The sequence below is a fragment of the Phascolarctos cinereus genome, unplaced genomic scaffold, assembly GCF_003287225.1.
Source record: "Phascolarctos cinereus isolate Bilbo 61053 unplaced genomic scaffold, phaCin_HiC Scaffold_9;HRSCAF=440, whole genome shotgun sequence".
Classification (NCBI taxonomy): Eukaryota; Metazoa; Chordata; class Mammalia; order Diprotodontia; family Phascolarctidae; genus Phascolarctos; species Phascolarctos cinereus.
In genome coordinates, this window is record NW_027556402.1 from 160152661 (window position 1) to 160296839 (window position 144179).

Sequence of the window (144179 nt, forward strand, 5' to 3'; positions counted from 1 at the left end):
TGGACTAGATGACTTCTGATCCTTGAAGTTTTAGAGCTATGGTCCTATGACTCATAGTATTCAAAACAGTATTTCTGGCATTTTAAATCTTGGTAGTATATTTGGTGTAAGATTATGCTACATAAAAATGGTTAATTTTCATGTTTCACTGTGTGATTATGTGCACATACAAATGTACACATGAGTGTGTGGATTCTCTATCATTAAATAAAGAATCAGCTGTTATCGGTTATTCATTCAGAGATATATTCCAAAGTTCTTTCCCATGTGATCTCACATGGGAACTAGAAATAAGGGTTGTTTTTCCCTCGTGTTAACAACTATCTAGTTTCATTACTTTGTTCTACATGTATTTTTAGAAAGCAGGGTCTAGAATTTCTAATTGGAGAACTGATTATTTCTCTCTTATATTGATAACCAATTATTAATTGAGATTAAGATTTTCCCTTTCAATTTCCTCATTCAGATATCATTCCCTGTAAGTTATTTGGCCAGTCTCTGAAGGACATTGCTGATAGATGAAATTGCCCAAATCCTCAGGGTACATGCCTTTTGATCTTGGGTGGGACTCCACTCAACTAGGAAACCTTACAAACAGAATTCAGATTAAGTGAGAGCTTGCTTTTAGGAAATAAGCCCCTGTCTGTCCTTGGAACCTTCCATTCAAATCTAGGGTGACCCAGCTTATAAAGGTGAAAAATCAACCAACAAGATCTGGATAGAGATGAATTCTTTTGCCCAGATTTGCTGAACACAGCTAACTCTCATGATTATATTAAGTTCTTTGCAGGAGGAGCTGAAGATTTTTTGCCTACCTCCTCATTAATCTGTCTAACCCCTCATTGATTGCTAATGAAGCAAAGTTGAATTCCACCCTTCTCCTTTTTCCAAAGGCTTTTTTTTTTGGTGAAGCAATCAGGGTTAAGTGACCTGCCCAGGGTCACATAGCTGGTAAGTGTCAAGTGTCTGAGTTCAGATTTGAACTCAGGTCCTCCTGACTCCAAGGCTGGAGATCTATCCATTGTGCCACCTAGCTGCCCCTTTTTGCTTTTTTTTTCCCCCAAAGCACTCAGAGGCCCCCATGGGTCATCTTTGGTTTATCAGAGAAAGCCAAATGACCAACCTTTTATTAAGTATTCACTAGCCATGATTAATAAAATGATTGTTAATTACCCAGAAATTATATCCATCTGATTTTTCATATGTCAGTGATACAGATTTCTATTTCCTCAGGTTCTGATGCCACACACAATTTCCAATATTTATCCTTCTTGAATGTTTTCAACAAGATGTTAGAATTCTAAAACCTGCTATTACAAGCTTACTATTGTCTACTCCCACTCTCATAAAAAGTTACACTGCCCTAGAGACAGGTACTCTTAACAGGTCTTCAGATGGTATCTGGAGCTATCTTAATGGCCTATCTATCCCACATTTTTCATAGACTGGAATAATATTTTCACTCATAAGTCATGCATTATGTGGGGACTCCCACCCTATGAACTGTTTCTTGGGGCACTACAGTGATATGCTACTTATCACTCCAATGGCCTAAAAGATCTGTTTCTGTCTCCAACTGAATCCAGGAAATCCAGTTACCAAAACATGTTTTCAGAGCTGTGGGAAAAGCCAAAAGGACAATTTACAGGTTATTAGAAGTGCCAGGATATTTGCCAGCATCCAAGTAGGATACTATTGCCATAAGGGTGGGAATTATCTTTTGTCTCTTTTTGTTTCCCCAGTGCCTTGCACATAGTAAATGTTTAATTGATTGATTGACTTCTATTTTACCTTACACATCTGCTTTATCTTGTTATCTGTGGACTGTTCTCTTGCCTCTAGTGGGTCTACTTTTTTCTGTTTAAAACAATACCAAATCATGTTTAAATTTCTTTCAAAAATCATCAACCAGCTCCAGATATGGACCTTTTTACCTTGACAGTACTTGGTTTGGAAGGAAAATTATTGCCAATTATTAGCAAAATCTTTAGGAAAGATGTGGTAACACACAGCTAAAGAAAAACATCATTACTTAAGGATGGGGGAAGCAAAAATAATGTTTTCTCTTCTAAATGTAAGATTTCTTTTAAAAAGGATTTATTCTATTCTTTGGTAATTATATTGTGCATGGGTTTTTGCTGTCAAATATCAGATGATGAGCTTTTAGGTGATCTTTTATAGAATCACTCAACTTTGCTCATAAAATGTTGGATTGCTTTTAATGTTTTCATAACCATTTTATTGACAGCAAATACACTGATGGTACTAACTGCACATTTAAATAAGAAAAGGTGCCACTTTATGCCAAAGCTCAAAGAAAGGACTCTTCTGCTGGAAAGGCTGCTGGTGAAGAGATGGAAGTAGTCAATGGCGCCTTTTCACACAGGAATACTATCCAATCCCACCCATGAGAGCTCTTATTAATTTTCATGGTTATGAGAACTAAGCAGTCAGTACACATTTGTAATTGCGGCACCTGCAGGTTAAGAGGACCCCCTTTTCTCTATCACATTTCAAGATGATTCAGTAATTCCATTGTTTGTTTCACACAGTAGGCCCACTGGAAGGGGAGAGGGAAGAGGAAAGTGTTATAGAGAAAGGAAAATGAGAAGGGGAAAGAGACAGAGACAGGCAGAGAAAGGTGGGGAGGAAGGGAGAGGGATAAAGACAGACAGTAGAGACGCAGAGAAAAGCAGAGACACAGAAAGATGGAGGGGGAGGGAAAGAGAGAAACAGAGAGAGACAGAGAGAGAGAGAGAGAGGAGAGAGACAGAGAGAGAGAGAGAGAGAGACAGAGAGAGACAGAGAAAGGGAGAGAAAGAAAAGGGAAAGAGAGACAGAGATAGAGACAGACAGAAAGAGAGGAAGAGACAGAGAAAGCAACATTGCTTTCATTTTAGGACCTGACTCAACATTCTAGGAGGCTCAACTGAGAAACAATAGAATTCTTCCTGACCCAAATATCTTTGTTCATTTGAATGAAATATGTCAGTAAAATGACTATTTTAGTATCTCTTCTTATAATATCACTCCATTTATTAACCTTTTGCCTGTTTCAAAAAACCATAATGATTATTATTGTTATAGAAATAATCAATTTCAATATGCTTTTGTTATATGGGAAAAATTGCATGTGTTTCTAAATTAAAGCATAGAGTTATCCAAAAAGATCATATATATCATTTATAAATTACTATTACCTTAAAAATATAATGACTAGAGCGTGTTTATTTTTCAATCTGATTCAGGCATCAAAACCAACTCATTTGTGATTTTTAGTCCTGTTGTTGGGAATAAAATGGCATTGCCTATACTTGATGAGAATGATGTTTAGCTTTGCCATAATTCTGGAGTGAAAATTTTACAAAATATAAAGTAGAAGTCCTTGCAAACTACAATTTTGGCAGCCCTTTTAAACGCTTAGTAGACATTTCAATGTCCTTCCTATGGTGCTCAGAAAGCTTAATTATGTTTTTATAGCAAAAAACTAGAAGATAAATAAACATACTTTATTTTTCAACCTACCAATAATTTAATCCAAATATTAGGCATTTATGACATATTTTCTTCCTTTGGCTTCTGTTTTATTCTCTCTTCTTTGTTGAACTTTGCTCCTAAATATCTATATTTAGAATTGGTGGGGGGTGGGGTGGGGGAGAAAGGAAATCTGGTTGCCTGAAGAGGCTTTCAACCCTATGTAATCAGCTCTCAATACATTTCCACAGCAGGACTTAGAGATTCTTTGCTATCAAAGTCATGGTCCTGAATCACACCATTCTTTTTTTATAAATAGAAATTAATATAAAGTGTACATCAGTATGCCATTAATTCCATGTATTAGAGACCTTACCCCATAATCCATGGAGTTTATTAAAATATGGGACTCGAGTCAGCTTTAAGAAAGATTTGAAACTAAAAGACATCAGAATTCAGATTATATATAATATCTAATTGTGAACTCGTGATGAAACCCACTTTTTTTTCTCCTCTTGGTAAAGAGGAGGTGGATTACAGATATAGAGTATTAAATTCACTGTCAGATGTTGTAGTTTTAGGTGATTTAAACATTTTTTCTTTATTATAAGAGATGGTTCTGTTACAGATGTTGGTATAATTGGTAAATCTTGGCCACTCCAGCTGCTAACATCTTTTTCCTATAAGAATCATCTTTTGGGGGATATGTTTTGCATAAAAATAAACATACATATGTGCATATTTGCACGCGCACGTGCGCGCGCGTGTGTGTGTGTGTGTGTGTGTGTGTGTGTGTGTGTGTGTGTGTGTGTGTGTGTGTAGTGTAGCCTAATGGACAGAGAGCAAACCTGAAATGATCTGTATTCAGGTCCTGCCTCTGACACATACCAGCTGTTAAAAATGACCCTGGACAAATACTTAACCTCTGTGTTCTAGGTAGATCTCAAAGACTATAAATTGTAAAGAAGTAGCAATCTGCATTGGAAGAGGGGATTTCCTCATTTGGCAGTTCCCTACATCAAAGAAATCAAAGGTCCAGTCCCTATCCCAAATGTTCTACATTTTATATCCTTCAATATTATATTAACTCCTTGAAGGGAAGAATTTTAAAAAACTTTTTTTCTTGTATCACTAATGCCTAGAATAAAGCTTCATGCATAGTGAGTGCTTAAAAAAAGTTTGTCTGTTAAAGTGAGAGTATAATGTATTTAAGAAATCCATAAAAAAAGTTTAAACAAGTTAAGACTATGAAGGAGGCTTATTCATAAAAATGGAGGCTTCATTCTGGAGCCATCCCATAATAGGAGAGCGGCAGGGTGGTCAGTCCTGTGTGGTCCTCCATCCATATCCATATTTTAATGATGACAAAATCAAGCTTAAAAGCATATTAAGTGTAGGGTTGAAGGAAATGATATCACAAAAGGTCAACAAAGGAGGGCAAAAGTGGTAAGAAATGGCTCTTCTCTATTCTAACATCCCAGGTCACACCTTTTGTCAAAATGAGGGATTTTTAGTCTTTGCGTATAGTTGAGTCTCTATTCTTCCTTACCATCAGTTGAAGGGAAACCATTCTTGGATCCCTAATATTTTCCCAGTGGCAGTATTATGGGAGGCTCTCTATGCATGATCTTGGAAATGACATTGATCAGGAACATGAAATGATATGATTCTGAAAGTAGACTATGTTTCTCCTACAAACACCGTTAGGACATGGCATTCTTTTCTCCATTCAGAGAGTGATATGAGGATCATTAATCCCAACTTCAGTTCATGTATTTTAACCCAATTAAATCCCATTCTAAGCCTAGGAACAATTTGCTTTTTATGATGATAGATTTTTCATTTAAAATTAAATTCATAAGATTTTTGCTATAAGACTTTCTCAAATTTCATCACAGAATATGGTTATCTCTATAGATGTGGAGGGTAGCATGCATAGTGGATACCAGTCTTAAACTGAATAAAACCAGGGTTCAAATCTCACCTCTGACACATATTGGTTGTGTGACCCTGGGAAAGTCACATAAATTCTCAGTGCTACAGGCAACTCTCTAAGACTGTGAGTTGTAGAAAAAGGGCTTCGCTTCGCTACTAGAGGGAGTTTTCTAAACAAATGAAATAAATACAGTCTTTCTCATTATACCATTCCTTCTCTATGTAGATATATTGGTTTTTTAGGTATAGTATTGGTATTTTTTTTAAAGTTGTGTATCCTAGCTCATCTCTGCTATGTGATCTTGGACAAAGTGCTACTTTGTAAAAGAGGGGTATATATTTTAGAATGAGAAAAATCACACTTTAAAAAATCCCAGAAAGGTGAAATAAATCACTTGCCCAAAGTTACATAGAGAATTAATGGAAAAACCAGGATTTGAACCCTAATCTTCTGACTTTAAATCTAATACTCTTCCTATTGCATCGCAGGCCTTTTCTTTGAACTTCAGTTTTCTCATATGTAAAATGAGTGTGTTGAAATAGATCAGTCAATCAATAATTATTTATCAGGAACCTACTGTATGCCTGGCACTCTGCTAGATACTGAGGGATATTGAGCAAAACTAAAAACAATCCCTCTGTTCATGAGCTTACATATTATTGGGGGAATAATAAGTACACATAAATATAGATGCAAAATATATATATGAAATCTGTGCTAGATTATTTTTTGGTGGGCTAGGGAGGGACTAGCAGGTGGGGACCTCAGGAAAGGCCCTTTAAAGTTCTTTCTGTAGCTTTCAGTCTGTGCTATAACTTTTCCTGATAATGATCAAAAATCATTTTCCAAGTTTAGTCTTCTTAGTGAATATTTCTTCCAACTCCCTTCACTTGTCGTTTGCTGCAAAATAACTGAGAGATCTTTTTGCACATGTTTATATTGTACCAGAGGTAAAACGTCTAAGGTGTAATGAAAGAATGAGAGGGAATAAACCTCAGAAGAAGTGCACACATGATCTGCAAGGTGCATTCCTCATTCCCTGATTGTTGGTAAGGGGGGAAAAAATTCCTCTAATCAATTGCTCATGAGAGAAGCTAATTATTAATGCCAAATCTGCCAGGTGCTGATCGACTGATGGAGTAAGCCTGGATTCCTGTGTTCAGTATAATTGTTTCTCAGGGTTTCCTCAAAACAATCCATGACATTTTATGGACATGGTAGTATTTTCTTCCTGACCTCTCCACTCAAAGAAAATAATAAGTAGCTTCCCAATGTTTTGAATTCATTGGTTATTTCCTAGGCGAGGGTAAGTAGTTTTCCTGTTAGGTACATTCCTCATGATAGCTAGATACAAGACAAAGGGAAGGGAACGGAAGGAAATGGTGCCCTGGCTGATGCCAACAAAGGTCTGAAGTTCTTTTTTATAGAGTTCTTCTGGAAGTTCACCTTACTTGTTTCCTCCCTGAGTGGAATTGTGCCTCTGTTGTTCCCACCCTCCATCACTATCTGTGCTCACCACAGATCTCTGCAGGCTGCCATTTTGTGACTTTTGCTTCTTAACAGCTACCTTTCATGTCCATTTTGACCTGATTTCTCCTGAACAATGATGTTGAGGCTGTGAGGGGAGCATGTCATATGATCTCTCTGACCCCCATTTCCCAGGGATTACCTTGCCTGTTTTAGAGTACTCAAAATTAAACTTCAATTTCATTTCTAAAATAAGAATTAAAAAAAAAAAGAATGAGATCAGAATGTTAGTATTCTTTTATTATTACTGTGGTAGTTTTTCCTCCATGAAGCAATCTTTCAAATATAATAGTGGGAACCCTGTCATAGGCTTCTAATGAAAAAAAGACTTTGAGGCATTTAACTGCATATATGTATACATGGATTCATATGTATACAGGTATGTATGTGTATGTGCATGTATACACATACATACATGCACATATATACACACATATCACTTAACAAACCTTAAAGTGCTATAGAAATGTTAGCTTTGGTCACAATTATTTGAAGTATTATTCTGCCCCAAATATTTGCATATTAATAGCGAGAAATTGAAGAGCAAAATATCTTTCAGATTTAAAGACAAGAAACATCAGTGGTGAAGTTTTAGGCAGGCATTGGAGAAAGTTGTTATGGAGTTGAGATTTCAAATTGGCTAGAAGACAGATATAATAGAGATAGACATAGGGAAGAACCTACAGGAGTATAAAGAAGGAAAAGTGACCTGAGGAAGGGTGAGTGAGAATGTGAACTGCCACACCTCCTTTTCTGGTAGAATGATTCCAGGATTGCAGGTACTACTGGTAATCTGGGACTAGAGCAAATTAGTCTACTAACAAGAGAGGGAACATTATTATTCTACAGAGGAGAAAGGGGTTTTGGTAAAGGAGAGTAATAAACACATGAGTCTGTTGCTAAGAAATAAATGGAACCTAGACTTTGCAGGCAGAATCATATATTGTACTATGGTGATCTGTAGTGAATCTATATTATGGCTAAATACACACATATGTTTTTGCACTGTGATAGGGGTCTGTGAACAAGGGATTTGAGGAATAGGCTTCAGAGATCCTACTTATAAAGGAAGAAACTTGGTAGTATCACTCATGAATGATAGGGATACAGGAGAGTAAGGAAATGTAAAGTTTATTTTTTCCCCAAACTTGTGTATTTAACTGTCTTGTTTATCTTCTGTTTGTTAAATAATGACATTCTCTTCTGTTTATATCCCTCCAGAATATTATATCTTGGAAAGGAGGTAGCAGTTGTTTGTATAACTTTATTGAGGGCCCAGAGCAAGGCCTTCCTGACTGGCCTGTCCTTTGAAACAGGGTGGCAGTTCCCATTGACCAGCAGACCTGTTTGTTGCTGTTGTTTTGGTTCAGTCATTTAGTTGTATCTGACTCTTTATGAACCCATGTCCATGGGGCTTTCTTTGCAAAGATACTGAAGTGGATTTCCATTTTCTTCTCCATTAGGTTAAGGCAAATAGAGGTTACATTACATGTCCGGGGTCATACAGCTAGTCTGAGATTGAATTTGAACTCAGGTCATCCTGACTCCAGACCCACCACTCTATCCATTGAGCCACCTGAAATCTGTTACTAAGCTTGAGATACACAAAGTACAAGGTTGCCTCCAATCTTTATGAGGAAATGAGTAGTCGTCTCTAATGACTTTTCAGAAAAGTGGCTTATTAGTAGTGGGAAGGATGCAGGGAAGATGCACACAGATTTGTTTTTCCCCTTTTCTGGTCTGTATAGAAACATTCTCTCTCTCTCTCTCTCTCTCTGTCTCTCTGTCTCTCTCTGTCTCTCTCTCTCTCTCTCTCTCTCTCTCTCTCCTTTTCCGTCTTTCTCTCTCTCTCTCTTCCCCTTTCCTTCCCTCCCTCCCTCATTTTGTGCTTCACTTACAGGTAAAAACTTCATATGAAGGCAGTAAGAATAGAGGGTTACCTATTTGCCCTCAAATTCTATAGTCTATGCAGCATCAATTGTTCATTGTATTATTATTATTGTTATGAGACTAGGTCTCCCTATCCCACCCAAACTAGAAATGCAATGGCCTCTCACAGGCCAGTCTGACTGCTGATCCACAGGGAAACTTACTCCATTTCCACCTTGGGATGATTCTTGAGATCAGGTGTTCTGTCAGTCTCTGAATAAAGCAGAAGAGTCTCTAGTAAAACGTCATATTGAAAACATAGCTCAATGTAGCTCTCATCACATGCTACTGATCTATCACCATGTGAGGACGGTACTGTCTGCCACAAAACACCAGACACCCAAGGAAAGGACACCTATATACGAGTATGCACATATTCTCTTCTAACTGCTTTTCTGTTAGCACACTTGGTGAGAGAAACAAACATGCCCATTTAGAAAATCCAGAAAATTCAGTGGCACCATTCCATTGTTCATACCATTCTGGCTCTGCAGAGACTCCTAACTGCCTAAATGCACAAAAACCAAGGAGACTAATTAATTCAGCACTGCCAACTCTTCCTTAAATATCCTGAATGATGTTTTCCTTTCATGCTACCAAAATTGCAGTGAATTGCAGTCCAGATGTGGAACCTCTACTGCTATATAGCTCTTAAGTATTAAACCAGCCCTTGACTATTAGCATTCCAAAACTGTTGGCCTTGGCATTGATCTCTTCTCTAAAAGTGCTCACACTTATAAAGCCAGCCCTATCATAGGTACTTTAGGAATTGAAGGATTGACTTTATTTCAAGATACAAAACTTAGTGAGAAGGAGGGTGGAAGGTCGTGAGCAGTATCTCATAAAACACTGTGAAGTAGTAGAAAGAAAAACAATCTTGGAGAAAACTTGGAAAAAATATCTAATTGACCAAAGTTATCATAAGATCATTCAGGGATAAAATTCTGAAGATAAGAAAGAGACAGAAAAAGGAATAGAAACAGTTCTATCAAAATTCCTATAAAAAATTCTTAGTTACATTAATGACAATGGAACCACTACATTAACACCACAATCCATAATAGACAGTATAAGACAAAGAAAGGAGAATAATTTAGTTACACATAAAGGGTCTTCATAAAGACATTAGTAAATGTCACACACATTTTTACAGTCACACAATTGAGTGGAAGGTATAGAAAATATAGCAACCCACTATCCTTATTGTTAGGTGAGCATATATGTTTATTTATATAGATTATATTTTCAACTCCAAATAATTTCCCTCCCTCTCAACCTCACATTAGAGAAGGCCAACACACACACACACACACACACACACACACACACACAAACATATGTGTGTGTGTGAAACTAAGCAACATGTACTTCCATATCAATTCTTTCTATGGAGGTGAATAGTTTAGTTGAGTGATCAAATTACTTAGAATAGCTTAGTCATTCAGAGTTATTCTTCAAACAATATTGCTATTACTATATTCAACATTCTCTAGGTTCTGTTCATTTCATGGAGGTCTTTCTATGTTTTTCTAAAACCAACTTGCTCATCATCTCTTACAGCATAGTAGTATTCCATCACAATCCATTTCCCAACTGATGGGCATCCCCTCAATTTCTAGTTCTTTGCCACTGCAAGGAGAGCTGCTATAAATATTTTAGAACATATATACATTCTTTTCCTTTTTCCCTGATCACCTTGAGAAATGGAACTAATAGTGGTATTACTGGGCCAAAGGATATAAACAGTTCTATAACTCTGGGTATGTGATGAGTGAAAACCCTGAGAGACAGAGTTTCTGGTTAATTAATAATCAATTTATTGATTAGGCTAGCCAGCAATCAATAAATTGATGGTCAGTGTTTCGGTAATCAAAGACCAAAAGGAAAAAAATACCTTAAATACCTTCTGAAAGGGATTTCTCCTGACAAGTGAAAAATCAACCCTGATTGATGGACATTTAATGAGTAGGTGGGCTAAAAGTCCTCGGCTCTCCCTGCTGAGGAGTCTGAGATTTCTTATAGATTGCAAGGTTCTCCAAATGCTTCTAGATGTTTTTTGTTTGTTTGTTTTTGTAGGAGAGGGGTAAGGTGATAGAGTTATACTTCTTGTACCGAGTCCCCTGAACATTACATAATCACTTCTGGGAGAACATAATCACTCAAAAGAGTTTGACCTGACATCCACATCAGGTAATTCAAGTTTCAAGAGCAGAATCTGGACTTAGAAAGGTGTAGACCTTATAGGTCATTTAGTCCAATCCCCTCATTTTATAAATGAGGAAATTGTGGCCCACAGGGATTAAATGACTTGTCTAAAGTTATACAGCTAATAAATGGCTGAATTGAGATTTTTAGTGCAGGTCCTTTGACTCTAAACCCAGTGCTCTTTCTACTGTTACCAAACCTAATTAAGGCATAAAAAGGATGCAATTTGCTCTTATGAATCAGCATTAATAAGTATTTCCTATGTGTTAAACACTGGGAACACAAAGACAAAAGTAATGTAATCTCTGCTTTTAAGGATCTTACATTCTAATGAGGTTGCTAACACAATCATATATAATTGTATGCTAAAATACATAAAACAACCTAATGGTGGTTTAGAGAGGGAATATACTTCCAAATAGGGGTAAGGGAATCAGAAAAGATTTTGGTAGAAGGCAGTCTCTGAGCTGACCCTTTTAAAAAGTCAGAGATGCCAGAAGATAGAAGAGGGAGTTGCAATCCAGGCATGGTGGTGGGAGGAGGAGCATTCAGTGCAAAGGCACAAAGACAGAACATAGGATGGAATATTTAAAGAACAAGTCATTACAGTCAATGTGATTTTTTTTTTTGCTCAACTGTATTACAAGAGTAGGTCTTATGTGTAGAGTTTCATTGGGAAATGGCAGCAGTGCAAATAAAAGCACCAAGAAAAGTTGTTTTATTTTGAAAGTGTAGTTCTTGGGCACTAGACTTCTTATAACCAAAGAAGTATGCTTAAGGCAGTTGTGTGGCTTGGCAAGTACATGCCTATTTATGGTAGGAAAGCATTTAGGGAGATTTAGCATCCTCTAGGGGATTGGTAAAAGGAGATTTCATGGCATGTTAATGTAATATTTGTGAATTACCATGTTGGAAACTAAGATATATTTGAGAACATATCCTAGGCTAATGTCGTATTATACTGTGTTATGTTGTCAACATTGCTTAATATTTACCCATATATTTATATGTTAAGCTAAAAGAGCCTGCGTGATATAACGCAAAGGGCTGGCCTCGATCAGGAAGACCTGAGTTCAAATTCTGCCTCTAACATACTCTGTGTGATCCAGGACAAGCCATGTGACCTCTCATTGCTACCAAGGAAGTCTCTAAGACCATAAGACTATATATTGTAGAAAACATGCCAACCTACCCTGGTAGAGAGTTCCTCACTGGGAATGCCCTATGCCAATGAAACTACTATTCTGATTTTTTAAAAACAAGCCAGTGTTTATGTTTTATTAAATCATATGCTTACTAGAAAAGAATTGTGAGAAGCTTGAAGTCAAAAGCATAAATATCTGTTCTTGTAGTGAGTACTAGTATCAGTCTAGAGGATGGGAAATAAATTACTTTATAGAGCATGGATTTCAAGTCACAAGAATCTGAGTTCTAATCCTGCCTCCAGATTCTTATTATCTATGTGACCCTGGGCAAGTGACTCAACCTCTCTGTACCTCGGTTTCCTCCTGCAGAAAAAAATGGAACTGGCTGGACTCAGTGGTTTCCATGGTCCATTGTGGCTCTAGATCCATGGTACTATGAAATCAAGGAATGAGAGTTGTATTTGCCTACGTATTTTGCAAATTTACTCTGATAAAATCCAAGACAAACCTCCCTAAAGAAATTGCAGAATATTCCACCAGCATAGGAAAAAGGACAAAAGGTTTAAAAAAAAACCCTTCTCTGGGCTTGTGGTTGTTAGGGTATGGGAGATATCCACAAGGAAAGATTTTGAAAGCACTGCATGTGTCCTAGAGGAAAAGAGAGTAGATGTAGAAAAGATTTTTATCAGATCTCTATGAGAGAGCTGCTTTGTACAGTGCTGGGCAATCAGCTACCCTTGGCTTTGCTAGTGTGATGTAGGCAAGAACATTTCCTGACTTCTGTGAGTAGAAATCTCACTCTTTATGTTATCCTGTGATTCTAGCCCTTCCCTGGGGCACATGAAATTGTTTTCTTTAATATACATTTTGATAAAGACATTTGAAGAGAATTGGTTTTCTTTGTAATCCTGTGAATTTTTTTAATGCCTTTAAAAACATTATTTTGTTAAGGGTCCGTAGACTTCACCAGACTGCCAAAGGGGCCCATGCCGCAAAAAAAAAAAAAGGCTAAGAACTGCCGCACTCTCAGAAATAAAAGAGAGTGACCATACCTGGATCATGATTTCAAAGACTAACAGTTAATCACACTAAAAATGTGCAACGGAAAGAAGGAAATAAATACTTTCATGTTGTCCATGTTTATATTTTATGGCTGCTCCCTTAAAAAAAAATCTTTGCCTCTTCCCAGTAACTCCCTTTGTTCTATTAAAGTTTTTCCCTCATAACATACAAAAAACCATTAAGAATTCTTCATAGATAGCAGTCGATCTTTCTTTTAGCACTTCAGCCCATGATACCTTTTTGTCTTTTTCCTTGCTTTTTATAATATGATGTGTCACTTAGGTAAAATGCACGATTTAAATTTGTTTTCTATGTTAATTGTATGCTTGCCAAAGATCTGTTTCCATCTGCTTTCCCTTTCTATGTTTAGCCCTCTTGAAATTTTGCACTCAGGGAGATACCCACAGGACTGGAAACATGTCAACAAATCCAGAGAGAAGTTTCATTTGCTTATGACTCTTAAGTTGATGTCCAGTATCCAATAAAATAGCTAAGGGCAGGAGGTACAGGTAAATAAGGAATCATTACTGAAGAACCACTTTCACTTATAGTGGTCAAAAGCCAGGGAGCAGAATAGCTGAGAGGAGTACTTCACAAGTTATCATCCTTGAATTGTTTGGGTAAAAAGAATTATGATTAGAAAAAAGAGAAAAGGAGACAAAGAATTGTAAGTTGTACAATTTAATTAATGCATTCAAAAGCAGCAGGTGTGCTATAAAAAGAAAACTGTGGACTAACATAAGAAAACACTGGTTATGGTAACTGCAGAAATACAAAGGGAGACATTTAGCAAAAGTAGGGGATTGCCAATCCAAGCACAATGAAGCCCTTTGACTGTCTTCCATAATTAGTATTTCCTATTTTACAAAGCAATTATTTGCATCCTTTTTTTTTCTCTAATGGATTTTATTAATCACATCCATCAGCAATGAAAACAGCATTTATTATCCACCGAAGCAACCATTTTATAGATTGCATTTGTCAGGAATGAAGAATACCAATTGAAAGAAGTTTTTACAAGCCAATTCTTAGTAAGTGAATGACTTGGTTTCAGTGGCATGGCAGAAGCTAATAAAGCAAGTATAGGTTCCTATAATTTTAAAGCTGAAAAGGACTATTATCTGGCCAAAACCCCTCATTATATAGATAAGGTAACTTGAAGTTCAATGAGATAATATTATATAATTAGGTTCACATAGGGCTGAAAAAGAAGGGATTAAGTACCTTCTCATATCTCCTCTTTGAGGCCTCCTTGATCATTATTTCTCAACCTTTAATTTTGATTCTTTTGTTATTGTCCTTTCCATTTACATTGCTATAGTCATTCTATATATTATTTTCCTGGCTCTTCCTGCTTCACTTTTCATCAGGTCCTCTGTGTTAACCACATTGCATATAGACACCACAAATGATGATCACCCAATTTGTTTCTAGTTCTTTTCTATGAAGTATATATTTTTGTATGGCACAGGTCCCACTATACCACTTCTCTAGTTATTCCGGTGCCTCCTGCTGCATTTAGGATAAAATATAAACTCTAGTCTTTGGCTTTTAGAGTCTTTCAATGATCTCATCCCAACCTACCCTTTCAGCCTCTTTTTATATGACTCCCCTTCCTTCCTTCTAAGTCAGCCAGATTAGCCTTGTTGTTATTTCTTACATGTGGCACTCTCTTATGACTCTGCCTTTGCACTGGTCATTCCTTGTCTGGAATGGTCTGTCTTCTCATCTCTACCTCCTAGGATCCCTTGCTTTTTTTACAAGTCAGCTCAACCTTCCACATGAAGCCTTCTTGGTCCCTGTGCATGCTACTGCCTTCCCTCTCTAAATTACCTTAAGCTTATTTTAGATTTATTCTGTATCTACTTTTATATGTGCATGTTGTATCTTATGATAGAATGTAAGCTCTATGAGAGCAGGAGCTATTTCATTTTTTTTTTGGTTTGGCTTTGTCACAACTAGCATATAATAGGTAATTAATAAAGGTCTGTTGATTTTTTGATATGAGAGATTTAGAAAGACAGATACCCTACCCTCTAGATAACTATAGAGGAAAATAATTTTGGGAAACAAATGCCAGTACTTACTCAAATAAATTCTTTACTAATTAATATAAAATTGAGAGACCTGCAGTATCTTAATGCTAAGAATCATGTCATGCAAGATCACGGAATCATAGCTTCAGAGCTAAAGGGGATTTTAGAGCTCATCGTCAACTCTCTCATTTTATAGATGAGAGAATCAAGTTTCTGAGAGTTTAAGTGACTTGCCCAAGTTCATATGGTAAGTTGGTGGCAAAGTTGGAACTTGAATCCAGGTATTCTGACTCCCCAGGCTAGTCACTTTTCTATTACACCATCCTGTCTCCTATACCATAAGGACATGCAGAAACTTAACCTCAAGAAATATAGGAAGTGACAGCAATGAGTAGATTTTCTTCCTGTGCAGGTACAGGGTAGCTCACTTATGACAATCCAATCCATGTATTATCAAGTGCCTTCTATTGGCATAGCATTCTTTTACTCTGTACGTTGTACAAGAAGCCATAGCAAAGTATCAAAGTGCACAAAGCCCTGGAGAGGGCAACCCCTGCCAATAAGGTGAAAATAAATTACAAACCCAAACTATTGAAAAAAAACTGCAGCATATAATCTTGGGTTACTTCACCTTCTTACCAACAATTAGAGAACAATGTCATCTACAGTAGCACCTTTGGCTACATGGAACAGTGACAGAGCAAAATTATTAAGGTGAAACCAACCACCAATTTAGAGACCTTGCAAGGCTGTTTTAAAATAGAAATAGTAACATTACCTTAGCTACAGTGAAGAATTCAGCACTGCTATATGCTCTTTTATCTCTTTGGCTGCTGCAATTATCATTTTTAAACTGGACAATGAATAATTATAGCTCTATTATAAACTTTTAAGATTGTTGGATGATGCCTTTATAAGCATTTCCACTCTTCACAAACCTTCTTTAAGCTGTTCTGATTGATCCTTTGTACAATTGTTCTATTTATAAATGGTATTTATCACATGGAGAGTACATTTATTTCTTTGTTTTCTGCCTTGGAAACACTTGTCCTGTTTCCCTATTACTTAAGCTTATAAATAATAGCAAAATTATTCTTCTTCAAGGTCATACCTTTGGGCTTTGAAAGATATAAATCTGAAATCCCACATTCAGACTCTCATGTAACTTCCTGCATAATCCTCTGCCCACATCTGGATGTCTTCGTTGCTAATATATGTTCAAAGAAGAATATCTTCAAAAAATATTTTATTAAAGAGACATGGCATTAAAAATGTGGATTGAAGGTACTTTGAGGCCTGTTATCAGAATTCTCCAAAAGAATATAGGTGCGTGACTACAGGGCTTAAGAGATGGACATTGAGGTAGAAGGTACTTGCAAAACGTTCGTTAGTCACTGGATTGGAGACAAAGAAGTCAATGGTCTCTTTCAGCAAGATTGAGGAATAACCATGGGAGCATGGAGCTATGTTTAGTTGTAGTGGGAGTTAATACTGAGGAAATGGAATATAGGGCAACAGGCAAGCACTATTTGGGCACTAAATTAGAAACATCTTTAGTCATTTCACAGTTGATAAATGGTTAAAAAAAATGTAAATAGACAGTTTTCAGAAGAGAAATCTAAGCTATCAGTAACCATTATAAAAAAAAAGTTCCAAATTACGAATTAGATAAATATAAATTAAACCAATTCTGAGGCTTTACTTCATGCTTATGAGATTTAGAAAGTGGGGATGGGGAAGCAGATTACAAATACTAAAAAGTATATTGGAAAAGAAGTATATTGATGAACTATTGGTAGAACTATGAACTGTTCTAGCCATTCTGGAAAACAATTTGGAATTACACCTTGAAAGTTATTAAACTGGGCATGGCCTTTGACCTAGAGATGCCAGTACTAGGTCTAGACTTCCAAGGTGATCAAAGAAAGAGGAAAAGGACACATGTGTACCTTTAAAATTTTTTTTCTATATTAAACATTTATTAATTTATTTATTTTTAGTTTTCAACATTCACTTCCACAAGATTTTGAGTTCCAAATTTTCTCCCCATCTTGCCCCTCCCCCAACCCCAAGATGACATGCATTCTGAATACCCCTTCCCTTAATCTGCCCTCCCTTCTATCACTACCCACCCTTCTCTTATCCTCTTTCCCTTCTATTTTCCTATAGGGCAGGATAGATTTCTATACCCCATTGCCTGTATATCTTATTTCCCAGTTGCATTTGAAAACAATTTTTAACATTTTAAAACTTTGGGTTCCAAATTTGCTCCCTTCCTGGCAAGCAACTCAATACAGGTTATACATGTGTAGTCATGCAAAACACTTCCATAATAGTCATGTAGGGAAAACCTACCTACACTTCCCTTCGTCTTATCCCCCCCACATTTTTTTTGTAACAGCTCTTTTTGTGGTGACAATAATCTTTAAACTAAATGGGTCAATTGCGGGATGGCTGAACAAATTATTATATATGAGTATTATGGAAAAGTATTATGTTGTATGATATAATGAAGGGGAAGGTTTAAGAAGAGGTTGGGAAAACTTTTATGGACTGATACAGAGTGAAGTGAGAAGAACCAGTACAAGCTATACAATAACAATAACATTGTAAAAACAAGCAACTTAGAAAAACATAAGAACTCTGATCAAAACTGCAATTCCAGAAGACTCATGATCATACATGCTACCCACCTTGTGGTAAAAAGGTGGGGGTCTCAGGGTGCAGATTAAGATGCTTATTGTTTTGTTTTTCTTTCTTTTTCAATGTGGGGGTAGCATGGGAAGGAGAGAAGGTAGATTTTCATAGATTGAAAACATTTAAATTAAAATTTTAAAACGAGACATACATATTCGAACTAAGGAACACATTTGAACAAGTATGTTCATAGAAATAAGTTCATAAGATTTTGGGCTGAAAGGAACCTTATAAATTACTTAATGCAACCCTTTCATTTTATAGATAAGAGAACTAAGGGTCAGAAGGTTTACTCAAGGTCACTAATCATCACGTTGACTATTTCTCCTATCAGCAAGACGCCAAAGGAGAGTATAAGAAAGAATTCTAGCTTTGTTGATGTATAAGGACATTTAATTATATTTCTATGGTTTTGAGAAGAGATAGGGAATAGGTATTTATATAGCCAGGCACTGTGCTAAGGCACTTTTTATATATGACCTCATTTCATCCTCACAAAACCCCATTTGACAGGTGAGAAAATTGAGGCAAAGAGAGGTTAAGTAACTTGCCCCAACTCCCAAAGCTAGTAAATGCTTAGAAGCCATATTTGAACTCAGGTCTTTTTGATTCCTAGCCCATTGCTTTATCCACTGAACCATGAGTTTAGAGTAGATACATGGCTACAAATTGCAACAGCATTCAAACCTTAGGAAATTGTTCTCATTAGTTTCTGTGGCCACAAATAAATTTGTAAAAATCATTTAGGGGGTGACTAGTTTCTGGTGGTGAGTCTCTTGACTAAACATTGAACTAAATCTTGATTAAGTGTTTCATGTGCCACAGTAGGCACGGGAAATAAAAATGAAAATGTCTCTGACTTTTTCATGGTACTTGTCCCTGCTGTGACCTACCTCACAATTCAAGATACAATTCAATGTATGCATTTGTACATAAAAGGAAGGTTTAGTGATAGTCGAGGCCCCTACAAATTCATTTTCTGAATGAACATCAAAAATAAATAAATTGCACAACTGTAACATGCGTATGGTGATCTTCCAATTAGAAAGAAATCTCATGGTCATTTACTAGCTGGCCTTTTCACTCCAAACCAAAGTATCATGGACCTTCTTCTTATTCAGTAGGCATAGGCCTGTTCCATATGTAGATGATTCTGCCTTAAAAAATATTACTTTCCCAGAAAATGTCATTTTACTATATTTAAGTGGAGCATTATACTTTCTTAATGTTGTATATACATCTAAATATGCATGTGATATCTCCACAATAACAATAATCTAGGTTCTAAAAGCCAAACAGATCAATTCTCTTTGGTTCTGTTAACCACAGTTTCTTTTATTACCTGTTGTTTACACCATCTACTTATTGTGATTATGAACTTGATGATCTGTTTCTGTATCCCTATAGTATTTGCAGATGAAGTCACAATTTCTACCTATAAGTCTAGCTCATCCCCCTTCTTGGACCAGCTTTGTCTTTTGGAAAGAAGCAGTATGAAAGTCTCTAAGTAATTAATTTACTACATCAGAATTAAATCATCCTTGTAGCAATGCCTAGTTTAGCTATGCGGTTCTTACCTCATTTCCTGAACAAATCTTATTTCTTACCTTGGTGCCCATAACTTAGTATCTGTCTTATTTCTCTGTGCCAGTCCCAGCCTTGTTTCCCTGCCTGTTAAAATCAAGGCACTGGGATGCTGAGGGAATAATGAGGATATTTTCTTTCTAGTTTTCATCAGCTTCAAGAAACTATTTCAAGCACTTAATTAATATGAAACACAGGTGGATAAGTATGGAATAAGCTGATAAGAAGCCAAAGGATAGATTCACTGTAGCTAATAAATTATTAAGGCCATATGTGCTCAGTCAATAAACTGATTTATTAATCACCAGGCACTGTGCTAAGAGCTGTGGTTCTAAAGAAAGACAAAAGATAGTTTCTGTTCTCAAGGGGCTCATAGTCTAATGGGGGATATAATATAAAACCAATTAGGCACAAAGAAGATGTATATAGAATAAATTGGAAATAATCAACAGAGGAAAGGCACTAGAATTAAGAGGGGTTGGGAATAGCTTCTTGTAGAAAGTGGGATTTTAGCTGGCATTGAAGAAAGCCAGGGAAATCAGAGGTGGAGATGAGAAGACAGCATTCCAAGAATAGGGAACAGCCTAGAGTTATAGAGCAGAGAATGCCAGGACCAATGTAATTTCAACAATCATTAGAGGACAGCTATGTCAGAGGGCAGCATTGATATGGAAAATTGAAGGAAATCTTGACGTTATTAAACTATAGTGATCATTACAGAAAAAATGGCATATGGTATCAGAGAAGGAAAGATAGAATCTGGATGAGATATGAAAGACCACTCATGAATGTGAAAGTCCATTAAATATTCATACTCTTTTTTCCCAGTAATCCCACATCTGGATATATATTATCATAAGAGATTGAAGGCAAACATAAATATACCAAAATATTCATAGTTAGGGGAAATAGTAAAGAAATAGAAATGAAGAGTCTGTCTGCTGCTTGAGGAATGGTTGAACAAAGTGTTATTTGAATGTAAAGGAAAATTATTATGCTCTAAGAAACAATTTACAAAGCATTGTGTATAAACTAACATAGAATGAAGCAAGCAAAATCAGAACAATCTTCAAGATGGCTACAATGAAGGTAATTAAAAGAATGACAAAAGGGAAGGTGAGTCCTATATAATTATAATTACTAATTTTATCCCTAAAGAAGAATTGAGGAATATATTCCTCCCTTCACTGGGAAACTGTAGGGCTATGGATACCCTTTCAGTTGTGGTCATTATGTTCATTGTTTTTGCTTACTTGTTTTTCTTGTCAGAGAGGAAGCCTCACATGATGGTGGTAGGGAGAATAAATCTGGAAATGACAGATGATGTATGTAAGGTGGATTTGTTTTTTTTAGAAATACTTGTTCCCAGGATCTGTGGCAATAAACAATCTACTAGTTCCCAGTACCATGGCTGTAAACAACTTCTATTGTGAGTGTACATTATTATATAACCTTAAGATAGTATAAACATTTGTGCTTAAGATGTAAATACTTACTGCACTTGTGCTATGCTAAGTCATCATGATATTGCTAAAGTTAATGTAGACTTGTGAGGCTATTGCTGGCAAATTGCCTTCTTTGTGTGATCCTCTATAAATCAAGTGAGCACTGGTCAGTGAGTGTGGATTTGAGTGGATTTGTGGAACACCATCTAAATGCTGTGCATACCTTGACTTGCCACCATCAAGTCTTGGGGGGGGGATTTGTGAATGTGTGCTATTCTCAGCTGGCTCCCCTCGAGATTTAGGTGAATGTTGCAGAAATTGGAGCTCCTACTCAGTATATTCTCATCTGCTCCTGTGAGAAGAGTAATTAGGGGATGCTGTAGGAATTGGTGCTCCCATTATCAGCAACCCCATTGAGAAGAATAAATTAAATAATCCCTCATTATGTCTCTGTTGCTGTCCTTCTGGTTGTCCTGGTCAAGAGTGAACCTGTTAGAAGCCAGAGCCCAAAAGCTCTTGTGTTACAGATGTTAAAACTAAAATCATCAGTAAAATTTTTTTAAAAAATCAAAGACTGATATTAGGCCAGAAATGAATACAATTCTAGGAGTAGCAATCCAAATGAGAGAGAGACGAAGTCAGGTGCATGTTGGCAACTCTGCAACCTATAATCTTAGATTTGACTGGAGCACTGAGAAAGTAGTTCACTTGTTTAGGATGGTGCAGATAGTATTTGTTAGAGCTTGAATTTTAATACACATTTCCTTAACTCAAATGCTGTTCTCTGTCCACTATATATGTTGCTGCATTTCCATACAAAACATGTGTGATTTCATCCATGTGGGTATCCCTTCTTGTGATGAAGAATTTAATATATACACACATTAATAGATGTTACATAATAAAGTTACAAGGGTCAAAAATGAAAAAAAAATCAACACAACGTTTATCCTTCTGGTTATTAACCTTTTTAAAATTTAGCTGAACTGTCACAATCAACAATCATGGCCATACTTAAACCATTTTCAGCTTGGTAGGAACTGTATTCCACATTGGCCTTGCTTTGGAACATTTAGGACAACTCCCTGCCATCATTTAGGGATGAATGGGAATGTAGAAGGGCATTTAATCTGTCCTTTATTTATAGATGAAGAGCATTAAACCCAGATAAGTGACTTGCCCAAGGACACACAGGCTGTCAGTGGCAGAACCAGGATTTGTATTTACAGTGTTCTAAAAAATCTTAGTGCAGTTCTGAGCTTCAATAGCTATTAGAATTAATAGCTATTAGGTTTAATATAGCTCTTTATTATTTAATGCTTGTATTAACTTAAATATTTAATTAATTTTATATTAATTTATACATCATATTTAATTAAATTGTATTGAGTTAAACATTTATTAAATAAACAATTATATTGAATTTAATAATTCTATTAAAATAATTGATATTTTAGTAGTTATTAACTTTAATAACTATTAAAGCTTATAACTGCACTAAGACTTGTGGGACACTATATGTAAATCTTGCTTCTGCAGTAGGGCAAGTCACTAATAGGCAAGTCACTGTATCTGTATTTTAAAAGCTTAAATAACTTTAAGACTGCAGTGAGATTTTTGGGATACCTTGTATAATAGCGTTATAGCCAGAATATAATCTAGTAAAATAGTCATTTTATAAACAAGGTATATGAGTCCCAGACAAGCTAGTTGACTTTCTTAGAGTTACAAAAGTAGTAAGTTATAGAGCTAGAATTTGCATGCAGGTCCTTTGAATTCATATGCAGTGATTTTTCCACTGTACTATTGCAATGCCTCTAATCCCAAACCCATTGCTTTTTCTAACAGACCATATCCCCCTGCCCCGAAGTATTTTTTGGGAGGCACCAGGGGATGATAATTGATATGATATGGGCACATCATTTTTAAAGAGTTATGCCAATAGAATCCTGAATACAACTTACACACATATACTTCTTTGATAGAGGATAGGAGTTAGCCAAGTAAGGAAACAATTAGAGGATAATCGCTGTTAGATCAAATTTTAACATTTTAAAATCATAACCACAGCTGTGGAACTCCTACTGCAAAAGAGCTCAAATGAAAATAGCTCAGCCATCGTCACTGCTGCTGCCTAGTGGTAGGCTGAGTTCAGGAAGCTTTGCCAACTGCCTACAATTTGCAAGACTTTTCTTTCAAGCAAGAAGTTTTTCACTTGCCTCTTAATCCTAATTGGGCCAGTTAAGGCACAGAAGGCTGTTGCTGATTATGTAGGCTACCTGATGGTTTGGAAGTAAGCAATGAACTGTATGGCTGAGAGCTGGTGTTCATGCCCACTATTTCCCCAGGGTTTGGATGTGCCTGAGGGGAGCAATGGAAAGACTGCAATTCATAGATAAAGTCTCTGCTTCCTTGCATCTCTCCTAGGTAATTCCATCAACAGCATAGATAATAGGAACAACTTTAGCACTTGACCTTATCAAGCTTTCAATTCTCTTGGAACAGAGAGAACATGCAGAAAGTTGCTCTTTTACAATAAAGGATTTGGATTGTACTGACATTGTTATCCAAGGCTATGTGAGCCACATCTTATTTTTTATATTAATTCCTTAGTAGATGAAGTGCTCTCCCCAGAAGTTGCCACACTAAGATACAGCACCTGTTGTTTACGGGGGAGCTGTTTTCAGGTAGTTTCAAATCCTGGGCTTTATCTGCCGATTATTGGCAGATCCTCATCCATCTGTCGTAATGTGTAAGGAGATATTTAAGAGAATATCTGACAACCAATGTGGAAAGTTGTTTAGTTCCCAGCCTATGTACTCCAAATGGTAGTGCATTGATCAGGTAGGCAGTTTAATGAATCTGCCATCTTGTATCAGCAGCAGTATCTAAATTAAGGCATATTCAGTATAAAAGCCTTATTATAATTCAGGACACTTCCCAGCTACAGTTGTAAGTTTCCATTAAATCAGTATGGGCCGATGAAGAACAGCTTGTTGTGGGAAAGCATTATGGAAAGGCATGGGCTACAAGAGGAGAAAAATGCCAGGCTCCATTGTGCTAACAAAGTTTGAAGAGAAATTCCACTTTCCCAACTGTATCTGCTGAGAATCCTTCCCTTCAGAGAGTAAGAATTTGGCATTCCCAAATACTGTAATCAGCCATTGCTAAACCCCAAAGGAGAGATTTTCGTGGAAAACCCCCACAAAAAAGCACACTATCTACACATAAATTTAGTTCAATTGAATAAACATTTATTAAGTACATTTTTCTGAGGGCACAGTATTCAGCGTAGTCAATGAATTAACCGGGGGGGGGGGATGGTGGCTACAATTGCCACATGTACTTTCAAGGGAGCTAGATTAGAGGGTAATCACTTGGACACGTTACTTCCATCCATCCCTCATTACTTGTTTAGGGAAGTATTCTTATGAGATTGCCAATAAAATCAAACTAGAAAGTGGAAGATGCCTCCTACTTCTCCACCCTCAAATTGAATTTCCTCAGGAGGGAAACTAGAGCAACGTTCCTCTCAGTAAATATGTACACTGAACCTAAGCAGTTGAAAGACTATACTAACCATAAAAACATATAGCATTTTAAATGTTTCAGAGCTTTTCACATATATTAGTTCATTTGCACATTATAACCATTTTTATTCATGGGCAACCACCCCTAAGCTCAAAGCTCATTTGCATACCATTTCTAGATAAAACTGATTTCTACACTTGTAATCACATATCCCACCCCAGGATCCTGTCCATTTTATCACAGAGTTTAATTCTTAGAAAAGGTGAGAGTTGGAACAAGAAAATAGGATCTTCGGATCAAAGATTTAGAGCTGGAAGTCATCTTAGCAGTCATCTAGTTCAGAGATGTCAAACACTCCTGAGTGCAGCCCAAACTAGATTACAATGTAATTGGAGAATATTTAACAAAGTAAAAAATACAATAAAACATGAATAATACTACATTTTAAATCTAAGTCAATATGTGAACTGCAGGATGTATAGATCAGTGGCTCATGTTTCTATTCACCACTGATCTAGATGATTTTCCCCATTTAATAGATGAAGAAACTGAGGTCAAGGGAGAATTAGTATCTTGGCCAATGTCATATAAGAGCTGCTGCAACAGAAATTTAGCAGAATTTCTGGAGGGGTAGCATGGTGAATGGCTGATCCTCACTAGATCTTCGATATAGTAATAGACTTCCATAATTAGAAAAGCCACCAGGGGCAGGTAGATGGCACAGTGGATAGAGTGCCGGCCCTGAAGTCAGGAGGACCTGAGCTCAAATCCCGCCTCAGACCAGACACTTGACACTTACTAGCTGTGTGACTCTGGGCAAGTCACTTAACCCCAATTGCCTAAAACCAAAAAAAAAAAGCCACCTAAAGTGATCTGCCACTTGAGAATCTGGGATGTTGATAAGACCAAGAGAGGATGATTCCCATCAGGTGCCTGAGTAGGAGGTTAAAATATGACCTATAAGCCATATAATTTTTTCTTTGATGCACTCCCACCCTCCAAATGTGCATTCCATTTAGATCTGCTTTCCACCTAAATCTTCCTACCCTCCCTCCCCCAATAAATATAATTCCCTTGTAGTTAAGCTCAAAATTTTGGTAATGTCAGAATATCACTATATTAGGGATAATGAGAATGCTGGAGAGTCTGGAAGTAACAGGAGGTATACACTGTACCTTCTACCTGAGGGTTTTCCTATGGCCCTGGAGAAGGGAAAAGATGAGATTCTTAATGAGTAATGATACCACCATTTGATCTATTTCATTTTAGTCATTTTTCAGTCATGTTCAACTGTTTGTGACCCCCTTTGGGATTTTCTTGGCAAAGATATTGTAGTGGTTTGCCATTTCCTTCTCCAACTCATTTTATAGATGAGGAAATTGAGGCAAATGGAGTTAAGTGATTTGCCCAGGGTCATACAGGTATTAAGTGTCTGAGGTCAGATTTGAACTCAGGAAGATGAGTCTTCTTGACTTCAGACCTGGCACTTTATCCACTATACCACCTAGCTATAGTGGTAGCTTTAAGATATGGTACTTAAGGAAAAGGTATGGCATTACCTTAGTGGAAGTGAAAATTTCTGCAGTCTGTTTCATTTGGGGCCAATTAGGAATAGAAATGTGAGAGAAAATGACTCAGTCAAGCTTTTGAAAAATAGATAAGGGTAAATATGAAGTTAGCTGCATAGGTGACTACAAGTCTTCCCTTCCATGACTATTCCATGACATCTGCTTATGCACTTACCTGCTGGGAAGGTATCTGGAATGGGCTAGAAAGGTAATTATATGGTGACTGCATCCACATCATTTCCTCTGTATCTCCTACTGTTCCTAGAATTTTGTGCTTGGCATTAAGCATTTCATAGTGGGAGGAGAAAGAAAAAGGGAAGGATGTTCAACTCTTGAGAAGGGTCAGTGTAATGTGGAAATCCAGCCACAGTCCAAGTTTCGTTATTGACAAACCATATTTATACTCCATAATATTTGGGATATTGTCATTCCTTATACTCAACAGAAAGTAATTCATATAAAATATGAATAACTGTCAACTGCCCCCTTTATCCTTCTAGGAATATTGCACTTTAAAAGATACAACTGGCAGTATTTTAGGCAGCATTTCTAAATTAAGGATTTCATGTATGAAACTAGATAATTTGGATAGGACAGGGGTAGAACACAATCTGTTATTTTTACAATTTTTGAGAAACTGAGGGTTAATTTTTTCCCATGACTCTACTGTATCAGCTAGAGTATGAAATCAAGGAAACCCAAGGTGGGGAGGCTGACCAGTATTTTTCAAGGTATAAGCCATCTAGTCCAAAGAAGCTTTTTTTTTTTTTACAAATATGAGGAGACATCTGCAGCTAACAAGACATTTAGATTCATGCCTCAGAATAACTAAACAAATCATGACTTATGAATATAATGGAATATTTTTATGCTGTGAAAAACAGTAAAGGGGGCATTTCCAGAAAACTGTTGTGTGGACTGGTACCATGCAAAGTGAGAAGAACCAAGAGACCAATTATGCTTTAACAACAACATTGTAAAAATAAACAACTTAAAAAGACTTAAGAATTGATCAGTGCAATAACCAAACATGATTCCAGAGTACCAGTGATAACAATGCTACCCAACTCCTGTTAGAGATGTGATGGACTAAATATGCAGAATAAGCTTCAGATTTTTGAATCTTGTTAATGTGGACTTTGGCTTTTCTTGATTATGCACATTTGTTTCAAGGGTTTTGGCTTCTTTTTCCAGTGGGGGGGGGATGTGTATGTGAACGAGAGGAAAGTATGCTTTTAAATTTAAAAAGGTACATCAAATTTAATATAAAAATTTTAGCAGCTATCCTAGTTTAGAAAAGGAGCAGAAAACAGGTTTATGGGCATCAATTCATTCTACCCAAGAGAACCATGAAAATTCAAAGAGGGCAGAGAGTGTAATTAGAGTGTATATTAGCACTAATCAGCCCTTCCAAGCGAAAGTCAAAATAGAAGAACTATGTGAACAGAGTGCTGAACATAGGTGCACAGAGATATTTGGTAAAGACTTCTAACTGTGGAATAAGCAGCATGAGGTACAGTAGCCAATTAATAACAATTGCAGAGAGATTGGTCACCCCATAGGAGGGCTACTAATGAAATATTACCCTTGCGAGTGAGCTAATTATACCCAGGGACAGGAAAAGGGAGTAAATCCTATCCTGTTCCCTTTCCTCCAACCAACTTCAGGAAGAGGAGTCTTATAAGACAGGATACCAAGAACAAAGAATCTTCAGCACCATGGCCAGGATTATGACAGAATTGAGTAACTGGCTGGTTTAGTCTGGAGGCAAGCCACTCAAATCTGAAGTATTTTGCCACCATTGTAGGGAGTTGCCTTCCTAGCAACATCTAAGGAATATTAAGCACTGTGACCAGCACTATTAGATTTAATGAGGTTTCCCTACTGCTGTACCTTTCAAGTATCTGAATAATCAACAGAACCAGAATAAGATTTGGGTAAGTATCTAGGATGAGCAAGTAGGTGATGCAATACAGTGCCAGACTGGAGTCAGGAAGATTCATCTCCCTGAGTTCAAATCTGGCCTCCAACACTTAGTAGCTGCATCACCCTGAGCAAGTCATTTAACCCTATTTGCCTCAGGTTCCTCATCTGTAAAATAAACTGGAAAAGGAAATGGTAAACCATTCCAGTATCTTTGCTAAGAGAACCCTGAATGGGATTAGGAAAAGCTGGACATAGCTGAAATGACTGAACAACAATAACAAAGTGTCTGGGATACAAGGAAGGTGCTGTTATATTGCTTGTTTGTTGTTTCTCAAGGAGAAATTTCTTGGTGGTGCACTGATCCACAGAGAAGCAGCTCAGACAAGATGGGTCTTTGTGTTCTTCCTAGGGTTTCTGGGAATTTTTGGTATTGCTTGTGATTCTCTCTGCCTAGCAAGGGTTCAGTGTTTTAATAAGAACTGAGTCTACGATGAAAAACCTTTTCAGAAATAGCTTTGGCTGAATTTAATTAATTATACTTCTGATGCTTTGTTTTGTTTGCTATGAGGACATTTTTAAGACACAAAGGTTAACAGTTACCTTGTAAGGAAATGGGAGATTTGATTAATTTTGTTCTATCACTTGGACATTTCCTAAGGTGACTCATACCAACTTACTGCCCTATCCAGTCTCCCTCCACATTTCTTAACTAATCCATATTCCAATCCCATCCAGATTTCATGTTGAGATTAAGCCTCATTTTCATTGTGTAACTTTCTCTAACTATTCTAGTCTTTAATGATCTTCCTTATGTGAGACAAAGGTGAAGACAAAGCTATAATTTGGCCACCATCACTTTGAGAACACCAGATATTCAGATGAAGAAGGTTTTGCTGAAAGCACTATATAAATGTTAGTTGTTGTTGTTGTTACCATCATCATCATATACTTTCTCATACTCTGTGGTTGTTGCATAGGACTGACATTGAAATGTTTATCAAGCTAAGTTCAGAAATGCTCATCACCATGAAGTCCACCAAAATTCCAGATCTTCTGCTAATATTCAGAGGGACTGCAATCTGCTAAAGTGGAGGGAGAATACACATTAAGGAAGCTTTAAATCCAGTAAAGTATAAAGACTGCATATAGGCAACAGGAAAAAATGGGAGGAAATGGGACATCTAGCAAGGTACTTGCCAGCTAGGTGCTGGCAAATTCTATTATTGTTACATAGCTGAATTTCCCAAGAACATTTTTGTTCCCCTTTAGTGTATATGTTCCTGGGGAATTTTGTATTTTCTGTCATGGTGAAAATTTCTCAAGGTCTTTCTCATAGGGAAAAAGAAGAATGGTAATAATAAATCTATAATTATTAAAAGAGGAGCAGTATGGAGTAATGAATAGGGAACTAAGCCATAAGACATGGGTTTAACCTCTGCCACATACTGGCAAAGTAAAATTGGGCATATCACCTCACCTTTAAGACAACTTTCTAAGGCAGTAAGCTGCAGAGAAGGTGCTGTCCTGCATTGGTAGAAGAGGGTTCCTCATTAGTGAGATCCCTGCGCTAATGAAATCACAAGCCTAATCTATATCCCTATGAGTATATATAATGTGTGTATGTATATATATATATATATCTATATATATCTATATATATATCTATATCTGTGTGTGTGTGTGTGTGTATGTGTGTGTGCGTGTGCATATATATATACACACACATGCACACACACATACACATGCATACAGGTATGTGTACTATATATGCATATATACACAGACATGTACATATCATATATATGCGTATAGGGAAAGAGAGAATGTGTATATAGTACTTTATTATGACATCTTATGCACACTGTTTGTAAGTTGTGTGTTCCTTTTCTTCACAATAAAATTACAGATTGCATGAAGGCAGAAATGTTTATTCATCTTCTGAGTCCCTCATAGAACAGTTGATTGATAACATGAAAAGAACAAAGTAGTTCAGTGATAAATTTCTATACAATCAAGGCTTGTTGCCATAATCTATTCAGTATGATTCAATCAACTGCATGTAAGCTGTACAAAAGAATATGTCCAAGGTATTTGAAATAAGGAGTTTCTGAAAAATAGCATTTTATTGTCATTTCAATGGCATCAGTATACAAACTGACTATGAAACATGACATATTTCTAATGAAAATGTATTCCCCTAAAATGATATTCATGGTTCTATAAATATCTCAGGCTAATCACCATTATGTAGAGAATCATTATACAAGTTGATGAATATTAATTACTCATTATTGTGCATCTTTACTTTAGTGTTCCCATGGAAAATTAACACAAAAATGTAACACTGAAATCCTTAGTAGGAATGTGACTTTTCTTTAATAACTGAAATTCATTCAACACTAGTTCCATTGTGATCCCTATCTCAAAAGCTGGTTTCTTCCTTATATTATTCTTATAAACATTTTGACAAAGAAATTGAAAAGACTAAAAATTAGTGCTAATTAAATTTATAAAATAGATAATCATTTCTAGACATTTTTACCAGGGGCTATTTTGGCATCTGACAAAATGTTGTTATCCTCTCTATGTTTGGATTTATTTTCCCTTCAGAACTTACTTAGCTGGACAATGTGAAGATGCTTCATAAAAATAAAAATATTAATATCAAAGGATTCATCTTTTGTGTCTTCCCTCTATTCTTTTGAAGTAGTTATTATTATGAAATTAAGTATTAAATACACAAACATTTCAATGTGCAAAGAATAAAAAAAATGTGAAACAATAAAATCTTAATATAGTTTGTTTTTAAAAGTGTACATTAAATTTTGTTAGGTAGTAACAAAAGTTCCAAGTCTGTTTATATCTTTTCTTGGACTTCTCTTTGTTTTCTTCTTTGTATATTTAAATGTTTGCTTGATGATCTTTCCTTTTTCTTTTCCTTTTTCTTTGGTATCTCTGTTGCAGCCCATTAAAAACTCCCCTCATCCACAGAAGGTCTCTCTTGAAACAAATAAAAAAAATTAAAACAGATCAACACATTCATCACTGAAATAGTCTCCAGGCCATTTTAAAGCATTTTGGATCTTGTTTGTAACTGCCCAGAAAAAAAAATGGAATAGAGAAAAATCCCATCTTTCTACAAAGAACATCTAAACAAAAACATTAATGGTCAGAAATAAAGTGGATGTTTGATGTTTGTAAGCCTTTGGAAGGCATTTTGAATCTGATTACTATATACCTTTAAAGAATTGTGTTTTGTTTACTAATAAAGGGGGAAAAACGTTGCTCTCTTTATTGTTAAACATTATTCAAAAATCAGTTTATCCTTCCTTACAAAATTCTGAAAATAAATGGTCAATTGTGGGAAGTTTGGGCTTGGCTCCACATTGGTTAGACCATACCTGGAATGTTGCATTTACTTCTGAGCAAGACATTTTGAGGAACATGAACAATTTGAAATATAGTCATGGAAAAGCAACCAGGGTAGCACTGAATCTGGAAACAAGTCATATGAAAATGGTTAAAACTCTTGGAGATGTTTGGCTCCAAAATGGGAAAAAAACCCTAAGGAGTACTTTTTAATGGTCTCTAAAAATTTGAAGGGCTGTTTTCATGGAGAAGAGATATTGTACTTATCTGGTAAAGCTCCTGATTGCAGAACTAGAACTAATGTGTGTAAGTTAGATGGAGAAATATTTGAGCTTAATATCAAAAGTATTTTCTACAAATTCAAGTTGAGAAATGGGGTTGGCTGCCTTGTGGGGCTGTGTATTTCACATATCTAGAAGTGTTGAAGTATACCAGATGTTTTATTGAATAAAAGGTTTGACTAGATAAAAATTAAGATGATGATCACTTCCAACTTTAAGATTCAGTTAGTCTATATGGAGAGATTCTTAAGTTTTTCCATTCGCAATTCCTTCAGTGCTTCTTAAACTGTGGGTCACAACACCATATGAGTATGTATGGAATAATGACAACATAATAATACCTTTTATTCCTTTCAACTAGTTTTTTTTAAATCTAGGAACATTATAAAACATTGACATCAAGATCTTCTACCAATTTCTACTCTTTTCTTGAAATGTCCTCATGATCTATTATTCCCCAACTTGTACATGCTCAACTAGGTAAGGATCTATTTAATGTCATTTGTACAAGAATCCTTTCATTCCTACTTTTGAACAGTTTTGTGCACTCCCTTCCCTGGGAATGTATTACAACATTCTCTCTCTTCAAAATTTTTTTTATTTGATTTTTAATTTATGGAATAAAATAAGCATTTCTATGACATAGTATGATTTTTAAAAGATTACACACAAAACTGCAATCCTATTATGTACAACTTGCTATTCCTTTTAAATATATAATAAAATTATCTTGTAAATTTCTTCTTTTTTTTGGCTTTTTTCTTCCTTTCCCACCCCAACCCTAGGGATAGCTACCATCAGATAGCATGTTCCTTTATATGTCCTTTGTAGCTAATGTGGGTTATGTTCTCTTCATTATTTTCCTCTTCAAAGTGTAGCTTATTACCCATTTTCTTTAGAAAGTGTTCTCAGATAAGACTCAGCTATTTGTGATCATTCAAACCACCCCACCAAGCTGAAATATTTCTCCATCAGCTTAAATAGTTAGATTTCAATGATGTTTTGTGTATTTTTCTCTGAGTATTTCCTGTTTTCCCTACTAGGTAGTAATTTTCTCGAGGGTCAAGAACATTCTTATATTTCCTTAGGATCTGATGTAATATTACTTCCTTATTCTATCATTCATTCATACATCAGTCAATCAACAATCATTGTTTAAGTGGCTGTTAGGTGGCAGGTACTCTGCTTTGGGGCTCTGGGAATACAAAGACAGAAGTGAAACATTCCTTGCCCTCACTTACTGACCACAACTAAAATTAAAGATAGTAAAGGGACTAAATTTCTTTAAGATATGTCAAAAATTTTGAGGTAGAAGGAATCTTGCAATTCAATAATCTATTATTTTCATTTTGCAGACTGGGAAATCGAGGCTCAATGAGTATAAAGGACTGGTCCAAGTTTTCAGAGGTAATAAACAGGCTCAAGACTTAAACTGAGGCTCTTTTGAAATTAAACCCAGAGTTCTTTCTGCTACACTGTGTACTAAATCATTACTAACAAGGATAGAAACATCAGAAATTCAAAAGTCTTAGTATCTATGTGTAAAGTCATCAGAATAAGCAATTTTGGAAAAGCTTGGGCAACATGTACAATAATCTGATTTAGAAATATCCTTATTTACTGCTTTAAAAGCTAATATTTCCAAAATGATAACTATGTCCTAGCTTAATACTGTACTTTTCTGTATGGATTTTCCTTTTGATGCAAATGTTGAAGCCTAATTCAATAGTTATGAGTACTTTATGAATTATTCTTATTTAACATCAACTAGAACCTCTTCTATTTGCATGACAGAGGGTGGTAAAATAATGGAAATTTACCCTAAAGTTGATAGGTAGAACAAAATAAAAGAATAATATGATAAGAAATGTTTCTATTAGTATAGTCTACAATTTTATTAGATAATATGAAGCCCTGGATATTGTTTGAATGAAAGTAATTTCTAGTACAGGGTTGTCCATTGATAATATCCTATTTCCAATGGCAAAGATGCCCACCTTCTATTCTGGTGATGCAGATCTTTGATTTTTCTTTTGCTTCCTCTTTTTGTTTTGCCATTTCTCTTTACTGTCATACTTGTAACTTGCTTCAGACTACTTATACCTACTATGATTCTTTCAAATGCCCTCTGCATTATTCTTAATTTTTATTCTTCTGAGATTATAATAATTCATAGCCATATAAAATCTCCAGGAGAGTATTGCTCTTAAAATGATCAACTAGCGTGACAGGGAATTGTTTGCGATCACCACCTGTACGAGGTGGAATAAAAAAAGGGGATCTAAAATGTAGAAAAATCTCAATTATGATAATGACATCACATATATATTGTATGAAAACAGTCTTCCATAAACTAGAATTACTAATTGTGCATACCGTCAAAAATTAAAACATTAATGTTGTTTTCCAAGAATTAATGATAGCCTCAGGAAATCAAAAGCAATTTTGCCACGTAAAAATGAGACTCATTGGAGAAACCAACTAGGGTATAAGAGTATGAGCCTATACTAGGAACCTTGAATGATTAATTACTTTGAGGTCCTGATGATGAATAAGAGCCACTAATCATAATTTTCAAGAATTTGTTAAAGTAGGACAAACATCTAATCCAATTACGTGGGGTCTGGTCTGGAGGACTAAAGCAGCACAAGTTTGGTTCATCAAAAATCTATTAGAAAATTGTCAGGCTAATTACATTTGGAGACAGAAATAAACCACCCAGTAGAATTACAAAACCACATGAAAGGTCTTCAGAAAGAGCACTGAACTAGAAGAAGTTTCAGTGTTAGTCCAGCTCTGTTATACTGCTCCTCATTCACTATGTGACTCATTCCCTTAATCTTTCTGGACCTTGACTTTTCTCATTTGTGAAATGAGAGGGGTTAGACTAAATAATCTCTCAGTTCTCTTCCACTGTTAATGTTGCATGATTCTATGATTCTATCTTCTCAGGTAATTTTTGGTGGTTTTGTTATATATCATCGTAGATATAACACAGAAGCATCCAGGAAGATGAGACTCCAGACAAGTTTTACACATATGTGTATAAATGTGTGTGTATATATGCATATATATGTGTGTATATAATATAATATTATACAGTATAATATGATCATGTTATACTGTATAATACATTATATAATGTAATAAATAATACAATATTATATTATATATTATCATATGTTTACATATGGTAATAATATATACAAATATGTTTTATTTTGTATCCTAAATACTAGCCTCTCTCTTAGGTGGTAGATAGCATGCTTCATCATTGGTCCTTGTGTTGATTAGAATTCTTGCAGCTTTCCAAGCTGTTTGACTTTACAATGTTGTTATCATACTCCTGATTCTTCTCATTTCCTTCATCTGTTTGTAAATATCTTCAAAGTACGCTGTTTTATAATATCGATGTTACAGCATATATTGTTGTTATTCTGCTTAGTTCACTATACATCAGCTCATACTAGCTTTTCCAAGTTTCTGAAATCTACTTTTTTTCCTGGAATCTACTGTTTTCCTGGAATAGAATAGCATTCCATTATATTTATATACCACAATTTGTTTAGTTACCCCCCAATTGATGGACATAATCTTTGTTTCTGTGGGGATTTTTTTTGTCACCAGAAAGAGCTGTTATAAATATTTTTATACATATAGGACCTTCTCCTTTTTCTATGATCTCTCTTGTGTATAAACCTACAAGTGGTAAGGTAGGTAGTCTTTGAAATCATTGGTGTTTTCAAATAGCAATGAAAAAACACAAATACTTTCAAAAAACATCTACTAAATCACAGAGAGATTGCTACCTGCATCCTTATAGGATTATACAAGATTAGATTAGATGAAGCATTTAGTAAAAAAAAACCCTTAATATATGTCAGGCATGGTGCTTAGTGTTGGGAATACCAATATTATAAAAGGAAAAATTGTTCCCAATGGGAAAAGATACCACATAAAAGAGAGCTGAAGAGCTGGGGGGTGAGGAGAGTCAGTAGCATGGGAAAAGACTACAAAAGTTTACTGAGAATAATAACTCCCCCCCAAATAGAATTGGCTAAGTAGAAAGGAAGTACAAAAGCTCACTAAAGAAAAAAAGTCCTTTAAAATTAGAATTGAACAAGTGGAAACTAATGTCTCTATGAGACATCAAAATAAAATAAAATAATCAAAAGAGTAAAAAAAAAATTTAAGAAAATGTAAAATTTCTCATTGGGAAAACAATTGACCTGGAAAATTAATCCAGGAGAAATATTATAAGAATTATTGGACTACCTGAAAGCCATGATGAAAACAAGCTTGGATAATGTCTTTCAAAAAATGATCAAAGAAAACTGCTCTGATATATTAAAACCAGATAACAAAATGGATATCAAAAGAATCCACTGATCACCTCCTAGAAGAGATCCCTAAGTGAAAACTCCCAGGGACACCATAGCCAAATTCCAGAGCTTACAGATCAGGAAGAAAGTATTGCAAGAAGCCAAAAAAGAAACAATTCAAATATTGTGGAGCTACAGTCAGTATTACACAAGTTTTTGCAGCTTCCACATTAAAGAACCAGAGACCTTTAAAGATGATATATCAGAAGGCAAAAGAGTCTGTATTACAACCAAGACTCACCTACCCAGCAAAATTGAATGCAATCTTTCAGGGGAAAATGGATATTCAACAAAATAGAGGACTTTCAAGCATTTCTAATTAAAGGAACAGAGCTGAATAAAAAACGTGACCTCCAAATAGAAGACTCAAGGGAAACATAAAAAGGAAACAAAAAAGAGAAAGCATAAGAAATTCAATAAGGTTAAATAGTTTCTATTTCTATATGGCCAGGTAATATTTGTAACAACTTTATTACTATGAGAGCAACTAGAAAGAGTATATGTAGAAGAGGGTGTGGATATAAGATGACTTTGATTGGATGATACCTACCCCACCCCAAAAAAAAGGGATGTGAAAGAAAATTGCACTGGAAGAAGTGGGGGAGATTGGATGGGGTAAATTATCCCACATAAAAGAAGCATGAAAGAGCTATTATAATGGAGGGGAAGATTAGAGGGGGGCAAAGCTTAAAAGAAGCTAAGGAGGTGAATATAATTCTGGAAAAATTAGATATGATAGATCTCTGGAGAAAACTGAATGGGAATAGAAAGAAATGTACCTTTTTTTTTTCTCAGCAGTGCATGGCACCTACACAAAAATTGACCATGTATTAGGACATAAAAACCTCACAACCAAATGCAGAAAAGCAGAAATAGTAAATGCATCCTTGTCATATCATAATGCAACAAAAATTGCATTCAATCATGAACAATGGAAAGGGGATTAAAAATTAATTAGAAATTAAATAATCTAATTCTAAAAAATAAGTGGATCAAAGAACAAATCACAGAAATAATCAATAATTCCATTAAAGTGACAACAATAAGACAATATACCAAAATTTATGGATTGCAGCCAAAGAGGTACTTAGGGGAAAATTTATATCTCTAATTGCTTAAATGAATGAAACAGAGAAAGAGATCAATGAATTGGGCATGCAACTAAAAAAAACTAGAAAAAGAACAAATTAAAAATCTCCAATTAAACACCAATTTAGAAAACCTGAAAATCAAAGCAGAGATTAATAAAATTGAAAGTAAGAAAACCACTGAACTAATAAATAAAACTGGAAGCTGGTTTTGTGAAAAAACAAACAATGAAATAGATAAACTGTTAGTTAATTTGATTTTTAAAAAGGAAAGAAGAAAACAAAATTATTAGTATAAAAAATGAAAGAGGTGAATTCACCACCAGTGAAGAGGAAATCTATATGAACAAAAGCTCAAGGATATCAAGGGAATCAGTTTAAAAAATGCAAAGGTGGCAGATCTCAAACTGTATTATAAAGTGGTAATTATAAAAACAATCTGGTACTGGCTAAGAAATAGAGTGGTGAATCAGTGGAATAGATTAGATACAAATTACATTATAATAAATGACCATAGTAGTATAGTATATGATAAACCCAAAGAGCCAAGTTTTTGGAACAAAAACTTGTTTGACAAAAACTGCTGGGAAAACTAGAAAACAGTGTGGCAGAAACTAGGTATAGACCAACATCTCACACTGTATACCAAGATAAGGTCAAAATAGGTATGTGATTTACACATAAAGGATGATACCATAAGCAAATTAAGAGAGTATGAAATAGTTTATCTGTCTGATTTCTGGATAAGGGAAGAATTTAGGACCAAAGAAAATATAAGGAGCACTACAAAATGTAAAATAGATAATTTTGGTTATATAAAATTAAAAAGTTTTTATGCAAACAAAAACCTTCCAATCAAAATTAAAAGGAAAACAGAAAACTGGTGGGAGACTTTTGCAACAAGTATCTCTGATAATTTCTCATTTCTTAAATATATAGAAAATGGATTCAAGTTTATAAAAATACAAGTCATTACCCAATTGATAAATGGTCAAAGGATATATACAGGCAGCTTTCAGACAAAGAAATCAAAGCTAGTTATAGTCATATTAAAAATGCTCTAAATTGCCATTGATCAGAGAAATGCAAATTAAAACAACTCTGAGGTACCACCTCAGTGAGTGGCTAATATGACAAAAAAGTAACATGTTGGTTGATGGATGGGATGAAAGAAAACTGGGACATTAATGCATGGTTGGTGGAGTTATGAACCCATCCAATCATTCTGGAGAGCAATTTAGAACTCTGCCCAAAGGACAGACTGTGCATACCTTTTGATCTGGCAATACTACTGCTAGGTCTATATCTCAAAGACATCCAACAAAAAAAAAGGGAAAAGGACCTATTTGTATGAAAAAAAAATTTATAGCAGCTCATTTTGTGGTGGCTAAGAATTGGAAATCAAAAGGATTCCCATAAATTGGAAAATGGCTAAACAAGCTGTGGTATATGATTGTAATGGAATATTATTGTGCTATAAAAATGAGAAGCAGGATGATTTCAGAAAAACCCAGAAAGATTTACATGAACTGGTACATAGTGAAGGGAACAGAACCAGGAGAACATTAAATACAGTAACTGCAATAATGTTTGATAAAGAATTTTGAATGACTTAGCTATTTTCAGCAATACAACAATCAAGACAATCCCAAAGGACTAATGATAAAGCATGCTATCTGCCTCCAGAGAAAGAACTGATATTAATTGAATACAGACTGAAACATGCTATTTTTCACTTTCTTTCTTTCATTTTTTTCTTTTATATGAGTCTTCTTGTACAAAATGACTAATATGGAAATGTTTTACATAATTGCATATGTATAATCTATATCTGATAACTTGCCATTTCGGGGAAGGTGAAACAATGAAGGCATGAAGAGAGGTAACAAAGTAATCTAATCATAACTTCTTTAGCATAAATCATTGAAATCCTCTGCCTTCATCTTTGACTGTTATCATAGGACATAGCCAAGATTGTGGCAATATCAGTGCCTAGATAAGAAAAATTAAAAGACTCATTAATATATGCATCAGGAAATCAATCATTTATCCTGTCCTCTTGATCTTCCCATACTGTTTCTAGCAACAAGATTGATTTTTCAAAAACCATTGTGATAGGGCCTTTCATCTTACAAACTGTTTCCAGAGACTGGGTCTTCTTCTGCCTCCTGTGTACCTCAGTTCCTTTAGAACTGGGGCACCATGTTGCTCTCACATGTGCTCCTAGGAATTAGGACGCTTACTCTAAGCCCCAGTTTCTCTGGTTGATTTCCCATTGCTAGTTATCAGATTTCCCACGCTCACCCACACTCAAGCTTCCTGTTATTTTGTCCAGCATCCTCCTCCTCCTCCTCCTCTCCCCACCAAGATCTGTACTTCTTTCATACAAACCAAGGACAAGCTTAGCTCTACTTGTGATTCAGAAAATCTCTCCTAGCCAGAACTGATTTTGCATCTCTCAGTATTGTTCACTACAATGTAGTCGGGGGTCGGGGGTTGAGGGTGTAGGGGATGTTATTTGCCTACAAGCCATAAACCCTAACCATGATAAACACCAACCAAACTCTCACGCTTACCATAATGATTACACATGAGAGGGAAATCCAAGACAAGTGCAAGGATATCTCCACTTTCCCCACACTGACTCACTGCCTTCTTATTGAAATACAAAGCTTACCATGACCACTGATTTTCCTATCATTCTCTAGCATCCTTCTCATCTGGACTGGCTTTATATTCTCCCCATCCTCGGCCTCTCACCAATACAACAGTAATCTACCTACTTCCTGATGACTATTAAACATCTCTCATAGAATTGAGTTCAATCACTTGACTCCGTAACCGCACTCACAGCATTGCTAGCAATGAAGGGAATCTTCAGACACCTGTATTGTTCTCTCCCTCCCAGACTTGGAGTCTCTGCTCATTATCCATGGCATTTTAGAACTCTGGCTGTCTCCTAACTGTCTATATTCTTGGGTCCTCTTTCTATGTACCTCTAAGCTTCATTTATGCTCTTATGTAGAACAGAGGCTCTTGAGTTTTTATGTGTCATCAACCCTTTGGCAGTCTAGTGAAATGTGTGGATCTCTTCTCAGAGTAATATTGGTTTTTTTACATATAATTGAAAGAAATGCTACATTTCAATTAGAGGTTAATGAAAATAAAAAGGTGTAATTTTTCCATCCATTTTCAAAGACCTCCTGACATTTATCCATGGACATCTTGGGAGGTTTGTAAGCCCCAGGTAAACCATCTCTCAAAGAGTATATCTTCTATCCTCTTGGAATGAAAAAACAAAACCCTGATATTTATATTTCATAATAATTTTGCAGACTATGGTTTCAAACATGTCTATGCTTCCTTGGACTGGGTAAGGAGATATACTAAGTTTATTTTCTGACTGGAAATGAACGCCTTACCTTTAGACTCCTTACATGAAAGCACTTCCAAAAATATGTATTAATTCAGTTCAACAAATAAGTATTATGGGGGCACCTAGGTAGCGCAGTGAATAGAGCACCAGACCTGAAGTGAGGAGGATGTGAGTTCAAATCCGGTCTCAGACCAAACACTTGATACTTACTAGCTGTGTGACTGTGGGCAAGTCACTTAACCACAGTTGCCAAAAAAGAAAAATAAGTATTTTACACCTATTTTGTGCAAGTAAATATGCTAGACTTGAGAATAAAAAAATAGACATTACATAGGCCCTGGTTGCTCTCAGGGAGTTTGCAATACAATGGGGAGGGAGAGAAGAAACTTGCACAACTATGACATTATGGTATCATAATTTTAGAGCTGGAAGGAGACTTTGAGGCTATAGGGTCCACCCCCTACATGTGGTAGATGAGGAAAGTTAGGCACAAGGAGATTAAGTAATTTGTTTAGGTTTACACAGCTAAGAAGTCTGAGGCAGTTTTCAGACTAAGATTTTCTTGATTCTTAAGTCCAACACTCTACTGATGATACAACACAGCTACTTCTAAATAAAGAGATGATAGATTTAGAGCTGGAAGGGACCTTGTAAGCCATTTATTCCAACCTCTCATTTTCTAGATGAAGAATTGAGGCCACAAAACATTAAGTGACTTTACCCAAGTGCCACAGGTTAACAAGAAACAGAGGAAAAATTTAAATCTTGGCCTTCTCATTTCAAATCCGGCATACTTTCTACTATCTCCCTTTGGTTATTTAAGGATACAGGGGACAAAACAAAGAAATGCACAGACAACAGGATATTCTCATTGCTTCCTATTAATTATGTTTGCATCACAGACTTGCAGCATTTCAGTGTGCAGAGTAGCCTAATGGTCTATGAATTTAAGGCCACTAATTTGACTGGCCATATAGCAACTTCAGTTAGCTGGAGTCAGTAGTCTAAATGTTGGTTCAGGAATACAAGAGGTTGCCATTTGTCAGTACCCAGCCCAGGCTGGAATAAAGTTTGTTGTTCCTTGGGATGCTAATGATGGCAACATCGGCACCAAATTTACTAGAACCATAGATCTGAGGAGTGATACTTTACCTTCTTCATGTCTTCATCTCTGTTAAGTGTGTTTGTCAATATTTGTCCCAATAACCTAAAAAGGAAGCAGTTAAGTAGCAGTAAAGTAAAGGTGGTTGAGTTTATGAGAAGAAAAGAGTTAGATTGAGGTAATGTATATGGAAGTACTTTGAAAAGTATTTGGTCCTGTGGGAATGAAACCTTGTTTATCATGTGCAAAAACTTCCAAAGGATGAGTCAAAGGGGGAAGAGCAATGATCTGAGAGTTTGAAGTTCCACAACTGTTCCCTAGAGCAAATTCAATTTAAAGTAATAGATTCTTGAGAATGAGACAGGAGATAATTGAAACTATTGCCTCAAAAAGAAGCTCTATCTGTAATTTATCAAAGACCAATAAATCACAATACAACCCAGAGATGATATACTCTAAATCCATAAGCAGTCCTTACACACATCTTGATACACACTTTTTGGTACTAGTGGCCCTAAGACCTTTCTTACACTGCTAAAAAGGGGTGGTGACTTTTAGACCACAGAAGAAAGAGCAGGAAGCTACTTTAAAAACTAAAATCTCACTCCAATCAATTTGTAATACTCAGAAATCACTTCAAAGTGGCTGTAGAGAAATATCCTCCTTTTCTGAGGGATTGCTTGAGGCTGGGGACATGTACACAGATCTTTTCTCCAGGGGTTCTCTTACATCCAATACATTTGATCAGTGACCTATGTTAAGTTCTAGAGAGAAGATAAACTGTCCTGCAGAGAAACTATAGCTTCTAAGAGTCTATTCAGATGGGACAGTGATTTCTCATAGCCTTAAGAGATAGTAAGTAGGTCCTACCCACTGTTGGGTCAATTATGATAACCCCCTCGGTATCCAGACTAGTCATTGAATTATGATGTCTAACGTTTATATGATGCTGCAAGGTTTCCAGTGTATTTTCCATATTTTACTTGCTGCTCACAACCACATGTTGTGATGGGCAATATTATTTATCCCCATTTTGCACATGAAGAAGCTGAGATTCAAAAGGCTTGTTCAGGGTCACACATCTATTAAATGTTAGATGTAAGCTTTGAACCCAAGTCCTCTAGTCTCTAAATTCAACCATCTGTATCTCTATCTATCTATCTATCTATCTATCTATCTATCTATCTATCTATTGCATATATAGTATATACGCATACATATAGTATATGTGCACATATAGATATACACATATGCACATGTGTACATATATGTGTATGTTCATACACATGTGTGCATGCATGTATATGTATATATAATATACATGCATGCATATATATGTATATGTATGGCAAGATGGTACATTGGAAAATGCCTGGGATTTGGAGAAACAAGATCAACTGTGCTATTTACTATCTATATAACCTTGGGTCAGTCACTTAATATTTTTAAGATTCAATTTCCTCATCTATAAAACAAGGTGATTGGACTACATGGTCTCTAATTAGGGTCTTGGATCATGATTTGATGCTACAAACCAACTGACCTTCAGAACTTTCCATGTGCAATCCACGTTATTAACTCAGGAAAGAGCTGTCAATTGAGCAAGTTTAAATAGTAAAAACATTCTGAACTAGCAATTCCTGTTATACAACACAAGTAGTTCTCACTCCTCACACCTAAAAATGCTTAATGCCTTGTCATTGTGACAAAATCAACTTAGGATGATTTATTGGCTATTTGTCTATTTCTACTTTTTTCTTTTGGAGCCTAAAGCTACCTGACGTCTGACATTACCAAAATGCATAAGGATGGATCTCCCAATTTAAGGACAAGAGGGGAAATGAGGTGTAGAGGAAATGAAACTGAATTTACATTCTGGCCCCTGTAGCTCCATGGGATCTAGGCAAAGACTTAAATAAATTTTTATTGTCAGCAATAAGCATAACACAGCAACCCATAATAGAAGCGACAAGGTTAAATTTAGAATGGGAAAAGACATTTTCTAATACTGCCAGGGCTAATAACACCAATTTCAGTTATTCTTCAAGCACAGATTGTGAAATGAGATATTCAAACAGTTTCTCTGGTGTATAAAGGACTCTGAAGGAATAAATTAGCCACTTGAGGAGAGACTTTAACTGTCTCAGACCAAGAAGGCTCACATTTTCACAAGTCGTCACTGTAGCTGGTTAAATTGTGCATCCTAGAGAGCTAGAAACTATCTGTGTTACTTTAATGAGCATTTGTGCCTGTCAGGCAGTTGATATCATGCTAAGTACTACTAGGAGCAAAAGAGAGTAAAGATAGGTGGCAAGAGCAGTGGAAAGGGACAAAGAAGGTATAAGTCAGAAAAAGCCACAGTGAGACCTCCCCGAGATCAAGAGTGACAGCCAGATGCCAATTGTATGGGAACCACTTTTTAGTTTAGGGTTTGTAACCCTAGTGGCAGCACAATCCTGGCATTTAATAACAAAATAAAACAAAAAAAAATACCTGAGCATTAGAAAAATAAGTTGAGTCAGAAAAAGTATTAATTTCCCTTACTGGCAACATTTTAAATTCTCAGTGTCCTGTGGATCTATGGATGTCTGAAATTCTAAATCCCTTGATGCGCCTGCCACCCATTTATTTTTCTCAAACTCTGGATCTTAGGGATCTTCTGAAATCCTAGTAAATATCCCAAGGCCATCTCCAGTTGTCCCGACCTATATCTTACTACTGGACCCACATGGCTCCGGAGGAGAAAGTGAGGCTGGTGCCTTTGCACAGTCCTCCCTCACTTAAATCCAATTCACTTGCGAGTTATGGCATCTCCTTCCTGATGTTTTAGTCCTTTTTGAGAATGAAGGACAAATGACAACAACAAGTAAATGACCCAGATTGTTTTTTCATGGTATATATCTGCTTTTATCCCAATTCTGCTTCTTGCCTCTTCTGTTCCATGAGTTTACCTAATTATTGTCAAGTGTAAGCCCTGTTTCCATGTGGTGTGAAATAACTCTAACGTATAAGACTTAAATTCTGCTTCCACAAATTATGTAGCCCCTTGATCTTGCCATGAAATGAAACTTGTGATCCAAATGACTCTGGGCCTTACTCAGATGGGTTTGAGTAGTGGAGGAATTTTCTCTCTTTTTAAATACTCTTTACCTCTTTCCTTTCTCCCATTGAACAATAAATTTTTAAATACTCATAGCAAACATAAATACTTTATAAAAAAAATTTCCACCATGATCAGTGAGTCATGTCCAAATATGCATGTTTCATTCAGTATTCAAGTTGATCACCACTTTGACTAGAAATGAGTAGTGTGCTCATCTTAGGTGCTCTACAACTGTTGTTTGTCATTATTAATCAGAGTTTTAACGTCTTAAAGTTTTTTCCTTTTATAGTTTCATTACTGTATAAATTGTTCTGCTTATATCATATATCATATAATCATATAATAATCATATAATAAGCACTGCTTATATCACTGTATCAGATTTTAGAAATCTTTCCAGTTTCCTCTGAAACTACCCATTTTGTTACTTATTTTGGCATAATGATATTCCATTGTAATCAAATACCATAATTTATTTATAGTATATTCACCTATAGAAATATTAATAGGTTCCTCTTTAGTTTCATTTATTCAATAAATATTTATTAAGCATCTATTATGTACCAATCACTGCACTAAACTATTTGCTAATATGAAAAGATCTGCTATAAATATTTACACATACATGAGATTTTTTTCCTCTTTCTTTGCTCTCTTTGGGGCATGGGAATAGTATTCCTAGATCAAACAATGTAAAGTTTAGTAACTTTTAGGGAACAGTTCCAAATAGCATTTCTGAATGGTTGTATCAATTCACAACTCTACCAATAGTGCATCTATATGCCTGCTTTTCCATAACCTTTCCAATATTTACCATTTTCCTTTTGTGTCAGCTTTGTGATAAGTATGATATAGAACCTTAGAATTACTTTGAGTTTCTCCAATTATTAGTGCTGTGGAGCATTTTTTAAAATTCATCTGGCTTGGTTTTCTTCCTTTGAAAATGACCATATCATAGCATCCTTTGACCATTTATCAATTGGAAAATAGCTCTTATTTTTATAAATTTTAATCTCTTCCTTATAAATCTTAGAAAGGAGACCTTTAACAGAGAAATGTGCTGCAAAGTTATCCTTGACTCTTTTTTCTTAATCCCATTACTCATTTAAAAAGAATAATCTTGGATGGTGGAGTAAGGGCAGGGACTAACCTGAGCTTATCCTCAAACACCTTTAAAAATTGACTCAACAAATTCTAGAGCAGTAGAACTCATAAAATGACATAATGAAATGAATTTTCAGCCCAAGACAACTTGGAAGGTCAACAGGAAAAGTCTGTTGCACCAGGGTGAGAGCATAGTACAATGCAGGCCACACCAAACCTGGAGCAGGCTTTGGGGTGACTAAATCACTAGCAGCAGTGGTGGTTTCTAGACATCTTAGCCCACAGAAGCCAAAAACAACTTATAAGGTGAGCAGCAAAGGTCTGTCTCAGGTGGGTGAGAGTGAAACACAGTCCAGCACAGGCCGCACCAGCATAGCCCTGGCCCCAGCAAATCAGGAGCAGGCCTTGGGTGGTACTGAATCAGCAGCAGCAGCAGCGACTGCTTTTGGAGATCTCAGCCCATGGATGGTAAGGGGGTTGAACAGCTGGTCAGAAGGAGATTACAGGGATCTTTTTGGTAGCACTGATGCAGTAATCTGTTGCTTTGCCCATACTTGAATCCAGATTTTAGTCCTGGGTGGCAGACCCAGGGTGAGAAGGAGCATTAGCACAGCAGATCTTGCAGCCACAATGGTGTGGGGGGTACCCTCCTCACAGTTCTGAGGCAGAAAAAAGTGCTTGTGGTTACTCACAGACCAGAGCACAGACCAGGGCACAGACCAGAGCACAGACCAGGAAAGAAGTAAACACCTCACCTTAGATCATACCACCTTGGTAGAACTGAAAACTTACAAGTCTCTGGAAGTATCTCTGAAAACAGCTGCACAAAACCCTGAAGCTTGAGACAGTGTGCCCTCCACACTGGAAGCAGAGCCCTACTTTAACAATCAGTTAAAAGTCAAGTATTAGGCTGGGAAAATACGAAAATGATGGGGAAAAAACCTCTGACTATAAAAAATTTTTGTGATGACAAGGAAGATCAAAACACACACCCAAAAGAAGATAGCAAAGTCAAAGCTCCTACATCCAAAGCCTTCAAAAAAGATATGAATTGGTCTCAGGCCATGGGAGAGCTTAAAAAGCATTTTAAAAATCAAGTAAGGGAGGTAGAGTAATACTGGGAAGAGAAATGAGAGTGATGCAAAAAAATCATGAAAAAAGAGTCAACAGCTTGGTAAAAGATACACAAAAAAAATTGAAGAACACAATACCTTAAAAAACAGATTAGACCAAATGGCAAATGAAGTCCAAAAAGGCAATGAGGAGAAGAATGCCTTGAAAAGCAGAATTGGCCAAATGAAAAAGGAAATCCAATAGCTCACTGAAGAAAATTCCTTAAAAATTAGAATAGAGCAAATGGAAGCTAATGACTTTTTTGAGAAATCAAGAAGCAACAAAGATACCAAAAGAATGAAAAAAATAGAAGACACTGTGAAATATCTCATGGAAAAACAACTGACCTGGAAAATAGATCTAGGGGAGATAATTTAAAATTTATTGGTTACCTGAAAGCCATGATCGAAAAAAAAACCTAGACATCATCTTTCAAGAAATTATCAAGGAAAACTGCCCTGATATTCTAGAACCAAAGTGCAAAATAGAAATGGAAAGAATCCACTAATCACCTCCTGAAAGAGATCCCCAAAGGAAAACTGACAGGAATTTTATAGCCAAATTCCAAAGCTCCCAGTTCAAGGAGGAAATATTGTAAGCAGCCAGAAAGAAACAATTCAAGTATTGTAAAGCCACACTCAGGATAACACAAGATTTAGCAGCTCCTACATTAGAGGATCAGAAGGCTTGGAATATGATATTCCAGAAGTCAAAGGATCTAGAATTACAGGAATCACTCACCCAGAAAAACTGAGTATAATCCTTCCAGGGGGAAATGGATATTCATTGTATTCTTAATGAAGTATTAATGGAAAGATCACAGCTGAATAGAAAATTTGACTTTCAAATACAAGCACAAATTAGAAGCGCAAAAAAGTAAACAGGAAAGGGAAATCATAATGGACTTAATAAGGTTAAACTGTTTATACTCCTATGTGGGAAGACGATAATTGTAACTCAGAAGACCTTTCTCATTATTAGGGAAGTTAGAAGGAGTATATATATAGACAGATGGCATAGGTATGAGTTGAATATGAAGGGATGATATCAAAAAAATAAAATTAAATGGTGAGAGAGGAATGTACTGGGAAAAAGAGAAAAGGAGAAGTAGAATGGGGGTAGACAAGAAAAAGCTTTTACAGTGGAGAAGAAGAGAGGGGAGGTCAGGGGAATAAGTAAGCCTTACTCTTACCTGAATCAGCTCAAAGAGGGAATAGCATACCCAGTCAATTGGGTATAGAAATCTCTCTTACCCTGCAGGAAAATAGGAGGGAAAGGGGATAAAAAAAAAAAGGGGGATGTGACAGAAGGGAGGGCAGATTAGAGGAGGGGGTAGTCAGAAGTAAAACACTTTTGAGGAGGGACAGGGTGAAAAGAGAGAGAGAATAGAATAAATGGGGTGGGGGGAATAAGATGGAGGGAAATACAGTTAGCAATAGTAAATATGAAAAAAAAATTGAAGCAAGTTTCTCTGATAAAGGCCTCAATTCTCAAACACATAGAGAACTGAGTCAAATTTATAAAAATAAGATCAATTCCACAACAGATTAATGATCAAAATATATAATCACTTTTCAGATGAAGTAATCAAAGCTATCTATAGCTATACAAAAAAAATACAAATTAAAACAATTCTTAAGTACTACCTCATACCTATTAGGTTGGCTAATAGGACAGAAAAGGTAAATGACAAATGTTGGAGGGGATGTGGGGAAAATGAGACAATAATGCACTCTTAGCAGAATTGTAAACTGATTCAACCATTCTGTAGAGCAATTTGGAACTATACCCAAAAGGCTATAAAACTATGCATACCCTTTGACCTAACATTACCACTAGAAGAGTTGTATCCCAAAAGAGATTAAAAAAACAAAAGGGAGAAGATCTGTATGTTCAAAAATGTTTATAGTAGCTCTTTTCTGGGGGTAAAGAATTAGAAATTAAGGGGATGTCCATCAATTGGAGAAAGACCAAACAAGTTGTGGTATGTGATTATGTTGGAATACTATTGTACTATAAGAAATGGTGAGCAGGCTGCTCTCAGAAAAATCTGGAAAGACTTACATGAACTGATGCAAAGTGAAATGTAATGTCTACAAAGTAACAGCAATATTATAGGATGATCAGCTGTGAATGACTTAGCTATTGCAATACACCAATCCAAGACAACTCTGAAGGACTTATGATGAAAAATGCTTTCCATCCACAAAGAAAAAACTGATGGTGTCTGAATATAGATTGAAGCATATTTGAGAGTTTTTTGGTCTGTGTTTTCTTTCACAACATTACTGTTATGGATATGTTTTGCATGACTACACACATATAACCTATATCAAATTCTTTGCCTCCTCAGTGAGGTGGTGTGGGAACAGAGGAAGGGAGAGAATTTGGAACTGAAAGTTAAAAACAAATGTTAAAAATTGTTTTTATATGTAACTGGGGCAAAATAAAATACTAAATATACACAAAAATTTTAAAAGAATGAATTTTTGATTCTACATCACCTAAAATTTTTCTAATTCATTCCTCCCTTCCTCTCACCCAAAGAGCTATCCCTTTTAAGAAAAGAAAAAGATAAAGAAAAAAATTATCAACAAAGCTAATTGAAAAATTGTGACATTATGTATCATGTTCCACACCCCATGTAAGTAAGGGAATCATCCCAGCTATTACAGCTAGCTAATTTTTATCAATTTTACTTTTACATTGTCTCATATTCATTTCTTCCATATATTCACATGGCCACCACCCTACTTCAGACCTTCATCAGTTCTCACCTGGAGTATTACTATAACCTCCCAATTAGATCCCCACCTGTAGTCTCTTGCTTCTCTAATGCATCATCAAAATGAGTATCAATATAATCTTCCTAAAGTACAAATCTGATCATATTATTTTCCTGTTCAAGAGCCTTCAGATGGGTCTCTATTGCTTCTAGGATACATGATAAGTTATTTACCTTGACATCCAAGGCACTTCACAATATTTCTCTTCACAATACCTTTCCAGACTTATTGCATATTACTTCCCTTCCTACACATCTGTATTCCAACCAAACTGATCTTGTTGATGATGCATTTACCTGGCATTTCATATGTTATCTGCATCTTTATTTCCCCCCATGCCTCCTCTAAAAAAAGAAAATTCCATAATAAATAATACTTATTGCATATCTCCTGGTACAGCAGGGGCTGTGAAAGGAGGAAGGCTGGTCCTCCTCCACTGCCCCCCCCCCTTATATGTGGCTAAACTCCAACCCTCCCAATCCCCACCCAGATTTCACCCTCTTGCCTACAGAGACTAGCCAGGGCCCTGTGGTAACCAGAGGGAGACTGAACAGAAAGCCCAGACAGTGGACACTGCCACTATTTATTATAGTATTTGTGCATTTCTTAACCATTTAACATCTATAAAATAGCCACAGTTTTTTATTGGGATCCTATCTCTTTTTTATGTGTCACTGATGAAGTTTTTGAGTGCTGTGCCTCTAACCCTGCGTATGTGCATGCGTGTGTGTGTGTGTGTGTGCGCGTGTGTGTGCGTGAGTGCGTGTGCACACGCATGCGCGTGTGTGTATTCCCGTTATTCATGGTTTGACTCTTTTTCTCTCTGAACTCTACTGTGTAGGTTAACTACTCTTTTCCCCTGTAGACTATTCTTGGAGATGTCCTGTCTCAAACGTTGACTCTCCAAATTACTCTGATTCAAAATAATCCTTATCACTCTCCTGACTTGATAGAAATCTATCCTAGCTGTGTGACCCTGAGCAAGTCACTTAACCCTGTTTGCCTCAGTTTTTTCAGCTGTAAAAAGAGCTGGAGAAGAAAATGGCAAATCACTCCGATATCTTTGCCAAGAAAACCCCAAATGGGATCACAAAGAGTCAGACCTGACTGAAAAACAACTAAACAAAAACAGACAAACAAACAAAATAATGATAAGGTTGTGTGAAAAACTCAAGCCTTTTTGCTTCTATCTTCAGAAAACAGAATGGTGGTAAATAACTACATGTCTAATATGATATGGAGGTTAAAAACTTTTCTCAAAATTAATTGCATGGTATATTAGTCATCAAGTGCTTTGAAAAGGCCAGGTAACCATGATTATAGGTCAATAGCACAATTTTTTGGAGATCGGAAATGGGACCAAATCAGCTATTTAATTACCAACACCTTCCTGCTGAGTATTTGATTCTAAGTACATCCTAGGACTAACTCATGTTTTATTTATTTATTTTATTTTAATTTTCTGAAATAATAGGCCCCAGATCTTGTTATTCTTTAATAGCATCCTAGTACATCCACGGCTCATAATCAATTCATTCTTATCTAATATTATTAGATGGTAGATGTACACAGATCAATTTTAGCTAGAGATATTATGGTCCCTTCCTTTAAGAGGCTTGTGAAGTCAACCATATTTAACTTCACTATTAGTATTAAGCATGGAAGAAGAATTTTTCAACCTTAATTAGATACTTTCAGAAATGATTATTATGAATCTTTTCCTCTGTCCCAGCAAGGATTTCTTTTTTAAACTCATTTTACTGTTTTCCAGGAAGACAATTCTAAAGGCTATCTGAGCTTATTTAATGACAAAGACAGAGTGGTGTTCTCTCTTGCTCAGGAATGTTATGAAGAGATAAAAGTAGAAATGGGATGACAAAGTAAATGAGCCAGAAAATAGAACCACAGGACAATTAAAATTCACTGCCTGGCCCAAACAAGTGAGAATCTTTTACTTGACTTGTTTGAATGCAGTTTATTTTAGTCATAAAATAAAACAATTTCTGAAACTTCACAGTTGCCATGAGCAGCAGCAAAACCTCTAAGCAGAATCTCATAATGAACCTGGAAACAAAATTCATTTCCTTCATGCCTGGATACCCAAAACTTGGCCAGCCACTAAGCAGGCAGGATTTCAGCAATACCCAGCTGCTATCCTCTGGGTCATGCACACTGTGACTTTTCTCTGACATTTACCTTTGGATGGAGATCAAGCTTCCCTCTAAAGTCTACCAATTTCAGGCCCTACTTCTATTTAGTTGCTGACTTTAAGGGTGTCCCTGAATGAAAATGTCTAAAGGGTTTCCAGTCTTGAATTAAGGCCTAAAGATGATTTCTGAACAGCCTTACACTAACCCTTAAGGCAATGGATTGATTCCACTTTGGGCCTTTATGGGCCTAGCCACTAGAACTTGAAGATGGCCCAGTGTCATGTTCTTTAGGGATCCTGCAACTATAGAAGTCTTACCCATGTAGAAAACTATCTCTCCTGATGAAATTCTACCTATGAAGTTATTATAGTATGGAAAAATCCATATAGTAAAGCTAAGCTGTAGCTTGGCTACCAGTAAATCCTGGTAACCAGAATATCTGAGTTCAAGTAAACTATTAACCCTTCACCCTGAGTTTATTTTAAATAAACAACCACTATATAACTTGTTTAATTGACTAGGTTTTTTTAAACTTTTAATTGTAGATTCATTTAAAAAAATAATTTATTTTTAAAATTGGCTTCCTGTGTTTTGCTGCTGTGTATTATTTTGTTGCTATGAATAGGTAGCAATTTTGATGTCTCTGGGGTCTCAAATAAGCCCCAAGAGCAATGGCACAGTCTCAGACAATCGCCTTACCATCCTGGGCTGTCCCAGAATAGCCTAATTATTACAGACTTGCTTGTATCTGAAAACTGACCCTCTGCCGCTGAGAACAGTATATAGTATTGTCACAGCATATAAAACACCTGAGGGGAAGGTAGGCGCAGATTCCCTGCTATCCTGAGGATTAGCATGTTGGGTGAAACACACAGAGCTTTCCATCTCAGAGAATCTTTGCTGTGTGTCCAGCTATACAGCCACACCCTTCCCAAACCTCCCAACTTTTATTGGGTTTCAATCTTGCCTCACAAGATTCCCTGACTTTCCTCCCACTTTTGGCAATTCTTCCCACATCTAATGCCTTCCCTTTAAGATGACCTTCCTCCCATGCTGTCTTGCATGTACCTAAGTATTTACGTGTTGTATCCCCCTTTAGAATGTGAGCTCCTTGAGGGCAAGGGACTGTAGTTTTTGCCATATTTTGTCTCTACAGTACTTAGAACAATTCCTAGTACATACTTACTTAATAAATGCTTATTGTTTCAATGACTATCCACAAAGAACCAGATCACTCTTGCGTGAGATAATTTTGGTCAGGCCAAGCATCTGGATGCAGCAGTCACAGCTCTTGCTCTTCCTTAAATATTCCTGCTCGTCACTGCCCCCACTCCCTAGCAATGGCAGCAGTAACAGAACCAGCCTCTGCTGCCCCCTCAAATCAAGATGCTGACAGACTAACATAGTGCTAGGTAGGTACTCAATCAATACTTTTGGAAATTAATTAAATGTACAGTCACAGTGCAGCCGCTAATTACTCATAACTAAATAACCATTTTTCCAATTTCCCAGCAGTTTTAAAGAGATGAGGAAGCTGGGTCTACTTTTAGTCAGAATCATTTCCTTATTACCCTGGCAACTGCAGCTGACTGGAGTAGATAGCTTTTTTTGTTGTTATTATTTTTCTCCTTAGGCCAATAAAGTCAAGAAAGAATCTTCTCAAAAAATTTAGTGATTAACAATCTAATTTCTGGCTCAATTTCAGAAATCTATAGTGTTGTTGTCTTTCATTCTTTGTTGTTGTTGTTGTTGCTTTTTGGTGAGGCGATCAGGGTTAAGTGACTTACCCAGGGTCACACAGCTAGTAAGTGTTAAGTATCTGAGGCTGGATTTGAACTCAGGTCCTCCTGACCCCAAGGCCAGAGCTCTATTCACTGTGCCACCTAGCTGCCCCTATTGTCCTTCATTCTTGAAGAAGACCAAAATTACATCACTATGTTGGGATTAAGGTACATTGTATCCACCTCTGGCTATGGGTGATCAGACCAATATGAGCTCAGAAGGCTCTACCACAGGTTGGGCACAAACAGTCCATATGAATGTTTGGAGTGGAGATGTCTTTAAATTTGCAAATCTCATTTTCTTTTGAGCTACTGCAATTCTGCTTTGCTCATAGAGTACATACAGCACCTTCTTTGATTCAGGTACACCATGCTGGATGGTTCAAAGTTCTTCATAGAGACAATCATCCTTGTATAACTTCCATTTGAGCACTTGCCTTGTGTGAGTTCTCCTTAAAATGATCTTCTAGGCAAATGTACTTTGGCATTTGAACAGCATGGCCAGCCCAGCACAGTTATGCTCTTTGCAGTGGAGTTGAGTGCTTAGCAGTTCAGCTCAAGAAAGGACCTCAGTGTCAGGTACCTTATCTTGCCAGGTGATCTTCAGAATCTTCCTATGACAATTCAAGTGGAAGCGATTCAGTTTCCTGGCATGGTGCTGGTAGACTGTCCAGGTTTCACAATGGACATCCCTGGAAAGTATACTGCCCAAGTAAGTGAACTTATCCATAGCATTCAAAATTTTTCCATTTGCTGTAACTGATGGTTCCATATATGGATGATGTAGTGCTTGGCTAGTGGAGAACCTCCATTTTCTTGATGTTAGTTGTTAGGCTAAAATGAGCACAAGCAGCAGAAAATCTATTCATATTTCATTGCACCTCAGCCTCAAAGGCTTCATTGAGTGAACAATCATCTGCAAACAAAGTCATGCACTACCTCTTCCTCTACTTTAGTGCAAATTGTTAGTAGTAGTAGTGATGATTATGAAAGGCTTTACACTTTTTGCAAAACCTCATGCATAATAACTCTTGATCCCATTATAAATATATATTTTGGTTCCATATATGGGGTATTGAGCTTAAGTTTTATGATTCAAGGAGTTCTTTGTGTCTCATGTAACTCTAGTGAAATAATTGCATTGTGATGAGAAAATGGATGGATTTGGAGGTTAAAGAGATTTAAGATCAAAATCATTCTGAAGATATTGATGCTACATTAGTTTCAAAATCCAGCTTTTAAAAAAGACCAAAACATTTGTGGAATGGGCATAAGGGTATGTAACATGCTTAGAAAAATTAAAATAATTACATGGTATGATAATAGAAACATGACAGCAAACATGTATATAGTGCTTTGTGAAAACTTTACATGCTATTTTATTTGATTCTCACAAGAACTTCATGAAATAAGTGCTATCATTATCTGCATTTAATATATGATGAAACTGAGGATGAGAGACATCTTTTGACTTGCCCAGGGTCATACAGCTAATAAGTATCCTACTGAAGGAGTTGAACTTAGATCATCCTAGACTTCAAGTCTAGTTCTCTGTTCACTATATCTAGCTGCCTAAAGGAAAGAATATGACCTAGGACTCAGAAGACCTAGGTTCTCATCTAGAGTCTTCCCCTAATAGCTCTATGACCTTTAACATACCATTTACTTCTCTGACTTCTGTTTCCTCATATTGTAAAATGAAGTAGCTAGATTAGCTGTTCCATAAGATCCTTTCTGACTCTGAAGATTCTAAGATTCTTCCATTAGCTTGAAGCTATACAGGATTATGGCATTAGGTTTTTTTATTTATTTAGTTGGTATTTTATTATATGTAAATTACATGTAAAAATAATTTTAAAATTTTTGACTTCCAAATTCTTTCCCTCACTCTTTCCCTCCCCTCCCCATTCATTGAGAAGGCAAGTGATTTGATATAGGTTATATATGTGTAGTCATGAAAAACATATTTCAATATTAGCCATGTTGTAAAAGAATAGGCTGAAAAAAAACCCAAAAACAAAGTTTAAAAAATTATGCTTCAGTTTATATTCTGACATGATCAGTTCTTTCTCTGGGGATAGATAGCATTTTCCATCCTCAGCTCTTCAGAGTTGTCATGGATCATTTCATTGCTGAGAATAGTTAAGTCATTCACAGTTGATCATCTTGCAATTACTGTGCACAAGGTTCTTCTGGTTCTATTCATTTCACTTTGCATAAGCTCCAGGTTTTACTGAGAGCATCCCACTCATCATTTCTTATAGCACAATAATATTCCATCACAATCATATACCAGACTTGTTCAGCCATTCCCCAATTGATGGGCATCCTCTCGATTTCTAATTCTTTGCGACCACAAAAAGAGCTTCTATCAATATTTTTGTACAAATGAGTCCTTTTTCTTTTTCTTTTTTTTTTAATCTCTTTTGGCATACAGACCTAGTAATGGTATTGCTGGTTCAAAGTGTATGGATGGTTTTATAGGCCTTTGGGCATAGTTCCAAACTGCTCTGTTGATGTTGTTTGTTCTTTGTTCTTGTAAAGGACCATGTCAGCATGGAGGTGATGCGATGGCATGGAGGTGATGCAATGACATGAAAGTGAATTGGATTTAAGTGAGGGAGGGCTGTGCAAAGTTGCCAGCCTCACTTTCTCCTCCAGAGCCATCTGGGTCCACTGACAAGATATAGATCAGGGTGACTGGAGATGGCCCTAGATGTAGTGGGAAACCTTAGCCTTTTTTATGAATTTATTTCTTTTTAGTTTTCAACATTCACTTTCATAAGATTTTGAGTTCCAAATTTTCTCCCCATCTCTCCCCTCCCTCTCCTCCAAGACAGTGTTCAATTTGACAAAAGCTCTATATATATGTTCATATTGAACCTATTTTCACATTAGTCATGTTGTAAAGACGAATTAGAAGCAATGGGAGAAACCATGAGAAAGAAGAAACAAACAAAAGAAAAAAGAGAGAGAGCAAATAATATGCTTTGATCTGCATGTAGACTCCATAGTTCTTTTTCTTGATGTTGATAGCATCATGAGTCCTTTGGAATTGTCTTGGATCCTTGCATTGCTAAGAAGAGAAGAGTCTATCAAAGTTAGTCATCGTACATTGTGGCTATTACTGTGTATAATGTTCACTCAGCATCAGTTCATATAAGTCTTTCCAGGTTTTTCTGAAGTCTGCCTGCTCATCATTTCTTATACCACAATAGTATTCTATTACATTCATATACTACAACTTGTTCAGCCATCCCCCAATTGATGGGCATCCCCTCAGTTTGCAATACTTGGCCACCACAAAAAGAGCTGCTATAAATATTTTTGTACATGTGGGTCCTTTTCCCATTTTTAGCATCTCTTTGGGATACAGCCCTAGAACTGGTATTGTTGGTCAAAGGGTATGTACATTTGTATACCCCTTTAGGCATAGTTCCAAATTGCTCTCCAGAAGGTTGGATCATTTCACAGCTCCACCAACAATGCATTAGTGTTCCAATTTTCCCACATCTTCTCCAGCATTTATCATTTTCTTGTTTTGTCATGGTAGCCAATCTGAGAGGGATGGTGTGGTACCTTAGAGTTGTTTTGATTTGCATTTCACTAATCAATAGTAGTTTAGAGCATTTTTTCGTATGACTACAGATAGTTTTAATTTCTTCATCTGAAAACTGCTGTTTATCAGTTGGACCATTTGACCATTTATCAGTTGGATAATGACTTGTATTCTTATAAATTTGACTCAGTTCTCTATGTATTTTAGAAATGAGGCCTTTATCAGAGACACTGGTTGTAAAGACATTAGCCTTTTTAAGCAAAGGTCTTTTTAATGTTTTTAACATGTCTCAATTTGACAGAGGCAGCACCCATTCGGTGATTAAGGCTAGGAAATAAATGAGGTAACTCCACCAATAGTGCATTAACGTCTCAATATTCCCACTCCAATATTTGTCATTTTCCTTTTCCGTTCTATCAGCCAATCTAAGAGGTGTGAGGTAGTACCTCAGAGTTGTTTTAATTTGCATATCTTCAATCAATAGTGATTTAGAGCATTTTTCACTTGACTATAGATGTGTTGGATTACTTCATCTGAAAACTGACTGTTCATATCTTTTGATCATTTATCAATTGAAGAATGGCTCTTATTTTATAAATTTGACTCAGTTCTCTGTATATTTGAGAAATGAGGCCTTTATCAGAGAAACTTGCTTCAAAATTTTTTCCACAATTATGCTTGCTAACTGTATTTCATTCCATCCTATTTTCCCCCTATTTATTCAATTCTCTCTCTCTCCTTTTACCCTGTCCCTTCTTGAAAGTGTTGCTTCTGACTACCAGCTTCCCCAATCTGCCCTACCTTCTATGAGCACGCCACTTCTGTTATCCCTTCCCTTCCTACTTTCCTGTAGGGTAAGAGGGATTTCTATGCCCAATTGAGCATGTATGTTATTCCCTTTTTGAGCCAATTCCAATGAAAGTGATGTTCAAGCATTCCCTGCCACGTTGCCCAGCTTCCCTTCCTCTGTTAGAACCTTTTATGTGAGATAAGTTATCCCTTTCCAACTCTCCCTTTCACTTTTTTCCATTGCATTACTCTTTCTCACCCCTTAATTTTGTTTCAACTCACATCTATAACCTCTGTATATATAGTCTGTGTGTGTGTGTGTGTGTGTGTGTGTGTATGTATGTATGTATACACCTTCTAACTGCCTTAATCAGAAAGTTCTTATGAGTTACAAATATCATCTTCCCATGTAGGAATATAAACAATTTAACCTTATGAAGTCCCTTATGATTTCTCTTTCCTGTTTACCTCTGTAGGCTTCTTTGAGTCTTGTATTTGAAAGACAAATTTTCTATTCATCTCTGGTCATTTCATAAAGGATGCTTGAAAGTCCTCTGTTTCATTAAATATCCATTTTCCCCCTGAAGGATTATACTCAGCTTTTCTAGGTAGGTGATAATTAGTTGAAATCTGAGTTCCTTGGCCCCCTGAAATATAGACACTTAATATAGACACTGCAATCTTGTGTTATCCTGACTGTGGTTCTACAATATTCAAATTGTTTTTTTCTGACTGCTTGCAACATTTTCTCCTTGACCCGAGAGCTCTGGAATTTGGCTATAATATTCCTGGCAATTTTCTTTTGGGGACCTCTTTCGGAGATGATTGGTGGATTCTTTCCATTTCTATTTTACCCTCTGCCTCTAGACTATCAGGCCAATTTTCCTTGATCATTTTCTGATGTCAAAGCTCTTTTTTTTTTTTAATCATGGCTTTACCTAGTCCAATAATTTTTAAATTATCTCTTCTGGGTCTGTTTTCCAGATCACTTGTTTTTCCAATGAGATATTTCACATTGTCTTCTATTTTTCATTCTTTTTGTTTTGTTTTATTGTTCTTGATTTATCATAAAGTCATTAGCTTCCATTTGCTTAATTCTAATTTTTAATGAACTATTTGTTTCAGTAGGCTTTTGTACCTCTTTTTCCATTTGGCCAATTCTACTTTTTGAGGTTCTTTTTTTTCTTCAGTGAATTTTTGTGCTTCTTTTTGCATTTGACCAGTTCTGCTTTTCAAAGCATTTTTCTCCTCATTGGCATTTTGTACCTCTTTTATCATTTGTCCTAATCTGTTTTTTATTGTGTTATTTTCTTCAGCATTTTTTTGTGTGTGTCTACTTTACCAAGCTATTGACTTTTTTCATTTTTTTTTTGCATCATTCCCATTTCTCTTCCCAATTTTTCATTTTCTTCTCTTACTTGATTTTTCAAAATCCTTTTTGGGCTCTCCCATGGCCTGAGAGAAATTCACATTTTTCTTGGAGGCTTTGTATGTTGGACTTTTAATTTTGTTTTCTCTTTCTGAGTGTGTGTTTTAATCTTCCTCATCACCATAGTAATTTTCTATGGTCAGAATTTTTTCCTGTTCTTTGCTCATTTCCCCAGTCTATTTCTTGATTTCTAACTCTGTTAAAACAGGCATCTGATTCCAAGGTGGAAGGCATGCTATCTCAAGTTTCAGGGTTTTTGTGCAGTTGTTTTTAAAGATACTTCTAGGAACCTATAAATTCTCAGTTCTTCCAAGGTGGTATGATCTAAGGAGAGGTGTGTTTACTACTTTCCTGGCCTATGCTCTGGTCTGTGAGTAACCACAAACACTCTTTTCTCTCTTCTCTTCTTTGTGAGTGAAGAGTAGGAGAGGGGGGCAGAGCCAAGATAGTGGAGTAAAAGCAGTGACTTGCTTGAGCTCTCCCCCAAACCCCTTCAAATACCTGTAAAAACCAGCTCTAAACAAATTCTAAAGCAGCAGAACCCATAAAAATACAGAGAGAAACAAATTTACAGTCCAAGACAGCCTGTATGGTTGATCACAAAAGTATATCACGCTGGGCAGGGAGAGGAGTGCAGTTCAGCATGGGTGCACAGGCAAAACAGGCATCGGCAAACCTGGAGCATACCTCAGAGGACTGAATCACAGGTAGCTGTGGTGGTTTCCAGACTTCCCAAGAACACCAAAGACAACTTAGAAGGTCAGTGGGAAAAGTCTGTGATTGCAGTGAGAGAGAAGTTTGGTCCCAGCCCCAGTCCCTGAGCTCAGCCCCAGGGTGGTGGCTGCTTTCTGAGCTTCCAGCCCCCAGGCCTAGGGGCAATTGAGTGTCTGATCAGAGGGGGACTTCAGAGATCTCTCTGCTGGTGCAGGATTCTCTGTGCTTAGATCTGGGTTCCAGTTCTGGGTGTTGGTCCTAGGGTGAGGAGGTGTGCTGGCATGGTGGAGCTTGTAGTGGTGGTAGAGAGGATATCCTCCTCACACTTCCAAGGCAGAAAATAGTACTTATGGTCACTCATAGACGAGAACACAGTCTAGGAAAGGAGCAAACACCTCACCCCTTATCATACCACCTTGGAAGAACTGAAAATTTACAGGTCCCTAGAAATATCTCTGAAACAGCTGCACAAAACCCCTGAAGCTTAGAACAGTACATTCTCCACACTGGAAGACCCCTACCTTAACAAAGAGTTTAAAACTCAAGTAATTGGCTGGGATCATGAACAAACAAAGGTGCAAAAAAAAATCAGACCATAGAATCTTTCTTTGGTAACAAAGAAGATGAAAACATACAACCAGAAGACAACAAAGTCAAAGCTCCTACATCCAAAGCCTCCAAGAAAAATATGAATCAGTCCCAGGCCATGGAAGAGCTCAAAAAGGGATTTTGAGAAGCAATTAAGAGAAGTAGAGGAAAAACTGGGAAGAGAAATGAGAGTGATTCAAGAAAATCATGAAAAACAAGTCAACAGCTTGCTAAAGGAGACCCAAAAAAATACTGAAGAAAATAACACCTTAAAAAATAGCCTAACCCAAATGGCAAAAGAGATCCCAAAAGCCAATGAGAAGAAGAATGCCCTGAAAAGCAAAATTGGCTGAATGGAAAAGGAAGTCCAAAAAATTACTAAAGAGAATACTTCCTTAAAAATTAGAGTAGAGCAATTGGAAGCTAGTGACTTTATGCAAAATCAAGACACTATAAAACAAATCCAAAAGAATGAAAAAAATAGAAGACAATGTGAAATATCTCATTGGAAAAACAACTGACCTACAAAATAGATCCAGGAAAGAGAATTTTAAAATTATTGGACTATCTGCAAGCCATGATCAGAAAAAGAGCCTAGACATCATCTTTCAAGAAATTATGAAGGAAAACTGCCCTGATATTTTAGAACCAGAGGGCAAAATAGAAGTTGAAAGAATCCACTGATCTCCTCCTGAAAGAGATCCCCAAAGGAAAACTCCTAGGAATATTGTAGCCAAATTCTAGAGTTCCTAGGTCAAGGAGAAAATATTACAAGCTGCCAGAAAGAAACAATTCAAGTATTGTGGAAACACAATCAGGATAACACAATGTTTAGCAGCTTCTACGTTAAGGGACTGAGGGCATGGAATACAATATTCCAGAGGGCAAAGAAGATAGGATTACAAACAAGAATCACCTACTCAGCAAAACTGAGTATAATCTTTCAAGGGGGAAAATGGTCATTCAGTGAAATAGAGGACTTTCAAGCATTCTTGATGAAAAGACCAGAGTTGAATAGAAAATTTGACTTTCAAATACAAGACTCAAGTGGAATATGAAGAGGTAAACAGGAAAGAGAAATCATAAGAGACTTTTTAAGATTGAACTGTTTACATTCCTGCATGGAAAGATGATATTTGTCAGTATTAGGGTAGTGGGAGGGGAAAAGTTATATGTATGTATGGATAGATAGATAGATAGATAGATAGATAGATAGATAGATAGATAGATAGATAGATGGCACAGGGTGAGTTGAAGATGAAGGGGTGATATCTAGAGAATAAAATTAAGGGGTGAGAGAGGATTACACTGGGAGAAGGAGAAACAGGGAAGTAGAATGGGGTAAATTATCTCACAAAAAACAGGGAAGAAAAGGCTTTTTACAGTGGAGGGGAAATGGGGGAAGGTGAGATGGAATGAGTGAATCTTCTCATTGGATTTGGCTTAAGGAAGGAATAACATACACACTCAACTGGGTATGGAAATCTATTTTACCCTACAGGAAAATAGGCAGGGAAGGGGACAAGAGAGCAGGGAGATGATAGAGGGGAGGGCAGATTAGGGGAGGGAGTAATCAGAAACAAACACTTCTGAGAAGGGACAGGGTCAAAAGGAGAATAGAATAAATGGAGATAAGGAGTAGGAGAATGGTTTGCTTTCAAAACAGCATTACAGGACTTCTGGGAGCCAAGATGGTGGAGTAAGCAACAAATCACTGTAACTATCCCATATTCACCTCCAAACAACCATAAAATAGTGCCTCAAAACAAATCCTGGAAGAACAGGTCCAACAAAAAGACAGGGTAAACAGCCTTTTAGTCTGAGAAACTTGGAAGATTGGCAAGAAAGGTCTGTCTCACACTAGGAAAAGGGAAATGTAGTCCAGGACAGGAAGCATCCTAGAAGCCCCACCTCAGCAAACCAGTGGGAGATCCTGAGCCTCAGTGTGGTAGAATATGCAAATACCAAAACCAGCCCCCTGCCCCACTATGTGACTCAGCTGAGCCAGGGGAACAGGCATGCTCCTGCTTTGACAACTGCCATGTGCTTTATCCTAGCCTTGGGCAAAGAAGTAACCTCTAGCAACCAGACCTCCATATACTTCAGCGTAGACCCAGGCAAATAGGTGGCCTCCAGTGGCCAGAGTGCCACTTGCCTCAGTATATCCATAGGGAAAGGCAGAAATCCCACCAGACTTAGCATGTGCCAGACAGTAGCACTAGGACCCCAGTTCAGCACTAAGCTGCCAGACAACTATGGCCTCCAGCTGCACCAGCCGCTGCTCATCCTATCAGCACAGCACAGAACCAGATATGAGGGTCTCCCATGGACCTCAGGGAAACATCATTGCAGTAACAGGTAAGCAGACTGGGCCTTCAGCCCCTGGTACAAGAAGCCTGAGACAGTGCCCTTTGCACCTCAAACTGGAGCTTAAATTAAAATGAAAGGAAAAAGACCAAAAAAGATGAGCAAAAAACAACAAAAAAAGAATCTGATCATAGAAAATTATTATGGTGACAGAGAAGATCAAGACACAAACTCAGAAAAGGACAACAAAGTCAAAACACCTATGGCAAAACCCATAAAAAGGGGGAGTGGTCTCAAGCCCAGAAAAAAATTCATGGAAGAGTTCAAAAAGGAGCTTACAAATCATATAACAGAGATAGAAGAAAAGTTGGGGAAAGAAATGAGAGTGATGTGAGAGAATTATGAAAACAGAGTCAACAGCTTGGGAAAAAAAGAAAACAACTCTTAAAAAGTAGAATTGGTAAAATGGAAAAGGAGACAAAAATCCACTGAAGAAACCTCCTTAAGAAGTACAATTGGCCAAATGGAAAAAGGAAGTACAAAAGCTAACTGAGGAAAACAACTCCTTAAAAGTTAGAATTGGGCAAATGAAAACAAATGACTCTATGAGACATTAAGAATCAATCAAATTCAAAAGAATGGGAAAAAATAGAAGAAAATGTAAAATACCTCATAGGAAAAGCAGCTGACCTAGAAAACAGATCCAGGAGACAGTGTCAGAATCATTGGACTACCTGAAAGCCATAATCAAAAGGAGGACCTGAACAGCATCTTTCAAGAAATTATCAAGGAAAACTGTCCTGATATCCTGGAAAGAGAGGGCAAAATAGTCATTGAGTGAATCCACTGATCACTTCAGGAAAGAGATTCCAAAATAAAACTCCAAGGAACATTATAGCCAAATTTCAGAACTATCAGGTCAAGGAAAAAAAACTGCGAGTGGCAAGAAAGAAACAATTCAAACATCAGGGAGCTATAATCAGGATTATACAGAACTTAGCAGCTGCAAGGATTGGAGGTCATGGAACATGATATTCTTGAAGGCAAAGGAGCTGGCAATACAACTGAGGATCAGCTACCTGGCAAAATTAAGCACAGTATGTGAAGGGGAAAAAAATTATTCATTTGGTGATAAAGAAGGATTTTAAGTTTTCATAAGGAGAAGACCAGAAATGGAATAAATTGATCTCCAATATCAAGATCCAAGAGAAGCATAAAAAGGGAAAAAGGGAAAAGAAAACATAAGGGATCCAGTGGAGCTGAACTGTTTACATCCCTACATGGGAAGATGATACTTGTAATTCTTAAAAATTATACTACTAATAGTACGGTAAGAAGGAAGATACATATACAGAGGGTGTGGATGTAAAGTGAATTTGAGCGAATGCCATAAAAATATTTGAGAGATGAGAAAGAGGAGTACACTGGGTACAGAAGGAAGGGAGAGGTAGAGTGGGGTAAAATGTTTCACATGAAGAGGTGTGAAAAACCTATTACAGTGGAGGGAAAGATGGGTGGGAGGATGGTGGACATTGCTTGAACCTTACTCTCATCAGTATTGGCTCAAGAGGGGATAATATATACAATCAATTGAATATAGAAATCTATCTTACAGGAAAGTAAGAGGGTAGGAGATTAAGTAAAGGAGGGAGACTGAGAGAAAAGAGGGCAGATCAGGGGAGGCAGTAGGCAGCAGCAAAGAGGGAAAGGGTGAAAGGAGAAGAAAAATAAGCTAGAGAGAAATACACAGTAATTATAACTGTAAGTGTGAATGGTGTGAACTCTCCCATAAAATGGAAGCAGAATAGCAGAGTGGATCAAAAAAACAGAATCCTACAATATGTTGTTTACAAGGAACACATTTGAAGCAGAGATACACACACAGAGGGGCTGTGTGTGTAAGGGGCTGGAGCAGAATCCATTATGCTTCAGCTGAAGTAAAAACAAAACAAAATACAGGGATAGCAATCCTGATCTCAGACAAAGCAAAAGTAAAAATAGATCTAATTAAAAGGGTTAATGAAGAAAACTACATCTTGCTAAAAGGTACCATAGACAATGAAATAATATCAATACTAAACATATATGCACCAAATGATATAGCATCCAAATTCTTAAAGGAAGAGTTAAATGAGTTACAGGTTCATGACCAAACAAGAGATAGAGAGCATTATGAAATGTAAAGTAGGTAATTTTTATTTTATTAAATTAAAATGCCTTTGCACAAAGCCAATGCAATCAAGATTAGAAGGAAAGCAGAAATCTTGGAAATAATCTTTATAGCAAGTATCTCTGGTAAAGGCTTCATTTCTCAAATATATAGAGAACTGAGTCAAATTTGTAAGAATACAAGCCATTATCCAACTGATACATGGTCAAAGGATATGAGCAGGCAGTTTTCAAATGAAGAAATTAAAACTGTCTATAGATATATGAAGAAGTGCTCTAAATCACCTTTGATCAGAGAAATGAAAATTAAAACAACTCTGAGGTACCACATCACACCTGTCAGATTGGCTAGTCTGACCAAAAAAGGAAAATGATAAGTGTTGGAGAGGATGTGAAAAAATGGGAACATTAATGCACTCTTGGTGGAGTTGTGAGCTGATCCAACCATTCTGGAAAGCAATTTGGAACTATGCCCAAAGGGTAACCAAAGTGTGCATACCCTTTGATTGAGAAATCCTACTACTAGTTCTGTATCCCAAAGAGATCAAAAAAAAAAAAGGGAAAAGGACCTACATATGCAAAAATATTAATACCAGCCTTTTTGTGGTGGCAAAATATTGGAAATTGAGGGGACACCCATCAATCTTGGAATGGCTAAACAAGCTGTGGTATATAAATGTAATAGAATACTATTGTACAATAAGAAATGATGAACAGATTTCAGAAAAATGTGGAAAGACTTGTATGCACTGATGATGCAAAGCAAAATGAGCAGAACCAGGAAAAAATCATACACAGTATCAGCAACATTTGTGTAATGATCAACTATGAATGACTCAGCTCTCCTCAGCAACACAAAGATCCAAGACAAGTACAAAGGATTCACAAAGGAAAATGCTATCCATATCCAGATAAAGAACTGAGGGACTCTGAATGCAGATCAAAGCATACTTTTTTCACTTCATTCTTTTTCATGTTTTTTTTCCTTCTGATCTGTTTCTTCTTTCACAACTGTGACTAATATAGAAATATGTTTTACATGATAGCACATGTAAAACCTATATCAAATTGCCTACCATTTTAGGAAGAGGGAAGGGGAAGGAGGAAGAAAGAAAAATTTGGAACTCAAAATCTTGTAAAAGTGAATGCTAAAAATTGTCTTGACATGTAATTGGGAAAAAATAAAATGCTATTTAAAAAAAACTGAATTCCAAATGTCTGCATCCAGGGAGTAGGGAAAATGAAGACCCTGACTGGGATATTCTTTCTCAGTAGCTTGGGGAGCTTGATTACCAGGCCATATCTCAAGAGGAACCTGGTCCCAAATATTATTTCTTTTCTCCCTCAATTGCACTGTACTCTTAAAAATGTAGCTTGATTCCCATTCTCCTCCCTCATCAGTTTGCATTGACAAATCCAAATTTAGGTTTATTTTATATCTGCTTCCCTTTTTAGTGTCCTCCTCCCTCCATTCCCAAACTCACTGCCAGCATTCAAGTGAGAATTAGCTTGGAATTGAGTAACTATCTAGATTATAACACATTTTCATGTGTATCCTGAGAAAATGCTTAAAACAATACTTTATGAAGAAAGCAGTTTTTAAAAATGGTTGCCACAGTTTGCAACCACTGGAGGGGAAGGGGTTATAAAGTCACTAATCTCTGTATCCAAGCCAAAGCAGAACATCAGCATAGGAGTCACCGCAGGCATGCTTTGTATTTGTGTTGTCCTCAGTATCCTGGCTCAGTAGTCTCTGCAGTTCTTCTGACCTGCCATGTGTTTGCCATTGTACCAACTTTCTACTCCTCCCTGCCCCCTTCCTCTCAGCTTCCTCACTCAACTTTGCTTCTGTCTCTCCTACCCACATAACCCTATTTCTAAAGTCAGAATCACTGCACTCTAGGTAGTTTGCCTTTAGGTCAGTACTGAAATATTTTAGGAATTTAGAGAACATTGTAATCAGAAGGGAACTGTCCACTAGCAGGCAGCTTCACCTCCATTTCCTTTTGCCCCATTTCCAAGCCTTTAGGAAGAATGGGTTACACATGCAACATATGTAGCTTTATAAAATATTTTTGTGTATTTTGTTAAATTTTTCTCAATTACATTTTAAAAAAATTAACGTTCAGTTTTAAAAATTTTGAGTTTCAAGTTCTCTCTCTTCCCCCTCCCCCACTGCTTGAGAAGGCAAGCAATATATCAATTATGTGTGTGAAGTCATGCAAAACATTTCAGTGTTATCCAACATATCTAGTTGTGAAAAGGACTTTTCAAGTGAATAGCTTATAACAGGAAAGTATATAAAGCATTAAAATTTTGTAAAAAGCCTAAAGTAAGGAAAACCTATCAGATTCCTTTAGCCAAACAAGCCACTTTCTTGACGTGTTTATAGTTCAACTCACACAAACATAGTTAGTTGTCACAATCCTGAAGCAATCAGAATTTGGCTTCCAACTCAACCAAGGACATTTAAAATTTGTTGGCTATGTTGCTCATATTGTCTCTGACAATGTCTAAACTCAGCAGGTTTCCCATTGTGGTAACAATTTTATAAGTCTCCTGTCAAGATATCTTTTGTAAAAGTTGATGTCAAAATCATGTCAGTACTGAAAGTCGTTCAATGTAAGGATTGGATAAAATGAAATTATTTTTCTTGTTTCTCTTCTGAATCAGTCATGCTGGGACTTTGATTGGACTTTTTTTTTCATTTTGACTAGTATAATCCATCTATCATTTTCTGTACATATTTTCATACTACCATAGAAAATACAATGAAAATATTTCTGGGCCCTTTCTCATTGGATCCAGAGATATGCAAGCTATTCATCTCTTTCATTGCAGTAAGTTAATATGTGGGTCTTGAAGAATCTTACTCCTTTTTACCACCATTCAGAGAAAAAAGGTGGATCGTATTAATGGCATAGATGAACTTGGAGTGATTTGATTCACAGATAAGGATCCTTACTTTCAGCACCAGGCAGCCAAATTGTTTTTGTTTATATTTTGTTACTTGTTTTTACAAGTAGTTACTACTTTAGCTCAGCACTCCCAGCTTGTATTCAACAATGGCATCAAAGTCTTCATTTAAGATAACTATTTACTATTAAATATTTTCCATTATTTTATGCCCCAGAGGAGTCCCTGACACAAAGACAAAAACATCTGAATAATAGCAAAGAAATCAAAGATAGTTCTGTTTTGTTCGGGCAAGGCATATAACAGTATACAGGAAGCTTTTCATTTTTTTCTTTAGCTTTTATTTTATGGTCATGATCTATCCAGATATACTAGTTCATTCTGTATGTTGCTGCCAAAATAATTTTCCTTAAGTACAGATCTGACCATGTATCTCCTTTTCTTAACAAATTTCAGTGGTTTTGCCTCTAGGATAAAATATAAACTCTTCTGTTTAGCCTTTGAAGCCCTACATAATCTGGCCCCAATCTGTCTTTTCAGCCTCACCAAATAATACTCCTTCACCCGCACAATGTGATCCAGTAAAAACTGCTCTTCTCTCCATTCCTAAGTCATGAAAGTCCATCTCTTCTCTTCCTTCCTTGGTACTGGTGATCCCTCATTCCTTCATTTCTCTGCTTCATAGAAACCCTCTGGTCCTTTAAGGTGCGTCTCAAATATCATTTTCTGCATTAATCTTTTACCAGCCTTTTCAATTACTTATGTATTCCCTCACAAACCAATCTGGGTTATAAATGTACATATATCAAATATATGTACATTTTACATGCACTTGTTGCCCCCACCCCAGCATTAGCGTGTAAGGTCGTTGCAAATAGCAATTATTTGAGTCTCTGTACTTGTATCCCAAGCATTTCCCCAGTGCCTGATAGGTGTTTAATAAATACTTGTGGATTGATTGGTTGCCATCAAAACAGACACTGAGTAGCAGTCAGTTTTAAGAGTGTCAAAGATGTAATTTAACTGGTCAAAAAAAAAAAGACTGAGCTTCAATTTTAGCATACTATGGAAAAAAATATCATGGTATTGTTTTTCATTGTGAAAATACCATACCACAATGGACATCTGTTCATGGTATTCACGGTAATCTGCAATTATTGAGTCTATTTTTCTAGTTAGTGACACAGCCTGTTTTGACACAACATTATTTGAGGCCCCAACAAAATTATTTTGAACACAATGATTCAGGTTTGTATTACAGGAAATATTTGTACATGTCTTGCAATAATGGAATTATATTTTGGAGCATATTCCCAAAACTTAGAAAGAGTCCTTTATCAGTATTGTGTGCTTTTTCACTGTGGCATAATATTGCTATCCTTTTTGCCAAACACAGAATGATGTCAATCATTAGCTCCATTACGTGTTAGTTATGGTATCATTTTTCTTTAGACAGATAAAACTGCTTGCACTCATCCAACAATCAACAAAAAAAACAGGTTTTTCTTTATTAAAACTTGGCTATGAAAAACAACTCAACACAAGAGATTTTGGCAGGTGGTGGTTTTTAAAATATCCAGTAGCTTTTTGCCAGTTTCTTAATCCATTATTAGTAAATGCTAAATCACTGTGAACTTTGTTGCATTATTACAAGTGAATAAAAGTGTATAAACAAACAACTTTTTACTCTGATTGGCATGAGAGGTAGAGGTGTTTAGAATATAGTTTATCAAAGGATAATTTTTAGTGATAATTGAGACTGACATTCTAATTGATTTTTTTTAATGTCAGGGACTGAGTCATCTAAAAGAATATTCGATGGCTTTAAATAGGAACTGACCTGAACTAAGAGACAGTTGCTTCTTTTGGACATTGTTCAGCTTCTTACAGGTACTGGAAATGGTAGTAACATTATTTTCAGAAAAGTTTTTAATCAATGAGTACTTGCACTATGATCAGTCCATTCATTACAGTTTAGTTTGTCTGTTCCTTATCTTACCAATGAACTGGTCCATATTTTTAAAATGAGATATCTTAAGTTTGAATTAACATGTAAAACCAAGGGATTGAAGGGTACATATTAAAAGACTCATCAACACTATATTGACACAGAGCACACCTGACACAATTGCTTTTTCTGAAAGTGTAGTTGGAAAGGAAATAGAAGAGAGGACCAATGGTGATGCCACACCAATATAATACTGCTACTTGGTCTATTTCCAAGGATGAATAGAGAAAAAGGAAAAGAACCTATATGTTCTAAAATGTTTATAGCACCTCCCTTTGTGCTGGCAATATTGTTTTAAGAATGACTTTTCATGAATAAGTTATTTATACATTATTAATACTCAAATTAACTAAAAGTATATGTGAAGAATGACATCTGCATCCAGAGAAAGAATATGTATACAATAATTTTACATATATGTATACCTATTTGTGTCTAATGGTAGCCATCTCTAGGGCAGGGTGTGGAGAGAGTAGAAAAGGAGAAAAAAAGAAATTTACCTCATAATTTTGTTGTATATTTGAAAGGAATAGCAAATTGGGCATAGTAGTTTTGCAGTTTCATAGACAATCATCTTTTTTATTGTAGTGTGTTACGTAAATGCTTGTTTTATTCCATAGAAATGTGTTAATGTAATAAAAAATAAAAGAGAAAAAAGAAAAGTAAGGAAAAGTGTATCATGAGATTAAAATACAAAGCCACGTTTGGAAACATCAGAGAATACATGCTTGTCATAAAGGATATCCAAAAATGCTCACAGCAATCTTTCTGAATTTTTGTGTATTAGAAACTTGATTTCCTTGGTCTCTCCATATGATAACACTAGATCAGGAAAGGTAATACAAATAGAGACCAATTTTAATTTCTAAAGAACTGAGCAATAGTACAGAATAGATAATTTACATCTGTGTCAGAAGCATTATATCAGTCATTTGGGTACCTTTGAAAAGATTGGTTGCCCCATCCTACCCAACAGATCATTTAAAACAGCCCAGATATTTTAAATAACACCTACCCAGTTCTTCCCCAAAAGACTCATGGGATTAGAGAAACAAAATGAGGTGATAGTGAGATGATTTACAACCTTTTCACCTCAGGGAAAGTTCTTGTATGGACAAAGAATATATTGCCCCGGAACCAAAAGAACATCAAGCTGTGAAGATACCTTGTCATAAATTGGTATTGATGATGGAGACTGTTTTGGATGTTAGGAAAGTGTAATGTGTTTTGTATTTTGGAAGAACTTTGGCACGAAGAAAGGGGTTGATAATAACAGTAATACAGTGTTTTAAAGTGGAGGCATACTCTGCTGATTGTGTAAGAGATTTAATGCCAACCTAACAGGAAAACTCTGAAATATTCTCCTCTTCCATATTGATATGGGAACAGAAAAGCTTTTCCTCTGTGTAAAGATCTATCTTTTCCCAACTGCCATTAGCTAGAAGCTATAAACAACATAGAGGAGATACTCAGTGCCAAATGATCAAGGAACTATGGAAGGATTTAACAAAAAAGAGAGTGCTATGAGATCTGTGGAAAGTTAGAAGAGGGGTCAGATGACAGGTGGCACCAATTTTGGGTCATAGGGAGTGGGAGGCTCCAAGAGATATATTATACTAAGGAACTACAAATCATCACATGTGTCTGTGTGCACACACAATTTTAAGTTTGATCTGCATTATTAATACTTTTTTAAGACTAGACAATCAACAAACAATAAATCAAGCCTCAGTTTGTAATGATTGTGGAATTCTCAGGTATAAATGCTCATGATGAAAATTTCACAATTAACTCTCACAAACTGGTGAGAGCTGGCTCTAGCATATCCTTGATTACAGGTTTTTGGGGTGAGGGCAATGAGGTGAAGAAGTGAAAAATCTCCAAAAATGTATCCAGAATTTCATTGTCATGCCCATGGTGCATGATGATATGAACATTATCCCATACTACTACTCACTTTCTTAGAAACTGACTTAAAATTCATTTTATATCATTTACTTGTTTGGTGAAATTATGGCTTATCTGCCCAACTAGATTATAAGCTCCTTGAATATGGCATCCATTTCTACTACTTATTTTGTACCACCCACTCCACTCCCATATACAGACATACATATGTCTGCCACAATGCTGAACACATTATGGAGTTCAAATAAAATGCTGGTTCATTTGAATTGGATTAGATGTGCACTTAGATAAGTCTTAGGAAACTTGTAGAATTTTTCCACTTAATATCATGGAAGAAGGTGAATATTTTTGAAAGCTACAAAAGGTTTATTACTAAAGATAGACTATGGGCCACGAAAAATGACCTCACCTGTTCTATGATAAAGCATCTAATTTGGATTTTTCAGCTTGGTAGATATGTCTGGCAATAAATTCAATGCAACCCTTCAATGATATATGCATAGTAATTGGTTGCTGAATTAGTTCATCAGCTTGGTCCCACTTTAACCAAATGTTACTTTCAGAATCAAAGGCAGATTGATTACACTCATCATGTTTTCCTGGAAACATAATTTCTCCTGTAAGTTTCACTTGGCAATTCTGAGTTTTATGTCTTCTAAACAAAATGCAAGGAAGTTTGGTTTCAGAACGCATATTTTGCAGGCATTAAGGATAGGAGCTTTCTTCTCCTATATTATTCTCCTGGCAGGTACTTGGCCAATAATTTGGAGACCACTACAATGAACACTCCTGATAGCTTTTAGAAGTGCAACATAATGGTCCTCCAAATCTTTTTCAGGGGGATGTATGTTTGAGTACAGAAAACATAGAAGCAATTTCATGTCTGCTACTGCTCTCTGATTGAAAACATCCTTTAAGAAATTCCTCACAAATCCATATTCTTGTCACCTCCTGAAACAATAAACATGCTAGTTTTCTCATTTGTAAGATGGTGGTGTTGCACTGAATAATCATTAAGATACCTTCTAATACTAACATGCTTTGGTTATATCTCTGCCTACATAACTGTTTTTCGGCTTCAAGGAGTCTATTTAGTGAATCTGCTGACAGTTATAAAGAACACAAGGCATCCTAGGCTGAATACAGCAGGGAAGTTCCCAAAGAAGTAGTATAAAATGCCTATTGCCAATTATGTTCCCTACTTTTACTTGTAAAAAGCAAAAGGGAGGTTGCCCATTTTCTGTATTCTAAAGATTTTCATTCTCTTTGGTACATTAAAAATATTGTGAGTATCTTATGCTTGAACAATATTAGAATCACTGCCTTATGATGATATAAGAAAACAAAGACTATTGTAATTGCTTTTAGACTGGTTTCATCTGTTGTTCAGAAATTATTCAGTGACTTTAAAGAGCAGGAACTGTGATGTATGCATCAAGAAAGTATACTGAATGATGAGTCAGACCTTGATCATTGCCCTTGATCTGTCTCTAACTGGCTATGCAACCTTGAACCTCAGTTTCTTTGTCCATAGAAAGACAGTGCTAAACCAGATGGTCTCTCTATAGACCCCTTCCAGGTCGATCAGTAAATAATGCTGTGATCCTATGTTTGAAAAATTTGTTCACATGAAGAATAAAGGGGCCAATAATTTGTGCCTTCCTAAATAGAGAGGTCACTAATCTGTTTTCATGGGTAATCACCCCACTCAATTAGGGAAAGAGGGTACATAGATAGTAGAAGGAACATGGAGAGTCTCATTTTATTTATGTTTCATTTTCTTTTGTAAAAGTTAGTATTTATTTATTTTTAACATTCTTTTTTATATTTTAGGTTCTAAGTTCTCTCCCTTTCTCCAGCCCCTCCCCAGCTCATTGAGAAGACAAACAATATGATATCAATTATATGTATGAATACATATGAAATCATGCAAACCATTTTTGCCATGTCACAAAAAAGCAAGAAAAAGGAAGTTTTAAAAAATTACTTCAATTTTGCACTTAGTTCATCAGTTCTGTGGAGATGAGCAACATTTTTCACCATAAGTCCTTTGGAATTGCCTTGGATCATAGTATTGATCAGATAGCCAAATTTCACAGTTGATCATCATTCTAGCATTGCTGTTGTTGTGTATAATAATCTCCTGGTTCTGCTCACTTCACTCTGCATCAGTTTGTATAGGTTTTCCCAGATTTCATGTTTCGTTTTCATTGCCTAGGTCAAAAACAAAGGACTAAGAGGGGATGGGATAAACTACTTCTCCTCTTTGTACTCGAGGAAAAGGCGCTCAGATTGTAGAGGCCACAAAAAGAAAGTTTCTTTTATAAACTGTCTACAGGCACAATGCAAAAATTAGAGCTGTGTTACATTATAAAAATAAGTCCTTCACCATGCATCAGGATAATGGAAACAGTGCTAGAAGTACAAAAAAAATGTTATGAGAGAATTGTTAAGAGGATATGAGTATCAAAAGAAAGAATATAACATTAAGGAAATAAAAACAATGTAGGATAAGTGCCAACTGTCTCCAAAAAGGAATTTCTTTTTTTTAAATTTAATTTATTTAATGTTTTATTTTCCCACAGTTACACGTAAACATAATATTTAACATTTGTTTTTAAAATTTTGAGTTCCAAATTCTCTCCCTTTCTCCCTCCCCTCCCCTCTGCATTGAGAAGGCAAGCAATTTGATATAGGTTATGCATGTGTGGTCATGCAGAACATTTCCATATTAGTCATGTTGTGAAAGAAAACATAGACTGAAAAAAAAACCTCAAGAAAAGTAAAATTAAAAAAAAAAGTATGCTTCAATCTGTATTCAGACAACATCATTTCTTTCTTTGAGGATGGATAGCATTTTTCATCGTAAGTCCTTCAGAGTTGTCTTGGATCATTGTATTGCTGTTACTTTGTAGACATTACATTTCACTTTACATCAGTTCTTTACGTCTTTCCAGGCTTTTCTGAGAGCATAGTGCTCATCATTTCTTATAGCTCAATAGTGTTCCATCATTATCACATACCACAATTTGTTCAGCCACTCCTGAATTGATGGGAATCCCTTAAATTTCCAATTCTTTGGCACTAGAAAAAAAGCTGCTATAAGTATTTTTGTACATATAGGTCCTTTTTATTATCTTTTTTTTTGTCTCTTTTGGGATACAACTCTAGTAAGTAGTATTGCTAGGTCAAAGGGTATGCATGGTTTTATAGCCTTTTGGGCATAGTTCCAAACTGCTCTACAGAAAAGATGAATCAGTTCACAACTCCACCAACAGGCCATTAATGTCTCATTTTTCCCACATCCACTCCAACATTCCTCATTTACTTTTTCTGTCTTATCAGCTAATCTAATAAGTATGAGTTAGTAGCTCAGAATTGTTTTTATTTGCATTTCTCTGATCAATAGTGAGTTAGAGCATATTTTTCATATGTCTATAGATAGCTTTGATTAATTCATCTGAAAATTGTTCATATCTTTTGATCATTTAATCAATTTTATCAATTGGGGAATGGCACTTACTTTTATAAATTTGACTCCATTCTCTATATGTTTGAGAAATGAGGCATTTATCAGAGAAACTTTCATCAAAAATTTTCTCACAGTTACTATTGCTAACTGTATTTCCTTCTACCCTGTTCTCCCCCTCATTTATTCTATTCTCTCTCTCCTTTCACCCTGTCCTTCCCTTGCTTCTGACTACCCCTCCTCCAATCTGCCCTCCCTTCTATCATCTCCTCTTCTGTTATGCGCTCTCCCTCCTACTTTTCTGTAGGGTAAGATAGATTTCTATACCCAATTGAGTGTATATGTTATTCCCTCTTTGAGTCAGTTCTGATGAACGTAAGGTTCACTAATCCCCCCCTAGCCCCCTCATTTCTCCTCCACTGTAAAGTCTTTTTCTTGTCTCTTTTGTGTGAGATAATTTACTCCATTCTACCTTTCCCTTTCTCCCAATACATTCCTATTTCTCACTCCTTAATTTTATTTTATTTGATATTATCCCTTCATATTCAACTCATGCCTGTGCCATCTGTCTATATATATTCCTCCTAACTGCCCTAATAATGAGAAAGTTCTTATGAGTTACAATTATCATCTTCCCACACAGTTTAACCTTATCAAGTCCCTCATGGTTTCCCTTTCCTGTTACCTTTTTGTGTTTCTCTTGAGTCTTGTATTGAAAGTCAAATTTTCTCTTCAGCTTTGGTCTTTCCATCAGGAATGCTCAAAATTCCTCTATTTCATTGAATATCCATTTTCCCCCTGAAGAATGATACTCAGTTTTGCTGGGTGGCTGATTCTTAGTTTTAACCCTAGTTCCTTTGCCTTCTAGAATATCATATTCTAAGCCCTCTGATTCTCTAATGTAGAAGCTGCTGAAGCTTGTGTTATTCTGACTGTGGCTCTACAATATTTGAATTGTTTCTTTCTGGCTGCTTACAGTATTTCCAACTTGAACTGAGAGCTCTGGAATTTGGCTATAATATTCCTGGAGTTTCATTTGGGGATCTCTTTCAGGAGGTGATTGTTGGATTCTTTCCATTTCTATTTTACCCTCGGGTTCTAAGATATCAGGGCAGTTTTCCTTGATAATTTCTTGAAAGATGATGTCAAGGCTCTTTTTTTGATCATGGCTTTCAGGTAGTACAATAATTTTTAAATTATTTCTTCTGGATATACTTTCCAGGTCAGTAGTTTTTCCAATGAGATATTTCACATTGCCTTCTATTTTTTCATTCTTTTGGTTTTGTTTTACAATGTCTTGATTTCTCATAAAGTTATTAACTTCCATTTGCTCAATTCTAATTTTTAAAGAACTATTTTCTTCAGTGAGCTTTTGTACCTCCTTTTCCATTTGGCCAATTTTGCTTTTTAAGACATTGTTCTCCTCATTAGCTTTTTGTACTTTTACCATTTGGCATAGTCTATTCTTTATGGTGTTATTTTATTCAGGTTTGTGTGTGTGTGTGTGTGTGTGTGTGTGTGTGTGTGTGTATATGTCCTTTACCAAGCTGTTGACTCATTTTTCATGATTTTCTTGCATCATTCTCATTTCTCTTCCCAAATCTACTTCTCTTACTTGATTTTCAAAATCCCTTTTGATCTCTTCCATGGCCTAAGACCAATTCATATTTTTCTTGGAGGTTTTTGATGTAGGCATTTTGACTTTTTTTTATTCTTCTGAGTGTGTATTTTGATCTTCCTTGTCAGCATAGTGACATTCTATGGTCAGAATTTTTTCTGTTGTTTGTTCATTTTCCCAGCCTATTTCCTGACTTTTAACTCTTTCTTAAAATAGGGCTCTGCCTTCCAAGGTGGAGGGCACACTTTCCCAAGCTTCAGGGGTTTTGTGCAGCTGCTTTTAGAGATACTTCTAGGAACCTGCATGTTTTCAGTGCTTCCAGTGTTGTATGACCTATAGAGAGGTGTTTACTACCTTTCTGGCCTGTGCTGCAGTCTGTGAGCAACCACAAGTACCCTTTTCTGCCCTGGAACTGTGAGGAGGGTCCCTGATCCACTTCAGCTGCAAGCTCTGCTGTGCTACTGCTCCTCCATGCCCTGGAACTGCCGCCCGAGACTACAACCCAGATCTGAGTCTGGGCAAATCAGCAGAGTCTTGTCTCAGTGCTAGCAAAGAGACCCTTGTAATCTCCTTCTCACCAGTTATTCTACCCCTTTACAGTCTGTGTGCTGAGAGCTCTGGAAGCAGCTGCTGCCACTGCTGATTCTGTGGGTCCCAAGGCCTGCTCCTGGTTTTCTGGGACTGAGTCGGTGCTGGTGTGGCCTGCACTGGGCTGTGTTCTACTCTCACCCAGGTTCGACAGACCTTTCCTGCTGACCTAAGTTGTCTTTGGCTGGAACATTATTTCACCCTGTCCTCTTGTGGGTTCTGCCACTCCAGGATTTGTTTTATGGCATTATTTAATGGTGTTCAGAGGGGTTTTGGGGAAAGCCCAGCAGAGTTACTGCCTTTTATTTGCCATCTTGGCTCTGTCCCCCTGAATTTCTTTTTGAAGTTCCTTTCAGAATATAAATTATGTAGTGGTTTCTAGTGTTTGTGCATACTTGTTAAACATTAACTCTAAGCCTTTACATAGCTCTTGTTGCAATCAGTAGTGCAGTAGATACACAGCCCAGACTTGTGTCAGGAAGAAATGAGTTCAAATCTAGCCTTGACCACTTACTAGCTGCATGGCCCTGGACAAATCACTTCACCTCTATTTGCCTCAGTTTCCTCATCTGTAAAATAGGGATAATAATAACACCTTCCTTCCAGGATTGTTGTGAGGACCAAATGAGCTAAATCAAATGAGTAGAGCACTTAGCACAGTACCTGGCACATAGTAAATGCTATTGTTATTATTGATGGGGAAAGTAAATTAGTAACCACCAAACAAACAACAAGAAGAAAATGTACCAAAAGGGAGCGAGAGGACTAGCAAATGATAATAAATTTAGAGCTGTAAGGGTCTAGCATGACAAACCCTTTCCTTTTATAAATGAGAGAGCTGAGGCATTGAGAGGGAAAGTGACCTACTAGCAAGATTTGAACCCAGGTCTTTTGACTTCAACACCAGCACTCATTTCCTTGTACCCCACTGACGTGGTTGTTGTGGTAATAAACTTCTAAGGGGATGTGCCAATGTGAACTTACGTAACGTGGCCATTATATGTAATACACAGCCACCACTGCAATTGAGTTGATGCCACATATTACAAAAGAAAATAAACTTTTTTGTCTTGATCTAGTCCCTGGTAACTTGAGTAATTCTTTTTGGCAGTACTTATGTGCATATACAATCCCAAATGAATGCAAATATAACTATTTTAAAACTAGTGGGAAAAGAGGTCATATCTAGAAAGCTCCAAAGTCACAGCTGTGAGATATTTGTAAATCTACTATTTTAGACTGATATGACAGTTTCAAAATACAACTTAGCAGTAACAACACAGTCTAAGTTAACTTACCTCTATTTCCCAAGGCAGAGATGTCTGTGACTGTCTGTCACTGCCATTAGGCTCTCACTGATGGGCTTTTTCCTTTTCAACATTGTAAATTACTACCCACATCCATGCAGGGCTGCTTAACAATGTTTTAAAGGACATTTCAAGAGCAAGAAAGTAGTGGAGTGAAATCTATCACTTACTGTTAATATCATTTCTCGTGGGCTGTATTTCCAAAAATGAAAACATCAGTTATGGAAAAAAAATAAATAAATGTCATTTGGAATCAACTACTTTCCCTAAGTCACATAGCTAAAGTAATGTTGAGAAGTAGAACCTGAGGGTAAGTTCATACTTCTAGGGACCTTAAGCTCACCAGCCTTTAACATACATAAACTTCTTTCCAGAATGAGTCAAGTTATGACACGGAGATAGCATTGGCACCGTTTCCATTCAATCTTAATTATTGTATGATTGACCCATTTTTAATCTCATTTCAAGTCTGTGTTTTAAGGAGACCTGAAGCCCTTAGGAAAGCAGTTCTGGAGAAATGGAGGAGTTGGGATACTAGCCTCTGAAATTTTTCAAGTTCTTGGCCTTAATGGGCTTGCCTAACTTCTGTAACGAAAGGCAGTGCTCTCTGCTAACCAGCTTGCCTTGCATCCTTCACATTAGCATATGCCTGTCTAAACTCATTTTCAAATCCATCTTATCTCTCCAATGAAACAAGAGATGCTGAGGCTTTACTTTCTACTCTTTCTGACTGTATTGTTAACTGTTCACACTCCTCCACATCTGGGGCCTTAAGAAGCAATGCAGATCTCATTAATGAGCATTTTCTTTTGTTGCCAGGTTACAGTTATCCCAAGGGTACTGACTTAATAGTCAGCTAACCTCTCCCCTAATTGGATATTGGTAGCAGGAAAAACACTGAAGTAGGTGGAATTTGTCTTCTGTATCCTCTCTGCCACTTCCTCTATTTATGCCTCTCTTTCCCCCATTAGGCTTCCCACTAGCCTGCCACCCTATTTATATATGACTGTTCTCAAGCTTCCCTCTAGCCCCCAGAGCTTCAGACTGGGTGAGTCTAGGGGCTCTAAAATTATCCTCCAAATCATAATTCATACTTTTCCACATCATTCCCACCTGGCTGTCACAAAAAAAATGACCTTGCAAACTAATGCACAGTAAGGTTTTGAAACTGATAATGGTTTAATACCCAAGGGTGTTTACATTTTGAATAATGACTGAAGAGAGAAAGCAACAGTTAATCCACAGAAATGAATCACTAAGGGTGAAATTTTAAGTGTCAGGCCTTGAATCCAGGCCACTGAGAAAGATATTTTCTGTTATCTTCCTAGCTTAACAATCCCCCTCCCTACCTCATCTCTCTCCCTGCCAAAGCCATACCTCATAGAAGACCTCCTTCACATTTGTCCCTTCCCTCCCACTTCTCATTATTCCCTTCAAATAATACATCACTGGAGCACTTGTTAAATTTCTCCAGTTGACATTTTGCTGTTGATCATCATGATCAGCTCCTTAAAATATAAAATCTTTTTTCCAAGGATACTGTTTCTCCTTTCCCAAATAATTTTATCTCCGATTATCAAAGCTTCTCCCTGAAACCTAATTGTCTGGTAAGAAAAGGGTAAGTGCTCTTGCCAGACATGAGCTAGGAAACTCACATTCATCTAGCAGGCATATCTGTTGATAAACTGAACTGATAGTAACAGTGCATTCTTTCTTCCAACATCCCATACTTCATTCCCTAAGAAGTTTTTGCACTGTTTCTTCATAATGATGAGACCTCTTTCTGAGAAGGAGTTATATTACATACTCACAAAATAGCACCAAGCACTATCATTTGCATAATCATTGTAAGCTTGACGAAAGCATTGAGCCTTCAACAACGTGGTCAATGGGCCTTTTTTAATTAGCTAGGCTTGAGAATGCCACTTAACTTCATTTTCCTCATCTGCAAAAATGAGGTAGTTGGAATAAATTACCTTTAAGGACACTTTTGGTTCTAACATCTTATATCATAATAAGATCCCTCACTGCTCCTACTTAAGTGAATTGACAGAGAACTTTATACTTTTTCAGGAGTGGCATGAAATTTCAAAGATTGAAAATGGTCACAAAATGGTTAACATCCTGACAAAGGTAGTTCTGCCTATATTAGAGAGCTTTGCCATCTGTCTCAGTACTAGGATTTTGAATTCTTAAGTAAAATATTTGGAAATAACCTTCCATGTGGAGTTTAAGATTCAAGCTTCCGATAGCGTCTATTGATGAAAATGAATTGAATGTTTGCTGTGGCCCAAAATAAGGCCCTATCCAGTGAAACTGTATTGTTACACATGCCAGAAATTAAAGGAGAAGCTTACAATGTCAATGTTGTACAAAAAGCAGAGGAGAGCTCTTTCCAAAAGAGCTAGCAGGGAGAATGGATATTCATCCATATCCGCAAATCATTTAGACAAATAACTGCTCAATCCTATGCATACTCTGAAGATTCAAAGATACAAAATAATGTATTCTTTAAGTAAAAGTACCATTTATAGAGACTATGCACTAGATTATATCTATTCACTACACATAATATCTAATAATGCTAATTATTTACATTCAGTAAACCACTAGAAGTGTAATCTAGTTAAAGGATCAATGGCAAAGGGTCTCAGGCTATTGCATTTTTTTTATAATAAAGAACCAGATGGAAATCAACTGTAGTTTGATGTATTATTGGTCAGCAATGAGACTTGTTATCATATTTTCTGACAAAATGTATTGTCAAGAGAGGAAGTATTGCCTCATGTTTAGGGAGTTGACTTCGGAGTCAAGAAGAACTGTGCTGAAGTCTTTGCTCTGACACACTAGCTGTATGACCTTAATCACTTAAACTTTGAATTTCCTGGAAAATTCTACAGCACTGTAATTTTTTTTTTCTTTTGGTAAGGCAGTTGGGGGTAAGTGACTTACCTGGAGTCATACATCTAGTGAGTGTTATGTGTCTGAGGCCAGATTTGAAATCAGGTCCTACTCCAAGGCCAGTGCTCTATCTGCTAAGCCACCTAACTGCCCCAACAATATAATTTTTTAAAATTTTATTTATTTTATTTTGAACTTAAGAAATAAAACAATCATGTTTTCATTGGTGTACTTATGGAACTCTTTCTGAGACTTGAACTTTACAGTATTGGGCAACTCATTGTTTTAAACAGATTCAGATAAAAACAAAATTCACAGAAAGATTTCCAGAAGGAATATATTAATTTCAATACATTAGGAATCTGAAAGGGAATTGAAAGGGAAATATTAATTTAACACTTCCTACTATCAAAGATATGTACTGATTTTGCTAGATTATCCCAGGTAGAGAATTTGGGTAGAACTTTCCTAAACATGACTCCACATTCTGCTAGTTTCATAGCAAATGTCTATTGCAACAATCCCAGCTCAGTGCCACTCATTTATAATACTTAAATTGCCAGACAGTATAGTTGATTGAGTGACTAATAAGACTTGATGGCTGACTGGATACAAAGAATTAGGGAAGAGAAAGAGTCAAGAAAAACTGTGATTGTGAACAAGTGTGATTGGAAGATCATTCCAGAATGTATAAGAGCCAGTGGCCCAACAAGTCTCTCTTTTTTTAAACTTTTAACTTATCTATTTTTAACATTCATTTAAAAAAATTTCCAAGTTCAAAATTCTCTCCATCTCTCCCATCCCTTCCTCAGCCATTGAGAAGGCAAGAAATATAATATCACTAATATGAAAATATATTTACATATTGTCCATGTTGCAAAAAAGCAAGAAAAAGAAAATAAAAATGTAAGCTTCAATCTTCACTGAGTTCATCAATTCTCTTTCTGAAAGTGGATAACATTTTATCATGGGTCCTTTGGAACTGTCTGGGTTCTTTTTCTTGATCAGAGTAGCTAGGCCTTTCACAACTTATCATGCTTACAATATTGCTTTTATAGGATACAATGATTTGCTTCTCCTCACTTTACTTTGCATCAGTTCATATATATCTTCCCATGTTTTTTCTGAAACCATCCTGCTTATTGTATCTTTTCGTACATTAGTATTCCATCAAAATCAAATTGCGTCAAAACTACTATAGCTTGTTTAACCATTCGCTAGTCGATAGACATCTCCTCAGTTTCTAATTCTTTACCAAAACAAAAAGAGCTGCTGTAAATATTTTTGTACACATAGGTTCTTTCCCCTTTTCTTTGATCTCTTTAAGATATAGACTTAGTAGTGGTATTGCTGGGTCAAAGGGTATGCACAGTTTTTAGCCCTGTGGGCATAATTCTAAACTGTTCTCCAAAATGATTGTGGTCCAAACAATCTTGACAGCTTTTCTGTATCATCTCAGATTTGGGTAGTACTCAGTAGATAGAAAATGGATTTCCTCATCTCTCAAAGAAAGAGCTCTCCTTAAAACTAGGAGTTTACATGATCTGTAATGCTCAGTTTATCCAATCATACAAACTATGATATTTTTAGATTGTATTCTCATTAGGATTTCAGAGCAAAGACTGTTGCAAAACAGTGGAATGAAAGCTTTATTACCTTGGTCATAAATTTATATTGCGTAACTGTCAATTTCTCTATAGTTTCTATTGAATACAGGGGTTCAATACATTAGATGCTATTTGAACATAATGCAAATAAGAGTTTTATTTTTCATTCACTTAAAACTAGCTAGCTCATCAGAACTATTAGCGGCTCTAATTGTGAGGGTAATGTGAAAGAATTTGCTGATATATGCCGTGAATGTAAATGTTTGAATTGTTAATTAGCATTGTAGAGATGCCCTTTCATTTTGCTTTCCATTTGGGTCTTATTAAAAAAACCTATTATCAAAGACATGACTATTTTGCAATCCTCCAATCTTCAAATTCAGTTTCTAGAATTATGATCATGTTGGTCTTTTTTTTTCTGTTCTCTCTAATATATTTATTTGTAGTGAGCTTTAAGTTAGCTCCATGGAGATTTTGGAACAAATTAAAAGACTTTCCAAAATTCATTATAATCATACAAATCAGGGGAAGGCAGAGGCATTATTGGTGCTGCAAAAAATACATTATGAAGTCCTTGCTTATATGAAGATAAAATGAATTAGAAGTGTTCAATTCAGTTGTTTACCTTTCTTTTAAGCCTTATCAGGCTTCTTCAATACTTCTAGCATCTGTTATTTCATTGGTGCATTTCCCCTCTGTTGACATAGATTGCAACCCCTCTATTACTTAATAAATTATCTTTGAAAGCGTGGCTGAAAATTCATCACTTGGTCATCTCATAAGCTTCTTTGAAGCTTATCAGTCATCTATTCGAAGCCTTTCCAGCTTGACTGAATGGCCAGTGACTGTATTGGCCATTCATACTCTGATTAGACAACAGAATAGGACCTAAGTGGAAGAGTCACCATTGCAATTGAACTACTGGGTTTTTTTGGGGGTTTTTTTGGTAAGGCACAGGGGATTAATTAACTTGCCCAGGGTCAGGCAGCTAGTGAGTGTCAAGTGTCTGAGGTCACATTTGAACTCAGGTCCTACTGACTCTAGGGCTGGTGCTATGTCCAGTGTGCCACCTAGCTGCCCCTCAACTACTTCTTTCTTATTTTATCTAGTAAAATATTCTTATTCAGAGATAGGCAGCCTTTTAAACGCAGTGTGCCATTTTCTTATTGCAAACTGGTTTGGTTGGGGGTGGGGGGAGAAGTAGTGAAGGGAGATTGGAGACAGGTGATCATTGAAAGCTAGATTCTAGCAGATTAGTACTTGTGCTAGGTACTAGGAATACAAAGACAAAAAAATTACAATCGTACTCTCAGGGACCTCACTTTTTATAAAAAAGAGAATGTGTATATATCTAAGTATATACAGGCTAAAACATGCAGAATAGATCAAAATAAAGATAAAGTATTCAATGAGAGAGGGAACCAGCATTTTGGGTGTCAGGAAAGGTTTTATGTAGGAAGTAGTGTGTTAGCTACGTGTCAGAAGAAGTTAGAGATTCTATGAGGCAGAAGTGAATAAGGAGTGCATTCCAGGGATGGGGGCCTCCTAATGGAAAAACACAGAAAAAGGAGATGGTGTGTCAGGCTGAGGAACATTAAGAAGACCTATTTGTCTTGACTATAGAGTAATGGAAAGGGAGTAATCTAAAATGAGGTTGGGGAAATAGGCCAAAGCCTGGTTGAAAAGGGTTTTAAAAAATGATAGAAATAGAAAGTGACAAATATTGGAAGGGATATAGAAAAATTGGGACACTAATTCATTGTTGGTAGAATTGTGAACTGATTTGACCATTTTGGAGCACAATCTGAAACTATGGCCAAAGAGTTATTAAACTACCTATGCCCTTTGATCCCACAATACCACTACTTGATCTATTCCCAAAGATATTAGGGAAAAAGGAGAAGACCCTATATATTCTAAAATATTTATAGCATCTGTCTTTGTGGTGGTAAAGAACTGGAAATTGCAGGGATGTCTATCAGTGGGGGAATGTCTAAACAAGTTGTGGTATATGATTGTGATAGAATACTACTGCACTATAAGAAATGATGAGCTCAATGATTTTAGAAACACATGGAAAGGCTTGTGTGAAATAATGAAGAGTGAAATGAGCAGAATTAAGAGAACATTGTATACACTAACAGCAATATTGTTTTAAGAATGACTTTGAGTGAATAAGTCATTTTGACTATTATAAATACTCATTCACTATGAAGGAAACATGAGAAAAGATGTTATCCTCATTCAGAGAAAGAACTGATAAATAGAAGTATGTGTAGAATAATTTCACATATCTACACATATTTGTGTCTAATGGTAGCCATCTCTAGGGTGGGGGGAGAGAGGAGAGAAAAAAAGAACTTTACACAGTAATTTTGTTGTATATTTGAAAGGAATAGCAAATTGTGCACAGTAAATTTGTGGTTTCATGTGCAATTATCTTTTTTATTGTACTCTGTTATGGAAATGCTTGTTTCATTCCTTAAAGTAAAAATGAAATTTAAAAATTAAAAAAAAAAGCAAACGGAAGAGTTTGTACTTAACCTCAAGTTGAAGAGAGATGATAGAGTTTGAGTAGAGAGCCGTCATGGTCAGAACTGCACTTAAGGAAAGTTGCTTTGGCGGCTATGGAGAGAATTCTCCAGAGTGGATAGAGAATTGGGGATGGTAGAAAAAATTAGAAAGTTATTGCAATAGCCTAGTTGAGTGTAGATGAAGGCCTGACCTAAGGTGATAGCTTATGTGATTGAGAGAAAACTGGTGCTAGAAATGTATAGGTAAAAAATGGCAAAATTTGGAAATTGATTTGCTAGGAGAAGAGTGAGGATTCAAGAATGACAAGGCTATAAACCTGGGAGACCAGAAGAATGGTGGTGACCTTTGACAGAACAGGAATGTTTTATAAAAAGATGTATTTAAGGGGGCAGAGATAAAGAAATCAGTTTTAGATACGTCTCTAGGACATCTGGTTTGAAATATCCAACAGGAAATTCATTTAGTCGTTATGGATTGAAGGGAAATAATTATTATTGTAGTATAAAATTAGGAGGCCTTACTTTTGCTAATTCCATCTTTTTGTATCATGGTTACATACTTAGAATAAGACTACCATTTATCTCATGCCACCAGCACAGTCTAGTACAAGCACCTTTAACCTTTTCTTGTGCAGCAGTCCGCACCAAACTAAGGTACTCCTCTCAGTTGGAGGACAGTTTGCCTTTTGAATAGAATGTCAACCAGCATGAGTCACCCTGAGGATTGATTCAGGATTTCCTGCTGCCAAGTAGCCATTGCTAATGCAATCATCTAAATCCTAGTGCCTGTGGAACACTGCAGAAGACAAATTCATCCTTGTTATTATGATGCCAAAAAGTTCTTTTCAAAGAGCATAAAATAAAATGAAAGCACAGGCAATTTAGGGTAGGGTTCTGGGACCAAGAGGCTTATTTAATCTGATGACTTGGTTTTTAGCTCAAATAGCACAGATTTGTGCAGATGGGGTGATCATGATTTAGCATGGTGTAAGTTAAGGAAATTTTAAAATGGATGATTCATCCATATTACTGACGGTACAGCACAGGGAAGTGGAAAGCACACTAAGCTAGGAATTCAGAAACTTGTGTCTAGTTACAACACCACCCCTAACTAGCCTGACCTGAGGCAAAGGATTTCATCTTCTTAGGCTTCTTAGGTTGCCTTATATCAATTCTAATGCGTCTTTTAGCTCTAATATTCTATGATGCAGTGCCTCCAAGATTTAACGTTGGAGTGTGTGCCACACCACCCCTACTTTCTGATTTCAGAGAGCTTTCATGTAATAACAACTTGATCAGATGATTTTCTCTGGAAGGCACTAAAATGCAGAGCCAACACAATTACTGCAAGGTGCCATTCACATGTAGAAATTGGCTATAATTATGTGATTTCTTTAAATCATGTATTATTTTTGTTTTATTGAAAATCATTTAAATCTTCTAAGTTTTTATTCTGTTTTTCAACAGATTTTTTACATTTTTAAATAGCATGGATTTGGAAGCCAGACTGCTTTACAGAAATATAATCATTCACCAAATGTCTGCTAAGTTCTCAGGTCTCCCATATTTAGAACAGCATGTAAATTTCAGTCTGTAGGATTCATGAGACAAAATGGTTTGTATTCAAATCACCATCATATTCCCATTGCAACACCTTTCTTCCATCTTCCCATGTGCCTCAAGTGAAAATCCTCCAAACTAGGGGAATGTGTCATTCTGGTCAGTGTGCTATTAAGGATCAGAGTTCAATTTAATTCAATTTATTAAGTACCTGTTATGTGCCAGGCACTGTGCTAAGCACTGGAGATGCAAGAAGAGGCAAAATATAGTCCCTGCCCTCAAGGCAAGCAGCCAGAAGAGAAACAGTTCAATTATTGTGGAAGCACAATCAGGATAACACAAGATTTAGCAGCTTCTATATTAAGAGACTAGAGGTCTTGGAATATAATATTCTGGAGGGCAAAGGAGATAGTATTACAACCAAGAATCACCTACCCAGCAAAACTGAAAATAATCCTTCAGGGGGAAAAATAGTCATTCAGTGAAATAGAGGGCTTTCAAGAATTCTTGATGAAAAGACCAGAGCTGAATAGAAAATTTGACTTTCAAATACAAGACTCAAGTGGAACATGAAGAGGTAAACAGGAAAGAGAAATCATAAGAGACTTATTAAGGTTGAACTGTTTACATTCCTACATGGAGAGATGATATTTGTAACTCATGAGACCTTTCTCAGTATTAGGGTAGTTGGAAAAAATTATCTGTAGATAGATAGATAGAGGGCACAGGATGAGTTAAAGATGAAGGGGTGATATCTAGAGAGTAAAATTAAGGGGTAAGAGAGGATTATACTGAGAAAAAGAGAAAGGGAGAGGTAGAATGGGGTAAATTATCTAACATAAAACAGACAAGAAAAAGCTTGTACAGTGGATGGGAAGTGGGGGAAGGTGAGAGGGAATAAGTGAATCTTATTCTCATTGGAATTGGCTTAAGGAGGGAATAACATGCACACCCAATTGGGTATGGAAATCTGTCTTACCCTAGAGGAAACTAGGGAGGAAGGGGATAAGAAAGTGGGGAGATGATAGAAGGGAGAGCAGATTGGTGAAGGAGGTAATCAGAAGCAAACACTTTTGAGGAGGGACAGGGTTAAAAGAGAGAATGGAATAGATGGGGGACAGGATAAGATAAAGGAGAATATAGTTAGTTTTTTACAACATGACTACTATGGAAGTGTTTTGTATGACTACACATGTATAACATGTATGGAGTTGCTTGCCTTCTCAATAAGAGTGGGTTGCTCCCCCACTGAAACCAAAAGTTTGAAAAACAGATGTTAAAAATTGTTTTCACATGCAGCTGGGAAATAAGTTATATAGGCAGTAGAGCATAGAAATCTATCCTGCCCTATAGGAAGATAGAAGGGGAAGATGATAAGAGAAGGGGGGGGTGGTGATAGAAGGGAGGGCAAATTAGGGGAAGGGATATTCAGAATGCACACTGCCTTGGGGTGGGGAGAGGGACAAAATGGGGAGAAAATTGGAACTCAAAATCTTGTGGAAGTGAATGTTGAAAACTAAAAATAAATAAATCAATAATAACAATAAATCCATTGCCAACTAAATCCTAACAAGTATGACATTCTGATGTACTAAAAATCAATGTACTAGAAAACTATATTGGCAACACAAAGGAGTCACAAAAGTGTACCTTATTCACAGTCACATTAATACAAAATTTGTAGTGCTTCTTCCATCTCTATCCCTCATGCCTTAGACAGATGGGGGAATGATGGATAGAAAATAGTGTCAAGAAGACATGAAGAAGGTACTTATTAGCTTTATAACCCTAGGGCAAATCACTTCATCTTTTAATAGTTATTAGCTCAGATTTTATTGTAAGCAACAAATGAGATAATATCTATAAAGGGATTTGCAAACTTTGAAGTGCCATATCAATTTTAGCTGTTATAATTATTTTTAGAAAGTATTAGAGAGTTTCCCCGATGCTATAAATTGCAGAGAAAGTGTCAACCTGCTCTGGTTCCCTCAGGTGGGAATTCATTATATCAATGAAATCACAAAGGTTCAGTCCTTGTCTAAATTATTACTGTTATCTTTATTGTCATCATTATGATCATTAAAACATACCTGAACATGTCTGATGGCCTACCAGAGGTGGGGAACCTGCAGTCTTGGGGCCATATGTGGCCCTCTAGATCCTCAAGTGCAGCCTATTGACTGAATGCAAACTTCACAGATCCAAATTTGTTTGTTGTGTCTTGAATACCTTACCTATTCCACTGATCCACTATTCTATTTCTTAGTCATTACCAAGTAGTTTTGATAATTGCTGCTTTACAATACAATTTAAGATCTGTTACAGGTAGGCCACCTTCCCTTGAATTTCCTTTCATTAGTTCCCTTGAAATTCCAGGTGAATTTCGTTATTGTTTTTTTTTCTAGCTCTATAATATAGTTTTTGGTAGTTTTATTGGTATAGCACTGAATAAGTAAATTAGCTTAGGTAGAATTGTCATTTTTATTACATTACCTCAGCCTACCCATGAGCAACTGATATTGATATTTTTCCAATTATTTAAATCTGACTTTATTTGTGTGAAAAGTGTTTTGTGATTGTGTTCATATAGTTCCTTAGTTTGTTGTGCATGTAGACTCCCAAATATTTTATGTCTAAAGTAACTTTAAATTGAATTTCTCTTTCTATCTCTTACTGTTCGGCTTGTTAGTAATATATAGAAATGTCAATGATTTATGAGTGTATTTTATATCCTGCAACTTTGCTAAATTTTTTTCATTATTTCAAGTAATTTTTAACTTGATTCTCTAGGATTCTTTAGGATCCTATGATAATATACTTAGGTATACCATCATATCATCTGCAAAAAGTGATAACTTTATTTCTTCTTTGCCTATTCTAATTCCTTCAATTTCTTTTTCTTTTCCTATTGCTAAAGCTAACATTTCTAGTACAATATTGGATAACAGTGGTGATAATGGACATCCTTGTTTCACCCTTGATCTTATTGGAAATGCTTGTAGCTTATCCTAGTTACATATAATGCTTACTAATGGTTTTAGACAGATGCCACCTATCATTTTGAGGAAGACCATATTTATTCCTATGCTCTCTAGTATTTTTTAGTAGGAATGGGTGTTGTATTTTGCCAAATGCTTTTTCTGTACCCATTGAGATAATCATATGATTTCTGTTAGTTTTGTTGTTGAAATGGTCAATTATGTTGACAGTTTTCCTAATATTGAACCAGCCCTGCATTCCTGGTATACATCCTACCTGGTCATAGTGTATTATCCTCGAGATAAGTTGCTGTAATCTCTTTGCTATTATTTTATTTAAAAATTTTGCATCTATATTCATTAGGAAAGGTCTGTAATTTTCTTTCTCTGTTTTGGCCCTTCCAGGTTTAGGTATCAACCCCATATTTGTATCACAAAAAGAATTTGGTAGGACTCCTTCACCTATTTTCCCAAATACTTTATATAATATTAGAATTAGTTGTTCTTTAAATGTTTGATAGAATTCACTTGTAAACCCATCTGGCCCTGAAGATTTTTCCTTAGGGAGTTCATTGATGGCTTGTTCAATTTCTTTTTCTGAAATGGGATTATTTAAGTATTTTATTTCCTCTTCTGTTAATCTGGGCAATTTATATTTTTGTAAATATTCATACATTTCACTAAGATTGTCAGATTTATTGGCATATAGTTGGGCAAAATAGCTCCTAACTATAGTTTTGATTTCCTCTTCATTGGTGGTGAATTCACCCCTATCATTGTTGATGCTGGTAATTTGGTCTTCTTTTTTTAATCAAATTAACCAAACATTCATTTATTTTATTGGGTTTTTTTTCCCATAAAGCCAGCTCTTAATTTTATTTATTACTTAAATAGTTTTCTTAATTTCAATTTTATTGATCTCTCCTTTGGTTTTCAGAATTTCTAATTTGGCATTTTGTTCTTTTTCTAGCTTTTTTAGTTGCATTCCCAATTCATTAATCTCTTTTTTTTCTTCTATTTTATTCACATAAGCATTTGGAGATATTAAATTTCCCCTAACAATCACTTTTGCTCCATCCCATGAGTTTTGGTATGTTGTCTCATTATTGTCATTCTCTTGGATTAAGTTATTGATTATTTCTATGATTTGCTGTTTGACTCACTCATTCTTAAGGATTAGATTATTTATTTTCCAATTAATTTTTAGTCTATATTTCCATGGCTTATTACATATAGTTTTTATTGCATCATGATCTGAAAAGGATGCATTTAATATTTCTGCCTTTCTTCATTGGATTATGAGGTTTTTATGCCCTAGTACATGGTCAGTTTTCGAGTAGGTACTATGTACCACCAACAAAGAAGTATATTCCTTTCTATCACCATTCAGTTTTCTCTAGAGGTCAATCACATCTAACTTTTCTAAAATTCTATTCATCTCCTTAACTTCTTTTTTGTTTATTTTGTGGTTGGATTTATCTAGTTCTGAGAGGGGGAGGTTTAGGTCCCCTACTAGCATAATTTTGTTATCTATTTCTTCCTGTAACACCCTTAACTTCTCCTCTAAGAATCTGGATGCTATACCACTTGGTGCATATATGTTTAATAATGATATTATTTCATTGTTTATGGTACCTTTTAGCAGGATGTAGTTTCCTTCCTTATCTCTTTTGATTAGATCTATTTTTGCTTTTGCTTTGTCTAAGATCAGGATTGCTGAAGCATAATATATTCTGCTCCAACCTCTTACCTTTATTCTGTGTGTATCCCACTGCTTTAAATGTATTTCTTGTAAACAACATACTGTAGGATTATAGTTCTTAATCTGCTCTGCTATCTGCTTCCATCTTATGGTAGAGTTCATCCCATTCATATTCACAGTTATGATTACTATCTCTGTCATTCTCTCCATCCTATTCTCCCCATCCCCAAGTTAATGCTTTTCCCTCTTTTCACTTTCCCTCTTCACTAGAGTTTTGCTTTTGACCACCATCTCCCTCAGTCTGCTCTCCCTTCTATTAGCTCCCTCCCTTTTCTTCCCCTTTCCCTTACTACTTCTTCCCTCACTTCTGTTCACCCCCTGCTTTTTCTTTTTCCTTTTCCCCTTCAATTTCCTTTAGGGTAAGTAAGATTTCTATACCTAACTTATTATGTTATTCCCTCTTTGAACCAAATCTGATGAGAGTAAGGTTCGAACAATGCTTATCTCCTTCCCTTCTGTCCCTCTACTGCAATAGGTTTTTGTGCCTTTTCATGTGATGTAATTTACCCTTGTCTGCCTCCTCCTTTCCTCTTCTCTCAGTACAATCCCTTTTCACCTCTTAGATTTTTCTCATCACATCAAAGTCAAGTTATTCTCACAGTCTCTGTCTATGTATACCCTTTTTAAGTGACATAATAATAATAATACAGTTCTTTATTGTTGCAAGTGTCATCTTCCCTTGTAAAGATGTAAACAGTTTGCCCTCATTAATAACATTTTTTTCTTTCTTGTTTACCTTTTTATGCCTCTCTTGAATCCTGTATTTGAAGATCAAATTTTCTGTTGAGCTCTGGTCTTTTTATCAGGAGGGTTTGGAAGTCCCCTATTTTGTTGAATGTCCATTTCCTTCCCTGAAAGATTATGCTGAATTTCGCTGTGTAGTTGATCCTTGCTTGTACTCCAAACTCCTTTGACTTTTGGAATATCATATCCCGTGCCCTCTGATCTTTTAATGGAGAAGCTGCAAGGTCCTGCATAATTCTGGCTGTGGTTCCATGATATTTAAATTGTTTCTTCCTGGCTGCTTGTAGTATTTTCTCTTTGACCTGGTAATTTTGAAATTTGTCTACAATATTCCTTGGCATTTTCAATTTGGGATCTCTTTCAGGAGGTGATTAGTTTATTCTTTTGATGACTATTTTACACTCTGGTTCTAGGACCTGAGGGCAGTTTTCCCTTATGCTTTCCTGAAAGATACTATCCAGGCTCTTTTTTCATCATGGTTGTTAGGTAAACCAATAATTTTTAAATTGTCTCTCCTGGATCTGTTTTCCAGGTCAGTTGTTTTACATGTTCTTTTATTTTTTCATTCTTTTCTTTCTGTTTGATTCTTGATCTGTCATGGAGTCATTAGCTTCCACTTGCCCAATTCTAATTCTTTTTTTTTTTTTGCTAGGCAATTGGGGTTAAGTGACTTGCCCAGGGTCATGCAGCTAGTAAGTATCAAATGTCTGGTCTGAGACCAGATGTGAATAGGTCCTCCTGACTCCTGGGCCAGTTCTCTATCCATTGCACCACCTAGCTGACCCACTAATTCTAATTCTTAATGAATTGTTTTCTTTACTTATATTTTGTCCTTTTCCATTTGGCTCATTTTACTTTTTAAGGAGTTCTTCTCTTCAGTGAGTTTTTGTATCCCCTTTTCCATTTGGCCAATTCTACTTTTTAAAGAGTTGTTTTCTTCTTACTTGTTTTCTTCAGTGTACTTTTTTTCCCCATTTGGTCAATTGTATTTTTTAAGGCCTTGTTTTCTACAGTTAATTTTTATCCTTCCTTTTCCAAGCTATTGACTCTCTCTTGCATACTCCTAATTTCTTTCCCCAATTTTTTTCTACCACTTTTTTTTTACTTTTAAAATCCTTCTTGGGCTCTTCCAAGTTGGCTTTTTGGGCTTGACACAAGTTCATATTCTCCTTTGAGGTTTTGGATGTAGGTTCACTAACATTGTTGACCTCTTCTGAATTTATGCCTTGATCTTCCCTGTCCCCATAATAAGAATCTGTGGTCATTGTCCATTTCTGGTTTTTGCTCATGGTCTTGGCCTATTTCCTGACTTAAAAAAAAAATTGAGCTCTCCTTCTGGAGTGCAGGGAGCACTGATCCAAGCTTGTTGTGCTTGGGATCCTGGGATCTGATCACTGGCTTTGTGTGCTGGGGCCTCAGGTACTGGCAGTTCAAGGCTGAAGAGTTTTGGCAGCTTACCTGGTGCTGGGCTGGGGTCAGCAATAATGGAGTTCTTGGGATGGGGATGAGAAATCTGGCCCCTAGGGGACACCTGCTCACCTGGGTCTTGCACTTAAATATTTGGCTGCTGGAGGGTGTCTGTCAGGCTGGAGCTTTGCCTCCAGCTTCCTGTGCTTCCCAGAGTTGTGCTGAGGCACACCAGGTGATTTGGCTGCTGGAGAACGCTGTCACATGTAGTGGTTTTCTGAGCTGGTGTCTACCAGTTCCCCTGCCTGTACTGAAGTATTGTGGATGGGGGTGTCCTGGTGTTGGTTCTTGCTTGTTCCACCTCCCTGGGGCTCAGGCTCTCCCCCTGGTATGCTAAGGTGGGGCTTGCCACTGACTTGCTGGGATGCCTCCCATCCTGTACTGCTCCCCCTCCCCCATTATTCACCTAAATTTCCTGGGCTATAAGAGTACTGTACTCCATATTTCTGCTGACTCAGTTGTTCCAGGGTTTTTCCTGGGGTGATATTTTCTGAGGTCAACAAGGGAGGGTGAGAGTGTCTTACTTCTTACTCCATCATCTTGGGTCCCAGAAGCAGAACTCCTGGAAGATGAGTTTGGCAAGGAAAAACAATAGCAATGTTACTACAATTGTTTCAAAGCAAGTATGGGAATAAGAAAGGATTTAGCTGAGGAAAGGGTGTTGGGCAGAATGGTGGGAAAGGAAAAAGAAAATTGATTTAGTAGTTTGTTACTGAAAATCTAAATAAGACTTTGTTAGATGATTTGAGGACTTAGAAGACATTTTGGTCAGTAGAAAAGTAATGAAGCAAAGTACCTAATAACTTGCTTTGACCTTTTGTCAGTTTCTATTGCTCTTCTTTTCTATCAGTTTTCCTATTACTTTCCAACCTCACCTAAAATAAAGGTGACATCTCTCATCACTTTGCCTCTGACAACAATGTACATACTGAGCTTCATCGTTGATCACCAAGTTATGTCTCCACTAACAACAAAGACACTTCTCACTCCTCCTGGGATTATTAATGGCATTACTGAAAGCTTCTCCCCTGCTCACCCCTAGCCTCACAGGCAAGTTGAATGTCAGGTCCATATAATAGGACCTTGACCTCTAAGGATACTGTGTTAAGAGTTGGAGAATTCAGAAAAAGAAAAACTCTTTTTTTGATGCAAACTGCCCTTCCTGTAGAAATGACCCTGATAAGCTATTTTCCTTCTATAGGCTTCAATTTCCTCACTTGGAAAATAATGGGAATGGGCTGCATTATCATAAAGGTCCTTTCTAGCTTCACTTGCTTTGATCTTATGAATGCCACAATCTTTAAATAATAAAAATCACAAGGATCACAAAGACATTTCCCAAAGGAAAGATTTGCACAGTAGTTATCATTATGCCACAGCCTCAACCAATGGTTTTAACTAACATGAACTACCTTTAAGAAATAATATAAAAGATATCATGTGGTAGGAGCAAAGGAATAGCAAATAGAGAGCCCAGGTGTTGTGCTGGGAGCTGCTAAATAATAAAAGACTCAGAACGGTTTTTTATGGAATATTGTGGAAGGTCATGGTCAAGTAACACACAGGATGAGAAAGTTTGGATGGGATACAATATGTAACCAATGCAATTAGTGTTCACACTGATGGGATCCAATTACTGAAGCACTTCATGATGATGAGTTGTTTTTCAATAGTCCATCTGAACCCTCTCAAAAATCTTTGAGTAAATTATTTTCACTGAACATTATTTAAATGACATACCATCAGTGATGCTTAGAGCTAGAATTAAAAATAAGCAAATCTCAGATATGATTTGCTACCAGAATTGAATGTGCCAGCAGATCAAGGGTAGGAAGGTGGTAGTGGATGGGAGAGAGTTTCCATAGGGCTTATGTTAATCAAATTTTCTGTAGAATCTTCACCCAGAAGGGTAGGCTTTGTGAGGAGTTTGGTAGAGAAATCATTTTGACCGCACGAAAGAAGCTTAATTATGTTTGACTATAGATTGCACTCCTCCAAATTAAGTGAACCAATTGGTAGAGTAACCTGTTTTATAATGATAAAAAACAAACTTGCATGGACTGATGAGAATTTGTGAGAAAATAACACATAAGATTCCTATTTCCTTATCAATAAATCAACAAACATTTATTAAATACAAATGTAAAGATAGTGATACAAACAAAACATACAAAATAGAAATATGGTAGCCTTGTTTAAGAGGCAATTGCAACTGGGAAGATCAGAAAAGGCCTCATGCAGAAGGCAACACTTGACCAGAGTCTTAATTGAACACCATCACCTCCACCAAGAAGAGGAGGTGGGCACAGTGCCATCTGCAAAAAGAAACATCTGGTGGACCTCACCATCTGTAGGGTATCTTGCTTTCACTTAGAGTATGCACTGGCAGTGATAAACACTGTTAGCAAACGTACTTCTCCCTGAAAGAAAGATATACCTTTTTAACAATATTCAACTGATGATGTTGTAAGTCATTGATAACCAAAGTTGTTGAAGAATTAAAATTTAACCAAAGGGCAATAGAGAGGCAAATGGTGGGCGTGATAAGTAGGCTATAATATGTTGCCAATCAAGAATCATAGTTAAAAGGATCAGAATAAACAGAATAATCAGAAAATCAGAACAGCTAGGTGGCACAAGGGATAGAGAGTGCCAGATCTGGAGCCAGGAAGACTCATCTTCTTGGAGTTCAAATCTGGCCTCAGACACTTACTAGCTGCGTGACCCTAGGCAAGTCACTTAACCCTATTTGCCTCAGTTTCCTCATCTGTAGAATGAGCTAGAGAAGGAAATAACAAACCACTCTAGTATTTTTGCTAAGAAAACCCAAATGGAGTCATCGAGAGTCAGACACAACTGAAATAACTCAACAACAACAATTAGTATAGACAAAAAAATGGGTCAATCATATGGTAACAATAGGGATTCATGTATATCCAGATCCAATGGCATCTATGCAAATTCAAGAGAAATAGAGGAAGGCCTTCATCATGTTGGATAGATGTTCTTTGAAGGATTTATGAGAGAGATAATCATAATTTATGGGAGGAGAATCATATAGGATGACAGAGTATGGTTGTGTTTGTAGCTATATCATTGAAAGGAATACTCTAATCCATGAGATCACAGGTACATCAACATATCAAGATAATTTTTTGGTAAAAGTTTTAGTAGATTATTTTTAGTAAACTTTGGCAAGGTATTTTTAGAAAAGAAGATTATTTTATAATATTTAGTAGATGATTACTTTTTAGATTAGGATTTTTCAGCTCAAATCTAAAATAAAGATGAGATTTAGAGAAATGGAAGATTTACATTTGGCTTTCAAATAAAAGCTTTTTCTTGAAAGTGGACTAAATTAGGAAGTCTGATTTTCACTATTATAAAAAAAGCATTTGTATCTTTCTGAATTTTAGACACAGAGAAATGAATTAGATTTATAATCTAACAGAAACAACAAATGACACTGATAGATAACAGATATAAATAATTATGAATAATTATTGAAAATTCATATTCAATAAAAATGAATAATTATTGAACCAAACCAATATCAAAATAACACTTGATATTATTTTGAAAAGGGACATGTGCATTTCCTTTGCATCAAAATTCCATTGAATTATGCAAAAATGGCAAAATGTATAAAAATTTACAAAATTTTTCTAGGAGTGAATTTGTAGAATTCTGACTTTAGCCAATTCTCTGTCATGCCTTAGGCATAATGAACTATGTGATGAGGGAGGACTTTATCATACGCTACCAATTGTCAACCTATGTCAGATAGTGACCACCCTATAACAGTGTTTGCATAAATTTCTTTCACACACACCGCCCTCTCCCCAACAGGACAACTACTAGATAATTAAACTAAAAAGAACATTACTACTTCTTTCCTGAGGATTTTTTTTTATATCAAATGAGCTTTTGAGAAAAAAAGGAAATCCTTCTTGAGGATTTATTAGGCTAAATCCAGATTAGTTCTACTTTTGGCCTATAGGGATTTTTAGAGTTTGTATCTAGGGATAAAAGCAAGATGAGAAGTTGAGAGAAATGTCACAAGAGGAAGACAATCCATTCCCCCCAGTTAATATACAAACATATAAGATGATGGTGAATGACAGGTATATTAAGATATTTCTATTTCAGACAAGAAGAAGCAAAACAGTAAAATCCATGTTAAAGACCATGCCATTTTCTCCTTCAAAGCATTGAGAATAAATCTATTATGCATTTATTAACTAATAATGATATTGTAAATATATAGCACTTTAAGGTTTAGCAACTGAGCATTGTAAGAAACTTGTAAGGTAGTTACTGTAAATATGATTAACCTCAGTATACAATGAGAAAGCTGAGACTGAAAGAAATTAAGTGATTTTAATTATAATTATAAATAAGTGAAAGAAATTGAGGTCATACAGTTTGTAAAAGTCAAAGGTGAGATCTGAATTGGGGGCTTCCTGTTCCCTAAGTATGGCACTTAATCTGCTTTCCCATGCTGCTTCCCCAACTAAGTCCCCTATTCCCAACAAGTTCAAGAAACCTTGAAGAATGACTCCACTTTAGTTAAAACATCTACTTCAGTTCATTTATTCCAGTGTCTACACCCTGGTTCTAGGATGAGTGTTTAAAGGAAATCATATCTCAAACTCTGATGGCACTAGTTAATTGAATGCTTTGATAGGGACAGAGTCTAGACTTGAACCTAGGTCTCCTGACTTCCAGCCCAGTAATCTGCACTGCACCATAGCTCAGATATGTGAAACCACAATAAACATCCTTCATGCTGACATAATTGGCAGTTTTCACTCAGGAAGAGAGGATTAAAATAGCATGAGGATCCAGGAGACAGTCTTGACCAATGGAGCCTTATGTATACAGGCTATGTCAGCATAACGCCAAAACAATTCACTCAATCCAGTGAGAAAATCAGTCAGTCATTTGGATGTTGTCCTTTCCTAATGCTAAATATTTATCCTGACTCAATTTTTCACTAAATTGACTCACTGTTTTTCATTGAATTGACCAGATATTTTGGTACTGCATAGACCCAACCATAAGCTGGTACATATTGCATTGAGATGTGGGCAAATTTAGAATACCCCTCACTCCCCAGAGAGCTAAAATTAACTATTAAGATATAATAAATTATCCTTAATTATCATCTACAGTGACTTAATAATAGGAACTGACAAAAATATTTTTTGCACATTATGCACATTCTTTCTGAAGCATCAATGTGTCCTGAATGCAAAACAGGAGGCATCATGAGCTAGGCAGAATAAACCATATTTATCACTTGACCTTTCAACCCTCTCTTTTTCCAAACTTCTCTGTTACTGTCAAGGGTACCAACATCCTCCTTGTCATCTAGGCTCATAATCTAGGTGTCATTCTCAATTCCTCACCCTCATTTACCCATTGCCATAGCCAATCTGTCGCCAAGTCTTGTTAATCCTACTCTTACAACATCTTTCATTATATGCCCTGCCTTCTCTCCTTTGACACAAGTTACCCTGGTGCAGACATTCATCACCTGTTGCCTGCAGTAGTCTTCTGGTTGGTTTTGCTGCCTCATCTTCCTCCCTCTAGTCCATACTCCACTCAACTCCCAAAGGGATCTTCCTAAAACCCAAGTGTGATCATGACATACCTCATCTCTTTCCCCACCCAATAAATTTCAGTGACTATCACTTTCAGGATCAAATACAAATTTCTGTCTTGCTTTTAATGCCCTCTACAAGCTGATCCCTTCCTATCTTTCTGGTCTTCCCTTTATTTTACTCACCTCCACATATTTTGTGAGCAGATAACACTGGCCTCCTTGCTTTATACAACACAAATACTCTATCTCTCATCTTCATGTATTTTCTTCATCTGTCCCCCATTCCTGGAATGCTCTCCCTCCTCATTCTGCCTCCTGGCTTCACTGACTCCCTTCAAGTCTCAGTCTAAACCTTCTGCAATAGGCCTTTATTCTGGTTCCCCTTCATGCTAGTACTTATACTCTGTGATTACTTGCCATATACCTCTATATTTCTTATGTGAACTCAATTGTTCCCCTTGAAGGACAGATTTTTTGTAGTCCTAACCTTTAACCTACTGCCTGGAACATAGTAGGAGCTTAACTGACATTCTCTGACTTGACCTGACTTGAATTTATTGTCTCTTCCACATTATGCCTATGCAACCCTGGATAAGACATTTAGCATCTCGGCAAAGTAGCCAAATATCTCAGACTGTAAGCTGCAGAGAAGGTTTTGATCTGCAGTGATAAAGGAAGTACTCACCAAGAGCTCTCAAAACTGATGAAATCATGGGTTCACTAATATAGGTTATATGTATGTGTTTATGTATAAATATATACATATATATGCACTCTATCTATGCATATGTGTGTATATATATGTATGTAATGTATGTATATGTACATGCATGAATATATATTTGTCCACTTTAAAGTCTTTTGAAGAAAGCAAATTATGTATATTTATATATACTATATATATGTGTATGTACATATGCATACATTTAAAGAGAAGGGATGTATATGTATATTGTGTATATGCATGTATGTATTTACAAAAGAGGTAATACTTGCAACTAGGTCTTTGTGACCCTTGTTAACATGGGCTCTGTAATAACTATACTATATGTTAGAACTTCCCTTCATCACAGGGGAGTAGGACAATGGAGTTACACAATAACCAGCCAATTAGAAGGATTTCTGAAGGTCAGAGCTGCTTGACATACCAGTAATTAGCAAGTGCACTCTAGCCAAATTTGGAGATGCCCATAGCTGCCAGAAACTAGCAGAGCAAGCCTTGATCATCAGCTCAAGGGCAACCTTGAGTAAAAGCTGCAGACACGAGACCTTGCTCAGAAGTTTCTAAACATTCTGCTGCCTGGCTTGTTGTGTCTACAGATTTCCCTTTTCCCTTAACCCCTACTCCCTGCTTGAAAGCCTCTAGAAACTATTAATATCTCACCCTTTCCCACACTCCCTTTGAGCACCTGAGAACTCTCTCCCTCTCTGTTCCCTTGTAAATTCTCTCCCTTACAAGTTCTTTTTCTCAGACAATAAACGCTTTTGTAATCTGTGATCATACTGTTTCATTTCAGGTCCCTTTATGGGCCTGGGAGTCTTTTGTTAACATCATGAAAGCAGCTCTCTCTCCATTATATTGAACTGACTCATGGAAAGAAGGAATTAATGAAAAAGCATATTAACTACTCTATGTGCAAAACATCAGGAATACAAATAGGAAAATAAAACAGTCCCTGAGTATGTGTATGTGTGTACACATACATACATTTCTCTCCCTCTCTCTGTATATATGTGTAAACATGTATGTGTGTATATATACACATACACATATACATATACATACAAGTTTTCTCCAAAGAAATTTAAAATGGAGACATTACTTTGCCAACTTTCAATTTTGCGTTTGGTATCACCCCATTTTGGCTTGTTATTATATAAACATTTTTGCTCCACAGAACAAATAATGACCTCTGACACATTTTTAACTAAACAAAGTAAAAATCTGAGGCCATTATCAGAGGATCAAAGATTTAGCCCTGGAAGTGACCAAACTCTATACTATCATTTCACATATGAAGAAACTTTGATCCAGGGAAGTTAAGAGTATCCAAGGTCTATGCTTATATGACAGAAGTCAGATTCAAACCCAGGTCCTCTGATTCCAAATCAAAATTCTTTCATCTGTGCCCTTTTAGTCTTGCCTACTAAAACCAAACAGAAACATAACACTGGTTTACAAGACTAGATCCTATTGATTTTCTTTTTTTCTATTAGATAATTGATCAAGAAATCTATGTATTAGATACCTATTATGTGCCTGGCATATTGCTTCGCTTTGGGGATATAAAGACAACAGTAATATAGTGCTCACATTCAAGGAGTTTATGTTCAAATGGGCAAACAATATGTACATATGAATAATTTGACATTTTATCATATGCTGTTTCATTTTCTAATTATTCACAGTATTATGTTTTCATTCCCCTTCAAATCTGTAAATACCATGAAGGTAGGGACTATGCCTTATAGTCCTTTATCCCCAACAATATCTTGGATAGCATAAACCAGATAATAGAGGTAAAGACATTTTGCAATAGTAATATGTTATATAAATGTTTGCAAAATAATTGCAATAAGTTCTCTTTCTTTTTCTTATAATGATATTACTACTAGTACTATTGTTATCATTATTTTACTATTGTTATTAGAATGCTAGTAGGATAGCATGAGATGAACACCAGATTTAGAGCCTAGAGATCTGGATTTGAGTCTTGCCTCTGCCAATTATGAAGTGTATAAACTTGGACGTCATAGATAAGAACTGAACAGGGTAATAAGTCTTGGATATGTTGTGATTCACACTGTTAGATGGAATAGCCACATGGATGAGATCGTAGATGAGGGGAAGCTAGGTGGTGCAATGGATATAGTGCTGGGCCTGGAGTCAGGAAGATGAGTCTTCCTGAGTTCAAATCTGGTCTCCGACACTTACCAGCTGTGTGACCCTGGGCAAGTCACTTAACCCATCTTTAGTTTCCTCACCTTTAAAATGAGTTGGAGAAGAAAATGGCAAACAAGTCCAGTATCTTCTCTGAGAAAATTCCAAATGCGGTCATGAAGACTCAGACATGACTAAAAGTGATTGAACAACAACAAATGTTCTTGAATGTTGAATTATTTTATAGTGCTGTTTCTCAGGACTCAGTAGTAATCACTAGTCCAGAATATTTAGAAGTTACAATGCCTTAAAGCATACATGCGTTTTTCTAAGAGCCTAAACTGATATTGACAGAAATATAAAAATAATTGGCTATTTTATTCAGAATGGTGGGAGAAGAGTAATTGATATTTCAGTTTGGATAGTCTTTTTAAAAAAACTTTAATGTTTTTAAAACTTTTAACTTTAACTCCATATTGAAAGTGGAGAAAATTTCTCATTCGCATTTTGATTGAGACCTAAGCAAAATTGATTTACTTGAACGTCTAAGCTTAGGGCATCATAGTGATGATACTTCACTGATTGCTTCTCAACATAGTGTAGCCAACTTTCTCCAAAGCTCTCCAGGGCTACTTTTATGGTATGGTTTTATCACTTCAAAAAACAACAATGCCTGGTTTTGTATTAATTCTCACTCCCTGCTCTCTCACTGAGTATAGAAAGAATATACATGTTTTCTAGGTCAAAAATGACCAAATTATTCAGCTTTTAAGCATTTTGTTGATGATTTTTTATTCATCTTGATTCTCATTAATTCTATTTTAATATATTTGGTAATTAAGGTCACTTAGGCATTCATTAAATAACTGCTATCTATAGAAGATGCTTCTGTTATCATAGGCTACATCTACACTAACATAGTAAAGGATATTATTCCAAACTTCCAGCTACTCAGTATTGACTTAATACCTTTTATGTCCTCAGCATTATGCTAGGGTGTGTGGTAAATGCCCAAGAAAAAATGGCACCTATCTTCAAGGACCTCATAGTTGGGGGTTAGGAGGAGGTAGGTTTATGCACATGAAACAAGAATAATATGAATTTTCTTAGAAGAGTGTTTTGCACCAATTGTTCTCACTCTATCATCTTAGTAAACTTTCCCTTCTAAAAGATCTTTTAAAAATGAAAACAGTAAAAAAAAAAAACCAAAAACCAAAAATAAGATCTTCAGTGGCATGAGAATCCTATTAACCAGACCTCCAGAATCCATGCCTATATTCCTGAGGGAGATTGTAATGAGACTAGACTTTGTCTTCCAAGCCACAGGCACAATAGCAGGCTGGGTCCCAGAATGTGACTGGCTACATTTCCCCCTCCAGGTTCTACATGTACACCTGTGGGGCAATGAGGTTCTTCAGTAGTAATTGACTCAATCCTCCATCCTGGTGTGTTCTGCCCAGAGCCAGTTAATATCTTCTCACTGTTATCAAAACCAATTATTTGTGCCAGACCAGTAATTTAATCAATAACATCAGTTATCTTTTACAAAGGCTTATTTACTATAAAGTATATAGCAAGAACCAAAGTATATAAACATCTTCCACCGCCACTACCTCAATCCAGGAACACATTCTCTCCACTACCACCTCGATACCTGGGGAGGATTTGTTCAACCTTAAAGAGGTTGCTACAAACATTCCTACCTTGGTTGATGGTTGAATGAGTGCAAATTTACCTAGCTCACTATATCTAGCCTATCCTAAACTAGACCAGTCTGTTACAAATCCTATCTAGACATCTGCACTCCCACAGCATGATCTCCCAACCACTCCCTCCAGCTCTCTTCCGCCGCTACTCTTTTCAGTTGGTTGCTCTGAACAGAATGATTGAATCAATAGTACCACTGATTTTGGAAATGCCATGTCAATTGATTCAACCATGACTCAACTTGCCACACTTGTGCTTGACTTTTTATATTTGTATTATACAGTGCCTATCACACAGTACTTTATGCTCTTCATTCATTCATTCATTCCCAACAGACATTCTCTGGCATTACAGCCTTTCTGCAAAGATACATTTTTCAGAAATGTTTCTTTACCTCCACGAGTGCCACTGTTGCCATGTTCTTACATGTATACTTTCTAGCGTGGACTTGGGACTATGCAGCTTGCAGGGCAAGTCACAACATTGCCTAGATGCATGCAATGCTCTATGGGAGTTGACGCTAGTGTACACTCAATCTCATGGCACAAAGTCCAAAATAGTCTTCTGGTAGGTACAGTGCCTTCCACATTGCCAACTTTCCAGGGATCCATGCCTGTAGTCTCATCCTCATGTTTTCAGACAACTGCACCAGAAAGCACACTTCCCACTTTCTTATTCTTACAAATCGAATCAACAGATATTTGTTAAACACTTATTATGTGTACCATGCAATGTGCTGGGGATAAAAAGAAAGGCAAAAACAGTCTCTGCCCTCAAGGAGCTTACCATCTGTTGGAGGAATTCATGACCTAATAGACCTATCTCCAACTATCACTTCCTCTCCTTCTATACAATAAAATTACTCAAACCAACACTAACTCTTCGTCCTTTGCACTCTCAAACTCTTTTCTCTTCGTCACAAGCACCCAAAAGCTGGCTCCCTAACATAGCAGCAACAAGTCAGAAGAACATCATTTGAGCAGGATAAGTCATTCACAACTAAAGCTTCCAGCTCTTGAGAGTTTGCCAATTGGATTAGAAGTTGGAAGTCCCAGTTAAGCCTTAAAGCCAAGTCAGCAAAGGGTTATTGGGGTGTTACTTTCCTCAAAAGAAACAGATGGCTAATTGTAAGATGGCAAGAAGGCATATTTCTGGAGACCCTTGTATTGGACATGGAGTTACAGATGACTGGATGTCACCTATAGTTGATTTATTTAAAGATAATTTCCTCTGAGACTTCATCTGAATGAAGTTAAAATCTGTATTTGCCTTAAAACAGCACATTTACAAAAAATATACCTCTGAGTAACTGCTGGACATGAACCTAAAATCTTTTTTCAAGTCAGTCTAATGTGATTTGACTGAAAGATTAGCATACGTATGTCCTCTTCAACCCCTCTTGGATATTCACAAAGCCTTTTTTTAATTTCAAAACAAAACAAAGACCTATGGGAAAGTACCTGAAAGTGAGATCTTTATCATACAAACTTAATTCTAGTTCTTTTCCAAAGAAACATTTTTAAAATGGCAAATGGTAAATTGGTCCAAGTGAGTTGGTCCATGTACCTCAAGGGAACAGTTTCTTCCAAGTTCCATGAAACTTGATATTTGCTCCTACAAAAATTCTCCTGCAAAGAGCAATATTGCATGAGTCCTACATATTTCAGGCAACCAGAAAGTACTTTTTTGAAGATGAAGTACTTTTACACTTTGAAAAGTAGCCAATTCAATGACAAGCATTACTCTTGGAAATTTAAACTGGAAAATAAAATAGAAAGTGAATTTCAAGTTCACCCACCATAAAATGTGCAAGCTGTTGCATTACAGTCATTTTTGTTTCTGTGTCTCTTTTGCAGTGCCTTTCTTCTGACTGTAGCACACATGTGAAACACTGTGCAGGCTCAAAATATCATCTACAATTATTTTTCATTGCTTAAATATACCTCATAATTAATTTTCACATCGTTTATCTTCCAAATGAAGCACCTGGTCTTGAAATAGTCAGTTTGAAACTACAGTTTTAGTGTTGGTGTTCTAAAATGGCACATGGCAAAATCCCAAATCATTTTATTTCAAGTTTTTTCCTATGTTTCTTTGAATTGATCTCAATTTTCCAGCATCCGTTCATCATATTAGTCAGATTCTGTGATTTTAAAGGAACAGAGACACAGCCTTATTCTTCTTAAGCTAACTGCAAGGCTTATTATAGGTCATAAAACCACATGGACCTATTCCTTCATACAAAAAGACTGAAATACCAGTGAGTCTCATTGTGATTCCAAGTACCCATTTTGGCCTGATCTGAGGTGTCAAGTTATAAGCATGCATAACTAAATCCCAGGCAATCAGATCAGCTCAAGAAACCTGCTCCAGTAGTTGTGGAAGGGTCAGAAATGCTATCATAGAATTACTTTTATAAGTGCTGCACTTAAAATAACTGAATTTTAGTATCCTTTTCTTTTAAAGCTTAGCTCAGTGTTACCTCCTACATGAAATATCCCCATATTCCTTCAAATTATGTGTTCTTTCCCTCTTTTAATTATCTTGTACATCTTTGTGGGGGTGTGTGTGTCTCTTTCTGTCTGCCTCTTTCTGTCTTTCTATCTCTGTCTCTGTCTGTCTGTTTTCCCATTATTCAAATCTTCTCTTGGCCTGTTTTTGTATGGCCTTCAAGCTAAGAATGATTTTTTTCATTTTTAATAGAATAAAATTGTATTAAAATGCAAAAAAAAAAATTCTTGGCTCATAGCTGGTCAAAAAAGTGAGGCTGAATTTTACCAAATGGGCCAAAGTTTGTGGAACCCATCTCTCTAGCAGACTGAGAGCTCCTTGAGGACAGGCTCTCTTGTGTTAGTTTGTTTTCATTGCATTCACAGTGCTTTGCACACAGTAGCTGCTCAGTAACATTGAAAACTGTATGTATTAGATTGTAAACTCCTTAAGGGCAAGGGCTATCTTTTGCCTGCTTTTGTTATCCTCTGCGTTTAGCTTAGTACTGGCATATAATAGGCACCCAATAAAGATTGATTGATTGATTGATTACACTGATACCCTCTTTTCTCTTATTCTTGGAAATAAAAGAAAGGAATGTCTACTCATATTTCACCATTTTGTTCTTAGTAGCCAATCTTCCACTAAATTTCAAACTTTTAAAATGAAAGCCATTGGTAAAGAAGATTTTTCTGTTTTATCAACTTTAAAATAGTTGAATAATTTTCATATTGTTATTCTTATTTTCTCCTCTAAAACAATTTTAAAAGAAATGCACCTATTACAAAAAGCAACTGAGGAATTCATCAAATCACCCAGTCCAAAGATTATTGTGTTTAGTGGAGAATTTCTTGACATTTGGGAGAATTGCAGTGTTTTCAGTAATCTCAAACTGTTCATTACGGGAAAAAGTTCGTCTCCTGAACAGTAATATTCTATAGGGCTACAAAAGCATCTGTGCTTGGCTTTGACTATTTAATATTTTTTATCAAATTACTTGGATAAAGTCACAGAGAGCATCCTCTTCAAATTGGCTGTTAATATAAAACTTAATGTGTGCTAAACATATGGACTGCCCACCAGGATACAAAATACTTTGAAAAGCAAAAAAAAGAATGAACAGAATTCAGGACAATAAAACTTAGTAGAAAATGTTGTCTTAACTTGGGTTCCAAAAGCCAGCATCACAAGTGCAAGTAGGAGTTCACATAGTTAGACAACAGTTCACCTAAAAAAAATCTCAGTTTTAATGGTCTGCAAACTCTAAATACATCAATAATGAAATATGGAAGCAAAAAAAAAAAATCTAACAGTGTCTTAGGTGCATGAAGAGAGACAAAATGACTAACACTAGGTAAGTGATAGTCTCACTGTGCTCTTCTCTGATCAGACCACTCTAAAGTATTTTGTTCAGGTCTGAGGGCCATATCTTTGAAAGGGCTTTGACAATCTGGAGAGGGCTCAGAAGGGGGTGAGCAGAATAGTTAGGGCACATGGGGTTCATGTCATAGAAGAATCAGTAGAAGGACATGCAGATGTTTTGCCTAGAGAAGACTAAAGGGGATATGGTAGCTGTCTTTAAGTATTTGAAAGGTTGTCAAAGAAGTCAATTTAATCTATTTGGTTCCAAAAGGTAGAACTAGGAATAAGGAGCTTGAATTAAGGAAGAAAAAACAAAAACTTTTGAATAAATAGAGCTATCCCAAAGTGAAATGAGTAGCCTTGTGCAGTATTGGGTCCTCCTTCACCTTCTTTAAGGTCTTCAAAAAAGATTGATGCTAATTATTGATATGAGGAAGGGGAAATTATTTTTTCAGAAATATTTTTCAGATCTAAGTTTCAGAATGGCTTTCCAGTTCTGCAATTTTGAGACCCTGTGGAATCATGAGACACAAAATACCACACCAAAGGCAATTAAAGATGCATGGTGTCAACAAGCATGTTTCTAAGGATGATTTATGTGTATTTATATGAAAGAGAGGGAGAGAGTTATATTTCTTGCTTTGAAGAAAAGCACCTTATATATGATTCTGTGGAGCCTCAAGAAATACCCATATCAAATGAACTAACATTTATAAATGGGGTCCACAAAGTTCTTCACACCTAGTAAGTATTCTGTAAGTGCTTGTTCCATTCTCCCTTCCTTTCTCTCATACATAAAACTAGAGAAACTTTTGGGAATTGGTCAAGAACTAGATGAACTCTAAGGTCCCTTTCAGCTCTGAATCTATGCTCCCCTGATCCTATATATACTAATAATGATTTCCAAAAGTTTCAGTCTCTTCCCTTCTCTCTTTTCTTCTCTTCCCCACTCCTATCTATGTATTCCTATACAAATATATGACTGAATTATTTTTATATAACTGATATAATCCAATCTATTATTTGTGAGACATATATAAAATTCATTTCTTCCTCTACAGTTAGTTCTTCAAATATATAAACAAACAATGTATGTGGACAGGAGGAGGGCAGGGTGGCTGGTCAACCGCACCATAATACCACATACTTCTCACACAGTTTGTGGAAACCAACTCTCTTTGGGCTGATTTATTTAATCCAGAATGGAAGATCTAGAATCCTACAGAATGACTACTATTTGGGTAAGCTTCAAACTTAGGGTCTTAGAGGTAATCCTATTGAAAATGAATTTACTGGGGGCAGCTAGGTGGCGCAGTGGGTAGAGCACCAGCCCTGAAGTCAGGAGGACCTGGGTTCAAATCCAGCCTCAGACCAAACACTTGATACTTACTAGCTGTGTGACTCTGGGCAAGTCACTTAACCCCGAATTGCCTAAAACCAAAAATAAACAAAAACAAAAATGAATTTACTCCCTCAACTTACCACTTAAATTCTTGTTCCTACACCAATGTATTTCCATTTACATAAAGTAACCAATCACAATGATGACATTTAGATCTTAAACATAACCATTTATTTAGCAATAAGGCAAAAGAACTAATAATATCACAAGCACTCATCTATTAAAACAAATGCAGTAATAAAATCTATCATGATCCACATATAAGCTTGGGTCATATTAATGCACACTCATTATTTACTGGGGAAAATGGGAAGCATATGAGGGAGGAAAAACTATGTACTCATGGGAACTCACAAATCCAGACTGCAGATCTTCCTATCTGCTTGTCTCCTGGTTCTCACCACTCTCCAGTTGTGTGAATTCCCTTCTATTCTCAAATTGTTATAGCATTTACCATACTTTTCCACTTATCATTGCCCTTAAAAATGATACTGAAAAAGTGTTACATTATTGAATTGACTAGCAATTCCCTTTATACCAGAGAACTGCAAAACTCATTACACTAGGCCTCTCTGGGCTTTCACTAGGTACAATACAAGCCCAGCCAACTATTCATCCAACAGAATGCTGTGTCATTCAGTCAGAACAGATTTTACAGGAAAACACCTCAGATTGATTCTCTGGGCAAGGTAAATCATTCTAGCCGACTCTTCACTCCTCAAGATTTTGAATCAACCAATCAGATATCAATATCTCTTCATGTACAGTTTGAGATGACTGAAAATTTCTGCAAAACCTTATTTTTTAATTCATTCTTCTTTTCCAATCAGAAGGGTCAGCAATTAATCAATAAACATTTATTAAGTGCCTACTGTGTGCAAGGCATCATGCCAAGTAAAGACCAACATAAATTTCTGATAGGCTTCACATTTCTTAATCTCTAGGTGATGATGAAGAAGCTGGAACTTAAGCTCTCTTTCAGTGAGCCTTAATTTATCAAATCAGGAATGAGCATCTGAACTGTTATCAGTTCCTTGTTCCTACTGTTGGTTTCATCAAACACCTCTCACAAAGCTTCACCATTTTAACCTTTCCTCAGCCTCCCTAGCTTTCCATCTGATTCAAATGGCTTCACTCAGAGCTTCTGGCCCTAAATGACTCACCTTTGATTCAGGAGGTAACAACTCACTAAATTTCTCCAAAGAAATCAACAATCCTTATTTAATTATCCCTCACAATTTTTCATTTTGTGAGCATTTTACCCTCTTAAAAACTTTAAAAGATTGTGCTGTATGCAACCATATATGACTTGCAGCTCTAAGTTCTCAATATAGTCCTTGATCTGTTTCTGTTCTTGAAACTATTCCTTCATACATAAATAATAAACATTTTTTAAATAAATGAAAGTTCTTTCTTTGCTTCTTCTAAAGTAATGAAGTATTCACATACAAAAGGTATCACCCTATATCTTTACAAGGTGATTTAAACCGGTTTATGTATAGTGCAGTTTATTTTCTGTCCCAAATAACTCAATTCCCATCTGAAAACTTTGGAGTTTTTATACATATAACTTAACAATTTTTATTAAACCAAAGCCCTTTACCTGCTCCCTTAAGGACTAGGCATCCAATTGTTCATCTATGAAAGGCAATATCTTACATCTTTGAACAGCTGATATAATATAGATATGAGGCTAAATGACTCAATGGCCCCATCCAATTCCCTCCAGTCCCTTTCCCTGTAGTCTGACAGAAAAGGCTTAGAAAAAAGCTTATCCTTACACTCCTCTTCTTTGTGGTCCTACTAGCCACACAATGAGAAGCTACCTGGTATAGTGAAAAGAATATTGGCTTAGCAGTCAAGACAACCTTGGTTCTAATCCTAGGCCTACCATTTGTATCTTGTGGAACATTAGACAAATTACCTAACCACACTGCGCCTCAGTTTCCTTGTCTGTAAAATGAAGGGTTTGGACTAAATGGGTCTCCTCAAAATTAGCATCCCATAATTCTCTACACTTTAATTTTCATTATATGCTACTTCCATTCCCACTACACACATTAAAAATAATTATAATTCCCTCACTTCTTACTCTTAATCTTCTAGTAGTTGTAAACTGGACAAATGTATTTTTTTCTTTCCTACTGTCTCTTGGGTAGTTTGTTGGTTCATTTTATTGATCTGGCTTTTTTATCCAGTTATTGCTCATCCAGGTGATTAGATGGGCCATAGCGAGCAGTCTCTGATTCTGTACTGTCTCCATTTGGATGTCCCTATTGATAATAAAAAAGAGAGAATAAAGAACATTTTTTACCTCTTATGCGACAGTTATTTGAAGGGACAAATAACGAGAGTGTTCTGATTTTTGTGAAAAATTTAAAGTTAATTGAAGGTTATTTTAAATTAAAATTTCTATTAAAAATTCCATTTCCTGGATTTTTTTTCATATCATCAAAAAATGAAGACCTAAATTTGTACTTTATTAAACACATGTTGAACTGAGCCTTAGGATTTATTGCTTCTTCATTGCTTCCTTGCACATTTTCATTTATTTCCTGGAAATACGCTATTAATTGGCTGGAATCTTTCCACCCAACACAATACTTTTATCCTTTGCTGACTTAACAAGTAGATTCCAAATAATCTGTACTTCTTTACTTCAAAATGAAATTCCAAATTCATTTTAATCATTTGAAAAGTTGTTGAAATTGTATAATACTAGTTATATCATAAAACCTTGTTATGAAATGTAACACCTGGAAGAAAATTTATAAGCATATAGTCCAAGGTCCTTATTTTGTAGAGAAGGAAACTGAGACCAAAAAGATCAGGTGACCTACCCTCAGGATAAGAACACAAGTCTCCAATTCTTTTTACTACACCACTGTATTCTGATTCATGTTTGCAAGGTTGACTGAGGAATTTGTTTTCCATGAAGAAAATGACTTGTGCTTTGATTTGGACCTATTTTGAGGTCTGAAGTTTTTGTGCTGGATGGTAACTCTGATTTCCTCCAACTGAGATTTCATGATTCTGTAATTCTACTACCTAAATGTAGAGTTTAGGGATCCTCAGCCTAGTGCTGTTATGTAGTGCATTTCATTTCCCTGAAGGTTAATTTCTGGACATATGAAATGATCAGGGAGGGTAGGGCTCTCTACTGAAAACATGTCATATTTGTGTGCAACTTATAATCGATCAATCAATCACCATTTATTAATTACTTTCCAAATTCCCCTATTACTGTTGAGGGTACCACCATCATCCGTTATACAGGCTTCAAATCTACATGTTAAACATCTGAAGTTCTTCCATTTCTCTCACCCTCACATTTCTAATCGATTGGGAAGTCCTGTCATTTTTACCTTTGTAACATGTTTCATATAAGCCCACTTCTCTCCTCTGTCACTGTGGCACCCTGGTACAGGCCCCCATTACCTCTCACCTGAACTATTACAACATTTTGCTGCCTGGTCTGTCTGCCCCAAGTGCATCCCAATTCCCCACTCCAGTCTATCTTCCACTCAGTTGTCAAATTAATCTTCCTAACCCATAGATGCAACAATGTCACATTCTTATTCTATAAACTCAAGTGGCTCCTAATGCCTCCAGGGTCAAATATAAAATCCTCTGTTTGGCATTTAGAACCTTTTACAACCTGGCCCCCTCCTACCTTTTCAGTCTTTTTACACCTTCCTCCAAACCCATCCACCCACCCTCCCCACTCCCGTGTACTTGGAGAGCCAGTGATAGTGGCCTCTTTGCTTTTTGTCAAAAAAAAAAACCACATTCCATCTCCAGACTCTTGGCAGTCTCATGGGCTGTTTCCCATGCTTGCAATACTTTCTTCCCTCATCTTCACCTCCTGGATTCCCTGACTTTCTTCAAACCCCAGCTACAATTCTGTGTCCTACAAGAAACCTTTCCTGATTCCCCTGAATGCTAGTACCTTCCCAGTATTGATTATCTCAAATTTATCCCGTATATGTCTTGTTTGTACATGACTGTTTTCATGTTGTCTCCATTATACTGTGAATTCCTTGAGAGCAGTCTTTTGCCTTTCATTTGTGAAAAATGAGATTCAGAGCTTCCCCCTGCCCCTTTCTTCCAAAGTCCTCACTTTAAGTTCAGTTTTCCTTCAGAAAGACTTTATTGATAATGAGACTGCATTGCCTTTCCTTACCCTGGTCAGTCCCACCCAAGGTCACAAGTAATTTAATCTGAGGTTGGGAAGCCCATTTTGTTCTACTCAAGCTTGGCTGGAGATAGATTCTTTTGTCTAGATAGCCCAAGGATGGCAGTGGTCTGGTGTAGAGATATTTTCTCTGTCCAGGGGTGAGGGAGTGATATCATCCCCTGTTGGAAAGGTACATAAACTGTGCACCCTAACCCCAAAATGAGCCTAGTTCCAGACTGGCTCCCATGCATATATGCCACCTACTTTGAAAGAAATAAACATGGATACAATCTAATCCTGTTTGTCTACTGAACTCTGTAGTTGACACTTAGCACAGTACAAGGTGTTAGACCCTGGGAGATCCATGTACAAAAAAAAAAAATGAAACAATTCCTACTCTCAAGCAGTTGGCATTCTTTTGGGGAAATAATATTTCTCTTTACATACATATAAATGGGTATGCTCACATGCCCACACACATGCCCACATCTACTCACACATCTGCATACACACACACACACACACACACACACACACACACACATATATATATATATATATATATATATATATACATACATACAAATGATGGGGTGACAGGACCTGAACCCCTAAAAAGGAAAACACCATGTCTTTGAAAGCAGCCCAGTCCCTGAATTTTCCAACACATTTTGGCAGCCTAGATCATTCAGTTTGGGGTTGTTGGAAACCCCAAAATGTCAAAGTACAGGGCTAGTCTGCCTGGAAAGAATTCAAGCACTCAAGCTTTCTTTCAGTCAAAGTAGTGAGGTTACCAATAAGTATGTAAGTACATACATTAAGTACATATATGTTTAACATATAGTCAGCTAGTCACATATATACACATAAATTTAAATAGTATGACATATATATGTTTATGTGTGTATATATATATATATACATATATATATATTAGTCATACTGTTTAAATTAGAGAAATATGAACTAAATAAAGGACTAAATATGAAAAATTTAAAAGGACAAGCAGTGCATAGAAAGTAATCCTATTAGGAGGTGCAATTATTTTCTACTCGCATTTCTGGTTATAACTTGCTTAGTGTCATGAGAAAATGAGTTTCAACTGCTTATCTAATGTTTTGCTTTTAGCCGAGGCCTGATTTTTTTCTTCAAATGTACTTACTGAAATTACTGAGGAAGATCAATTTTTTTTCCAAATAATGACTTAACAAATGCCCAGCGACAAAATATAAGTTGGTAGGATCTCTTTGCTGTTCCTTGAAATGAGCCCTATTCATTCTTGCCTATGCTCATGCTGTTTCCCAGACTGAAAATGTCATTTCCTATCTTAACCTCTCATCCAAATCCTACCTATCCTTCAAGGATCGTGTGTCATTTCACTTTACCAAAAAAACTTTCCATAATTATTCAGGTGAACATGAATCTCTTCCCTTAATGAACTCTATGGCTCTTATTGCTTTGTCCCTAGGATACATTTAACAACTTAAGCAGTTACTTTTTTTGTCCTATTTACACACACACACACACACACACACACACACATTTATACACCCTGCCCCCCCAAAACTGCTTTTTATTTACTCTTTATATATTGTATTTTCAATTTGCTTATCTGCATGTATACATCCCTCCCTCCCTCTGGCCCTCCCCTACCACACTAGAATGGAGCTCCTTTCAAGAACTGTTCATTTTTGTCTTTGTATCACCACCACTGAAGAGAGTGCCTGGCACATAGTTGTGGTTTGTCCTTCATTTTCGAAGAGGACCAATGACATCACGGATGTCTTTACTTGCTCCTGAATTAATTGTATTTAAGTGAGGCAGATTTGCACACCTCAGGCTCTCTTCCAGAATCATCGAAGTCCAGTGATAAGACAAAAGTCAAGATGACTGGTGATGACCTGGAATGCAGTGGATGACCTTGGTGCCTTTGAAGTCTCACCAAGCTCTAAGCTCTCCCTGAACATCCCATATACCCCTTGGCACATAGTAGTAATCTAATAAATGTTCATTGATTTAAATTGTCTGACTTCCCAGTGAAATTGTAAACTTCTTGAAGTCAGGGACTAATCTACTAATCTACTAAGCTTTGGGCCCCTATCCATCTAGCAAGGGGTAAGATAGGTTGCATGTATTGCCTGTGAATTTCTGACTGAACCAAATAAGGGGAGGGGTTAATTTCAAATACCAGGGAACACCCCGATGTATGGAGTGTTCAGGGAGGAGTAGCACCTTTGGTGTGAGGGCTTCCTTATCCCTTTTCAGAGCTGCTCATCCACCTTTTGTGTCCGCCTTCACTCAACTCTCACCTGTGGCTCCAAGAAGCTGTGGCATGCACAGCAGCCACACCTTGGCAAAACCATCTCAGCAGATGGGCTAAAAGAGGTTGAGAGTAACCAACAGGCCTCAGACCTTTCTGTGAGTTAGGGGAATATCTACCCCAAGAATGTGAAGACTTCCCCTGGTGGAATGGGCAGATTAGAATGATTTGTTCCAAAGGCTATGAAGGTGGCTGAAGCAGGTGTTGTGAGCACTTAGAGCTTAGTTAGATATCAAAGATGCCAAGGTCATCCACTGTATCCTGGCCATTGCCAGTCATCTTGACTTTTGTTCTGCCACTGGACTTTGATGACTCAGGAAAAAAGAGTGAGGCTGATGACTTTGTGCAACTCTGCCTCACTTAAATCCAATTCATACACAAGTCAATACATCACCTGTGATGTCATTGGTCCTCTTCAAAAGCAAGTGATGAAGAATAATCAGGGAACAATCTTTGAAACTTAAATGGAACATACAAATGCTTCGTCAAGTCCTGGTACCAGTGGAATATAAAATTTTATTTTGGGTACAATTTCTTCATGAAAATAAACCTCAGCCAGAGTCTGGCCTTGGAGTACTGAACTCAGAATTGGAGGCCCTGAATTTGAGTCCCAGTTCTGCCTTTCTTGACCTATGTGGCCTTTTAGAAGTCATTTGATTTCTTTGGGTCTCATTTTCTTCTGTAAAATGTAGGAGTCAGACTAGATTACCTCTGTTTCCTTCTACCTTTTATCTCTGTTTCTTTTTACCTTTTGTTCTAAAAGTATATTCTAAAATGAGCAAATATTTTTATGTACTCACAAATGAAGTGTACTCCAAAATGAGCAAATGTCTTTAAATAGTGTTTATTCCAGTTTAGTAGACTACCTCACATGAAAATGGAAACTTCATTATGTATACTTTTTTAATTGGATTCTTTCAGAAATATTCAGTGATCCTTCCCTCATTTGACAGAGTTGACAATAGACAAAGCTTCTAACATAATTTCCCTGTACCTTCTCATTTGGTTCTAGGAAATGATTACTGAACAATGACCAAACAGCACATTTGACAAAACAACACTACATTAAGTTTAATGTGAAGATATTATTTTATCACATGAAGTATTCCTGCCAAAGGTCTTAAAATATGGTCATGAGTTGAAATGCACCAAAGAAAAAAGTCTGAAGACCCAGCCCTCTTCCATGATAGCTGCTCATGGAAAGGCATCACAATTCCTTCTGTCTCAAAGTCCTATCATAAAGCTTCCGATCCCACCTCACCTTGTCCTATTAAAAATATAGGATCATATGACTACAGCTGGAGAACTCTAAGGATCTCTAGTCCAACCTTTCCCCATTCATTTTACAGATGAGGAAATGGATGCCCAAGGAAGTTGAATGGTCTGCCCAATGTCACACACATTCATAACAGGGGGGATTTGACCTGAGTCCCTCTGACTTAACAGATAGTCTTTCCACTCTACCATGCTGACATCAGGAATGACATACAAGTAATAGACTACTAGGTAAGAAAAAACCAAACAGGTAAATATTGTTCTTTATTTTTAAATAAGAGGAGGGGAAGGGAATAAGCATTTACACAGTTCTTACTCTGTGCCAGGCACTATGCTAAGTGCTTTACAAATATTATCTCATTTGATCCGCACAACAACCTTGCAAGGTACGTGCTGTTATCACCATTTTGCAGTTGGGAAAACTGAGGCAAATAGAGGTTGAGTGACTTGCCCAGGGTCACACAGCTAATAAATGTCTGAGGCTAGATTTGAACTCAGCTCTTCTTGACTCCAGGCCTAGCATTTTATCCACTATGCCATCTAACTGCTATTTATCAGCACTAAATAAAGTGCTAATAATCTGACTTTGAAGTGTTTCCATACCTATATAATTCAGAACCATTGTTGTGAAATTAGGCTGGTGAGGGGAATATGTATGTCTGTGTGTATTTATATATATACATACATATTTACACATAAATAAATAAATATATACACATATGTCTTCATATGTACATACATGTATGTTTTCAGGTTTGCAAAGTACTTTCCATTTGATGTTCCATGGCTATTATTATTCCCATTTTATAGAGAAAACTGAAGCTCAGCGAGGTTTAATGGCATAATAAGCATTTAGAAAGTTTGTTGAGACTAATGATTGATTGACTTGCCCACAGTCAGATAGCTATGAAGCATGTGAAGTGGGATTCAGCCTCAGGTCTTTCTGACTCCAAGTCTGGTACTTAAGCCAGAATGTCTGCTCTGTAGCACAGTGTCTGCAACATAGTAGGTAATTAATGAATGCTTGTTGAATTAAATTGAATTATTGAATTCTAAGTAGATTTAGCTTGTTTTCAAAGTTTACTGTCTCAAAGGAAATAGAGTCACTGCAAGAGAAAAATTTTCCCGTGGAATGAAATTGCTTAAAGCAGGAAAGGGATTTGAAACCAGATTTTTATAGATAGACTACCCACCATAAAGGAGATGGGCTTTTTAGTTTAACAACCACTTCATATGCCTTAGAAAGTCACATGATCAAGACCTTGTGATCAAGACCTAGCTTCCACCTACATGCATTTCAATTATTATTTTTTTTTTTGGTCATTGAAATGGAAAAGATGGCTGTGTACAAACACACACACACACACACACACACACACATCTGTCTCATATCTATCAATAAATCAATAATTAGTAGATTGTGTCCAGGTAGTGAGTGTCACTGCAAATATATCTGGCTGCAATAATGCTTTCCATAAAAATACAGTTACCTTGAAGATCATAGCTTTTTCTCTCTTTTTCTCTGATTCTAGAATTATGGAGGTGCCATACTGGTGGTAGATCTGCTTACCTTACTTCATCATGTTAACTAACATTTATATATATTGTGTTCTAACAGTCTTAGTTCAGTTTTAAGCTATTAAAGCTTAATTAATTTCTTTTTAATTAAAGATATTGAAGCTTAAAGCTACACTAAGATTTTTGAGCAACCTTGAAATTCTTTAGAGTTTTCAAAGCCTGAAAATAATCATGTGAAATAAGTACTATAGGTGTTATTATCCTAATTTTATAGATGAGAATACTGATGGTCAAAGAGATTAATTGATTTGCCAATCATCACACAGTGAGTGTCAAAGGCAGGATTTGAACTCAGGTTTTCCTTAATCCAAATCTAATATTCTTATCTACTACCCTAGGCTGCCTTTCCTTTCTAGCATATGCACCATTCGTTAAGTGACTTTATTTAAAAATATCTCATATTTTATTCAAAGAAATTTCATAAACAAAAATGTTTCTATTCTGTTCATGTCACATTCCAGACTACCTTTTAAATATAGCTTTAAAATGCCAACACACATAACACACATCTGATCAAAGAAAAAAAAACATACAAATTCAAAATTGCAAAGGTAGGCACATATTTTCCAACATTCACATCTTTAGTCATTTCCATAAAATAAAGACTTACTAATAATAGTTTGTGAGAACTGCAAACCAGATTGGCTTATAAAGCTAAAGAAATGTCTTCTTAATGAAGCTTCAGAATTTAGATAGCCCCAAGGATTAGACCCTGCTGAGACCTCAGCTGTTCCCTTTTTAGCCATTTTGACTATCAACAGATTCTAAGTTATATTCAGTGACGGGGAAATCTTTGGCATTTGAGGTCATTCCCAAGGATATGTGGTATTGAGTCCATGACATACAACTTCTAAGCTGGAGAAACTAGAATGTAAAAACGTTGTTTCCATTTGACATTATAGCTATTTTTAAAAATATGGATAGTTATCCGAAGGCCACACGTGTTGTATACACAGTATCTGAATCAAGAAGTATTTATGAAATAGCTATTTTGTGCTAGGCACTATGCTAGGCACTAGATACAAAAAGAATGAAACAATACATCATCTCAGGGAGTTTACATTCTAACAGTCAGTGTCTCTGATGAATCAATATTTAATGTGCTTATGTTTAATACTTGATTGCTAACCCCTTGAAGTGAGGGACTGGGTCATATTTTATTTCTGTATCTGCAGCACTTAACATAGTGCCATAAATGTAGTAAGTACTTATCAACTTTTAACTCAAACAATATGACAATATAATAATACAACCAGAAAGTACTATATTTTCTTTTTTAAATAGCTTATTACTTTTTCAAATAACCAGTATTTTGACTAATTTGTCCCTCTCACCATCCCAACCCCTATGAGCAATTAAAAAGAAAAAGAAATTCATCAAAACATAGCTACATATTCCAGCAAACCAATTCCCACATTAGTCACACATTTTATATTTTAAAATGCATGCTTCTTTCTACATTTTAAGTTCATAATCTCTCTCTCAGGAGATGAGTGGCATGTTTCATCTTTTGGACTCATAGCTTATCATTGCATTGATCCATGTTCTAAAGTCTTTCAAAGTTTTTTTCCCCTATAATGTTATTATTAAATTAATTGTTCTCCCAGTTCCTCTCACTTTACCCTGAATCACTTCATAAAGACCTCCCCACTTTCCCTTGAAATTGTCCACTTCATTATTATGACATAATAATGTTCTATTACATTCATATGCCCACATTTTGTCTAGCCACGCTGTAATAGGAGGACACTGCCCCGTCCCTTGACACTTGATTTTTAATCTTTACCACAGAAAGAGTTGTTACAAATATATTTGCATATATTGATCATTTTCATCTTTCTTTGACTTCTTTGGGATTTAGAGCATTTTTCATATCATAATTGATAGCTTATATTTCTTCCTTTCAAAAATACCTGTTCATATGACCAACAAGATGGAGGACTAGACATTTTCTTTAAGCCCCATGACTTCTCAAATTCTGTCGCCATTGTCTAGGATACCAAATTCCTAATCTCAGACATTTGCCCAGGCTATGATATCCAGGACCAGGTCAGGAAAGCAGAGGATTAGAAAGAAAAGGGCAGAACACATGCCTAAACTTGTGAAAAAGATCAACCCCTCCTCCTACATACACACAAACCTCTCCTGCCCAGTACAAAGTTCAAATGGCAGAAGCTGAGACACTTTAAGATCCAGCCCCCCAGGGAAACAATTGGCAGAATGTCAGGAGTCAGAAAATGAGCATTAGGGGAAAATAAGAGGAAAAAAAATATATTGAAATTACCAAAGATCTCAGAAGAATAAAAAAAACCTCAAAAACTTTCAGCATAAGCAGATAAACAGGAATGATGCTAATAGCTGAAGGGAATATGGCTTCCAGATTAGTAAACCAGTTCATGTGTCTATGAATAAATACTGAAAAAAATAGGAAAAGATTCAATACCTGGTGAGGCAAAGGGTCCTGTGGATTTTGAGGAGACAATTGAACTATGACACATTGCTCTTGAGTGGTTTAAAGGAGAAGAAAGAATTATGACAGCAGAATTTATGGCCTGTACAACAGAAATAATTGGCAGAATAGAAAAATTTGAATCCATGATGGCAAGTCTCACCAAAGAAACAGAAGAGAGGACAAATGGTTGGGAATACAAATACACAGAAATGAAGGATAATTTGAAAAAAGAGAAGCAAAAAGCAATACCATTAAAAAAGAAAAAAAGCTGTCCATATAAGCAAAATATATTGATCTCAAAGACAGGATGAGTAGAGACAACTTAAGGATCACAGGCCTTCCAGAAGAACATGACAAGTCAAAAAAAGAAGAATGCCATTATGCAAAAAATACAACAAGAAAACTTCCCACAAAGTGTTGGAGGGAACTCTTTAGAGCTATATTTTGCTCTACTGAGTCAAATGTGATAGATAGATAGATAGATAGATAGATAGATAGATAGATAGATAGATAGATAGATAGATAGATAGATGGATGGATAGACAGACAGACAGACAGACAGACAGTAGAAGATAGCTGTTTATAGGTGTGTATGTATGTGGGCATGGGTATAAATTTTACTATAGAGCAATAGATATTTCCTTACAAATCCTCTTAAAATTGTATTCCCTAAAGACAAAATTAGTGTTGTATGTCAAAATTAAAGAATAAACATCTCTTTTGTTTAACACTTGATAAATGAATGCCAGTATCTGTTCTGTTTCTGCCTCCATTGTTCCTCAACCAAATGCTTTCTGCTGTGTTTCCCCCACTCTACTTGCTGGGTTTTCATGCTTAAATCTATGATTTTTAATATAAAATGCTACTTTACCCTCTCCCAACCCACCCACTTGTCACTGAATGTACCTAACAAGGACTATTATACTTTTTTAAAAAATGTGTATAAATTCAGTAAAAGCCAATAAGCTTATCAAGACTTATCAAATCTTATCAAAAAGAAGGGAAAACTGCTAATGTATATCCACCAAGCTAAAATACAAAGAGTGGCACTGTATAAATTAACAAAGCATTAAGGATAGCAGTTGAGACAATTAATTTCTACTTGAAAATACATTCTAGAATTTTGCTAGGAATAAAATCAAGGTCACTGGCCTATGGTTTTCAGGGTCCATTCTCTTCCTTTTTTTTTTTTTACATAATGACCATATTTGACCTTCTCCAGTCCTATGGCATGTCACCCATTCCCTGTGACATTTCAAAAATAATTAACCATGACTTAGTAACCAGACCTGTTAGTTCTTTTAGTACTCAAGGCACCGTCATGGGGCCAGGTGACTTAACTCATCAAGATAAACTAGTTCCTCTCTTATATCCTTTCAGGATTATGAACTCCTTATTTGCTATCTTTACTCTCTTCCTTTTCACACCAGAATTATTCTCCTTTATAGGGAAAACAGAAGCAAAATAATAATTGAGCAACTTTTCCTTCTTTCTCATGAATTGTTATTTTCTCCTCCACCGCAAGCAACAGTGCTATTCTCTTTGTTATGTCAATATAGCTAAAATGAAAAGAAAAAAATCCTGTTCTCATCTCTGAATGGAAATAGTAACATTTAGTCTTTATCAGTCATATTTAGCATATTCACAAATGCAGTGAAATTCACAATGCATTTCTGAAAGGTTACAATAATAATAGTTAAAATGTTTAAAAGTTTTATTGCTGAAAGATATAAACATCATACAACTAGGACATTCTACTAGATACCTCCTTCTAAGCCAATATTGAATGTTTGGATCTGAACATTCATTCACATCATCTAGTGATTCTGCTAGGGACTACTGAAGTATTTAGGACTGTATGCACCTACACTAAATGGCCCCAGGTTGCTATAACTTTCATGCATTTCTGTATGCTTCATACAATTTTTCTTTCTTTTCCCTTATTAGACTGTAAGCTGGTACTTACTGTTGTCTCCATTATTGCCTCCAGCAATAATCTCCTTCAAATGCATTGCGTCCAATCTGCTGTGGGTTGGGAAATAAGATGAACAAACTTGTTAAAATTATGTCTAACCTGATATGAGATAGAATTAGTTACTTTTGGGTGTGGGGCAGGGTAGGGTGTGGGAAAACAAGCTCTTTGAGAACAAGGACTTATTACCTTTCTTGGTATGCCCAATGCTTAGCAAAGTCCCTAGTATGTGGAAGTGATTAATACATGCTTGTTGACTGGCTAATACACAGAGAGGGGTGCAGTTGAATTGGTCCAATAATTCTGGCAAACAATTCATAATTATGTAAGAAAATTCACTAAACTGTTCATACCTTTTAGTTCCATGATCTTTGTGCAGCCTGTATGCCAAGAGGAAGGGAGGAGGGATTGAGAGAGAGAGAGAGAGAGAGAGAGAGAGAGAGAGAGAGAGAGAGATCATATAAATGCCAAAATCTTATTGGCAACAGTTTCCAGTGGTAGCAAAAACTAGAAACAAAATGGAATCCAGTTGACTAGGGGATGGCTAGAGAAGTTGGCGTATAAGCACAATAGAATCCTGTTGTCCTTTAAGAAGCAAGAAATATAAGAATTCAGAGAAAAATGGGAAGATTCAGAATTCTTTCTGTAGAATGGAGTAGAACAGGAGAACAATATACAAATGACTACAATAATGTAAATGAAAATCATCTCAAAAGGCATCCAAAAGATCGAGTGCAGTGATCAGTCTAGGTCTCAGAGTACAGATGCTAAAATTATTTTCGCTCTTCTTGGTAAATGGGAATGGAAGTGTAGAAGCAAAATGTTGAATATGCAAACACATGCTATCATTTTGCTGCTTAACTGTTTTTATTACAAGAGAAGGTTCAATGGGAAAGGGTTACATGTGTATTCTGTGACTGTGGTATTTAAAAAAATAGGCAACAATGAACTTTTATAAAATTTGTATAAAATAAGAGATAATTACCTTAGACTTAAGTTGGGGGGGGAAGAGGGGAAGGTGTTGTCTAACATGCTCTCCTTAGTAAAGTAAATGAACTTAAAGCATGTGAATCATACTTACACTTTTCAACACCTGATTTAGCTACGTGATGAGCTTTTTTTGTTTGCCTCCTGAGTCTTAAGGTTGCTAGATAAGTATCCACCATCAAATGAATTGGCTATGGTCTTAGAAAATGATGTGTCATTATTTTAAGCAGCCCAAAGTTCTTCCTATAGCATTCTATAAGGGGCCTTTGGTGAGTTTTCCATCCCAAAATGATGAGTGATTTTTGCCGTAATTTATTGTTGCTGGCTAATGATGGCAGCAGTTAATATGCATTGACTCACATTAATATCCCATGACTTGAAAGGACAGCATCTTCCTAATCATCCTCTGCTTATATTTCAACATATTGTTTGTGATTTTCCCCTTTGCCTTGGTTTGCCTCTATTTTCTAAAAGTTGATTCATTTGTAGTGTTCAAATCTTTGAAAGAACTTTTAAAATATTATTTATCTTTATTTCTACAAATATGTCAGCCTGTGCTAGAGCTGTTTTCTGAACGTGATTAGTACAAAAGCAAGTTGGATTGACAGTGATGCTCCTCTTAGTCCTGGCATAGATGAAATCATACATAATCCTTGTTGTGATCAACTATGTTTATGCAGAGAGGATAATAACTGGATGCATGCCCACTGACTTGAAATTGTTGTCTTACTTTACCTGTGAAAGGGGTAATTTCCCAGTTGACAAAGTGTTTTCAACCTGACACAAATATTCTGTTTTCTAAAAATGTTAAACTATGCAGAAAATTAAGTTAATAAATTCCTAGTTTAAGGAAATCATTCTGCTTGAGCAGTCTTTTAAACATCAGTCAATACTACCACCAACCAGGCAGACTGCCAGAGCTGCCTTCTTATGGGAACCATTCCAGAAAAGTAATACCTATCAACCCGAATATACAAAAGTTTCCAGGAGAAGAATATCAGAAGAATGCTGACATGGACTGGCATAAAACTCAAGTAATACTTTAATGAAAGAGGAAATACTTATGGATATTGACCAAATAGTTGAACCAAAAATAATGAAGGCCCTAAGATGGGAGGCAATTGGAGGGGGAATTTTGAGGGGGGAGAACCTGTTACCTCTGGAGTCAGAAGACCTGAGTACAAATTTTTGCTCTATTGTTTACTACCTGTCTAATTTTAATGTCTGTGGGCCTTGACTCCCTTGTGTTTAAAATGAAGGGTTGGTATTAGGTGACCTCTAAGTTTCCTTCTAGCTCTAAATATGTAATATTATGATTTATTTAACATATATTTTTTCCAGGTTAAAAAAGTTTTTAACCAAAATCTTTGCAAAAATCCATTGTATGTTTTGCTTTTGAAATTCAATTTTTCTTTCTTTTTTTAAATGTTAGACCTTTGAAAGAATTGTCCAATGAATGTGATGAAGGCCCAAAATAAATGAAGAAAACCACATGCTGATTATTTATTTACCTCCTGTCCATACACTATTGCTGTTTAGGCTGATTCTAGTTTTTTTAAAGTGTCTCCATTCATTGGCTTGTTTGGAGCCTTCTATTTTGTGGCCAAGTTTGTTTGTTTTTTTTTTCTATTCAGACAAAAATTCTGTGACTTGACAGATTCTGTTTCCTGAAATTAGTTATCTGAAAATACATAACTACACTTACATAGGAAACCAGATGACACTTAAACCTGGCATTTTATACACCTTTTTATTCTCTAATGCACTTTCCCATCCATTACTGCATTTGATCCTTTTTGGTTATTCAGTCATTTCAGTCATGTCTGGCTCTTCATGACCCCATTCAAGATTTTCTTGGCAAAGATATAGGAGTGTCTGCCATTTCCTTCCCCAGCTTGCTTTGCGTATGAGGAATTGAGACAAATAGGGTTATTTGCCCAGAGTCAGACAGCTAATAAGTATCTGAGATCAGATTTGAATTCAGAAAGATGAGTCTTCCTGACTCCAGGCCTGGCACTCTAACTACTGCATCCAGCTGCCTTTGATTCTTAAAATAACACTATAAGGTAGTCATCTAGATTTCTAGCCAAGCTTGGAACATTTGCAGGAGACTCTTCTAAGAGGAGGAATGAATGTCCCACACCTTTATGAAGAGTGGAGATGGAACCAGAGCTTTAATGAGGAGAAACATTCTTTATTCTTTCTTTGAGATGCATTTCCAGACTCTCTTCAGGACTGATTCCAAAGAAGACAACGTGAAAGATTCTCTTGCAGACATGAGGAGAGGCTGGTTCAACATATTGCTGATTTCCAACATGTTCCCTAGAGACTTCAAGGAATATCCCCTTGGGTACAGTTGGGGCCTCTGAGTTGATTGGAGATGTCATTTGACTTCTACCTGAAGAATTCATTCAGGGAAGCTTGGTGGCTCAGTAGATAGATTATGGTCCTTGGTGTCAAGAGGACCCGAGTTTAAATCTAACCTCATACACTTACTAGCTGTGTATTCAACAGTTCAACAACAACAACAACAACAACAACAACAACAAAATGTTCATTGACTCTTCTGTATTTCCTGGTTTATTCTAATCTACATAACTTCTCCAATTTCTATTTGCTGCTCACTTGGATGAATGGGTTCCTTGGCATTAATTATGTTATAGTCTTTTTCTGTATCCAGTGCTTAGTGGAAGGGACCCAAGATGGTGGATATGATCTTGGGATATCCTTCCACACACTTTAAGAGTGTTCAGAAAAGCAACTTTTTATTTTGAAATGATAAGGATTGTAGACTAACAATATTTAAAGGAGCAAGTAGACATAATTCTAGACCAGGGGTGAGAACATGAAGCCTCGAAGCCACATGTGGCCTTCTAGGTCCTTGAGTGTGGCCTTTTGACTGAGTCCAAGTGCTACAGAACAAATCTTTTTATTAAGGGGATTTGTTCTGTTAAGGTTGGATTCAGTCAGAGCCACACTTGAGGACCTAGAGGGGCACATGTGGCCTCGAGGCCACAGGTTCCCTACCTCTGTTCTAGTCTAATACTCCCTTCCAGAGGGGTGGGCAAGATCCCGTATGTATGTGTGTATGTATGTATGTATGTATGTATGTATGTATGTATGTATGTATGTATGTGTATGTATGTATGTATGTATGTGTATGTATGTGTATGTATGTATGTATATGTATATACATATGTGTATGTGTGTATATGTGTATATATTTTTTCTCACACACATACACATACACATATATGTGTGCGTGTATATATGTGTGTGCGTGTGTATCTATATGTATATATATATAAATATATATATATAATATATATATATATATATATATATATATATTTATATATATAAATACTTTTCCTTGGCACATCTAGACATCCATTACCTTACAGTAGGTAGAACATTTCTGGACTAATAAAAATAATAATGATAAATATAATAATAACAACAAACATTTCCATAGCATTTTAAGTTTACAATATGCTTTCCTTAAAATGCTTTGAGGTAGGCAATTATTTCCATTTTACAAATGAGGAAACTGAGGCTTAGAAAGTGACTTAATCATGATCACTCAGTCAATAAGTATATAATTAAACAGGGTCTCCAGCAGTCTTTTCATTATACTGAGCTAAGTAGTATTATTAACCCAATCTTACAAATTCATATAGCAGTGTGGGAAAAATTATTTATTCTAATATTCCAGAAGAAATTATTATATTGTTTAAATCCAACCCTATGTGATTAAAGATTGGCTACACTCAGAATGTCCCCTGACCCCAGTAACTCTCTAGCAATGCTGGAGAAAGGTAGAAGATATTTTGGGTTCTTCTAGGTCAGAAATACCCTAACTCATTTGGCCTATCACACCCTTTTAAAAAAATTATGTGTATGTGTATGTGTGTGTGAAAAAATATATATACATATATACATGCATACACATATGTATATACATACACATACATACATACATACATACATACATACATACATACATACACACATACATACAGGATCTTGCCCACCCCTCTAGAAGGGAGTATTAGACTAGAACAGAGGTAGGGAACCTGTGGCCTCGAGGCCACATGTGCCCCTCTAGGTCCTCAAGTGCAGCTCTGACTGAATCCAACCTTAACAGAACAAATTACCCCCTGGAAATTGACTTTCTTTAACCCTTTAATGTTTTTTTTTTAATTTCAAAAAGGAAAACATTTCCAAAAAAATTTTTTTTAAAGAGACATGTCTTAAATTTAATAATTTATTGTAAATTTGTGTTTTTTCTCTTGCATTGAAATTTTGATGATACAATATTGCAACATGTAACCATGTAGTAGCTTATTGTAAATAAAATACACATATATTCCTGCCAAATGCATGTTAGACTTCCCAACAATGTGCTACATGCTTGCCTGCCAACACTTGCTTGTTAAGACTTGTCCTCAGACTTCACCACTGATTGGTTATAACTTGCATTTTGTGAGTTTATTTGGAAAATAATGTAATCACCATGACTTTCGCTCTGTTACACAACAGATGAAACAGGAATGGTTTTTCAAATTTTTCTTCTTTTTTCTTTATAATTTTACCACCCCCTTATTTTTATTTGAGACCCTCCCCCCAATTGCACCCAATGCTACTGCTACCCCCCCCATTATTGCAACACCCCCCTAAGGGGCAGTTTTGCCCACTTGAGAACCTCTGGTAGGTCCTGGATCCACCCAAAGCACTCTTCTTTTGGGTTGCCACAACCAGGACTTGTTTTGAGTCCACCCAAGCTTGTGTTTTGGCTTCACCCAAATTTTATCGAATATCCACTCAATCTACCTTGCTTTCAAGTTACCCTCTAGGCAAAATCACTTAACTGTACTGGTTCCTATGCAGGCACCCTTGTCTAAATCCTTTATGATAGCCACTTCTGGCTAACTCTCTAACAAATGACTTAATCAATGTCTTTCTAAAACTATTTTGGGGTTTGTTCCTGTGAAGAAGAGCACGTTTTTTGTTGTTCTATCGTTCAATTGTGTCCTCATAAGGTAGGTATTGCAAGTATTAATATCACATTTTACAGATGAGGAAAATGAGGCTCAAAGCTCACAGGAGTTCACCTGTGAGAACTATCTGGTCTATGGGAGTATTGTCCTGTTTGTCCTGTTCCCCTCCTCTCCTCCACCAGCTCTCCCCCTGGTTCTTCAGTTCATTGAAGGTGAGGGGATTATGTGGAAACTTATTTCTCAAAGAAAGGCCATAACTGACAATTTACAAATGACGTGATTTGGGTTTCTGGGAACCCCTAAATGTCCCTGTAAAGAGTGGTGTCAGCCATGAATTCACACAGTCAAACCTTCTTCTAGTCAAGTGGCAAGGTTTATTGTAGTAAGGCCCAGAGACTGTTTGGGAACCTGCAACTTAATGGGGGTGAGTCTGACGCTTATATACAAAAAGGACAGTGAAAGGATCTGTATGGGATTAAAGAGTAGAAGACCTAGTAGGTGGTAGATGAGGTGAAACAGTGAAAGGAATATCAAGCAGGCTGATTAGGTAATCTGGATGGGATTAAGGAGTGATCAGTATATGCAGGTAGTCTGGGGTGGGCCAAGAGGGAATGTGAAAGAAATGTCCAGTAAGCTAATTAGGTGATCCAGGTGACTGGGATAGGCCAGTTGCCTTGGGCAGAGGCCCCACTGATCTGGGTTGCTGAAAAGTATGGGAAAATTCAGGGACTGGCTTGCTTTCAAAGAAATAATCTTTTCCTTTTAGAGGTCCAAGTCCCATCATCCCATCCCCATCATGGGAAATTGGGGAGAATAGGATTACAGAATTGGTCTGAAAGATGATATTAGGACAAAGCTTGAAGCGGAAGGCAGTGTCTGCATCAGAAGCAGGGAACAGCACCAGCATGGAAGATAGCCTGAGAAATAAAACAGATTGTGGTTTGAGGCAGGCTGAAGGATTTGATACACATGTAACAAAGAGGTTCTTAGATCTTCAAAGAGTTCACATAATCTGTAGCCCTATTTGTGTGTATTTATGGCCAGCCATACGAGGTCAGTTTTATTCCCCAGTTTCCTCTAAATTGGCAGCATCTAACAGGCTCCTTGCCACTGCTAGACACATTACTAAGGAAATAGCCAATGCTAGGCTTTTAAAAGATATACTGGTAGCACTTTTTTTTTCCCGTTACAATGTATTGCAGGCCCAATTCAATTCATCTCCATTATTTGAGGATGGGGTTGGGTAGAGCAATTCAAAGCCCTGTGGCCGCAATTACAAAAGCTGAGCAATCGATTGGTGGACCACAAAGGCTGTAGCTATTGCCAATAACCCTGATGAGGGGGGAAAAAAGTCTCTATGCCTGTCTGAAGCTGCTTGTCAGCAGGTTCTAAAAGCCAACTTAACCCAGGGCTCTGCCAGTCTTTTTATTCTAGTTCTCATGCTGCGGAATACACTGTGTTGTCTGTCAGGAGGAAAAGCAGATCCAGGGGAGACTTCTCTGTGGCACAGTACTGAAGCTTTGGGGAGTCTGGTTACCCGAATGGCTTTTCCTGTGTGATTCTGCATCCTTTTGTGTGGCCTGTGTCCGTGCTGTGTCTCATGCAATTGGCAAAGCTGCAACCTTGTCTTAAAGTACAGCCTATGACTAAGGGCTAGAACTGGGAAGATGCTGGACCCCAAGGTCAGTGGCAGCTTTGCTCTTGACAATCTTTCTAATCCCTTCCTTATTTTATTAGGCATTTCTGTGTCACAGCCTGAATGACCCTGTTAGTGAGAGGTCATAGGCCATGGAAAGTACGTGCTGCTGAATCAGTAGCATCCTTTACATACAGGTATGCAGGTTTATTTTATGGATGACAAGTATTTTCAAGATGAATGTTGTATCCAAAAATAGATACTGTTTTCCTCATTTTTATAGTTTGTAAATGAAATTAGGGTAATGTTAACCTGTTAATTACTTGAGAAGTCCCAGCATGTACGAGGCCTAAGCTGGGACTTTGGGGTCATCTGGTTCAGACTCACTTATAGCTTTTTCAGGAGACTTTTGTCTGTACAACATCTTGAAGGAAAATTTTGAAACAGGTGGTAAGGAAAGCAAGTATAAAACTAGTATTTAGATTTTAGATACTGCTGTTCTCAATGAAATATATTGGTTTATTCCCCCTCTGAAATGGTATTCCCATCAATAGATACATGTAATGTCTTCTGAGACAACCTGCATATCTTCACCTCACAAAATTGTGTCTTTTTCTTGCTTCTTTTCAATCAATCAATAAACATTTATTGAGTGCCTTGTATGTGCCAGATACAAACACAAATTTGCATAAAGTATTTTACTGTCATATAAAAAAGTATCACTGCAACGTCTCAAGAGTAGTATTACTAATACATCAGTACTGGTGTCAAATAACAGAAGGTAATCTAAGTAAATAATCTGGATCCTGAAAGAAAGAGTTTTGTCCATCTAAAGTCCCCAAATTAGGGGAAACTTCATAGGAAAATCCCCTGTAACCTGTACCTAAAGACACGAACTTAGAATTATGATGGTGGTTTTTTTCCTCTCAACTAGACTTGTTTCTTCATATTTGGGGGGTTTGGAGTGGTCTAATAGAAAAAGCATTGGTTCTAAAGTTAGATGACCTGACTTCGAATCTTGCATCTGCTATATAATACCTGTGTGACTTTGGGAAAGTCAGTCAACCTCTCTGGGCTTCAGTCTCTTTATCTATGCAGTGATAATACTGGACTAGAAGGCCTCAGAGGACCCACCTAGCTCTAAATTATATTCCTGTGATTCTTCCCTTCAAATTCTTCCCCTATGTAATTGCAGAAAGTTAAAGCTGGAATTTTGATTTCTATTTTTTCAGATATTAGAAATTATCCATTGTTGTTCAGTTGTGTCCGACTCTTCATGATCCATTTCAGGTTTTCTTGGCAAAGACCCTACAGTAGTTTTCCATTTCCTTCTCCTGCTCATTTTACAGATGAAGAAACTGAGGCAAACAGGGTTAAGTGACTTGGCCAGGGTCACACAGCTAGTAAGTGTCTGAGGCCAGATTGGAACTCCAGGAAAATGAGTCTTCTTAACTTCAGGCTCAGCACTTTACCACTGCACCACCTAGCTGCCCATCCATTGCAAAAGGTGAAAAAATTAAGGATTTGAGAGGCAAAATTACTTTGACCAGCATCACTCAGTAAGAAAGTAGCAGATTTTGCTTACACTCAAACCTAGCTCTTCCAGTGCTCTTTCTTCTACACTATTTCTCTGTGTGTGTGATCAAGAAAAAAAAAGTGTATTAGCTGAAACCTAGAGAAAAATTAATATTGTTTCAGAAAACAAAATATGATCTCTTTTGAGAATCTTGCAATATGATTTTTGAGAGTTCTGGTGAGCAATACAGTTAATATCTTTATATGAAAAAGGGATTACCTGTGAAAGTTACATGCTCTTTATTTGGAGTTCTTCAGTTCTTCTGAACTCTCCTGGCAACTAAAGTAATTTAAAATATAGATTTCACAATCAAAAGTGAGAGCTCAGATTCATATTTCTTATGTTATTAGCGTTGCCAATTCTTTGATGATTTCTTGAAGAGACTATCTTACAAAAATCTCCAATAAAAGCTATCATTATAATTGGGAGACCTTTGTTTATCCATCAATACAATTCTTCCCCAAGATGGAAAGTGAAGCGATATTTAATAAATGCATGTTGAATTTAATTTCTCTTCCATTTTCCATTGTTTGAAATTTTATTGATGTCTTTTGTTTTTGTATCATCTTTATTTCCAAATATTCCTTTCATTCTTTCTGCTTATCAGTCATTCCTTGTAACAGTAAAAAGAAGGGGAAAAACAGTCCAGTAAGACTAACAAATGCATTGAGTTTGATATTTTGTTTCATGTATTTCCTATACTTTGAAGTATTTTCATTCCTGCATCATCTCTTTAGACCCAAGTTGTGTCAAGGCCACATGTGGCACCCTTGGTCCTTAAGTGTGGCCCTTTGACTGAATCCAAACTTCGTAGAACAAATCCCCTTAATAAAAGGATTTAGGGAGTGAAAGCAGCAACTTGCTTGAGCTCTCCCCCAAACCCCTCCAAATACCTATAAAAATGGCTCTAAACAATTTCTAAGGCAGCAAAACCCACAAAAAAGACAGAGTGAAACAAATTTCCAGCCCAAGACAACCTCGATGATTGATCAGAAAGGTATATCACTCAGGCTGGGAGCGGAGCACAGTGCAGTGTGGGCACATAGGCCACAGTGAAACCTGGAGCAGGCGTCAGAGGACTGAATCACAGGCAGCTGTGGCGGCTTCCAGACTCCTCAATCCACAAATGCCAAAGACAACTGAGAAGGTCCGTGGGAAAAGTCTGTTTCTGTGGTGCTGAGAGAGGAAGGTGGGGTCTCAGCTTCAGTTCCCCAAGAACTTGGCCCTGGGGTGGGCAGCTGCTTCCCAAGCTTCTGGCCCACAGACTGAGGGGGAATCAAGTGGCTAATGAGAGGGGGATTGCAGGGATTTTTCTACTGGTGCTGAGGCAGGAATTTCTTGCTTTGCCCATGCTTGGATCTGGGTCACCATTCTGGACGGGTGTCCTGGGGTGAGGAGGAGCATTCGAGGACAGAAAGGAGTGCTTGTGGTCACTAATAGACCACAGCACAGGCCAGGAAAGGAGTAAACACCTCGCCCCTTATCATACCACCTTGCAAGAACTGAAAATTTATGGGTCCCTACAAGTATCTCTGAAAACAGCTATATAAACCCCTGAAGCTTGGGACAGTACGTTCTCCACATTGGAAGCAGACTCTTACCTTAACAAAGAGTTTAAAACTCAAGTAATTGGCCAGGATCATGAGTGAACAGCACAAAAAGAGTCAGACTATATTATCTTACTCTGGTGACAAAGAAGATCAAAATAGACAACCAGAAGAAAACAACGAAGTCAAAGCTCCTACATCCAAAGCCTCCAAGAAAAATATGAATCAGTCCCAGGCCCTGGAAGAGCTCAAAAGGGATTTTGAGAAGCAAGAAAGAGAAGTAGAGGAAAAACTGGGAAGAGAAATGAGAGTGATATAAGAAAATCACTAAAAACAAGTCAACAGTTTGCTAAAGGAGATCCAAATACTGAAGAAAATAACACCTTAAAAAATAGTCTAACCCAAGTGGCAAAAGAAGTCTCAAAAGCTAATGAGTAGAAGAATGCCCTAAAAAGAAAAATTGGCCAAATGGAAAAGAAAGTCTAAAAGATTACTGAAGAAAATACTTTCTTAAAAATTAGAATAGAGCAATTGGAGGCTAGTGACTTTATGAGAAATGAAGACATTGTAAAATAAATATAAAAGAATGAAAAAAATAGAAGATAATGTGAAATATCTCATTGGAAAAACAACTGACCTGGAAAATAGATCCAGGAGAGAGAATTTAAAAATCATTGGACTATCTGAAAGCCATGATCAAAAAAAGAGCCTAGACGTCATCTTTCAAGAAATTATCAAGGAAAACTGTCCTGATATATTAGAACCAGAGGGCAAAATAGAAATTGAAAGAATCCACCAATCTCCTGCTGAAAGAGATCCCCAAAGGAAAACTCCTAGGAATATTATAGCCAAATTCCAGAGTTCCCAGGTCAAGGAGAAAATATTACAAGCTGCCAGAAAGAAACAATTCAAGTATTGTGGAAACACAATCAGGATAACACAAGATTTAGCAGCTTCTACATTAAAGGACCACAGGGCATGGAATATAATATTCCACAGGGCAAAGGAGATAGAATTACAACCAAGAATCACCTACCCAGCAAAACTGAGTATAATCCTTCAGGGGAAAAAATGGTCATTCAGTGAAATAGAGGACTTTCAAGCATTCTTGATGAAAAGACCAGAGCTGAATAGAAAATTTGACTTTCAAATACAGGACTCAAGTGGAACATGAAGAGGTAAACAGGAAAGAGAAATCATAAGAGACTCATTAAGATTGAACTGTTTACATTACTTCATGGAAAGATGATATTTATAACTCATGAGACCTTTGTCAGTATTAGGGTAGTTGGAGGAAAAAAATTATATGTATGTATAGATAGATAGATAGATAGATAGATAGATAGATAGATAGATAGATAGATAGAGGGCACAGGGTGAATTGAAGATTAAGGGATCATATCTGGAGAATAACATTAAGGGATGAGAGAGGATTATATTTGGAGAAGAAGAAAGGGAGAGGTAGAATGGGGTAAATTATCTCACAAAAAAAAAAACCAAACAGAAAAGAAAATGCTCTTACAGTGGAGGGGAAGTGGGGGAAGGGGAGAGGGAATGAGTGAATCTTATTCTCATAGGATTTGGCTTAAGGAGGAAATAACATACACATTCAGATGGGTAAGGAAATCTGTCTTACCGTAAAGGAAAATAGAAGGAGAAGGAGACAAGAGAGCAGGGGGATGATAGAGAGGAGAACAGAATGGGAAGGGGGGTAATCAGAAGCAAATACTTCTGAGGAGGGACAGGATCAAAAGAAAGAATAGAATAAATGGGAGGGCAGGATAGGATTAAGGGAAATAGAGTTAGTTTTTCCCAACGTGTCTTCTATGGAAGTGTTTTGCATAACTGCACATGTATAACCTATATTCAGTTGCTGGCCTTTTCAATGAAGGTGGGTGGGGAGGGAGGAAGGGAGATGATTTGAAACCTAAAGTTTTAAAAACATATGTTTAAAAAAGTATTTTCACATGCTACTGGAAAATAAGAAATACAGGAAATGGGGTACAGAAGTCTATCCTGCCCTAGAGGAAAATAGAAGGGGAAGGGGATGAGAGAAGGGGGTAAGAGATAGAAGAGAGGACAGACTAGGGGAAGGGATATTCAGAATGAATGTCATCTTGGGGTGGGGGGAGGGGTGAGATGGGGTGAAAATTTGGAACTCAAAATCTTGTGGAAGTAAATATTGAAAACTGAAAATAAATTTATATTAAAAAATTAAAAAAATTAAAAAAATTAAAGGAGTTGTTCTGTAAAATTTGGACTTAGTTGAAAGGCCACATCCAACGACCTAGAGGGTCACATGTGGCCTCAAGGTCACATGTGCCCTTGAGGCTACAGTTTCCCCACTTCTGGACACACATGCACACACAGTGCACACCTGAAAGGAAGAAGCATTGATCTTCTCCAATTCAGCTGACTTTGCTTTCCCCCAGCTTGATTCTCCTCACCCAAATATATTCAATTGTGCTACCACATTGATCAAATGTAAACAAAAAGCAACAATAATTTACTTTTTTTATACTTATAACCAATGTAATATATCTCTCTTTACTGATTTAGATGGCATTTAAAATTTTATCTTCAGCAACTTTTCCATTAAAAGGTGGGTAGAGTAGAGATTTTTATGTTATCTGAAGGACTCCTAAGAGACATACAAAATCAGATATTTAACTTCCTTTGAGTTACTACTATTGGAAAATCTGGCTTCACATTGAGCAAAATCTATGAAACACAAATCATCGCACAAAAAGCATGATGTGAGACATATGCATTCCAGAATAAGTCACACTTTGCTTTGTGTTGCATTTTGTGGGTAAATTTATTTTGATTTTTAGTTTCAGATCTCACATCTTTCATGATCTTATAGTGCCTGGGAGGTACCTGAAGAAACAGACAAACATTTTGTAACAGCTTTACTTGCTCATCACACCCCCTCCATACCCAATCCCTCCCTCAAATGCTATTTAACATGCACCTTATCACAGCCCTACAGACCAGCTCCCAAACATTCTGACCACACTGCGGAATGTTTTCCCTACCCCCACAGGGATCTTCTTAAGAGACTCAATCAAGGTCTAACACTTAAGGATTTCTTCACTTGCTTTTTTTCTAATAAATTGAATTAGCTGCAGTGCAATTTACATTTGCTTATCCTGTAACATGAAAGCAATTTTTCATTCTGACTCTATTGCTCAACTCTGGTTTGACAGGGATAGATGGCAGAGGCTGTTTGGAAGCTGCTTTCTGCCCCAAATTCCTTGGAATTTAGTTTCATCTTTGGTCCCAAATGCTTTGGCTTAATTTCTGTTGTTGTTATTGGTGGTTATGATTGTGACTATGATTATTTCTTTTTATTTTTTCCTTATGTACCCTACCTTCTCATTCTCATGGTGAAAAAAAAATCCCTCCCACATCCTACCCCATTCATTTACCCAAACCAGGGGTGGAGAACCTGCAGCCTCAAGGCCACATGTGGCCCTCTAGGTTCTCAAGTGTGGCCCTTTGGATTTAGTCAAAGGACTGCACTTAAGGACCTAGAGGGCCACATATGGCCTCGAGGCCACAGGTTCCCCACCCACACCTGGACAAAGTCCCTTTTAGACACACTTTCCCAGTGCAGTTGGGCTAGTACTTTAGAAGGGGCACCTTGCTTCAGCTGGCTGCTTTCATTTATTCATTTGTTCTCATCCATGCCTCCTTCTCCCCGCCCCTTCTATTGGTTTGATTTTTCTCTGATCTTTTCAGAATTCTTCTTCAGGATGAGGACTATTCTTTATGTGACCTTTTACTTTTTGTCATTTATGTTCTGGTTTTTTGAATCCCTCAGGCTGCCCATCTTTGGGGCCCACACTGGATGCTTGGCTGGCCTTTTCCTCTACTCTGGCTATATTGTGCTGTATTGGGCATTAGATGCTTCAGTGCCTAGAGCCTACTTGTATCTAACTTGTTTTTATTCTCTTCACACATTCTTCATCTGTCCAGTAGCAAATGGCATAACTTGAAAGGTGAGACAAGTCACCCAAGGAAAAAAAAAAAAGGTCATTTATCCTTGCAAGCTTCCTGCACATGTCAGCTCTTAATATGAGCTATGACCTTTTCTTCTAATTGAATCTTGCAGGCATATTTTTTTCTTTGCATGCTGCTTCTCTAGTGGATCCTCACCAGCTGCTAAGTGGACAGATTGGGGGGAGGGGGGGTGGATCATGTCTTGCCCCCTCCCCAACTATGCAAAGATACAGTTGTGCACTTCTGACATGTTTTTTTAAATCCTTCACACAGTGTCTTTGACCTCAGAAACACATCTCCCTTGCAGTTTGTTGCAGATGATAAATTATGTTTATATTACTTATAAAGGAAAAGTCCTTAATGTTAATTGTGATGAATATATCAAATATACAGAAAACTATTTTTAAAATTGGAGATTAGCCTCTTCTCTAAAAAAGAGCTGCTGTTTTTGTAATGATGTCTTATTTTTGAGCATTTATTTCATGTACCTGATCTATTTCAAGTGCTTTAATTATGCTCTTAAATATATTCATAGGTGTTCTTCATAAATTTGCTTTCAGAGTAGAATCACAGAGTTTTAAAAGAGGAAGTGGCGCCTAAGGATAACTTTAATCCCTCATTTTATAGATGAAGAAAGTGAGTCAGAAGAGGTAAAATGAGATGCTAATTCAATTCAACAAATCTTTATTAAGTATTTACTTTGTGTAAGGCACTATGATATGTGTTAAGGATATATACATACATATATATAATATACATACACACACTCTCTGTATTGACTATGACATGCTGCTTTCACACTTCTGGCAATGTAAAAAGCGGAGTGGGACAGAATGAAAGTTGTAACGCACCCTTAAAGAACTTAATATCTTATAGGTGGAGGGAGGATATGACATGGATGTAATAAGTGATACAAGATAGAGTACAAGAAATGTCCAGACAAAATGCTTAAAGAATATTTAAGGGGCAGCTAGGTGGTACAGTGGATAGAGCACTGATCCTGGAGTCAGAAAAAAGTGAGTTCAAACCCGGCCTCAGACACTTGACACTTACTAGCTGTGTGATCCTGGCAGAGTCACTTAACCCCATTGCCTAGCCAATTAAAAAAAAAAAGTTCTCTTGGGGCAGCCAGGTGGCTCAGTGGATAGAGCACTGGCCCTGAAGTCAGGAGAACCTGAGTTGAAATTTGACCTCAGACCAAATGCTTGACCCTTACTAGCTGTGTGACCCTGGGCAAGTCACTTAACCCCAATTGCCTAAAAAAAAATAAATTAAATAAAGAATATTTAAGTATCAACAGATCCCTTTCTCTTGGAGATAGCAAGTTTGACTTAATGGAGCAATTGGTTACTGAGCTGGGCCTTGAATGAAAAGAAAGATTTCAGAAGGTAGTATGTGAAGTAGCTTCTTGTATTCTAGGCATGGGGAATATATGCAAACAGCCCCACGTATGCTTGGGAGCCATTTGCATAGATATGACAAAGATGTGGGAATGAAAGAGATTGGGGGAAGAATTTTTGTTGTTCAGTCATTTTCAGCCATATCCAACTCTATGACCCCATTTTGGGGTTTTCTTGGCAAAGATATTGGACTAGTTTGCCATTTCCTTCTCCAGCTCATTTTTTAAGATGTAGAAACCGAGGCAAATAGGATTAAGTGACTTGCCCAGTAGATAAGTGTCTGAGGCCAGATTTGAACTCAGGAAGATGAGTTTCCTGACTCCAGGCCCAGCATTTTATCTACTATGCCACCTAGCTGCCCCAAAGGAAAGGATAACAAACAGATAAGGTAAAGAAGGCTATCCCCCCAAACCTGAAATTCACCCTTTGCTTACCTACCCCTCATAAAATGCTTAGTTTTCTCTAAGGCTCAATTCAAGTTCCATCTCCTAGAGAGACCTATCATGATTCCTCCCCCACAGAAACAGACAAACAAAAAGACAAAGAGAGGGAGAGACATAGACAGAATGCAAGAGAGGGAGGGAGGGAAGGAGGAAAAAAGTGGAGAGATAGAGAGAGAATGCAACTATAATAACTTGTCTCTTTTTTCTCTAAGACTTATTGGATTATGTCCCTCCTGATAGTAACTTTGGATACATTCCTTGGAGTTATTACAACTGCTTTTTCTTCATAGTATCCAACCTAGCCCTTCAATGAGAAAAGTTTCATAATACTTGTCATTTAGATTTTCATCTCCCATTCTTCCATCCTCCAACTTCTAAACATAGGTTAAGATTGTCCTCTTCCCTTCAGCTTCTTTATTTCCTCCTTGAAGTTTTTCTTCCATTATTTCAAGGATGAATTTGTTATTTACAATAATCTGAAGAATAAAGATGTATTCCTCCAGCCCTCTCACTTTCTCCTCCAGAATGGAAACATTTCTTTGTGTATAAATAGCGATTACAAAGATTGGATGGAACTGCAAGTGGGGAACATTACAATTTATTTGATGGAAATAATATCTTCAGTTTTTTGTAGTGCTCATGGTTGACCTATGTAACTACCAGTCTCTCTGCTATACCTGTTCTTTGTATTGGAGTCACAGGAGGAAAGCATACCCTATGTAATACATGATGCCATTAGAGGGGGTGGGATTTAACATCAATCCTTCATTAGATGAGGGCAGGGTAGGGATCAAAAAAGGTCCTAAAGTAGAAAGTGGTACTTGAGGTGAGCATTGTTAGAAACTGAGGACTTAAGAAGATAAGGAGGAAATATATTTCAGGCGTGGAGGATAGCCTATGTGCAAGCATGATAAAGGGATATGAAAAGCCATAGACTTGCTTTGTTTCTTTTCTTGGTACCAAAGTTCAGGTGTTCCTTCAGTTTCCCTGGCTGCTACACTCTGGTCTAGTTGAGGGCAAATCTTTCCTATTCTTTAGGAATCTTTTTCTCTTTGAGGTAGCTCACAAATTCTCTGTTAGCCTTTACAATTGTGTCATCTCTGGCACAGACTTCTGTATGTGTTTGGTCTCCATCTTGGATTTCATAGCAATGTAAAGAAAAAACAATTTCCTTTCCTTAAAAAGTAGAGGAAAGGACTAAGAGAATTGATAGTGTAGATCTAATTGTGACTAGTGAGGAAAAACTTGTTACTGAAATAGAAATAATGATAATCTTGGGAGGAAATGATCACTCTTTATATGAGTTTATGATAGAAGAGACAAAAGACAGACACAATGGTGCTTCCATCCCAGATTTTTGGAATACACATTTCAAAGTGTTAAAAAAAAAAAAGGGTGGGAGTAGGTAGGATCAGATTATTTCTACCAGGGAAATATATATGAGGAGGCTCAGAAGCTCTCAAGACTGAAATTCTGAGGATATAAACATAATTCTAATTGATAAGAAAAGGAGAAACTAAAGAGTACTTTGTAGATTCATGGTGGACTGGTCAGTTGATGGAAATGTTTAAAAAATAAGATGAAAACAAGGGTAGGTAACTGAAGATATGTATTAAGCATGGTGGGAAAACAGAGACAAAACTTAAACAATCCCTGTCCTCAAAAGAATCGAAGGATCTTGCAAGGATTTCCAGAAATGATTAAGATAAAATTGAGATGAGGCAGGTGATAAATGCTAATAACACAAAAAGGTTGTTTAAGCTATGTTGAATAAAAAGGAAAATCAAATAAGGGGTAAGACCTCTGATTGGTACATATAAGGTAATAATGAAAAAAACATCAAGGAGAGCTACTTAACTTTTTTTTCCTTCTGTTTTCTCTGCTAAGAAGAATGATATTTGAACAGGAAAGGATGAAATAGAAATGGTTAATAGAGAGTTGAAAGTGAATATTGTAAGAGAACCCTGAGCTATCTTTGGTGAGTTAAAGTAAGGAGGCCCAGAAAAAACTGCTTCCCAGGATACAAATCTGTTGAATATAATTCTTGAGCCATCAATAATGATTTTTATGAAATTGTGGAAAATAGGAGTGATAGCACAGAACAGGAAGCAGATAAATATGATAACTTTCAAAAGGACCAAGAGGTAAAATTTTAAGATTATGTGCTAATGAGCTTGACATTGATTTCTGCCAAAATTATACATGTATTTTTATAAAATTTTATCTTTTTTTGCATTACCTATATTTCCCAATTTATTCTTACCCTTCTTCCCAGAGAGCTATGCTTTAATACAAAGAATAAGAATGAAGGGGGAAAAATCAATTCAGTAAAACTAACCAATAAATCAAAAAAGGACATTGTATGCAATATTGTACATGTATATTCCTCTACTTCTGCAAAAAGGCAGGAAACCACTTTTTCATATCTCTTCTTTGAGGCCAAGCTTTGTAATTATAATTTCATAACATTTAATTTCAATTGCTTTTGAATAGTTATTTCTATTTATATGTTGTGGTTATTGAGGATATTGTTTTCCTGGCTCTGTCTACTTCAACTTTGCTTCTCTGCAATCGTCATATTCATTATTTCTTTCTACTTAATGAGATTCCGTCACATTCACATATGACAACTTGTTTAGCTATTCCCAAGCAATTTGCATTTATGTCATTTCCAGTTCTTCCAATACAGAAAATGCTACTCTAAATATTTTAAAGTATATTATGTCTCTCTTCTTTGACATCTTACCTAAGACCCTAAAGGTGGGAAGTCTGGGTCAAAGGGTATGGACATTTTAATAGCATTTCAACTAATTTATAACTCCACTAATTATGAAATAATATGTCTATCTTCCCACAAGTTCTCCAAATAAAGAGATGATTTATGATCATTTAAGAAAGGAAATAATGATACTTGGGATCCATAATGGCTTCATTAAGAACAACAGGCCATCCCAGACTGATATAATTTCTTTTTCTCATTTGTTTTCAACATTGGATGATTAGGAAAACTCTGAATATGTAGTATACATGAAATTGAAAAAAGAATTTGGTAGTCTCACATGCTTTCCTTGTGGACAAGGTAAAAAGATGTGACCTAAATGATATCAGTTAATTAAGTTTAGAACTGGTGGAATGAATGGACTCAGTGGTGATTCATAAAGTCAATATGGAAAGAAGACACTGTTGAAGATTTCCAGAGATTCTTCTTGGCCTTATGCTATCCAATATTTTAATTAATGAATTGTGTAGCATGCTTATAAAATTTACAAATTATGGGAAGCTAGAAGAGACGTATGATGGATTCAGGATCCAAAAGGATTTTGGAGGGTTAGAATGATGGGTCTAATATAATAAGAAGAAATTTAGTAAGAAAGAATGTATTCTAGGAGTTTAAAAACATTAACTGTAAAAAAAAAAAAAAAGAAGATATGAGGAAACCTGTATATACAATAGCTCATATGAAAAAGGCATGGATGTTTTATTGGAATTCAAGCTTTAATATGAGTCAACAATGTTATATTTTAAAAAGCTAGTGCCTGCCTAGGCTTTCTTAAGGGAAGTATATTGTCTAGAATAAGGGAGATGACAAGTGGGTAAATGATATTTTGAGATGAATTGATGGGACTGAGGATTAAACATGGAGGAGAAAAGACATAAAGTTGTGTATAGTCACTTTCTTCAAGTGATTAAAGAACTATAGTATGGAAGAGGGAATAGATTTGCTCCTCTTGACCCCAGA